This window comes from Phaethon aethereus, assembly GCF_964289735.1.
Source record: "Phaethon aethereus genome assembly, chromosome: 9".
Classification (NCBI taxonomy): Eukaryota; Metazoa; Chordata; class Aves; order Phaethontiformes; family Phaethontidae; genus Phaethon; species Phaethon aethereus.
The window spans coordinates 936,626-1,079,769 of NC_138585.1; the positions used below are offsets into that span (position 1 = coordinate 936,626).

Below are 143,144 nucleotides of genomic sequence, written 5' to 3' on the forward strand. Positions count from 1 at the left end.
GTCTGGTAAGAACGCTGGAAATCTGCATGGACACCAATGCACTTTTTGGGGCCAACCCTCCGCAAACAGCCTTTGGGATGATGTCGGTGGCAGTTGTCAAGCCGCTCCTTCCTGAGTGCTGTTCTCCTTTCGGTGAAGAACTACCGAGATCCTCATTCCATTCGGCCCAGACCCCCTCCTCCATGACACCAGAAACCCCGCACCTTTGTGCTCCCCTCAGCACCGCGAAAGGAAAAGCACTGACTCACACCAAACGGCATGTTATCCTTGTGAGTTCATTAATTTCAGCAAGGGATCGTTTCCTCAATGCCTGTTCCTGTTGTTTGACCCCTGGCCTCGTTTTTCTTTCTTTTGCAAGGACGGCCGTTGGTCCAGGTCACACCAATGAGAAATGTCAAGCCGGTTCTGGGAACTGCTTCCTGAAACGCGCCCGTCTGTGTTATCTGTGTGCCGGCACGCTTCTGAAAGAGCCTCTTGACTGGAAACATTCAACTGGGAAGAGAAACGGGTCATCCCATGCCCCTCCTGCCTCCTCCCTGCTCCTTTGGGGAACCGCTGTAGGAAACGAAAACCTATCCCTCGCAGAGAGAATGACCAGTGGTGGGATAGGGCTGTTCTGGCACAAGGTCTTCATCACGCGATGGCTAGTCTCACCACGGCACCAAACATCGGACGACAGCTTTCCTCACGTAACTCTTTATTCCTAATTTAAAACAGGCCACAATGAGACCGCAAAGAAAGAAATAGTGGTTTAAATTTAGGTAGAACAGAGGCACCGTTGACATTTCCCCTTCTAGCGACAGGGCTCCGCAGCCAGGAAGAAGCAAACAAAACGGGAGGAGAAGCAGCCAGGCCAGCCTGTAGGATGCAGCTGCTGAGAAGATAGCCAAGGACAGAAGACAGGATGACTGTCCCGTGGAGACTCTCTGGACAACGACTGACTCATTGCTCATAGGCGGCATCTCTGGGCTTGAGCTGTCTCCCTGCTCGAGTGAGCGGGACAGGGGTTGTATCATCGCTGGAATAGGTGGAGCCCAGTAACAGTTCCTCTCGCGCATGACTCAGGCTGTAAGGCTACCTCCTCCCATCCCCCGAGGCCCTTGCATTTGGGGTCTTCCAGAGATCCAAGCCGCCTTCTTTGATGACTCCAGATGCCAACGGAAGGCCAGGGGCACTTGGAGACCCATCTCCCTTTCCAGTCCCACCAAGAGATTTGCTTTCAGATGAACAACGCCAACTCAAACTCAGCCTGGGCACAAACTAAGCAGCAGCAGTGGGAGGGGAATATGCCACAAGGAACTAAGACTAAGCCAGTCCCCCTCTGCTTCCATGAACAGCAGCACGCATCTCGCTCGGTCCATCCGAGCGGTGGGAAGCGGGTTCCTGACTCACCCAAATTAAGAAAAATTAACTCCCGCAGCGGTTGCTGGCACTAGCGGGGAGCACACGCTCAGATGAATGACCCCGCTGAAAGAGAACTCTGCTGTCTCCGGTCTGCGGAGCGTCAGCCAGCCTCCCCACGCGCAGCCCCGTCCCACTGGTGCGTGCTGAGCTCCAGACGGGTCCCAAGCACCTGCTTCTCCAGTCCTGCCCGCGAGGGACAGCGGGGCTGTGCCGGCGAGCCCAGGGCCAGAACACGCGACGCTACTAAAAAACCACGGTGCCTCCCCACCTCCATCACCCCCACCGCCTGTCAAAGCCTCTCGGCGGTTTTTCAGGACAGCGAGGGACCCAGACGGTCAGCGCTAATCCCGACTCACCCCTGGGCTGCTGCGAAGCCCTACACCTTGGAGACGACCCCACGCCTGGCCCTCTGTGCCCACCTACATCCCTGTGACGCTCCGAGTGCCGGCGTGAGGTCCTGAATCCGCCCAGCAGCAGCAGAGCAGTGGCCTTGGGGGCCGGTGGAGGCCCCACGCAGAGGCAGGTGCAGACACCGCAGTATGAAGAGCCGCGGGACGTGACAGGACTGTCACCAAAGAGGCTTTGACAATTTGTTGTATCTGGAAGAAAGCGGGGGAAGGTTAGAGCCTGGTGTGAACACAACCCATTGAACAGGCATCTGCGATGGGTACAGCTGTGCAGCAGGTTCCCTGCGCTGCCGATGGTGCCATCCAGATGGACAAAGCAGCTGGATTTTCCTGTGTGCCTTGGTCTGCCGCGTAACGGCCCAGAGGCGGGTGTTTGGGAAAATAAGTAGTATATCCCTGACTTAAGAAACTGGGCATCCTCCTCACAGGTCATTGATACAAGAGGCGTTGAAAGGGCAGGGGTTCAGGCCGTCTTCCCCTTCTTGCAGAGGACTTTTCTCCCCAGGCAAGAAGCCCACAGCCTTTCCCTGCCTCCTCCAGCCTGCACCCCTGGAGCCAGCCCTCATCCCACCAGCGCGGGCTTGCTTCAGTCAGGACGTTTCACGAGAAATCCTTCCGTAAACAGCCTGCTGTTTGCATCTCCAGCTGGAAGCTGGCCTGGGACTCCTCGTCCCACAGCACGGCCCTCCATCGCCACAGATAAGAGGCTAAGCCACTTGCAGAGCGCTGAGCGACAGCCAACATCTCTCCTGGAGGGACCAGCCACGGGAACCTCATCTTCAGCACCCAAACCCCTTGTGGGGGGCAGCGGGTTGTGCCCTTCGCTGTGCCTGTGGTGAGGAGGACATCTCCTGGGCACCAGCCATGGGAGCCAGCGGCTGCATTTCTCCCGCCTGCGCCCGCGTGGGTCATACTCCCCCAGGAGCCCGTGGCCACCTCCCCGAGTGCTCCTGGGCACGGCAGGGCTCTCCGGCAGGGAAAGGACAACACCGCTGGGCAAGTGGTGCCGGGCTGTGGTCGCACTGAAGCGCGGGCTGTTCCAACCATCTTAGGGACAGTCTGAAGATGCTTAATAGGCAGCATTTGGTGCAGCTACAGCTTCCCGGGGTTGCTGCGGACAGACCGAGGAGCGCGCAGGGTGCTGCACGTCGGTTGCCAGCTTGATCTTGCGAGTGCTGCTGGGTATCGCGTGCGGATGGTGCCGACACGAGACCCGGAGTCTTACGTGCGGCTCCACTGAAGGTAGGCAGTGTTTGAACGTGGTAAGCTCCTTTTACAAGCAAGTTCTCGTTCACTGCACAGCAACGTACCCCGGCAAATCCAGCCCCTCTCCTGCCGTTGCCACACTGGCCAGGAGCACGAGGTATCTCTGATGGGTTCCTCACGCCAATGTTTCCCTCTGCAGCACAGAGTCCCTTTCCGCTTACTAGACAACACTACTATCCACAGAAGCAGCATCTTCTTATGACACAGAGTAAACCCGACATAGACTGGGTGAGGAGAGGGGAAGAAGAGCTGTAGCTCGTTGCAGCAGAGCCTTCCCCACCACACAGTGCCAAGTCTCAGATGTTTCTTACCCTCTTTCGCAACCCCCATCCCAGGAAGCCTAACCTGTGCTGCTGGCACCTTCTCCACTCAGCAAAGTGCCAGGACAGGGTCTTACTTCAAGCATTCCCAGAGTAATTCCCCTTTTTCTCAGCCCAGGTGATGCCGAGACGTCTCCCAGCTTCTCCTGCAGCCTGTGGAGTGCAAGAAGAAAGGTAAACAGGACACTCGTCAGGCTCACACGGAGGGTGTGTGCCACTCATCAAAAAATATTTTGGAAAGGATGACTGGAATGCTGGTATGGTTTCCACTGTTTGTCTGACTGGGGAATTTCCCCTTATCGCTGACAGGGTTTGGACCGGGACCAGACGAAGAGGTGGCTGTACGCTGCCAGGTTGGTTAACACAGCTGGAGGTACCCATCTGGGTGTTGGGTTTTATTCTCCCCCACCAATACATGTCTACAATGAACACTTGTGAGAAGGGTGGTCCTCGGTAAGGATTCAGCACTCGGGACGAAAAATCAGCGATTGCAGGCAGAGGTATACCCAAGCCAAGCGCGCACCCAGGTAAAAGCAGGTCCGAAGAGGCATTGTTTTGCCCCCTAAATTTAACTCCACAATTAAATGGGAATGTGCTGGGCTCCAGCGCAATGGAAAACCACAGAAATGAGACCAAAAAAAGGCAGAACTTAAGGAAACCAACATGAGCACACACAATTTGGAAACAAGCGCCATAGATTCAAGGCGGGGGGAAGGAAATGGTAGTAGAGTAGTAGTAGACTACTAGTAGACCCAGTAGTAGAGCAAGCGAGGACCAAGGATCTACCACCACAGCCGTGTTCGTGCCAGCTTGACAGTGCAGATAGCAGAGGGGAAATCCTTTCTGTCCCCCAGCAGGACCTCCCATGGCTCTTCATGACCAGGGTGGGCACCTTCCCTGCCTGCACGCCGTGGGGTTCCAGCACTTTCTGATCCTGTCTCCCAGTGTCAGCTGGTGGTGGCCCCATCCAGAACTGCGATCCCGGACCCGAGTCCGGCCTGATCCTGCCTGTATCCTACTCATCTGGCCCAACCCCAGGCACATGGAGCGGGCGCAGGGGACGCACAAGGGCGTGCGCTCCTGACGTAGCAATGGAGCGATAGGGATGTCACTGGTTTTGGTTAAGCATCGCACGCCTGGCAATTATGCCCCGCTGTTCAAAATTCTCATTTCACGTACGTCTTGAGCTTTGCCTGCCAGAGCAGCAAACCCGCTAATGCCAGGCTGTTATCTGTGCTGGCACTCATCGCAGACCGCAGGCGGATCACCTCCCCATCCTTCCTCCGCTCACCGAACAGGTCAGGGGCAGGAAGATGCACAGGGGTGCGATAAGAAATGCCTGCACGCCGTTAGCAGGGGAGGAGATGCAGACTCCCCTGCTGCTGCTCCGGGCTCGCCTCCGAACACCGGCGGTGGCCTCGGTGGCCACGGGCCACCGCAGGAACCTGACTTAGAAGAAGATATCCCCAAAGGACCAGGGCTGTGATGCTGCTGCCTCTGGGAAGCGAGGGACTGGAAGCAATCCCAGCATTATTTTGGGGTTTTTTTTTTTTTGCTTTGGGAGGGAAAATGAAAACATATCACGGAGACAGACTATTTTAAACTCAGTCCAGCCTCTCTTGCCAAGTCTGGAAAGTCGCTGCATAGGCCAGGGAGTCTGGTGGTCCCTTGCTTTTCCGTGACGGACGGAAATGAGTGAGGCGTGAGTAGGCTATTTTCCCTGCTTCATTGTTTTCAAGCCATTTCAGAAGCTAAGCGAGTTTCCAAATAGAGGGGTGGATTGGCATCACCTTAATGAAAGCTAATTAAACATAATTATTTAGCCTGTTGAAAATATTTGTGCTCCACCAGGAACACCCTGCAGGTGGCTATTAAAAGGCAGGAAGAAAGTACTTTTTCCAGAAGTAGGTTTTCGTGTCGGTTACTTTGGTGGCTAGAGCTTCTCATCGAGGCTTTCCACGCACCGGCCGCTTACAGAAGTCAGGCTGGCAAAGAGTCTGCACAACCAACCTGATCCTTCAATTTTTGGGGGTAGGGAACTCCCTTCCCCACCCAGTTTCGTGGGCTTAGGAAATACACAGGGAGGTGGGTAGAGTGAGGGGTGCAGCTTCGTCCCCGAATTTTGGGTTTTCCCCCTGAAAGCTGCTGGATTTGGGGGTGAAGAGGAGGGTTAGTTTATTTTTAGAGTAAGTCAATTCCTCCCCAAAACACATTCTCTGCTAGAAAAAAAACCCAAAACCATGCAGGCATGCAAACAACAAGCCACAAGGGAGTAATTCTGACTAAACACAAAAGTTTTATCGGATGATCTCAGTTTACAGGGAAGGCCACTTCTGAAGGGCAGCTGTCAGCCCCTGGTTTAGAGAAATGGATGAGCACCGAGCTAACGCTATTAGTTATTAGGAAAATTAAGAAGTCTGTGAGTTTGTGTTTAAATATATTACTTTCCTCCTCTGCTATCCTGCAGTTTTGCCCTTGTGATGCCCGGTTCGGGAGCAGGGACAGGCAGCATGCGACTGCCAACGCTCAGTGGTCCAGGCAGCAAACGATGGGGAGATCCTCACCTCTCTCACCTTGGGATGCTTCTCCATCTCTTCCCTCCGGTCATCCACTCAGTTTTGCGGGGCTGAGTTATCTCCGAGCCCTTTGCAACTCATTCAAGTGGGATCTCTTGACAACCGCATCCCATATTCCGGGTGGGAAGGGCAAGCACAGCGGTGGTGGGGTCGGTGCTAGCAAGTCTGGCAGCTCAGAAGAAGGGAACTGCCTGCGCATGCTCCGGGGCTTCCTGAAACAGAGGAAGCCATCAGCAGAAAGGCCAGGTTGGATTCTCAACACTGGCCATGCTCTTCTCAGAGCTGAAATAATGAGAAAAAGGAATTGCATGTTGCAAAACCACTGGAGCACATGGGAAGAGCACACCGGAGAGCAACCCAGCCTCGGACAGGCTTTGCCCGGCGAGACCCCTGGGACCGCGTGAGCAGCAGCAGAGCTAAAACGCACAGAACTGTCAGATCTCAGGCTTTTCACAATCCACCTTCCATGGAAAACATACAATTTTTAGTCAAAAGAAGCCCAAAATTGCCACCGCTCCAACACCCACGGCTGGTTTGGGGTAGGACCTGCTGCAGCCCCACCTTCTCCAGGGGTCTCCAGCTGCACCAGTCCCCTTCCATCCAAGGCCCCCTGCACCCCATCCCTCTGTCCTTGCAGCCACTGCCTCCTCCTGCTCATCTGATCTCACCCCAGGCACAAACTCCCCACTCTGGGCCACAGAAACCATGTAAAACATGGCTGATTCCCCATTGTTTCCTCCTCGTCTGTTCCCGGAGGCTTCACAACAGCCATGTGCATACAAAGCCTTATCTTCCTTGACTGTTGCTAGGAGCAAAAAAACCCAAAAAACCCCCAAAGCACACCCACAGAGGGAAGGAGACGATGCTGCAGCTCGGTGCATCCCCTCTTCCCTTCTCTGGTTGCTCTCCCCGATTACTGTTCCAAGGACTTTCTGACTCATTGGTATCTGCACTTATTGACTGCTGGATGAGCTTCTGCAAGATTTTCATGCTGGCTTGCTTCTGACAGAGCCCTGTTAAAATTGGGTGAAAGTAACAAAAATAATCATGTTTCTAACACTACTATAAAAAACAACTTCCACCTGGCTTCTCCAACCAGCTGCCATATCCTAGAAAGGCAAGGGAGCTCCTGAGGTCACGGCCAAGCCAAACCTTCTCTTGAGCCCTGTCCATTGCCTCTGCCCACCACTGACCTCTAAGAAAACCTTAAGCAAGACCAGTGTCTTATTCCTAGTGGAGATCTGCCCCAAGTACCTGGTAAATCCGTGGGTCCCGGCCCCCATGGCCAACCGGGCATTTGCTAGCAGCTGGCAAAGCAGAAGACTTTTCCGCCACACCTCAGCTGTAAGGAACAAGCTCTCCTGGACTGGTTTTACAAACTGGGACTTGGCTCCTCCCCGCACACTCAGCACAGCATCTCTCCCGAGCCACATGAACCAGGTCCTCGCTGTGGGTCCTCCATTAGCTCCACTGCTGAGCACCAGCTGCGGACCCACTAAGAAGGCTTCTTCCAAGGGGCTTGGCCAGCCACCGCGTGTTGCAGGGGCCAGCGGCTTGCCTGCCCTAGCAGGCACCTTCCATACTGGTGCCCCAAATCCCAGCCACCCACCCACTCTCAGCCAGACTCCTCCTGACGCCTGGGGCCAGCGAAGTGATGGGAGCTCCTTTGCCAGCAGAGCTGAGGGCACCTTAAAGAGCTTTTGGGCAGCCAGCGTTTCGAAGAGGGGTTTGGGACCACCAGTCCGTGGCCACCAAGGAGATGACATCTGCCACTGTGACTTGGAGAGAAAGCCAAATCCTGCTAAAGACCCCACTATTCAACAGTGGAAGTGATTAAGTCATTCTCCCTCCTGTGCCAAGACTGGCAGCCCTCCTGGGGAAGGTATAGGCTCTGCCCAAACCCAGGCTGGGCGGTGTTTTGGAAGGGGGAACAGTCCAGGATCCCCTCAGCCTCTGCAAACTTGACTGCAGCAGCAGCAACTTACCCCCTGCAACGTTCAAGGGGGATTCAAAAACCGAGCCAAAAAGAAAACCTGAAGCACAGATCCCACTTCTTAACAGCCAGCGAGGCTCACAGGGATTCAAGAGAAGACCATACAAGTTCACAGAGGAAGAGGCCACCACAGCAGTGCTAGAGCTGGGGAAGAGCACCATGGCTCCTGGTTGTCTGTGAAGAGGAGCAGCTTGGAAGGGAGTGTGGGACAATGTGGGACAGGCAGAAGGACCTGGGCTGACCTTCTACAGTTCCCCCATGGGTAACGTGGTGGTCTCATGAGGTTGCAGCCAGGAAAAGGGGAGCTAGCTGTCATTCCCATGCCAAGTCCAAGTGTGCGAACACCAAACCTTGCCCCTAAAATCCAGGAAAAAGGATGTAAAAAAAAAAAAAAGCCAGACCAACTGATCACTTGTGTGTTTTTAAGAACAACCTATCTGATCCCATTCTCACCCTTCACTCCTGTGCCATGAGGCTGGCTGCATCTTTTCAACATGGTCACTCAGTTCCCCATACCAGCTTCCCTGATGCTTTAGGTGAGCACAAATTTAGTAAGTCATGGATAAAAATCACAGCACTTACCAACACCTGTGTCATTAGAGCAGCGAGGTCAGGTCTCTAGAAGCAAGCAACACCTTTTATTAATATTTCTAAACAAAACATCACCTCTCCTCTCCAGCCTTGTCTTGCTAAAGGTGTGCACGTAACTTCCCGTAAGTCTTCCCAGTTTAGTTTCTAGGGAAGCTTCTGGCACGGTTATGGTAATTTCCTCCAATTTGTTAATCATGCCGAGATATTCAAACTGCTTTCTGAATGGTCAGAACTAGTCATGGGTCTCCAAAACCTAGGTTGGGCAGCTGAGGCGTGTCCTACATCCAGCATTCATCCCCTGGCTACAGAAATGTGCATGCATGAAGCCTCAGCTGAAATATTAGCTAGACAACATAGTTAGAATATTAGCTAGAAAATACTGGTTTTGCCACGGACCCCTGAGCACCAGTTGATGCACAGGGGTTGGGCAAGAAGATAACATGATACAAAAGAGGATGCCGTGGGCTTGTGCTGCTTTTCTTAAGGCTATGAACTCACATGCTATTTTTCTTAATGTCTCCCTGTTTTAAGAAAAGCTATCAGAAGAGTTTTTTTGGTGATCAAGTGCAGTTTTTACATCTACGAAGGAAAACTCCAGTTATATAGCCCAAACGTTCCCTCCAGACCAGAATTTCAAGCAAGAGAAACTCCCTGCATACTTCTGGATGCCTCATTTGTTGGGGGAGGGCTGAATCACAGTATTTGACTAATCATACTGAGGAATCCGGCTTTCTCCAGAAAAACTCACCGTGGCACAACCTCTGGCATTTCCCCTCCTCCAGATCAAGAAACAGTCAATATATTTCCCCGGAGATCTGAAAACTCAAATGCTTTGCTAAAACTCTTGCCTGGTGGATATCATCCAACTTTCAGTTTCCAAGGTCTCAAAAATATGTAGTCAGGAAGGAACACAGACCAACGCCAGTGCTGCAAACATAGTGAAAAGGCAACCTAAGTCAAGATACCAAGTAATTTGCTCCAATGGTTACTTACGTGCTTTCACACTATCCAGCGGTGGGGGGGACAAAAAGAAAAGAAAACAACTTAGTTTGAGAAGTCAAAGCAGCAGATTTACAGAGTCCTTTGATGCTCCTGGCCATGGGCTTTCAGCTCTATGCACGGACCCAGAATGGCTTTCAGAGTTTCCACTTCCCAGGTATGACCCAGTTTGAGCTCCAGGACAGTCTCCACCAAGTTGCTTTCTAAGCCAGGAAAGAAAAAAAAAAAAAAAAAAATCCCTTACTTAGGGTAACTCCTGGCTTCCTCTTCTTTTGTCTCCTCACTCCCCAGTTTACTTTTTTTTGGATGAAAAATATTTAAGGATATTAAAGCTAGTCCTGCCGAGCAGCCAAGCCCAGGGAGTGGAGCAGCTTGTGCCAGAGAGGTGGCTGCCGCCGAGCAGCAGGGCAAGAGTCATTTCCCTTGCGGGAAGGGTTGACTGCATTGACCGAAGATCTCAAGTTGCTTGGGAGCACAAGTCCCACAGCAGAGCGGACAGGATTTCCAGCTCGGAGAACAATTGCCATCAGGATGTGTCGTTAAGGTCACAAGTGGAAGCAGAAGCACCAGTAGCTCAGCCTGGAAGCCGCGGTCTCCATGCCAAGACTCCTTAGAGAGCCTTTTCCAGGCTCCAGAGCTAAGTGAGGCTTTGGAAAACAGACATGTAGGACCTGGACCATTCGTTCAGCCTTCCCCAGAGCAGCGAGTGCAACATGGATCACCCTTTACATCTGCTGATGTGTGGAGATCAGTCCGCGGGAGATGAAGGGTGTTGCTCCCGTAACTTACTCTCCAGGAGAAAAGCAGCAGAGCTGAGCGTAAGTTGGCCAATGCCAAAAGGTACCTGGGCACGGCTTCCAGGAAGCGTCCTGAAATGGTCCCTTGAGGCAGGACAGTGATGTCCAGAGCTGGCGCAATCCGGGCAGGGATGAACAGCTTCTTTAATGATATATAATAGAGGCCAAAAAAGGGGCAAAACCACACCTCTACCCAAGGCCTTGAGACAAGAATGAGAGGAGAGAGCAGTTACCCAGCAGTAGAGACAACATCCAGCAGCCAACGTCAGTGGTCTCAGCTGGCTGGAGGAGACAGGAGAGGTATCAGAAAGGCAGGCGAGATGCTTACGGGGCACATATGGACCCTGAGCACAGACAGGGGAGGGAATCGAGCCGCTCTTCCCAGCGAGCTGGATGCGTGAGGTGGCCTTTTCCCCCCCATTGGGGATGCTGCCCGACCAGGCAGACCTGGGTGTGAGTCAGCCGGCAGCTCCCGGGGCTGGGCCATGCCGCAAAGGAGCGGCGTCCCTCGGAGCTGCGCCCCTCTCTTCCTTTCTTCTTCTTCTCCCCCCCTCTCCCTTTGTGGTTTCAGCACGATGTTTTTCTGCTAAGCCTGCAAGCACGTGTATGCGGAGACTTGCCCATTCCTCCCCAAAAAGCCCCCTGAGCCATGGGATTGACGTCAGCAGAGCGCCAGCTGTCAAACAATGGAGATTAAGGCTTGGCAGGCAGTGCCAAGCCGCGCGAGCGCGCGTGCCTCCCCGGGCAGGTGAGCAACATTCCCCGCCGAGCAGGAACAGGCACATTGCATCAACCCGGCTGCCTGCACCTGGACACAAGACCTAACCTGATCCCCGGCAGGGGCCAAGTCATGCCCGGGCAGCCGGCGGGGCCCGGCGGTCCCCCTGGTGCGTGCCCAGCAGGACCTGCCCCGCGGCGAGGGCACCCCTGCCCGGCGCGGGGCTGGGAAGAGGCAGAGCCCTGGTGCCGGCTGCCTGTGGCTCCAGTGCACGTAAAAGGTTATCCCGCATGCCAAGAGACGCACAGTGCCAGGAACAGGCCCGGGGCGCGATCCCTCCCTGTTCTGGCCAGCGCAGGGACAGAGGCCATGACATGCTGCCTCTTGCCGAGGCGCGGCTCAGCACGAGCCAAGTCCTCGCTCCACCCAGACCTCAAGAGGTTCAGCCCCGGGGGTCTGGACCAGGGCTTCTCCCGGGGTAGAGGCACGACTGCAGGACCTGCAGTCCCGACCCGCAGCAAGAGCCTGGGCGTCGGGGAAGGCATGGGACATGGCCAGGTTGGCACCAGCTTTGGGAAAGCAGCCGGAGCCTTGGAAATGGGACGGGAGCTGCTCCTAGTCATCGTGCTTGACTGTCCCATGGTCCTGCTTTGCATGCTCACCCTCCGCTGACACAAGGAGCCCCGCTGACGGCTGGGCTGCCGGGACCCGTCTTTTGCCAAAACAAAGATGGGAGAACCACACACACACAGGTCACCCAGTGCTGCCTGTGGTAACTCCTTTCCTCACCACTCCGCTCCCAGGCTGGGCTTGACCTGGACCTGGCTGGGAGAGAGGACAGGCAGAAATGTCCCTGTAACCAAAGCTGAACCCAAACCAAAGAGCAGAGCACCAGCCTTCCTCCTGACCTTAACTCCCAACCAAACAAGCAAACCCAGGAGGGCACCTGAGGTTAAAGAAACACAATCTACAACGCCCAGAGATATGAACACGCGAGGATTTGACAGTTCCAGCACGAGCTACAAATCCTGCTGGGCTCATGCCCTGCTTGCTGGGAAGATCTCCCAGCATGGTGTGTCTGCAGCACAGGAGGTGTGTCTGCTCCTGCTCCAGCGGCGTGAGCCCACCGACGCGCTGCATCTCACCAGGTGCAGGAGGAAGGCACCTGGCTCACCCAGGTGAGACCGACATCACTGCCGGGGGACAAGGGCACAGCACGCCTGTGGACATGGACAGCCAGAGTCCAGGTCCTGCCCGCTCCCTCTGCACCAGGCTGGGAACCCCCAGAGCCGGGGGCGGCAGGAGGAAAGCCAGGCTGCCGTGCCTCCTTGCTTGCGCTGGGCAGGGCTCCCGTCACTCGCACTACTCACGGGAACACCCTTTGATGAGGTCCTGCCACTAATGATGGTGACATCGTAGAGTGACGCAGGCTGGCCCACGCTTTCCCGAGGTGGGGCAGAGCCCATAGCAGCTCTCAGCTGGACCAAACCCAGAGCATCCTTACCCAGTGACCTCCAAGCTCTTAGGAAGGAAGACTTGCCCTTCAAAAGAAGCAGCCCTGAACGCCATGGTGCCCTCACACCTCGGGGTTTAACGAGGCACACAGCTTGGAGGAGCCATCAGTCGGTGGCTCACCGCTCTCCACAAATTGGTTCAGCTGATCTGCGGGTCTCAGGGGATGCACTCCTCTCCCAGGCTTGCCTTCCCCAGCTCCAGGGACCAGGACAAGTATGGAAAGGTCAGGCCCAGTCCAAACTGTCCACGTTTGCTGAAGTCCCTGCCCAGCCAGGATGGGCTTCAGGAGGTCCACCAAGAGCAGAAGACAGGAGGTGCCCAGGGCAGGAGATGTTCCAAGGGCAGCAGGCTGGAAGGGACAGCAGTTTCTCACAAGCTCTGCTGACTTCTGCTCCCCAACACCGGCCTGCGGTCTGGTGGGATTCAAGAGGCCCCTACCCTGAATGCTGCACCTTCTCATGCCCTTCAAGGCAAACCTGGCACGCTTTGCCTTTCACCCAACCTTATCATAGGGTTTGGCCCAGCACAGCCGGATGGGAGGGGAGCAGATGGCCTGTTCAAGTCCTTCCCATTTGTTCTGCCTAAGACACTCTCAAAGGAAACCCCTTGAGGTCATTGTTCTATTTTCGTCAAGCGAGGGCATCCAGCACAACTCATGTTAGGAAGGGCTGTGCTGAAGGCAACCACTCAAGGATAAATGTCTGACCAGAGAGGCTCCGGATGGAACAAGCAACCCAAAGTCCAGACAACCACGACCACAGCTTGCCCACCTGCCTGGAGTATCTGCCCATGGCTGATGAGACACCTCAAACACTTCACATCACCCCCACCAAGAAAAACACACCACCAAAACCCTGCATTTGCCCTCTGCAACCCATCCCGTCAGAGTCCTCATCAGGAATTGTGCCTTGCAAGCGTCAGTGCAGCTACCAACCACCCTCCCTGCAGAAAGGGCTCTGACAAGATTGTTCTGCAGATCATTCAGATGGCAGTTTCGACACCACATGTTTTTGTCCTGTGCTTCTCAGTCAAGATGTTTCCAACTTGTGCCAGGAACTTCCTGAGAGCTTTGCTGAGACAACCAACTCGAAGTGTCCATATTCAACCCCAACTTCTTTAACCGCATGGCCCTGTGCTGCTCCTCTCCCAGGACCTCAGTCCCACTGGCGTTACTGCCTCAGAGCTATCTGTCCCATCCAGTTCCCCCCCAGAAGGTGGGATGGCAACAGGGGTGGACAATGCCATGAGTCAACAGCCAGGTCCTCATCTGCAGGAGCATCACCAGGACTGCCAGCCACCACCAAAGCCAGTGGAGCCACCAAAACAGCAGAGGAGCAGAATTGTTAACACAGCTGTAGCTGCCAGCTCCTCCTCCAGCCACAGAAGTAGCGCAAAGGAACATCATGCACTTCTGGGAGAGCTAGAAGTGCGTGATGTTCATGCATGACCAACATCTTCTGGGGAGCTAGTCCACCAGTAGCAGATGCCCACCAATGAGATGCACAGTAAGGACATCACCACCAGCAGCATGGCAGGATGTGCAGCTGCCAGAATTGGCCACAAGAAGTGAGAAAACTCAGAGCCGTAAGTAGGGGCCCCCATAACAGATATGTGACAGTAAAAAAAGATGTGCGACCACCAGCCTGCAGACTATGACACCTCTAGAGAAGAGCAGCAGCTGCCACCAAAAGCCCAGGGCGACATTTCTCAAATAAAGACGCAGTGAACATGCCAAGGCAGAGCTGCAAGTAAGACCCACCGTGCCCACAGAGCCACCATGCAAAGCCCAGCTCTGCCCTCCTGGCCGGGCTTTGGGTCATCCCAAGGTCCTCAGCACCCCAGGAAACCATCTTCTACCATCATTGCTACAGCCAAAAGGGCTTTTCGTGCCCACACAGCTCCCTGGATGGAGATCCCTCCTTGTACAAAGACAGCACAGGGAGGGAACCAGATGACCCATCCTGACACAGCACTTCAGTAAACAGCAGGCTCCATCCCGGGGCGCGGTGCAGACAGGTGGCAAGCAGCCACCGAACCTCTGGCGCCACGTTGCTCAGCTCGGACGCTTGCTGCTCCCCAGCCCTCTCCACATGCCGTCGCTGCTATCTGAATTTCTTCCAGGTCCAACTCCTCCACGCTTCTTGCAAAAAAAAAAAAAAAAAAAAAAAAAAAAAAAAGAGAGAGAGAAAGCGTCTGCAAGTGTTCTGTGCTCATCCAAGTCTTCCTCCATTTTCTAGGCTGAAGTTTTCCTGCCAGCCCCAGGAGATGGACCTGTTTCAGCCCTTGGTCTGTACACACTACCGTCACCTCCTCTGAAGCACCTGTGCCAAGGCTAAGCCTTCACTGGGCCCCCCTCTAAGGGCACAGCTTTCCAGGAAAAAAGCTTAACCGAAAGTCTGTGGTAACACTGACTTTGGACAAAAAAAAAAAAACCAACCAAACAAGAAACAATCAGCATTTCCACTAAATGGTACAGACAGGGATGAAGGAAAGAGGAAGGCATACAGTTTGTTTTCATTCACTCAGGAGTTGCGCAACAGACCGACGTCCTCTGCGTAGTTGTAAAAACCCCACGTGCACAGCACTGTCTCCACGCTGGTGAGCTCACGCTAGACTTATCTTCGTCAGCAAATAAAAGAAACAGTCACCAAACAATTTAATGGGGAGGATGTTCTGCTGCTCTCCCTTATCCTTGAGCACAGAGTGAAACCATCCCGCTGACACGAGCCCCATCTGCCTTCCGCAGGGATGCCAGGAGAGCACGGCGCTTGGTACGCACCTCGCACGCTACCGACCTCCGCGGCATCACGCTGCCGTGACGTGTCGGGGAGGCCTCCTGGGCCCGGACCAACGACACAGTTGACATCTGCCAGTTCTCCCTAGCCCAGATCTGACAGTCCTCAATGCTGCTGGGTGGGAGCATCCCTCTGCCAGAGGAAAAGCTGGTGAACCCCTCTGCATGGTGGGGTATGTGGGGCAGCTTGGAGAAGTGCCAGGAGGGCACAGCAGTTCCCGTGCTCCTGTCTCCTTGCAGGCTGTCCCACCATCCCCTCCTCTCTCGCAGAGGTTGCATTTGCAGCGTAGGGGACTGCACCCAGCGCTCAGCCTGCTGCAAAGAGATGGGCAAGACAGTCCAGGACCTGCCGCGCAGACGGTGCCGCTGCACCTTTACTGCTCTGGTCCCGATGGTCCTGGAGCAGCTCTGGACACAGCAGCAGGGACAGGTTACCCAATGCTGTGCTGGAGGCCTGGGGTATCATCTCCACGAGCTCCCACACCTCTGCTGGGGGGCAAACAGAGGGTAGTCTAAACCAAGCTTTGCTCCTGGTCGTGATGGTCCTGGGAGCATAGAAATTAGGTACCTTCAGCCTGCAAGCCCTTCTTGCTCCCAACATGGCCCTCTCTCGTGCTCTGTTACCTCAGGTGCTGCCACATAGGTGGTGCTTTGTTTGGCCAGGGCACGTGGCACCGTCCTCAGGGCGTGGGGGAACTGTCCCGTGGGTCACTGGAGGTGCACCAACTGCTCCAACCTCTCTCCAGGACCTGCCCAAAGTTTCAGATTGGTGAGCAAACTGTTGCGTTTCTGAAAGTCCGTGCCATAAAGGTTACAGCTCCCATCCCTCTATTTTCTTTAGGCTGACCTCCAAGCACTGCTAGCGCTGCCTTCACCGACTGCATTAGCCACCTGCCTTTGTTTAAACAAGCGAGGCACTGAGGCTTTGCAGGGCTGGCACCCAAGGGGACAGCTGCCTCGCAGAAACTGCAAAGGAGAAGCAAATTTTGAAGACATTAAGCAAGTTCACGTGCCTTTGGTGGCACTAAACCCTCTGTAGCAAGACCAGAAGGCAGCCCAGCAGGACAAGAAGTGCCCCGTGTGGCCCCAGACGTGCATAAGGCACACGAGGACTGGGGCAGCCCCCCCGCCTGCCTGCTGCCCTCCCCAAAGCGCAGCCAAAGGGCCCAGAAAATTTTGGATCTTCTTGGGAGGGGAACTCAAGTTCCCCACACATAAGCAAAAAGTGTTTGCAACTCAACTGACAGCTTTGCACGGCTCAGTTGCAAAATAACTTACCCTGAAGACCCTTGACGAAGCAAATCCCGGGGTGGGTGGGATGCCCATGCCCAGTGCAGAGGATTCACAGGGTCAGGGAGAAGAGACATCGCTTTGCACCACCTCGCATCAGCCCAGCGGGATTCAACGTGGAGACCGTGCATGCCACCTTCTCGCTGCGCCCCTTGCCAGGCAACGTGCTTTCACAGTGGGGTGGGAGGAAAGGGAACTCTGTCCAGCCTTTTCCTCCCCCTCATTTACCTTTAGGGACCACTTGGAGCATCACCTGCCCACAGCCCCAGCTGGGGAACAAGGACTTTGTTCTACAAGGCACAGCGACGGTGAGCTGCTGCAGGGCATCCCTTTCCCATGGCGTGTGCTCAGCTCGGCCCTCGCTCCTGGCAGGGGCACAGCAAGCCTGAAGCACCCCGGAGTGGATTTCCCAAAGGAGCAGCTCATAAAGTAGCTCCAAGCCTATCCTGGCAGCAGAAATCCTCTGAGAGGAGAGCCCCAGGACAAGCCTCCCAGGACATGCAACCCCAAAAGGACAAGGCAAGGAGACACACTCCTCCTGCAGCTTTTGAGCTGCACCTTACAGCTCCTGGAAAGGCTGTGGGATTTTGCAACGACAGACGGACATGCCACCTGAACGAAGTGGGTGAGACTCGAGCAAACGTCTTGTATGGGGAAAGAATGAAAACTTGAGATTGAGAAATTAAATGTTCCAAGGAAAAAAAAAAAGTCTGAGCAATTAATCAACACTTAAAACTACTTCCTCCACCAAATGGTATCAAAAGATTACAGTATTTTTGCAGTCGAACACTGAGCAGCAACAATTCCCCGATTTCCTGTGCTAGTGCTGTCCAAGCAACCGGGGCGATGCTAAAGGATTTACGTGTTACCGGTATCTGCTCCACGCATGACTGAAAACACTTTTCCTCTAACATGGAAAAAAAAAAAAACCAATTACAGGGTTTTTATGCCAGGGTGGCATTAAGACATGTCCCCTATTAGAGCCCATTGCTTTCCAGTCTTTGGTTCTTCAGAGATAGAAGCTTCCTGTAGTACTTCGATGAGATGTTCACATAAGAACAGGACTCCAGACCTCAGGATTTTTAAGAAAGCAGATTTGAAGAAACACTAAAAAGCATCATGTGGCAGTTTTATGCCCTGTAGCTTCCCTTCTACTCTTTGCAGGGCTCACATCGATGCTGTGGTGGGCTGTCACAGGCAGTAACACCAATTCACCAAACCTGGGCTCAGTCCCTGGCATGACCTGGCCACATAGGGACACGAGAGCCAGGAAACCCTCAGGTTTCTGAGCCAGAGACCTGCCAGGCACCAGTCTCAGATGAAAGAAGCCCAAATTGACTTTTAAAGTGGTAAAAAGAGATGCTGCTTCTGGCAGAGGAACGAGCAGTGCATTTCTGCCCGGGCCAGCACAGCCAAGATGAACACGGAGGAGGTGGTCTGCACGTACCAGCCAAATATCACCTTTGGGCATGGTCCAGCCACGGCCTTTTCGCTGGCACAGCTGGGGAGCCTGGGGTCTGCACCGAGCACAGGACAAGCCATACAGTTGCTCCACACCATTGCTAAGCTATGGGGGTCCAACCACCAAGGCTCCTGTTGCACCCAGGCAAACTGGAGACACATCTTCACCGACGCCAGCAGAGCAAGGGGAGGAACAGTTCCTGCTCCAGGGAGCTGGAGGAAAACGCAAGCCTGACGCCAATTAATGTCAGATGAACTTTGCCAGGACACAGGAACACGATAAAAAAAAAAAAAAAGCGGCAGCACTCAAGCTTCCTGCAACTACAGCATCTCATCAACGACTTGCAAAGCGGAAACAAATTCGTGGGAGGGACAACTGCTTAATGCGCTCTCCCACCCACCTCTCCTTCCTATGGCTCCAAATTTCCCCGCTGGGATTCAGCATCCATTGAGCAGGCATGTTGAGAAATCGGATATTAATCCACTAAAAAGCTAAACACCAGAGTTTCAAAGTGCCCTGGTCCAAATCAAGCAGAAATTTAAGGAGGGAATAACGGTAAAAGATTTCTGCTTTTTTAGCCATCACTACATACAGACAGAAATCAGGGATTCTGGAGCCAGCCATGCAGTCTGGTACCACACTCAGAAGCACTGCATAAGGATACATGTAAAAATTGTTTTAATTAACTTAATTTTTTCCTTAAAGCTCACAGATTTCAAGATTAGAGAAACACACCCAGAATGGTTCTCGCTATCCAAAGGAACAAAGGAGCTTTGAAAGAGTTATGTGTTTCCATAGACTCGGAGACAATATCCACAAGTCCCATCTTGCAGAAAAACTTCGAGCTCTGCATGTACAACCAAGGTCATTAAGCTTTTTATTATTATTATTTTTAAAAGTGGGGTTTTTTTAACTTGTTTGGGAGTCCTACTTAAGCTTTCCAGTATAGATAATTGTTTGCCATGAGATGCACTCCTCATTACTCGAGTATTACACAAGGAAAAAGGGGCAATCCTAATGCAGCTCTGCAACCAGGTGTTAGAAACAGCATTTTAATTTACCCCTGGAGACTTTGTGTGCTTCCAGGGCTCCATGAAAATGCGAGCTTGCTCCCTAGGAGGACACTGAGTGTGAGGTGGTGTGCAGAAAGGATGAGAGGGGGGAAAAAGGAAGACAACTCTCATTACGCTGCTAAAATAGCCAGTTTACCCACGCCAGGACCCCGTGGTCCTTGTAAAATGGGTGACTTACAGGGGATACACCCAGAGCTCTTCACACTCAAAAGGAGACCGTGTTCACAGCCTCCTCCGATACTGCTGCCCCAGGGTGTCAAGGGAGAGGAGAAGGCAGGTTTGGAGCAAAAAAGAACAAGAAAAAGAAAAGAAGAGATGGTTCCTCACTCAGCAGCTGAGCTGCAGAGCTCCTCGCTGCAGGGTGCTGGCATGTTAAACACCCACAGGGTTTCAAGGGAAGACAAGAGAAATTCATGTCTTAGTAGATAGAAGCGTCATTTGGCTTGGAAAATCATCCAAGCTGGAAAGGGCTGGAGGCTGGAAGAGGACTCAAAAGGATGCATTGTACAAGCCTGCCCTGCTCTTCCTCCTCTCTGTGCATCTGCTTTGACCAGAGCTGGGGAGACCACCAGGACCCTTGATCTGCCCCCGCATGACTGTTCTGAAATCTTTAAACTTGGGCAGTAATTTTTAACATACAACAGAATGGGACTGTATTTGGTAAGTTAAATTAACACAAGGAGCAGAACATTCACCCAAGACAAATATCGAAACTGCAGTAGGTCAGAGCAGGAAGGTGAATCTTTATCACTGAATTCTCCCAAAAGAATTAGCTCACTTTTGCCAAGACTCCTTGCACATCCTGGTAGGGTTGACACAATTTGCTCACTAAAGCCAAACAAGAAAAGGAAGATATTCCAAGGAAAGCATCAAAGCACCTGAAAACATGAGCTGGAATAATCCCCACTGGGAGGACGGAAAACACACAGCCCCACCAGCACCATCACTGAAGTAAAATCCAAATTCATGCAGAAGATACAACGCTGAGCAGCTCTTTCCGCAGGTCCATGAATCACACTGTGGGTCCATTATCACAACTGGAAGGAGAAGTCAGCTACAGAGATGGTTCTAGCCTAAGCAAGCACACGTCTTAAGATCCGTGACATTAAGGTGAGGGCAGTTTGTTCTGCCCCAGGGAAGTCCTCCAGTTTCTAGGAAGAAGTATGCACGTTTCTCCCAAGTACACCTTTCTGGCTGAGAGTCTTCGGAGATGGCAACCGAAAAGCCAAGACTCAAGTTGCGTGCGCAGTCAGATGTTCTACAAAGTTGGCACCGCAGAGGGTGAGAGACTGGGTAAGCAGCCAACATCATCCCAAGCTGCCTCCGTACAGAGGAGTCAAGCACACATCACTACCGATTCCCCGAGGCACAAGAACTCCCTGCAGAAACAAACCCAGAACTGGCTTTGACGTACAATAATATTGTTTTCCCCAAATGCCGAGCAGAGCTGGAATTCACAGCTTTTCCCAGAACCCACATTCTTTGTTACATCCCAACATTGCCCAAACAAAGCTAAGGAACAGTCTCCGCAGATAGGACTGAGATATCCCCGTTTAAAATAACATCAGGTCAGTCACCCCTCCTAATCTGAAGCAGCCTGAAGTTTAACTTGCCCCCCCAAAGAACAACAGATAGAAGCAGCTGGGATTTCTGCTGGACACACTGACACTGAAAGCGCCTTTTTTGATGGAGATGGCCTTGATTCACACACACATCGCTGCCATCATACAGGCTACAAATGGCATTTTCTGAGACCAGCTGGACCCATAACTCAACTGCCAGCATCACCCTGCCTGGACAGAGGAAGAACTTGATTGAAAATAGTTTTACTAGCAAATTTTTCAATGGGTTTTCATCATCACAGAGTTCAAGGCTAATGGTCTCTGTCTCCTCAGTCCCTTTAATAACCCGCTCCTTGGTTTCGCAGGCAAAATTTGGAGTTAATTTATGATGGCACCTATGGAAGGGCCACCTGGAGATGCAGTACAGGTTTTCCCCCTCCAACTAGTTCCAAAGAAGCTGTCAGCAATTCCCTCTTCACATGTTTTGTTTCCCCTGCGCCATTACCAATTAACTGACAGCTCTACCTGATTAGAACCTGGGAGTAACTACCAGTTTTCTTCTATTTTTCCTTCGCACAGCACCCCTGTGACACAGGCCAGCACTTTCTGAAGGGGTAACCAAGGTCCCGAGAGTTTGAGAGAGGTACTTCATGTGGCAGGAGAAGCATGGAGCAGAGCAGCTGAATGAATCTAGGTCTCTAAATCACAGGTTAGCTAATTTTTCCCCCTCTGCCCTTTTTCCTATAACAAGCATGGAGATTTCTACTCTTCTCCTTCCCTGAGGAGCAATTTTATTGCTGAAGCACTTTGCCATGCCAGCTCTGCCCTTAGACATTGGCTGTACAACCCAAGCTGCCTTGCTACCCCATCATCCCTCCCTGCTCCTATAAATCCTTCAGCAAGGCAGCCTCAGCCATGCATTTCTTTCTCTGTTTTATTATGTAAAATTAAAAAAAAAATTTTCATTTTTACACCACAACCTTGTCCTTAAGTTGCTTAAGCTGCTTCCTGGGAGCCTGAATGTTGCAACACAGCGAACGGCTTGTCCATTAGCTGCTGGCGCTTTGTTCCTTCTCAAAATCCTCTTCTTCAAAGAAAACTGGAGTTTTAAAGCAAGTGATAGTGAAACTAGCACTATTTAATCTGCCTGAAACACTCCCTTTGGCCTTACAAAGCCGGCATCACCAGTCTGAGCATGAGGCACACAAACAAAACAAGCTTTACAAGAAGAGGTGGGGTGGGGGGGTGGGGAAAAAAGGGGTGCTGCTCACCAGAGCTGTCCTGCCTCCCCCTCCTGCCTGTGCTGCCCGGCTGCAGATGCTCCTGGTTCAGGGCAAAGCGCTCCGCTGCTTCTCGGTGCCCTCCACCCTGTGCTCTTCCCTCCCTCCACGCCTGAACATCGAGGCACACCACCACCGAAGGCTTCTCACGGTGCTCCAGCAGCGACAGCCACACAGCAGCATGATTTCCCCCTCAACTTCAGAAATATCACCCGTGTGCTTTTATGGGTTGACAGGTAAATCTCCGCCAGCTGAAAGAGGCATTTAAAGCTTGGATTTTAGCCCTCTGGCCAGCGTTCAAGCCAGGAATGAAGTCCTGCAAGCAGAACCTTCTGACAAGCTTTTCTTTTTTCCCTTAGACTGCTTTTGTTTTTATACAGTTAAAAATTAAATGCCGGTTTAGTTTGGCTTTTCTGGCTGTGGGATTGGGGGGGGGGGCGGTTTGCCCCCTTCCTTTGCTCTTTTGCTTTTACTGCACCAGTGAGGACTGCAGATCTAGATACAGTTTGGTCACTGGTACAGAGCAGCTCTCCAATCATGTTACAGCTCACCCTGTGCATTGGGTCCAGGACCAAGCTCAATTGGTTTCTTTCTGGGGGATGTCCTGTCCAGCTGCTCCATGAAAACAGCCATTTATGCATCAAAAAGAGAAAGTCCAAACATGACATTTACCCAACACAAAAGACTGAAGCCTCCTGTTCTCAGCTGATATTTGATTATCTCACTGCTCATGTATCGTCCTTCTCCTATCTTGTATCATCCTTCTCACATGCCCATCGTACCAATATTCTCATTCAAAGCCAGCTTGCTGTCTTCCGCACCTCCAGGCTTACTCCTAAGACTCCTGCCATTTCTGCAAAGACAAAGTTTAGTCAGTCCCTGTTCCTTCAAGCCCTGTTTCAATCACACACAGTTATTCAGTCTGTTCTTCAGCATTTCCTAGGAAGGTGTTGCCAACATATGTCCCATTTGCATCCCTGAGGACAGACAACTCAGGGTTTTTTTCCTCCTAGAGCACAAATCACCCCCAGCATAGCGCTTTCCCTATCTTTGGATTTCTCTTAGCTCAAAAACAAAGCTTGGAGGACTGTTTTATTTAAAGTCTCACCAGCTCAGCTCCATTTTGGTTGAGGGGAAGGCCATCGCCGAGGGACAGCCTGCTTCCCTGCAGGCAAGGGGGCTTGAAGAACCAAGAAGCGCTCGCAGCAGCGCTGGACGGAGGCTGCCTGGACAGAGGTGTGGGACACAGAGGGGCTGAGCAGCCCCAAGCAGGACCTCAAGGACCAGGTAAGCTTGAAGACAGCTTTTACATGTTAGCTACAGAACTCCATTCTGCATTCTGCACAGGCTATCGCATCTCAAGCACAGCCAGAAGAGATTCCTATTTGCTTTCACCCAACCTTCGCAGCAGAGACACACTCAGCACCCAGGGCTTCAGCTTCCAGCCTTCTTCCAGTCTATTCCAGAGGCTGAAGCACTGTGAACATACTGCAGCCATCTCCCCCACCCTTCATGCCTAACCCTCACCCTTAGAGAGTGATCAGCTTTTGCTGGGCAAACAAGTCTGGGACCTGCACAGAACTTGGTTAAAAAAACAAAATACTGAAAATGCTTCTTTTGAAGGTGCTGGACAGCTCCAGAAGACGATCCCTGAGCGGCCGCGCTCTGCTGCGGGTCTCTCCCGCGTAAGGTGCACACCACCGTGCTTCTGCAGTTCTCGGCCTGCCAGATCGCAGGTGGCCCCTGACTCACTGGGCCAAGGGGCCACAACAATGCAAGGGGGCTTTCAGCGCGGTCGCCAGAGAGTATCTGAGGTGGAAGGAGCCATTCTTGTGTCTGCAAGCAAGGAGGATTCCATCAGAAGCAAGTTCTCCTGCTGGAGGACAGGATGGGATACAGGGCACACGGATGCAGACCAAGTGACGTCCATCATGCAAGGTGACAAGAAGCCATCATATATATCCTATCACAGCTGCGGTACGTCTCTGGACACGGGTGCGCACGTATATCAGGACATAGGTCCAAGCCTTTTTCGTTGCCTACAGGATGACATGAACTGCACCACACAGGTCCTCCTCTTACAAATGACAGTTTCAGCAAGTTTCGTCTCACTAACAAGCCCAAGCTCTCAGACTGGGGGACTGCTTGCAGGCAGTGCCAGGGTTTCTGGTTGCTTGCAAAGTGTTTTGGCTCCACATGGACGCAAGGCACAGGAAGAGTTCTTGGATCCTGGAGGGTTACTCCCAGAGATAACCCAGCTCGTCAGGTCAAAAGCTCAGGGGATGGTTAACACAACAGGAGACAACACAAGAGGCTGATCTAAAACTCAGTAGGCAAAAAAAAGAGCTAGAATAGACTAAAATGAAGTGCATCTCATTTGTGCAGGAGAAAACAAGGCGGAAGCTGAGACCACAGATGAGACTGAGCTGAAAAAGAGGCTGGGGGGTAGGAGGGAGGGAGAGGACTCGAGGTTATTTGATGCACCCAGCCTCTCCCACCCCAGGAATGCACAGAAGCCAACCGCTGAATCAGAAACACTCAGGGTAGTTATTGTCTTTTAACTTTCACAGAATCACAGAATCACTAGGTTGGAAAGGACCTTTAAGATCATCAAGTCCAACCATTAATCCAGCACCACCATGTCCCCTAAACCATGTCCTGAAGCGCCACATCCACACGTTTTTTGAACACTTCCAGAGATGGCGACTCCACCACCTCCCTGGGCAGCCTGTTCCAATGCCTGACCACCCTCTCAGTGAAGAAATTTTTCCTAATATCCAATCTAAACCTCCCCTGGCGCAACTTGAGGCCATTTCCTCTTGTCCTATCACTAGTTACTTGGGAGAAGAGACCAACACCCTCGTCGCCACAACCCCCTTTCAGGTAGTTGTAGAGAGCGATAAGGTCTCCTCTCAGCCTCCTCTTCTCCAGACTAAACAACCCCAGTTCCCTCAGCCGCTCCTCATAAGACTTGTGCTCCAGACCCCTCACCATCTTCGTTGCCCTTCTCTGGACACGCTCCAGCACCTCAACATCCTTCTTGTAGCGAGGGGCCCAAAACTGAACACAGGATTCAAGGTGCGGCCTCACCAGTGCCGAGTACAGGGGCACAATCACTTCCCTACTCCTGCTGGCCACACTATTCCTGATACAGGCCAGGATGCTGTTGGCCTTCTTGGCCACCTGGGCACACTGCCGGCTCATGTTCAGCCGGCTGTCAACCAGCACCCCCAGGTCCCTTTCCGCCGGGCTGCTCTCCAGCCACTCCTCCCCAAGCCTGTAGCATTGCATGGGGTTGTTGTGTCCAAAGTGCAGGACCCGGCACTTGGCCTTATTAAACCTCATACAGTTGGCCTCGGCCCATCGATCCAGCCTGTCCAGATCCCTCTGCAGAGCCCTCCTACCCTCCAGCAGATCAACACTCCCACTCAACTTGGTGTCATCTGCAAACTTACTGAGGGAGCACTCGATTCCCTCATCCAGATCATCTATAAAGATATTGAATAAGACCGGCCCCAGAACCGAGCCCTGGGGAACACCGCTTGTGACCGGCCGCCAGCCGGATTTAACGCCGTTCACCACAACTCTCTGGGCTCGGCCATCCAGCCAGTTCCTCACCCAGCGAAGAGTAAACCCGTCTAAGCCACGAGCCGCCAGTTTCTCCAGGAGAATGCTGTGGGAGACGCTGTCAAAGGCTTTACTAAAGTCCAGGTAGACAACGTCCACAGCCTTTCCCTCATCCACTAGGCGGGTCACCTGGTCATAGAAGGAGATCAGGTTGGTCAAGCAGGACCTGCCTTTCATGAACCCATGCTGGCTGGGCCTGATCCTTTGGTTGTCCTGCAGATGCCCTGTGAGCACTCTCAAGACCAACCGCTCCATAATCTTCCCTGGTACAGAGGTCAGGCTGACAGGCCTGTAGTTCCCAGGATCCTCCTTCCGGCCTTTCTTGTAGACGGGCGTCACATTGGCAAGCCTCCAGTGTTCTGGGACCTCTCCTGTTAACCAGGACTGCTGATAGATGATGGAGAGTGGCTTGGCAAGCTCCTCCGCCAGCTCTCTCAGTACTCTCGGGTGGATCTCATCAGGCCCCATAGACTTGTGGGTGTCCAGGTGGCTTAGCATGTCCTTGACTGCTTCCTCCTGGATTATGAGGAGTACATTGTGCTCTCCATCCCCGTCTTCCAGCTCAGGGGGCTGAATATCCTGTGGATACCTGGACTGGCTATTAAAGACTGAGGCGAAGAAGGCATTAAGTACCTCAGCCTTGTCCTCGTCCTTGGAGACAATGTTCCCCGCCATATCCAGTAGGGGATGGAGATTCTCCTTGCCTCTCTTTTTGTTGTTAATATATTTGTAAAAACATTTTTTATTATCCTTTACGACTGTGGCCAGACTGAGCTCTAGCTGGGCTTTTGCCTTTCTAATTTTGTCCCTGTTTGACCTAACGAGATCCTTGTACTCTTCGTGAGTTTTGTAATATAATACTTTGTGTATTTCTTGTGTTTCTTAGTGGAAAAACGTTTTGATTTGAAGCTTTTGTCAAGCTGACATGTCTGGCTGCCTCAGCTGCTATGCAGCCCTTGAAAGGGGATCTGCTATCTGGAGCATCAGACTTGGAGAGAGCGCTGGTCCTAGAGTTAGTGAGCCACACTTGTTTGTGCGACTGAGAACAGTTTCTGTGCCATGAAAGGAAGGAGACAGAAGTAACGTTATTGCCTTTTCCAGCCACGGGAGGCACGACAGCAGATGGCTCAAACAGAAGGCAGTGCAATCAAAGGAGCATTCAGCTGGTGCGGTGCTGCTGGGGCTCTAGGACACCAATATAAGCCAGCATGTGAGATCACATACCAACCCTTCCCGAGTCCTAAGCCCCAGTCAGGCCAATAACTGACCCCAAAAACTACTGAATTTTACAATCAAACCTTGCCTTCTGCTACAGAGCTACTGCATGGTAATACAAGCCTCCTCTTTTTATCAAACAGGCAACACTTAGCAAGTACTTAGCAGCACTATATACAAGATGTTGCTCCAAGGCAAGATACAGTCAGAGGTCAGGATAGGCAAGGTTCACCCCAGATAGGAAGGAGATGAGTCATCAGAAATAAAGCATGTTCCCTCCACCCCCAAAATATTCCCTCCCTGCAATGCCACTTCAATCTGATATTTGCAAAGTAGCATCCCAGAGAGAAGATACTAGGGAGGAAGCAGCAATTACCAAGAGCATCACCACATGGAGCACACGAATGGCTGCAGGAACATCCTTACCTGGTTGTAAGAACCTGGATGTGCAAGGGTGTAAAAGTCTCACTCCCCAGCAGCAGCACTGCAGATTTCAGCTGCCAGATCAGCTCCTTATCGGGCAACTCTGTGGCTCCAGTAAGCTATTTGGATCAAGCCTCACTCGCATCAGTCCTCAGCAGGCTGCTAGCCTCAGGAGGCAGCCTGCCCTTTTTCTCGTTTTCATCAGATTTCTTTTATTTCTTCCAATGGCTCCTCACTAAAATTTCCATGCTGGGATCAAAGGCTATGGCTGGACTCCCCTGGCGTCCTGCAGTAACAATCTGCCAACACCAAGAAGAGATCACCTGACAAACAGAGATCTCTTAAGCTGAGTTAACACAGCCTTGAACACTCACGATCCTTGGGTCACAGATGATTTGCACTACAGGTCACGAGCCATGCTGACAAGATACACCGTTAGCTAGAAAACACACCAAGGGCCGCTTGCAGGAACGCCCTTCGTGCCTGTTCGCTTTCATTCCTGTCAAGTGAGGTTTAACCCCGGTGTTCATATTTGTGCGCGGCGGGTGTATTTGCCTACTTTCAAAGGTAAGTATTTCAGAGCTGGGACCATGGGACTGAACTGCAGAAGACTGCCAAATTCGCACCTGGCCCTAAGTACACAGATTTACATGCGAGGAATGTACTCATGCAATATGCAGTTGATGCACTCACAGAATCACAGAATCATTAAGGTTGGAAAAGACCTTTAAGATCATCAAGTCCAACCGTCAACCCAACACCACCATGCCCACTCATACCACTCTTCACGGATTACTTTTCTCCTTTTTTTTTTAATCCTCCTTTTCTTCAAAATGATTCGTATCCATCAGCCACCACAAAAATGCTCAAAACTCAACACCATTATACAAATTCTACAGTCTCAGCAATAATTCCACTTTCTTCTGAAAAGCACCAGCTGACTCAAGCCCTTTCCATGCACTTAGTTTAGAGCACACCCCCCACACACGTGTCTTTCCAGAGCAAATAGTTGAAAACCTTCTCACAAATCCTAGCACAAAGGCTAAACACAGACAAACACTTCAGGGTGGGGTGCCAATTCTCAGTGCCAAACACAAGCCAAAAAAAAAAAACCCACCCGACTTCAATAAAACAAGGTCACCTCTAGTAGAAACAAACAGCACCATCTTCACGTGCACCTCCTTTTGCCATGCCAGCCTCACCCTTTGCTGAAAACCTGGAGACAGCTGCAGTGGGAAACAGAGGATAATCTGAATGTGAAGACTGGCCAAGACAGCCAAGAAGAGTGCTTTGATCCTCCAAGGCATCTCTTGAGCTACATGGAGCAGCATTTCACCTTTCCAGGTGCTCTTCGTATTCCTTATTTAGCACCTCCACAGCTCTCAACCCATCGTTGATGAATTGTCTGTGCTCAGCCTTCTCCTCTCTTCCCATTGTTTCTTCTCTCCATGATTTGATCCCCTCATTCACTCTGGAGCCTTACCCCATCATAAGTCCTCCCAACCAACCCTGACCTCTGCTTCCATAGGGAGTCCCATGACACCTTGCACTTAATGCTCAACACCTCTTGCCTTTTACCTCTTCTTGCCTATTTTTTTCACCCAGAGTCACCCCCCAAGAAAAAAAAAGCCTGGAAGCCACAATGCCCCTCATTTCCTCCCTTTCCTGTAACCACAGCTTTCTGTTCTTTTATCTCCTTGACTCACTACCAGTCATGCTCCATCTAGCTCTCCCAAGGGTCACTCTCATACTGTTTCCTTTACTGCTCTCCTCCAGCTTTTCCTTAATACAGGAGCACTATAATTTCCAAAACACACCGTCATCCCACATGGTTTGCGCATTTTTATCTCTAAGCCCACCAAGAGCGTTATGGAGAGCTGCTTCCCCAGCCCACTCCACAAGACCTCCCATAGAGTTTCAGCATCAGCACTCCAAGTGAAATGGCTCTTGTGGAGGTCTCTGGTGACATTATTTTACAGAGACCTCACGGCAAGGATCTATCATGCTCCAGAGGGTTGAGAGCAGAGAGGACTGGTCCACCCCCACCCTTCTATTTTCCCCAGAAATTTGATTCTGTCTCCTTTAGCTCCTATGTCCAGGCCCTCCCACATATAAAACATCTTTTCTACACATCAAATCCACAAGGTTGTACCTCTCTGCCAGATCCTGTTACCACCCATTCAAAGTCAGACAAGTTGGAAAAAAAGAGTGAAGGAAGACTATTTCTGTTTAGTATGGCCAAAACAGCCACCCTTTTTTCATCCTCTTCTCGTCAACACAAAATACGCCTCCATCCTAGTCTGCCACTTGAGCTTGTAAGCCTGAGGACTATCATCAACACGTTCTTGATGGCTCTCCAGCATGAAACGTGGTGCCATACTCAACCTTGGTAAGAGGGTGTATATTTGTATTCATGTAACAGGTATTGATCAATCCAAACTTCAACACTGAGACTTTTCTGTGTACTTTAAGAGTAGAGGCTACTGATAGCATTCTCCTTCCAGAAAGTCTGTATGTTCAATCTTCTACCCAAGTGACCTGCTCCTCAAGAACTTTCCTAAAAGGCCAGGGAGCTAAGATGTATCGCAGCAGTGAAGAAAAATGTCAGCATGAAAGCTATTTGCAATCTTAGGTGTAATAAACACCTGCAAGGTATCTACTCAAGGTAGCTCTGCTATCAGAAAATGCCTACCTTTAACCCCTGTAGGTGAAGCGTGTTTAAATGAAAGTATCATTCCCAGAATTAACAGTTGTACCTATACCTTAACACCACACTAAACCACTTCTCAGTCTCTACTGATGTGCACACTCATCTGGGAGTAGATGAGAAATAGCCTATCAAAGGAAAAGCTGACGTAGTTTACCATTCCCACAGCTAGTGCTGACTGAGCCGAGCAGCTGGAAGTGCAGTACATCCCTAACCCACCTTAAGGCCACAGCGGTCAGATGTCACTTCAGATATAGGTATCAGATGTGAACGGATCTTGCAAGGTATCCATCTTGAATGTGCACTCTATGGATGCTACCCTGTGAAGAACGTACAATACGCATACCACTTTCACCCCGGGCCGATTTCCAGTCTCAGGCAGGCCTTACAGCTATGACCTCTGTAGATCCCATAACACCACAGATCCGGACACAAATAACTCTGCCACTGATAGCTTTAACAACCAAGTCATTGTAAACAAGTCCTGACGTTGAGTAGTTTTCCTGGGTCAGAAAGGAAAGAGACGGCAGAATTCCACAGAGCCAAAGCCTTACTGCTATGCCCACACTCAGCGACTCCAAAGCCAGCCAAATGAAACCAGTTTCAGTTCATTCAAGCAAACACAGCCCATTATAACATGCCCAAACTTGAGCCAGCAGGAAAATTTCCTTCTAGGATAAATAAAGCAAGACTTGGTTCACGAGCCACAGAGAACTAATACCAAAGTACAGATAGGAAACCTCCTGCATTTTGAGGAATACTCCATCTTAACTCGGCAGTGCAAAGGGGCAGCCTGCGAGACTGAGAACAGACAGCACAAAGTTCTGCTTCACGTGATACTAATTAGAAAGGATTCATTTTCTTCAGCAAGGTTCAGAACTCTGGAAAGGACAAAAGCTGCACATCTGCATGACACAGCCAAATCTGGCTGCTGATACTTGCAGACCAGAGTCTCCTAAAATGCTACAATCGCCACAGAGCCTGTCAGGGCAATGCTCCCAACCACGCAGCTGCACAAACACTCGAGGTTATGGGTGCTTTACTCTGAAGATGGTGTGAGACGCAAGGCAATTGTTCATGTTTCACACTGTGCTGAAGTGCAACCTGCCTCATGGTGCCACCATGTAGAGGATGCAATCTACAGTTCATTTGGAGAATTGGAAGTTATTCCACAAGTAACTTTCTTACATATAATGAATGTTACTGAGGCTGAATGAATGGATCACCACACATTTTCCTAAAATACTATGTCCTCCTGAGTAACGTTCAACTCAAAATAACCTGGGGTGGAGTGGATATGTGGGCTAAAGAAGGCAGCAGGACAATATTTAAGTCTCAGGGACTAGTTCTGCAGGGAGGGAGGCAGGCAATCCACCTTGTCTTCATACCAACTCCAGCCCAGTGACAACCACCAACCTGCAATATCAATACACGGGGCAATGTGAGGGACCAAGCTTCCACGTTAGATGTAATAGAAAAACATTCTTTACTCTGCAAGTGTCTTTACAAATATATATTTATATATTTAAGCCCATTTCAGGCCATAAAAGCCCATAAAAAACAACCAGTACCTTTTTGAACAAGAGAAACTGCAATCCAGAAGTCTGAGGTGAAAGACTCCCACATAAGGGCTGCTTTGGCGCTTCTCTGAAGGCCTCTATTTAGCACATAAAACCATCTTAAAAAAAGTCACATCAGCCTTTTATCTGGAAGGAGGGGCACCTTTTTTACCCCACCTCTACTACTCTCTGTATGAGGTAAACTGGAATCACTTTTACATAATCACTTACTGCTTTTAAAAAGGGGATATTGTATCCTGAAGACCAGCTTTTCCAAAAAACATTCATGAATGGTTTAAAAAAAAGTAAGATGCCGCTTGTGGATCCAACCACAATGTGCTGTTGTCTCAAAATAGAAGAAGTTGATACTAAAAAGCTATTCCAGATACATACAAGTACAAACACTAGAGCTGGTCAGAAAGATCCAGTTTCAACATTTTTAAAAAGCAGGGAAAATTTTCTGCAGTGTGGCTTTTGCATGAATCTCCCCTCTCCTCACTTTTCTACCAGTTCCATATACCCTTCAAAAAAAAATCATGTGTCTGTCCTAAGAGTGCAAAGTCCATCCAAATCTCGTGTTTAAGTTCACTATCACTACACTTTAAAAATTCTGATGGCAAATAAAAAGGTCTCAATTTAACTTAGCAAAAGTGATATCTAGAAAATATTCAACATCAAGAGGTCTTACAAAAAACTTCAGACTACTAAAGCATTCTAAGGCACAGTGTTTTGGAAGAAGTGCTTTCTCCCTTTGGTGTTGCTTTATACACATCACGTGTGTGAGTCCGAATGACGCATGGAGCTGCAGGTGTATGCCATGCCTTCTCCCAATCAGTGAATTGAATCTTCTTCTGCAGTTTCAGACGTAGGCTCCCAATGCTGCATGAAATTCAGTTAGACATTGCACCAGCTGCTGAAACTTGGGTCTTTCTTCAGGATCTAGGGCCCAACAGCAGGCCATCACAGCAAACCTGCGAGGCAAAGACAAATGGAAGACATGAGAACGTAAGCCAGGTGACCACAGTCCCAACCTGAAAATGAAAAACAGCATTTGCCACTAGAAAACCTGCTGACCACAAAGAGAAAAGGAACCCTGTACCTTCTGATGAACAATGCTGAACAACTCCTTCAGACACCCAAAATGATCAATAAATGTGCTGTGACACTGAAAGCGCTGATTTGATTCAGGTTACAAGTCAGAGGCAATCCAGGAGGAAGCAATACATAATTCATTGGAAATTGCTCAACTATTGTAAAAGCATAGTTCAAAGCGTTTCTGCGGTTGGTTTACGGGAAGGGGATTTAGAAGAACAAGAACAGGTGAGGCAGAAGGTATGTCTCCTGTACCATTAGAATCATGAATAAACACCTCAAGCACTGCCATTTAACTCCATTACACACAATACTTCTCCGTAGTCTTGCTGACAGAACAGACATTCCCTCTACCTACAAACCTGGTGCCTTCCTACACTGCAGTCCCACAAACACTAAGCTAAAAACCCCCGGCCCCTTTGCCTCCCTCCTCCCATCCTGCTGATCAACCCCATTTCTCCCATGTGTCAGAATGAAGAAAAGGGTTGGGTCAAGATTAAGCAAAACTCAACAGCAAAAAAAAAAAAAAAACCCCAAGCATTTAATTTTAGCCTGAGTTTTTTGACGTAGGTCACTAAAGCCACACAAATACTTACAGGAGGGTCAGCCTAAAAGGCAGAATAAACAGGCAGGGGAAGGCAAAGCTGGCTGTTTCATTGACAAGGCTGGCTGAACATGTTGGTTACAAAATAGACATTTTATCCTCTCTCCAAAAACATGCACTTACAGTTCATCAGGGCAGTTGATTGGCTGAGCTATTCGATAGCCATCCTTTAAATAAGCAGCCATCTCAAAGGGGTCGATATCGACATACGGAGTCTGTCCTAAAGTCATCAGCTCCCACAGCGTTACTCCGAAGGCCCACTAAAAAGAAATTGTAGAGCATTAACAGAGCATGCCGAATTCTGAGAGCTCCTTCAGACATTCCACAAAATCAGTCATAAGTAAGGCTACACAGACTAAGAAAGCTTTAGATAAATGCTATATGTATCCAAGTTCAACATGGCAATACTTTGTCTTGAATAGGGACAATTAAGAATCACAGAACAGGTGTTAAGTTGAAATAAAATGAAATTCTTAGTGCACTAAGAATTAAGTGCTAAAAAAAAAAAAAAATCATGTATTTACTGCATTTTTCCAGCATGACATTTCAAAACACTTAACAAATCGAAGGAATATTAAACACTAAACTTGCTCTTCTGAAAAAATTAACAATTTAATATTACATTTTACCTCTTGAAAACACTACACAAAATTCCTACGAGTTCCGTGAAATTCAAAGGTTCAGAAGAGCAGACTGAATGAAACCATCATTTTTTTAAATCATCTGTATACTTGGAGTATATGTTCAGAAGTAGGACTCATGAGAAAAATAAAGATTTCATCTAAGTAAACCTGACAGCTGGATTAGCATTCAACACGTTCAGCCACCAATATGTGCCAAAAGGAGCGTAAGGTGATGAAAAATCAATCAATTCATGTGCCAGCACAGTACAAGTAAAATGATTTACTAGCTGGTATCAAGAGACCCAAGAGACAAGACATAGATGGTGCTGATACTGCACGCTGATGATTCACTGCTGAAGTTACAAATGCTGCAAACATCATCATTTATTAAAAAGGGGCAGAATTCTGCAAACCTCAGAAGATTCTTGGTTTTCATGAAAAGAAACCCCGCCCCCCTCTCGAGCAAAGCCTTAATTAAAGGATGCTGTCAGTGATGGGAAGCGCAGAGCTAGAGAATGGCAGGGGCACGGATGTGGCCTCGCTCTCAACAGCCACGTATTAGCAGCTTGGGCAGGCAGAATACTGCTTTGAGCATATAGCTACATCTAATTCCATAAGTAACGGCATAAAAACGGCATAAAGAGATGCAGAGCTTCATTCCAACAGAGGGGAAAAACACCCACAGAATTAAAATTCAACAGGAATCGTGTTGTTTTTCTACGCTTTGGCTGACTGATATAACTGTTGGCAGAGGAGGAACATGCTAGAAATGTTTCAAGCCAGCAAAACCATTTAAAAGAAATGCATCCAAAAAGCAAGCCTAGAACGCGTGCCAACTGCATCTTAGCAGACACCACCTAAACTGTTTGTAACAGATTTCACCACCGATTATAAGTTACATGCAACTGATAGCTAGATTTGTTCCTAGCAAGTAGACGAAAACATGTTACACCACAATTGTGAAAAACATCCAGGTAAATGCAAAGATGATATTTAGGGCAGATAGTATTTTCTACACTTAGAAAAACTGGCCATTTTTGCACACTGCAGAAGTCAGAGAGCAACATATGCAAAGTTAGTAACTATGTACTAGAAGCTGAGTTGCACTGATGCCTATATAATGCAAAAAGGAATTCTGTGTTGAAATAGTGTGGAATATATGCTGAATTGCACTAGAGTTCTCTGAATTGGTCACGATATTGAAGTGCCTTCATCCTAATAAAATTCTAGGTTTCACCACCAGTGTTACATAAGCTTTTATTTCCAAGTCCAGTCTTCACAAACAGTGAATGCTTTCACGTTCCAGATTAAAATAAAAAAAAAAGAACACAACATTTAAATTGATCCCATTTAGTTTTATAAAAACATGCTTTTACAGGCAACTTTTATTTCCTGTTCTGTCTTCAAGTTTGGTATAACACAAAACCCCACACATTTTCCAATGGGTACAGAAGTATTTCTGGAGCAGAGCTGACTCCCTCCCTTCCTTTTTTTTTTTTTTGTTTGTTTTGTTTATGTGACTTGAACACTAGTACAGAGACCATGGCAATGAGGGGGGGGGGGAAAAAACAACCAGAACTTTTCAAAGGCTTTCTAAGCTAGCACATTTTAAGATGCAGATTACTGTCTCTGGATGTAGCCCTGTTAAGAAGAGCAGCATTACCAAAGAAAATACCCCCTTAGAAGGAAAACACAGATCATAAGGGCAAGTCCTTTATCATTAATTAGCACTCAAATTACTACAGGCTCATCTTCAAGGACAAGCTCCTGTAAGCACAAGAACAGCCCTGATGTGCAGGAAGCTGGTAGAAGGCCACTGTGGATGCGCTAATTTCAGACGCTAAGGCAGACGCAGGAGAAGGCTACTTGAGGAACACAGTGAGAATGCATCGGCAAGCAGGGCTGCAGTCTGGAAAACCAAAGCTCAGCAGAGTTAAAACTACCAAGAAATGCCCGCTGAGAGAAACCTTCAGGCTGCACTGAAGCCAAGCGCGGACACACCAGACCACTGTACCAGATGGGATGCATCCACGGGTGCCAAGGGAGCAGGCTGAAGTCACTGCAACGCTGCTCTCATCGTCTTTGAAAGGCCACCGCAACTGGGGGTGGTTGGTGACAAGTGGGAAACAGGCACCCTCTTGAAGAGGTGGGATCCAGGGAACTACGGGCCGGGCAGTCTAACATCAGCTAATGCTAGGGAGCACATGATCCTGGAAGTCACTTCCATGCGTATGAAACATAAAGGTGTCTGGGAACAGCCAGCGTGGATTTATCAAGGGCACTGAACCTCAGTAATTCTTTGTCAAGAAGATAGCGTTTAGCGAACACGGGCTGAGCAAGGGATGTTCACCTTGACTTCAGCAAGGCCTCTGACATCATCTGCCACAGCATCCTTAGAGCCAAATCAGTGAGATGTTGACGTTAAAGTGGCTGTACTATTGGACTCAGATTGCTGTGATCAGCAGTACTAATCCAACTAGCAGCCAGTTACTAGTGGCATGGCTCAGGAATCAATACTGGTTTATCTTCCTTAACAGCCTGGACTCTCAGGAAGTTTGTGGATGATTTCAATCTGGGCAGAGTAGCTGACAGGCTGGAGGACAGGGTTCTGCAGAAGGACCTCGAGAAGCTGGAGAAACAGGCTGACAGGAACCTCAAAGATCAAGGAAAGCAAATGTGAAGTCCCACATGTGGGAAGGAATAGCTCCATGCACCGGGACGGGCTGAGGCTGACCGCCTAGAAAGCAGCTTTGCAGAAAAGGACCTGGTGAAGAAGCTGACCACACCAGCAGCATGCTCTTGAAGCAAAAAAAGCCAGCTGTGTTCTGGGCTGTGTTAGCATGAGTAGAGCCAGCAGGCCAAGGGAAATGATTCTTCTCTTTTCTCTGTCTGTGAGACTGCAACCAAAATACGCTGTTGTGACCTCTGGATCGTGTTCATTCAAATAGCAGACAAGTCCCAGTACAGATTGCTCACTGAGTTTAATTGCCTTCCTGCTAACGCTACCAGGGAGAACAGGGTGTGACAGACAATTTTGCCATGCAAGAAGGGTCTGCTCAACCTTTGAACTATCTGCCACGAGCAGCAAGTGGAGAAAGAAGGTGTACAGATGCTGTTCTGGACAAATAACTTATCTATTCAGCGCTATGATTCTCCAATAGCTGAAAAAAGGGAAAAATGTCAACAAAGCTCATTTACAAAATGTAAGTGAAAAAAAACCAACCAAACAACTTACCACATCACTAGCACTGGAAAATTCATTGTTAACCAGGCTTTCGAGAGCCATCCATCGAACTGGTCTGTTTTCATTATCTCCCAGGCAATGGTAGTCCATAGGAAATAGGTCTCGAGATAGCGCATTGTCTGTAATCTTAACCTGAAGTGCATCGTCAATGCTAATTTAAAAGAACAGAAGTATTTAGCAAACTTGGCATTACAGTTTTACAGAAAATATTTATGCTCACCCTTAAGTTTCAGGCTTGGGATTTAATTGGGGAATGCTAATCACACTATCAGCTTCAAAGGGCTAGATCGAGACATGCTTATTCTGTGATTATCAAATATTATCAAAAAAGCGTTTATTCTGCGTTAACAGATAAGCACTAGAAAAATCGGCAGTCTTAGATTAAATAAAATCAAACATTTACAAGTAAAAAAAAAATACAGTTAAAGCAAACAAACAACTCCCTTACATTATTCCTGCTCTCTTGGATATGGCCTTTCAGTTCAATTAAATTAATTTTTGCTATCGTACCTCTATAGCAATAATGAGCCAAAGCTTTAAGCAAAGCAAGATCTAGTAATATCTTGTTAAAGCAACTGATATTATCTGTAGCCTAAAAGCTTGTCTCTAATCAAGCAATACCATTTGCTCTAGTGAGATGTTATTTATTCCCTCAATAAAAGACATTAATTCTGACTGTTGTCAGAAATAGCATATTGGCTAAGGGAAACTTACTTTTAATCAAAAAAAGATGCCTCAAAAAAGCACACAGAGCCTACTGATTTTTTTCTCCCCTTCTGGGCTGTCAATTCATGCTCTTTTGAACTTTAAAAAAGTGTCTAATAAAGTTGGAATTACTCATCAACATCTGACTTCATAATATGGGTAAGATGTTAGCTTTAACATCTTACGACAAAAATACAGAAATAACATCGGGTTTGGAGGGTTGTAAAAAAAACGATGGTTTTCTGACTTTTCATTTTGTCAAGTATTTATTTATATTTATGAGAAAAATTAAACAGAAATGCTTAATTTGTGTGTTCCCCACAAGATACTTGACTATCTTCTTATTTATCTTATTCTATGCACTTTCAGGTCAGTGCACTGCTCTCAAAATTTATAGACCAGGAAATCTCCATATCTAATCACTCTTACGAGTTCAGAGAAATTCCTAGAAGACCTGTCTATAAACAAATACAACACAATGGGTAATATTCCAGTGACTAGAGAGCTCTGACTTGTGTATGCCCACCCTATCTGGGCCCAACCGTGCCATAGGCATTTGAGACCAAAAGTATTTCCTCCCTTAACGAACCTGCCAAGACCTCTGCAATCCTGGCTCTCTCCCCAAAATTAGGGCAGAGGTATGTAGGTCCGATACACTTTATATCAACTCCTCCCAGTCTTTCACCCCACAGGAACAGACCCGGGGAACAAAGGGATGGCAGAAGAACAAAGCCCTTCAAGGAATCCTGGCTACTGGCATCCTCTTTTTCTCTTTAGGCTAGCGCAGGACTCCTGGTACTGCAGCACAGATCAGTAGATGCTCGGCTCCTACCTGCATGTCCCATGCAGAAGTAGTGCCAGGTGCACTATGAATTGATCTTTATTGCCAGAACTCCGGATCACATGTACAGCAACTAAAGCAAAGCTGGACTTTGCCCCAGGAGGGCAGAGAGTCAAGCTGTCTGGACTACCGACCCGTCGCGCAGCAAGGGCATGAGGCAATTAATTCACTGCACGGAAATGAGAGGTTGTCACAAGGTAATTTCCCTGAAGCAGTTTATGATCTTTGTCTCCTGTGGTACCACTTCTTCCTCATCATGTTCACCAGAGAGGAAAAGCAAAAGGAATTAGGAAAAAAGTCTCTAAGGAACCGTATCAAACTGAGCATCCTTACACAGTGTAAGAGTCAGGAAAGATTCTGCTGGACTAACTTGGTGGCACCAGTTCAAAAGCACAAGGGATGGCTGCAGGGTGGATCTCCCAGCATTTGCTACACCAACAGTGCCTGGTGCCAGTGCTGCGAGTAGAGCACGTGCAGTAAATAAAAGAATATCCCAGGACAAGCATGAGTGCTTAAGCATCTCCCAGCTTTCTCTATCAGACCCTGTAATGCAACATCAGAAGCTTTGTTGGCCCTGGTTGGGATGTTTGAAGAACAGGACAAAGACAGCACCTGGCAGGATCGCACAGTTTTGTGGACACAAGCGTGAGGGACAAAAGTTGTAGCAATAGTGACCACTGACAACCCTGAGGGGCTAGGCAGAGAAGTCCACCCAAATCTCAGGACCAGGACTCATCCTGTTGTGAGGAATGTGACCCACATTTTACTATTAATTGCTGAGCCAGATGTTCACAGGTCTCTAACGGACACCAGTGGCATGGCCCCAAGGCAGACCATACACTAGAAGAGCATGCGGTCCATGAAAAGTGCAAAGACAGAAACTGAGCTTCCACTTCAAGGACTACATAGGAAAAAAATCAAAGCAAACCCCCGGTCAAGAAGAGATACAACAAGCTGGTTCAACAGCTGTGGCCTGAAGGAGGGACTGATGCCTTGAGGATCGTAGGAGATACTTCCAAGGGTATTGTCCTGGTTTCAGCCAGGATAGAGTTAATTTTCTTCACAGAAGCTAGTCTGAGGCTATGTTTTGGATTTGGGATGAGAAAATGTTGATTACATGCTGATGTTTTGAGTTGTTGCTAAGTAGTCAAGGACAGTCCAACTTCTCGCGCTGGCCTGCCAGCGAGAAGGCTGGGGGTGCATGGAGAGCTGGGAGGGGACACAGCCAGGACAGCTGACCCAGGCTGGCCAAAGGGATATGCCATACCATATGACATCATGCTTGGTATTTAAAGCTGGGATGAAGAAGAAGAAAGGGGTAGAAGGACATTGGGAGTGATGGTGTCTGCCTTCCCAAGAAACCGTTACGCGTGATGGAGCCCTGCTTCCCTGGAGTCGGCTGAACCCCTGCCTGCCGACGGGGAGTACTGAATGAATTCCTTGGTTTGTTCTGCTTGTGCGTGGCTTTTGCTTTCCCTATTAAACTGTCTTTATCTCAAACCATGAATTTCCTCACTTTTACTCTTCCGATTCTGTCCCCTGTCCCATTGCGGGGGAGTAAGCGAGCGGCTGCGTGGGGCTTAGTTGCTGGCTGGGGCTAAACCGCGACAGGTATCTTGGAAAGCATGATGGCAAATAAGGAAAAAAAATTCACAAAGCAAAAAGTTGAATGGTATAGAAGCCAAAGAACAGGAACTGAGACAGTGACCCAGTCACTCCTGCCCAGGCAATTGAGAAGCCTGGAGATTCAGGAGTGTGCTAGAGTCTTTGCACCCTTGCTCTGGCAGAAGACAGGGCCAGACAGATTTGGGCAGCAATTCTGAGAAATTAACTAGTTTAATCAACAATATTTTCATAAAACAGACAGAAGAAGAGTTAAGAAAATGGCTAGACCATAAGGCATTTTATTCTCTTCCAAAAAATAAATGAAGCATCGTAACTGAGGGAATGCAAGATGTACGTTCATGCCAAGTGATCCCATGATGATGTTCTGTTTCATAAATGAAATTATTTACGATAAAGCAGAGCTCATCAAATCTCAAAATCACCTCTAATAGCCAATTTCACATTAAAGACTTTATATTTATCAGTAGTTCAGTTACTTCATTGACCGACACTTTGTACACAGCTCTGGGGTATAACCCAGAGGTTGCTTCTCTCTCCTTTTTCTTTCATTGCAAGTTCGTTAAGAGACCGGCACATGTCCTTTGGGGGCGGGGTGGGGGGAGACAAAAAGGAGAAGCGTTTCTCCAAATCAAGAAATTGAATTCAAGGCTTCAAACGTGGTCTTGAATTCTGAAAAGTAACTGTGTTACTTGAATTGTGAGGTTGTTTGCAGATATCCTAGGACTAAGCTCATGGACTAACTGCCCCTTTAGGTATTTTCAGATGTTTAGTTAAGTTTAGGCAGAACCCTGTATTTTCTATGTTGCCCCTATGAAAGCAGGTGGAGAATGAGCACAGCTGGTGGTCTCCGAGTGATTTGGTTTATAGAAAACCACCGAACACCTCAAATAATATCTGTATTTTGAGGGCATAACCCAGTCAGAAGATGGTCTCAACTCCCACTTCAGCATTTCTACCATTTACAGAGCACATTCATATCTATCCATCATTTGACAACTAAGAAATCTACCAGCGATCAAAGCCATTAGGCTTTTTTTTTTTTTTTTAAAAAAAAAATTAAGAACACCAACTTCATACAAAAATCTATTCATTGGTAAACAGCCAAAGATATTTTAAGTTTTTATTAAAGTTTAAGGGAAACTTTTGTATTTTTCAAGACTTTGAAAAAAAAAATGACAGACAAAACCTAGCAAAAGTATTTAAGATGAGGATATTCTGCTTTCTTGAAAACTATGCTTTCTGGTTCACCTTCTGTTTAGAGGAAAACAACTTCACTGACAAGACCATTCACCCAAAATTTGGAAAAAAAAAACCACACAGTGGTAAAGTTCAGGTCAATTGGAGAAAGCCCATCCTAGCCCTAGCTACCAACGTAACATTGCCTGCACCATGACTCTACCCCGTTGAGTACTTACACACAGTTTCTAGCAGCCAGGTCTTTATGAATGACCTCCCGTCTAGCCAAATAACTCATTCCACAGGCAATCTGAATAGCCATATGTACAAGATCCTGCTGGGAAATTGCCTGCAAAAGCACAGAACAATAATCATTGTAAAACTGCAAGCCCAGTGCCTGCTAGGTCAGTGTTTTTGTGGTATTCTAGTGCCCCCTCTCCTCACCTTTGGTGGCTGATGCTTTCCAGTACCTTATTACAGACCTTACCACATCTTGAAAACTTATGAAGACTCCTTATTTTACATTTTAATTTTTTTTTTTTTTTTGACATGACAGGGGCAAATGTTTCCAATTTGCAACTGCCTCACTGCTACACAGCTTTTCCTTTGATTAGGGGTGAACATAGGCAAAAAATGGTCAATTTTACCCTTCTTACCACACTTTTTTCACTTAGCCAACTCATTTTCAGCAGCAGAGCACAAACAGCAGTCAAAATTCTTGTTGCTATCTGTTGCTGAAAACTAGTATCAAAGGCTGTTGCTCCATCTACTTTTACAACTTCAGTCCTATAGAAATTAAACCCTTGCATGTATTTAGACCCTGGGTTCACTCTTCCATTTCCACAGTGTTTCAGAAACTTCAGTATGTAGCTGGACACACTGAAGTTGCAAGTGCAGGGGTTAAAATAAACCAAATACTAAAGTAAAACAATAATAAACTGGCTTCCTCATTAACAGGCTGTTATTAAGAACAGCAGCCATGTAGTATTTCAGAAAACTCAAGAACTTGCTTCAGGTATTTGTAGAAAAATTCCATCTTAAAATAAGTATCTAGGACACCAAATGCCGCATTTTTTGACAGTTAAGTACAGTCACACCTAGTCACTAGGAGGCAACTCCTGTTTGACATAATACAGATTATAAATACCATTTCTGCTTAAATTCTTGGAAAGGGATACTGGTGCGTTGTATAGGGATTTATAACTCGGATTAAGCAGCAAAACAAGTAAAATCAACGCTGAAAGATCCCAGCATCTTATCACAACTTGTAAATTAACAGAGGTAGGTGGCCCTTGTTAGTTTGAAATCCGGTACATAACCGGGACAAAAGCTGACCTCAGGAAACAAGATTTCATTTTGTGCTTGATTTAGCCTAAGGACTGAAACCAAACCAAGGTGAAGTTGAAGAAAAGACAAGGTAATCCTAACACGGGGGATAGCTTTAATGCATATACACATCCATCACTAAACGCTTATCCAGATTTTTAAAAATAGGCAACGTATCTAGGAGTATTTTCTTTCTCACTCCTCATGAAATATATGCAACAGGTTCCACTGAAATACAGTGAAGTTATGAATGCTAGAGAGCACCTACAGAAGTAAGAAAGACATTTAAAAAAAAAAAAATCAGAGATGGCTTCTTTTAGTATCTAAAGTTAAATAAATCCAGTTATTTTACTTAATAGCAAATCTACAGCAGCACCTTAAAAATTTAACAGAAGTGCTTTATGCTTACAATAAAATAATTGAGAACTACAGTAAAGGGATAACCTATAAATTATACCAAAAATAAAATCAGTAAATCCGAAACTTCTCCACAGACTATTTTCCCCTGTGTATTCTAACTTAAATCTACAATCATACACCATTTTATCTAATTTTTAGTATTTTTTTTTAAGATATATTGCTATACCAGCTACTACCCTAATCAGAGTTTAACTCAGCTTCATGCCCTCTGAACATCTGTGATAAACACAGCCAAGAATGTTTTCCTTGTATGAATAAAGACAAACACTTGCTAGGGAACCTGCCTGTGATTCTCTCATTGTCACAACAGAACAGGCAAATACCACAACTATTTCTTTTAAGGCACATACACAGATGACAAACCAAGTCTACGTTTAATGACAAGATTTCTGAGTGTACCTGAGGATTGTTGGCCTCTACCAGCTTGCACTGTCGCAAGAATAGTTTAAGGTTCCCCCAGTTCATATAAGGCAGCAGCACCATTGGTTTCTCTCCCTCCTCTATACAGACATGAGTGATAGGCAGCAGATTCCTGGAAGACAGGGAAAGAAATTCCTAATTTCATTAAACTGAAATTTGATAAAGGTCTTCTCGAGCCCTAAATATAGTAAGTTAAAGCAATTCAACATTGAAGAAAAGCATTTAATCTTGCATTATGAATTGCAGAGCATAAGGTCTCCAGATAACTAAAGCCCTAGACAATTTTATTTTTTTCATGAGATATTTGAGTACTTTCCCATTAGGAAGAGCCCTCCAAGTTTTTTCACTTGGTCCAAAAGGGGCTGAAATAAGTTTCTGTGAATACAGGTTATCACTTATATTAAGAAGGGATATGTCCTCAATTTGGAAGTGTATCATTCTAAATGCAACTATAGATATGAAATATATTAGCTCTATTACAGTGGTTTACAAAAAAGTCAAAACATCATGTTTGATCCACTTGAAAAATAACAGAACAGAAAATTTTAGTTTTGTATCAACTAAACACTAAATTGCCGTCTAAATGCAGAAATATCTGAGGAGTTTTATCCCAGGTGTTCTAGAATCACAGAACATTTAGGTTGGAAAAGACCTTTAAGATCATTGACTCCAACCATAGACCTAACAGTGCCAAGTCCACCACTAAACCACTTTAAAGGTCCCCTCTAACCCTCCTTATGGCCCAGATAACCCCCATGCTGCATTGTTTCTAAACATCTTCCTATAATATCAACATATGAAGTTGTAGAAACTTGAAACAAACCATATATAGTTTCAATTTTCCATGAAACTTTTTTTTTAAAAAACTGTATCTTCTATTGAAAACATATTAGTAATAAGTCTCCAGTGAGTTATAGTGATTTTTAAAAGGGAACCTGGGAATTTCCTGTTCTAACTTGAAGATGCCAGGTGTCACACCCATGAGCTCTACATACCCATGTGGCTCCACCTTTGATCAAGACAAAGGTCCCGGCTTTATAGGCGGTGTACAGAAGAAAAGCTTTTTGGACTTTTTCAGGAGTTTAATTTGTAACAGGGAGGGTAACAGCTGATTTTGTATGATGTGAGGGGGGCTGTGTAATTTTGTTTTGATTTTAAGTATGTTTCCCCAAGAACCTCCTACTCCTCTTAATACAATCCTGTATTTTAGGAAAGGCCTTAACTATAATAGCTCTTGGAAAAGCAACTTTTAAATGCACTGTAGAACTAATAATTCTGATGGAACTATTTTAATTTCCTTCACATTACCAGTAAAAAAGATCAATTACCAGTCTAGGGATTTGACTATGAGCATAGGTTTCTTCTTACCTGCAACCTTGCCAGTAACGAAGATCTTTAAGGCCAATTTCAGCCTTTAATCCAAACTGCAAAACTGCCACTAACTCAAGCTGTTTGGGGCATCGATTCAAAAAACTTAAGCCATCACCCCCAAGAACCATGCCATTAATTCTTAAGGAATAAATCCCATCAGTTATATGATTATGCCATACCAGGACAACACACTAAAAAGCATTTCCTTGTATCCGTGTGGGACCGTACCTTAATCACAGTACTTCTCTGTGCCACGTAGAAAATTATAAACAATACAAACCAGACTAGTAAATCAGCTAAACTGACAATCAACCTGCATATATTACTCTTGTCATCACTAAGATCCCGCCACATTTAACAACTAGCCTGTGCAAGAACCAGCGTCAACCAACATGTGCCTGCAGCACTTTTACTGTAATAACTAAGAAGATATAGAAGTAATATCTACCCACATTTCACTGCGAGGCTTGGAACACCAAACCAAAGACTCTCCCCATTTTCCCTGCACACCACCACCATTTGATTTTATGGACTGCGCACCTGGGGAAAAAGCTTATAAGCACTCTTTGCAATAAGAAGTGTGTCTAGAATTCTGTATTTTGAAGTGACACAAAAATAGTTTCTGCTCTTCATGGCTCAAAAAAAATTTTCAAACATACAATATGTTGCTGAATTGGGAAAAAAAATTTGTTTCTTCTCCCCTAAGGAACATTAAGCACAAGTATTTTCAGCTCATACAGATACAGTTTTGCTTATAAACACTGCTTAGCTTACCTGTGATGAAGTCCTCTGAGTTTACAGCTTTCAGTCAGCATCATTGTCACCTGTACCTCTGAGGCTTGATCTAATTTAAAAAACAAAAAGGAACCGCAGATATAACTTTGGAAGCAAATCAACCTATTAATTAAAATTTGGTCCAGATCTGCAAGGTCAGCTGAGCACAAACAGAACTTGTTTGTCTACTTTTTTTTTTTTAATGGAATTTACAAAACCCCAAACAAGTAAGCCAAGTTCTAGGGCATATTTCTGCTTAAACAAATGGGGTGAAGCCAAAAAAGGAAATAAAACATAGTCCAGGTGCTGACAGACTGTACTTTTGCCACTTCCTGACAGCTTCTGGGCAGGCACGAACCGCCTGCACTAGGCAGCGCAGGTCACATCCTGAGCACGGGGCCGGTGCTGCCGGGACAAGGGGAGCACGCTGTGCGTTTCCCAAAAGCACAGAAGCGCTCAGAAGACGCCGGTTCGCTGCTGAATTACAAGTATAGGCTTCTACAGATTGCTTCCACACTGATGGAGACCATTATATTTCTAGATTTACTTATTTACAGCTCTTTACTTGAAACACTTGACTCTTGGTAACCTTAGAAATGTTTGCTGTTCTCTTCCCCACCTTTCAAAAAAAAAAAAAAAAAAAATCACTGCAGCCAGCAAAAATTCAAGCATCTCTGATAACTCCAGTAACCCACAGCAATCAGAACATCTACGGGGCAGAAGCAGAAGTGTTGCCTGTAACCCCTTCCCCACAAGCATTTTTGTGTTTGGGGGTCCCCCCGCCCCGACAGCAAGAATCAACAGGGAAGCTTAGCGCAATCTAAATCTCACAATCCCACCCTCCTCATACCTGAGTGCATTTTCTGACCCTCCTTCATGCTAGAACCAGTACCAGTGTGTCTAGGCAGCAAGCTAGCACAGGAGAGCACCCAGCAAAGGCCCATCAGTTTTCCTTGCTGCATTAGGATGAATTCACATATTACAGATGAGTCAAACCAACATTTTACTGCCCTGGGAGGAAGAAGAGGAGATAACTCATCTGCTCTTTTCCCTTCTTCATGGTCTTGCTCTCCTCCCTGTACCAGCTCTGACGCCCTTTCCTAACTAACTTTAACCCTGCAGAAGAAAACATGATTTTTGACTGTGCTGAGTGTTGAACATGGTCAGTGTAGGTGAGACCAAGGTAGGGAAAGAAAGCACAAAGCCCAGAGGGAGAGCACGGCTTCCCCCTCGTAGCAACAGCAAGCTAAATAGATAGGCTCTAACCATAATACACGAATTGGCATTTAGCTTTCCAGATCTGCTGGAAGGGGAGACAGCTTCAGGCACAAGACAGCTCCTGCCTAAGAAGGGCTCATCAAAAGAGAAATCACGCAGCTCAAGAACCTGCGAGCCACAAAACATCAGCTGGATTGAGAAAGTTCCCCTAAGCCAGGGAAAGGAATGATATCCCAAGGCAAACTACTTCAAAGGCTGCTTCACCACCTCAGCTCAGGAGAGATTAAAAAGGAGACATGCCTTCCCAAAAGCATACAGGCACTGAAAAAAAAGGAGGCGATCAGGAAATGGAGGTTATAGGTGTCGATACAGGTCCCAGCCAGAGGCACTGCACCCTGAGCATGCTTGGAAACTACTAAGGAGCACCACTGCCTAGACCCTGTACAGGCTGGAAGGATCGAGACCACCAAAAGCAAGTCCAGACACAGAAGTGCCATTAGATTAGTGACAATTATGGCTGCAGTATATTATGGGATGCAGCAAAACGATGCATTTCCTCGTATTTGATAACAAGGACGTACGAGGGGAAGGTATGAACAGGTTCGTGCAGTGCAGGAGACAAATATTTAAGTAATGGTCAGCTGAAGCCTCTAGTTTGCACTCCAACACACAGAGGCATGAGAAAGAGAAGGTCCTACCTAGTGTGCAGAAACAGCTCTCAAGTGTTTTATATGTGATGAATTTGATACGTAGGAGACTTCAAAAGGCTTGTTAACAAGTAAGAAAAAAGAAGAAACTACATTAAAATGAAGTTATAGAGGCATGAATGGCTGAATCATCCAATAAAGGGCAAGAAGCATTAAAAATAGAGGTGTAAAGGCATATTGTAAGAAGCTAGAGGAACTGCCAGCAGGCTACTAGTATCCAGCTTCAGGATTAAATGCATTAATTAATAGAACTCAAAGACCACAACATCTTCAACCCAGCATACAACGAAGGGAGGAAAGAGATTACTAGGTGTGGGTTTCAGCCGATTAACTCGCTTATATGTTCTTTGGCCCTGTGCTTGCTTAACTGGTTTGCTTTTAATTATAAGAGCCACCATGCAATAATTCAAAGCTCTGTATCACAGATTATTTAAGACTGGCTTTAAAATCTACAGAACAAGTTAATCTAGTTTGGACAATGCGCATGTTAATCTCTTCACGCTAACGCTGTAAGAGACGACACTTCTGCCGATGCCTTTCCCTTTCCATCACGCAGGGTGTTTTTCAGCAGGTCACTCTTACGTTTCATTGTTTTCTTTCAGTTCAGAGACACTCCGCTATAGCCGTCGAGCACCCAAAAGGACGATTGACTCCCATTCAAGTATATACGGAAATCTAAATCTTATCTTGTGAAACAGTCCCAGCATCCGTATTGTGTTTTCTTATCAATATTATTTCCTTGTTTTCTGTATGGAAAAAACTTATACAACACCAACAAATTCAACACGCTCAGAACAAACAATGGCAGTACAAGGTTAATCCTCCCCTAGCTTAGACCGGTGCCAATTTAGAACACCACACAATTTGATTATTGTGGTTTTGTACTAGATATAATTCAAAACAGAATATAAATCGCCACTTCTTTGAGTGATTCTAGTCAAAAGGGGGTAAAAAAAAAAAACCAAAATAATGCTACTGCAACAGTCCCCATTGCAATTACACTTCCTTTTATGGCTATTTTCTTTAGTTACACAACAAAAAGTACATTTAAACAAACTCTCAGTCACATTTAGTTGATTATAACCACTTTTGAGCATCTAACAGACAGGTCTTCATAGATTACAAAGAAGGTGATTTTGGAAATAAAACATTTTATTGTAGAGGATCTGGTGAATCTGACCATCCTGCACTGAAAACCATTAAAGGTAATCCAGAAAATCCACAGCAGGCCCAGAGCAGAGCCAGCGACAGCCGTGAACCAGCAGCTCCAGCTTGGTGAGACGTTCTTACAAGGACATACTAAGGTGAATCCTACAGATTTTGTTTTCCTGCCCGGGCCAAAGTGTAGTCCTGTACCGAAACCATATATCAAATCTCTAAGCATTACATGTAAACACACACACAGGGGCATTTTATTCAGAGAATTGTTTCTGTAGCCACACAAAATGAGAGCTGGGGAACCATCTTGTCAAACACACAAGCATGCCCACAGGCTTTTGCGGCTCGTTTTTATTGTACTGGATCTGCGAAGTCATTTGATATGAGCATAGCCACACACACAGTTAAAGAGGGGAAAGCGGGGGGGAAGCCTCCCACAGAGCCAGAAACTTCTTAAATTAGAATAGCAACCTAAAGCCATCACCGAGGAGGCCATAGTCTCCCATATATTAAATCTGTGCCTCAGGAAACAGACCCAAGTTGAAGTCGAACACTCCAGGGCAAGGCAACAAGGACTTATTGCACAACTTCTTCAAAGCCCTGAAAAAGCTAAACTTCCCTCTGAGATATTAACACTATTTATGATTAAGAATACGTCAGTGCTCAACAATTCATGCAGTTGCAGCCTGATGATCATGAGATGTAGCCAGGTCAGTGCTGCTTAGCCCTGAAAGAGCATCATCTATTTTCACAAGGCTGCCATGCACCAACAGCTGAGTAACTGAACAGCAAAGACTTCAGGTCACTCAAGAGAAAGATTTAACACCCAGTAGTAATTCTAGATGTTCAATTAGGACCAAAAAGGTGCAACTTTCAGAAGGTGCTTAAAAACAAGACTATTTGAGATACATGTAAATTCCAGAACTAGGAAGATGCTTTTAAAGCACTGGTTTTATCCTTCCTGTGCCAAGAGCCTGGCTGTGAAAGTCTACCCTAAGGCACAGAACAAGAACAAGCTAGGATTTCAAGAAACTTTGATACAGCTACAAGTTTATATCTCATGATATTACGTTATTTGTATATAGCTGGGCACAATGAGGCTCTCGGCACTACTATTTTTATATAAGAGGCTAATCTCTCCACACAATTCTGGCAAGCATGATATGTGCTGAGGCCCTTCCTGGTTCATGGGGAGAAAACACACGTATTTAATTTTTACCAACTTCTCAAAATCCAGCTGTAAAGCTGCATTTTAAACTCTTTGTTCATCATCACTCATCAGTCACATGAATCACTGTAACACTCACGTGAAAAAAATCTCTGGGAAGCCTGCGATGACACTAACAGCGCAGCAATTTGCTTGCTCTGAGACTGGGTACTCGTAACAACTGCAGAGCATCGTGCTCTATGTTCACTAGGTGGTAACGCATCAGAAGAGAGTCACTCCACCTCAAATCACCTACCAGAGATGAAAAGCAGCAATCACCTGGATATTACAGCAGGTTACCCGGTTAGCTGGATGGCTTTCAAGAATAACATTTTAAGTCAGACCTCCTAGAATCTCAAATAAGCAAAGCACAGCATTACAACTTAAAGACTTTAGATTGTAGCACAGTCACCGAAATCTATTTCTTCAGACAGAAGACAAAGCAGAGTCTTAAAAGCAATATAACCAAAGGTTTCAAAACTGAAACAAGTCATTCCAGAGCCCTTCCATGGCCTACTACAGGCAGTAACACAGAGTGACTTCTTTCAGCACTCCTCTCAAGAAGCAGCTCAGCAAGTGCTAGGAAATATAGCTATTTGGAAATATAGTCCAAAATAGCTAGGAAATCTAAGGCTTCTGATAAACATGTCTCCTGACAGCGATATTTAAAAAGATGTTTCACCTGAAGCCTCTCTCACCTTTGGACCATTTGTATCATCTTATTCCCGTGAGAACTTCCTCTGTCTCACAGTGCAAGCTAATATTCCTCAACATAAGAACACATAAAACTAATTTTCTATATGGCTACCTGTTTTCACGAAGCTTGTATTACCCTTATTAGCTTTCAAACTTGCCAAATATACTGTGACAAAGTTCACAAGCTCAAGTTATTAAAGGGTGAAAAGCATACAGGCAGGCACAATGGTCACAGACTCTGAGCCCATAGGAATTGAGTGTAGTACCAGAACTGCCCTGAATGTTCAGCTTCAGGTAAGAAATGTTCCTAGTATCAACACATTCTTTTTAATTACTGCTGCTTCTGCAGAGCAACTAATTATGTAAAATTTCTCCCAAGGCAAATTTCAATCCCAGTTCAAAGAGAATACATGCCTTAATACTGCTTTAACCCTTCTACACATTTTTAGTTTTTGGAAGAAATTCAACACTCAAAGACTATCCTGAATTCATGTCTGTTGTACATGACATTTGTAATGCTGCTAGCAGACACTTTCAGAACTTTCCTTCAATAGAAGGATGAACTGCTTAAGGAACGCAAGTAGTCATGATCCAATCCACCTTTTTATAGGTAGAAGGGAAAGCAAATACACAAAAATATTTATGCTTTAAAACCTTGAGAGGCCATAACAGTTAAACAGTGACAAGGTACTGTGGATGCCGGTAGCACATCCAATGGCTTTCTGCCTACCAGAAGTGAAGGAAAAACACCGTGCTCCTGTTCGGCAGCTCTACTGCATGCGCAAGTCTAGATAGCTACAGAGGCATTCCAGTAACGGCTATACTTCCACGCATCAACGTCCATCTGCTTTACAAGGCAAAAATGCATCCTACAGAATTCAGATCTCCTGTACGTTAAGACATGCATACACAAAAGACAACTCAAGGTTACAGTACAGGACATTATCCTTAGTCTTGTTAAAATTTCAATAAAGCAGGACTTCTTCTCCAATTTTAATATCAAGGCTATTTATATTGAAACATTTGTTTCCACACCACAACCACACAAGTTTATTTTTCCAAAGCAAGGCAGTTCATGTTTTCAAATCCAAGCCTAATTTTAATAAGTTCTGGAAGTAATTCAACATGACACTGCTAAAACAGGGAATGCTGTTCTGGTTTCCCTACATTATAAACGCATGCGCCGTTTTAAACCACAGAAAAGGGCAGAGAAGTACGACTTGGGGATACTGCTGTTTCCCTGCGTAGCAACAATACTAGAACCCAAGTAGCAGCAGCAAATAGCAACAAATCAAAGGCTCTTTGCCCAGTAATCCATTTAATTTAAAAAAAAGCTGAAAGTGTAAGTAAATGTGAAGTGAAACTGGGGAAAGAGACATAACTGTTTCAAAGTCTATCAACAGCTGAAGGGCAGCAGCTAAAAAAAACCTGAAATACAAGTAGTGATTTTAACTGCATGTAAATGAAAGTGCACTGTAGATTAAGAATTTTTTTTTTTCCTGCAGAAGCATATGGAATAGCAAATCTTTAAGTAGTACAGTGCTTTGGACCTCAACCTCCAAGAGCTGCTACTGAGTATTTTTTAATGTATATTGTACTATTTTAGGTCTCTCAGGATACTTCCTTGATTAACTAGGATTGAATGGCAAATATAGCACATTTTTAAAGTTGATATTCAGAAATTTGCTATTTTTCCCCAATTCTTTAAATTCAAGTATCTCCCTTTATGAAGGCACTTAAGAATTTAGCTCAGACTAGCAGCAGCTCTTTTCTGCAAGGCAGGATCCTGTACTCTGATTTTGGGAGGTTAAATACTTGTAACAGTTAACTTAAATACTGTACATTTAAGGCATGAATTTAAACTTCTATTTCCACAAGGCAGTGCTTTTAAGAATGAACTGCCCAGAATAGTAAATTCAGTGCAATTTAAAAAGGGTACCATGGGAACAACTGTGTATGCTCCAGGTTGTGCTATACTATACGTCTAACATGAACAAGAAAGCCTTCAACTTGGTTAACACAAAGCTTATTATACACGCTTAACTCACCTAACTGGGCCTATTGCTTTCCCCTGCTTTGCACGGCCTAAGTTCTCAGGCTCTCTACCCCTGCACCTCCTAAACATACTGAAGAAGTCCTAAAGGGTCACCAACTTGCACTCGGCTGGGTTGTAAGCAGGCCAAAACAGACATCATGTGAATGAAGGCAGTAACACATCTGCAAGCTACGGTCACTTAAGTCACACTTGTTTTAACATACGGCATTTAACATCTAATGGGTTTCCTCCTGTCTACAACACAACAAACTTGCACTGCAGTCCTTTTTTGACTCGTGTGAGAAAAGTCTTGTGTACTGCCAATACTCTGAAGGCAGCTGCAGTCCTGAGATGTACCAGAGATGAATTCATGGTAATGTCCTTCTCCAAGGATTCCATTACAGCCATAATGCATATGGTGTATGTGGGTGCACTTCGAGCACCCCCTCTCAGATTATACTTTTTAAAGTTTTTATTTATTGTTAATGTTGGAGGTAGCCAGTGCTGACAGAGTCCTTCAGTGGCCTATGATGATATGAACAAAACTTGAAGCTTTGTTAAAGTTAATAAAATGATGAAGTCTTAAGAGTTAATCTTCACTTACGCTATCATTTTGTTTCCAGTGGTTTTCATGGGTGGTTTGTTTTCAAACACTCCTTCCTTGCACAGAGGAAAAAATTTTAGAGTGGTTAGAAAATGAAATAGAAGCAGTCAGGTTATCTTGAACAGTACAATCAGTTGTTTTTAACAGAAATGTACCTTGGCCAGAGCGTACTAAATGAGTCAGGGCTCTGCACAACTCAAACTCACTGCGTATGTTCCTGGAATAACACAATTCCATTTGTTCTGCAAAGAATTTTCTCCTTCACAGGAAAAGCACCATTAAACAATGCGTTCTTTAAGTTAAAGGTGAAAACCGTGTGTTTTCTTCCTCTTCTGATGCAAGATCTAGAATCTAGAAGATTCACAACAAAGTCTATTTCACACCATACAGAGGCAGAAGACATCTGTCAATCACTGGCAAGAGATGCAATGCCACCTTTGAGAAACATGCCAACAAAGGCGGTTCCCAAAGTTGAGTGTGATTGGAAACCTCCTATCGGAAAGTGAAGCATGACAGCAGCATAAAACAATTCTACTGCGGAGCAAGAAACACAATGAAGAAACCAAATGCCAGCTAAGTCTCTGATCTTTCTCACAAAGAACTTACTCAGGTTGTGTTGATTCCCAGATTCCAATATCCCAAATATAGTACAGATACATGTTCTTGTTCTTACTGGTACTGAGACACACATCCTTAAGCTTCATGAATGTCCATTTGAAGGAAGAACAAAGGTAAATTATCCACAGAAAAGTCTAAATGTGAAAGAAGCTAAAACTTTTATGACAATAACTAACAAATTAATAGAGTGAAACTGTACACTGCAACTACAAAAGAACAACTGGATGGCCAAGATGAAGGATCTAGAGAAAGTATGAACAAGTGACACCTTTTGCCCAGGGCTTGTGACCTTTGTACTCGCAAAGTTATTAGAGCTTCCAGAAAGCTACCTCTAATTCTGCCAACTGATAACCCCCCTCCCTTTTTTTTTTAATCTCTCCTCTTTGGCACCGAGCACTGTACATAAGGGAAGACTCAGGCATCCAGACATACTCCAAAGCGTTAGATGATACAGCATTAAAAAAAAAAACATTATAAATTAATGTATTTCATGAACATGCAGGTATAAGCTTTGTCATTACCCAGGGCATGTTACAACTTTTCTCCGAAGTGCACTACAGTTAGGTGAAAGAAAAACCTCTAAGGGATCTGGAGTGAACTTCTGGCACTCGGGGATGAATTCTGCCTTCAGACCATATCTTTATAAAAGACTGAGATTTTAAGAGAAGTGTCTCCAACTTTTCAGCCGTATCAACTTACAAGCTATGGAACAAATAATCTCCAAATTGGTTGAAAAGTACTTCAACGACTTAATGAATGGTTCAGATGAACTGGGATCAAGCACACTCTCAGCAAGTTTGCAGATGACACTAAGCTGAGTCGTGTGGTTGACACTCCCGGGATGCCATCCAGAGGGACCTGGACAAGCTTGAGGAATGGGCCCATGTGAACCTCATGAGGTTCAACAAGGCCAAGTGCAGGGTCCTGCACCTGGGTTGGGACAACCCCTGGTATCAGCACGGGCTGGGGGTGAAGGGATGGAGAGCAGCCCCATGGAGAAGGACTTGGGGGTCCCGGTGGGTGAAAAGCCGGACAGGAGCCGGCAACGTGCGCTCGCAGCCCAAAGGCCAACCGTGTCCTGGGCTGCACCCAAAGCCGCGTGGCCAGCAGGGCGAGGGAGGGGATTCTGCCCCTCTGCCCCGCTCGGGGGAGACCCCCCTGCAGGGCTGCGTCCAGCTCTGGAGCCCTCAGCACGGGAGAGACATGGACCTGCTGGAGTGGGGCCAGAGGAGGCCCCAGCAACGCTCCGAGGGCTGGAACAGCTCTGCTGGGAGGACAGGCTGGGAGAGCTGGGGGGGCTCAGCCTGGAGCAGAGAAGGCTCCGGGGAGACCTTATAGGGGCTGTTCAATAGAGGGGGCTCACAGGAAAGATGGAGAGGCTTTTTTATCATGGCCTGTAGTGACAGAACAAGGGGCAACAGTTTTAAACTGAAAGAGGGTAGATTAGTTAGAAGGAAGAAATTTTTTTTTCCTTACAGTGAGGGTGGTGAGACACCGGAACAGACTGTCCAGAGAAGTTGTGGACACTCCATTGCTGGAATTGTTCAAGGTCAGGCTGGATAGGGCTTTGAGACACCTGATGTAGTAAACAATGTCCCTGCCCATGGCAAGGGGGTTAGAGCCAGATGGTCTTTAAAAGGTCCCTTCCAACCCAAGCAATTATGATTCTATTATTCTAACATTAAATTCTAGTTTGGACACAGGTGTACAGATCATATTTGGCAAGACCAGGTGTTCTCCTTCCAAAAGGTTTCTTCTATTGGCAATTCCAGATTTAAAGCTGTAGCAATTACCCTAATATCAAAACAGGAAAAGCAATGTCTAAAGTTTCTCAAGTTCTGATCCTGGGAGAGGAAAGAGTTGTTTTTTCCTCTCAAGAAGGTTATTCTTCCTCACAGCACCTGCTGAAAGAATTTCAGTTCACATTTTTCAGGAGATCTGAAACACCCCACACCCCCTCCCCATTGTTTTCTGTCATTTGGGGTACCAGTGGACTTTATCAGAGCACACCACCAGGTAGAACAAGAGAGCTCTAGAGCAGCCCATGCTTTTTGTGGGGGATAACTTAGCTACACAGAAAAAGCCTTTTTTCCTTGCTTCTTTTCCATGACCCTCAGGCTCCTTTCTTGCCTTCAGCAACAGAGATACTTAAGTCAGTTTAATAGTTCTCATACCCATCTCGCTTTTGTGCTCCTGCCCTACTCCTGTGTTTGTGCCAAAAGAGCAGTGCGTGTGTGGTCACAGAAAGAACGAGATCAAGGAAAAAGTCTGGTTAAGAGAGTATTTTTGCAGGCTTTTTTTTTTTCCAAGCAGATCAAATTCCCAACTTATTACATGACCCAGCTGCACACACAGCCAGGGTACAAAGATGAAGCTGCTTAATATTAGCACTGCAAATGAACTGCTGCAAGGAGAAGGGGGGATGTTTATAGTTATTTTCCTAGCAACGTTCTGCTGCCCAAACCAGTATTATTTCACAGACAAGTATCAGCAAAATCTATTATAAACTTTGTCCATATAGATCCTCTTTAAAGCTGAGACATTCCCTACACACAACAGTTATGTGAATACCATTACTCCCTTAAGACCATGCTCCGGTTCACCGCAGCCAGCAAATCTTTCACTGCAAAGGGAAGGGCTGGAGAAATCGGGACGCGTGCTGTGTCAAAGATACAAGGCACTGCAAGGGAGAAGAGCGGCTTTAAGAGTGGATTGGAAGGCCCATTTTGGTAAAGCAATTAGACAAATGGTGACGGAAGGCAGCTAAATTAAGATCTGTTCTCACAAACGTTGTCTTGTCATTTAATCCAATGCTATAAAAAGTAAGCATGCTTGAGGAGTGCTGTACAGATGTCAAACCGCCCTGGCTCACAACAATTTTGGGGCTCACAACAATTTTGGGGCTCACAAGAGCCATGGCGTTCGTGGACTCTGGGTCAGGGCAGAGAACAACCACACAGCACAGCGAGGGTGCTCACGGGTTAAGGTAACACTGGTGAATGATGCTGCAAGTTAGACAGCTTCGGCACTTGCAGAGGAGCGCCAGGCTCACGTGCTATGGGATAAGTCTTTTAGAAACCATAGCAAATAAAAATAAGATGATAGTCAGCACTGTTTGACACGGAGGGGCAAGAGAAGAAGAGCAGAATTCAGGAGAACTTCCCAAAACACTGCAAAGCAGCATACTTTTATTTTTTTAAATTAAGGCTGCGTCTTTACTTCTTGCTAGAAGTCGCTACAAGAAAATACTTTCCTTTTTACAAGAGGACCATTACTTTTGTTACAGCTGTGACTACTTCAGCAGACACAGTTCTGGCTACCACCATCATACTAAATGGTAGCTACCAACATCTTCCGAAGGGGCAGCATATCTACTTTTCAGAAGTCTCCTCTGGACTCAGCAGGGAAAAAGCACTGCAGAACGCCAGAGTACCACCTCAGAGGAACTCTGAGAAATAATGGAAGTATCTTGTGCCTACGAGAGTAACTGTCACCCTGACTCTAGGAATGCCCACAAGGACGTGCAAGAGCAAAGAGCAGGAAAAGCGACGGCAGCAAATCCTCACTGTTCAGCCCTCTGTGAATCCCATTAGCAGAAACACAAACAGTTGTCCCAGAGCACAGATCAAGCTCTGTTGGCTGACTCGATGCCGAGACAGATTTACTCAAAGGTTACACTCCCGCTGGCCACAAAGCAGTACTTCACTGTTGGTACCCATTCCACCTTACAGCTCAGCCATACCAGGCTGATGAGGGGGTAAGGATTTGTTAGGCAGGAAAGGAGGCTAACTTCACACCAACGTATTTTATTAGAGAAGCACGTATGGTATCGGAGACTGATCCGTCTTCACCGCCAAAGCACACTGTCCTGCTTAGGCCTACGTCAAGAACAACGTGCAGCTGAAGAACACAACAGCATCCATCCCAAGCTGCCACTTCAGGCTGTTTCAAGTAGGGACCCCTTTTTTAGCTACTTTGATTCCAAGTCAGGGAAACTTTAAGAAATTCCTCCCCTTGAAGTGAGTGCGAATCTTTTTCTAAGTGGCCTTCCACGTAAACTTTTTTTTATTATTATCACAAGCATCTGACTGTGTGAGAAACATACCAAGAATAGTAGAAGGTTGCTTTCTTTAAGCAATATATTTTTCTTTAAAATGTCACAGAAAAAATGGGTAGCAGGAAGATTCAACAACAACAAAATTTAGCAGCTTCACCAATTCCCACCTTCCTCTTTAAAATTAGCATCTTTAAAAATTACTAGCCAGGCAAAAAAAAAAAATTTAAAACAAAGTGAAATTCTTATAGAAGCCTAATTCTTTTTTATTAAAGAAAGAATTAAAGAAGTTGTAAAATGAAAAACCAAAGGCAATAATACACCCTACTGAAGTGACAAAAATAACTGGTAAAGCAACTACTGTAACAGGGAATTCAGCAAAACTATTGTGAGCTACTACAGAACTCTTACAACGATGAGCATAGAGGAAGGGATAAATGTGATACAGTTTTCATCTGTACTTACCTTGTTGTTTCTTAAGTCTACCTGTCACAATTTATATCACCCCAACAACATATTTCTTGAACAAAGATGCTGTATTTGTATAAATTAAGTTCTAAATTATAACTCTCATGCTTCAGTAGCAAAGTTTAAGGACAGCAGAAACTATGCCCTATCTTTTGTACAGCCACACATGTTTATAAAAGATCTTTAAGGTGCATTGGAGGTGCCTTTTTTAGCAATTTGCAGGGGAAGAGGCTGTGGATAGAAAGAACAATGACACGCTAGGGGAAAAATATAAATACAATTTTTACTTAGAATAATAAGCAAAGTATTCAAGACGCAATAACTGAAGGCATTGGTGGAGAACACACACATTTTTCTTCCATATAAGATTTCTGTTCTCTCTGGCTGAAGGCAGCATCCAAATTGCTTTTGCCTTTTCAGCAGTACCACTTGCATATTTTGCATGCGAAGGGGTTTCTTTTAAAGACAAATTTGATACATCAGCATGTAGCACAATGCAAACAACCGGACACTAAAAACACTCCTTTATGTAAACATACCTTTAACAGTTTTGACAAAAACTTGTTTCTCTTTACTGGGGTCCTTTTCTTCTATGAGAATCCCATGGAAAATGCGCCCAAATGTTCCTTATGAAGAGAACATACAATTAGTAAGTATTATGGGGTAAAAAATACACTGATAACATTAAAGGAATTCAATATTTATTAAGAAAACACTACCTTAAAATGTATCAGCCACAGCAGAAAGTTAGGAACAACGGCAGTTAAAGTGTAAATCCCGAATGCCCTATTAAGTCAACAATACATAACCCAACCCCAAGCACGAGGTGGGTTCAGAACTATATGCAGTAAATGCTGAAAGTTTTAGATAACTAAAACTTTGGGGAACAAGCATGAGAGTGAACTAATGATAGCAGCAGAATCCAGTTAAATTAAGTATCAATACTGATGATGGGTTTATTTGTGGCACTTTAGTCTTTGTCAGCTGTTTGCACTAAAACCTCCAGCTCCGTCCTCTTCTCATCCAGCCAGTCTGGAATTCTCCGGTCAAAACATTTGTCAAAGACGAATTTTTTTTGCAAATATTCACAGGGAAATACTGGTTTCAGCCAACCAATACACATGGAACAGTTTTTGGGGGAAAAAAAAAAAAAACCACAGTATGACATTATTCAAATATTTCACCTCACTAGAAAGTGTTGCGTGTGTTTGTTTTGGGGTTTTTTTCTGGTTTCTCCAACATTTTTCCATTCACAAAATTTTAACCATGCTATTGCAGGAAGGGAAGCTCCATTGAACAGCTGGAGTAAGAACAATTGCAGCATGGTAACACACACAGAATTCACTTTTTATACAAATCAGGTTGGCAACGCTTTTCTGCCACACTATTACCATGGCCCCAACATGTGCATCGTCTTCACGCAGTCTATTCTCATGTTGCACCCCGTTCCCATTGATTTCTCCTGTCTGATCAGGTTGAAAGATCTTTGACAGGGATTGCCTTAGCCTTGTTGTACATCTTCTGGCATGAAGTGTGGGTCTCATTTAGTTTCTAAATACTTAACAGGGATGTGCAGCTTTCCTATCACCTAGCCTGGGACTGCACATAAACCCTGCAAGACAGGAGTCTTCAAACTGTAATCTCACTAAGAAGCAGTTTAACTAAGGAGACAAGGCAAACATAAACATACAGCATGAATTATTTAAGAGCAAACTAAAACCCTCCCATCTTGGTTCTTGAAGACATCAAGAAAGTGCCTTAAATATGTATTTCCAATATACAGATATACGTAAAAGCCAAAGGCAAAGTAGCATCTTGTACTGAAACATGTTATGGTATCAAGCTATTTATCTGTTTGTAAATGCTGGAACTAAAGAGAATGGGGAAGCATCTAAAAGCAGCTACTAGAAAGTAATTTTCATGCAATCCAATAACTAGACATAGTAAGACTAACACAGCATGCCTGTACGGTCCACAGTTCAGGGTTTGGTTGGTTTGGTTGTTTGGGGTTTTTTTGGTTTTGTTTGGGGTTTGGTTTAAGGTGGTTGGGGGTTTTTTGGGGGGGGGGGGGTTGTGGGGTTTTTTTGGTTGTTTTTGTTTTGTTGGGTTTTTTCTTTGTTTGTTTGTTTTTGTTTTTTAGCCAGTACCCTGAAAGATTCCTATCTTGGCAGGAATTGTATGTCACCGGTGTGCCATAATATTTAGAGACAGCACTATGAATATGCTACTTCTGCCTCGCTCTCCTCCAGGCTTTTCACGGATTACGCTGTTTATATTCCAGAGTGGACATCTAAGTCATCTCTCTACTTCACCAGAACATGGTAAAGGTCCACTTACTGTTAACATCTGCTCTATTTGCTAAAGCATAGGAATTCCATTTGAAACTTTTTTAGGACACCTACATTTTTGTCTTATATCTAGTACAGTAAGAGCTTGATGCAGGTTCAGAATCAGATGCTGCGCAAACCCAGCAATACACAAGGCCTCTACAGATCCCTCTTCCTTTGCACACTCTCAATTCTGGTGCTTTGCATTTTCCAACTGGTTACACCACAGCAGAACCATAATCTCCTAAATTATTAAAATGTTTAAGTACGTTAAGTTATGGAAGCTACTTTAAGTTTATAATGAATCTCTGGCCAAGAGATGTAAAATACGTTGAAGTTCTATCGGCAGCACTTAGGAATTCTTGACAATTTTATGCAAACATTTCTATTATTCACTTCTTGCCCTCTGAAGCTCTTTTGTTCTTAGCTGACAGAGGTTCAGCTCTGCTACAGTCCTGAGCTAAAACTGATGATTGTTCATCAGGATCTGTCTTCTAGTCCTCTGACTAAATTTTGATGGTTTTGACAGACTCACCAGCTGGAGGCCAAGAAACAAGATCCCAGTATTAATGGGGTCCACATTGCATTCAACAGCATCTCGCAGAATAGGGCAGCACTGTCACTCTGTGCTGAACATATCAAGCTTAGCTCTGAGTCACTGTTCGTCATCGGATGATGCCTAACATCATGGCTACAGATAACAGAGTACAAAGGAACACAAAGCACATCCCACATGCAAAGGAAGCTTTTTGCAGAACCAAGATTGGAGTTGAGCACAAAGCTACCTCCTTAGAGATTTAGGGGCATACATTAAATGGAGAGTGTTAGCATCCTCCTGTTGTTTTTCAGACAGTAACGTAAAGCATTTAGCAGTTCTGCCTCCAAAGGATGAGTATCTCAGGCCTCTACCTTTGGAAAGTTTCATTTCTCATGAGGCTCAGGGAACACAGACTCGAAGTTGCAGCAGTAAAGACGAATGACAAAAACCCATAAATATTTAAGCCTATTTCCCAAATTCAACGTCAACAAGAGTCAATTAATGTTGTGCAGGAACACTTCCAAAGTAAACATCAAACAAGACAAAATAATCAGGTAGTCTCTGAATTTTTCATATCGGAGCTGTAAATGTTGCATCTGCTGATTAGATTTCTAAATCAGAAGCTATTAAACTGAGATGATGACTTTAGATGACTGAGGTTTTTGTGGGCTTTGGGTTTTAATTTTTTTTTTTTCTTGGTAAGAGAAGATCTCCTGCAGTAACCTACAAAAGTGAGTTCCTTTGCCACTTACAGCCCCAATTGGTTACCTCATTCCTTAGCCATCTAACCCTTACCTTTATTTAAAGGATCAGATTATTAAGATAGACAAGCTGAATGATTTACTGAGCACGATTAGTTGCTCCCCTTCTAACAAATTCTGGAAACTGCTTTCTCCACCTCCCCACACCCCAAATGCAAACATCATTCATCGTTCTTCTCCTCCTCCAAAGTTACAGAGATCAGAAACGTCATCCATGATTAATTTCAGAAAAATCTACCTACTAAAAAAAAAAAAAATATATATATACACACACACATACACACCATGTTACAGTCAACAAGTGTCTGAGTCCTGTAAATACCTTCTTGGAGCACATCTTTTAGAGTTATCCTCTCCCTGGAGATGGCTATGTCCTTCACTTTAGCTTTTGCTTCCATGAGAGTGACACTTCTAAGATCATTCTTCTCTATCCGTAACGTAGGATAACCTGAGGAGCCAGCAGAGCCAAACAAACCAATATAAATACCCTTATAATGAGAACAGAAGCACATTGCTTCACCTCAGCACCACCTACAGGCATAAAGACATGTACGCAGCATGTACTTAAAAAGACTATCTATTAATCTTAAAAAGATTAACAAACACAAGTGAAGTCGTGTGAATATAATAAGGGGGGGGCAGAAATCACACAGGAATTCTGTATAGTGTCACACAGTCAAGTCTCATTCTTAACACCAAGTAAACAAAACTCCTCTTTATGTACTGAAGTTGATTAACACAACACTGATTAACTTCCCAGACATCAAGAAAATAAGGATCATGGTGGGAGACTATCATAAGACTTGTTAAGAGTGAGGAAGATGCCTTATCCCAGCAGGACATAACCAAAACTACCAGTGCCCTCTTCTGGCACTTCTGGAGATCTAGATACACTAATGTAGTTAGAAAGGTCTGAATATTTTTGTACAAGTTTATGAATCATGAGAGAAAAATCCCGAGAATTACTCTGATGATTTATTTTTTTTAATTTAAATGTTACTGAAAACAAAGTTGAAAACAAAGTTAATGTGATTGTGGAAGGACCAAGAATGTTCTTCCTGTTTATCTCATGCATCCAACCTTTTTTCTTCCTCCATTGGTTTTCCCTGTGCACGAGTGTCCCAAAACAGGTAAGAGACGTTCTGAAACAATACAGACTGAAAACAGCAAATAGTTCCCATTTAGGCATAGCGGCTACTGCGCTCATCAAGGTGAGGAGGGTTTAATCACCACTATGGGCTTGGTTTGTAGGCCACCTTCATGACAAGTCCTCCTCTCCCAGTAATGAGTTTCCAGGGGTGATATTCAAATTAACCAAACAGCATCACTTAGAGGGATGACCTAAAAACCTGAGGTTGAAAGGACATCAACAGCAGAATGTGATCTGGGACAAGAGAAGGAAAATAAAAAGGCTGGGGAGGGTCTTCAAGTGGCAAGAGGGGAAAACCAGCTCAAGGATTAGTTGCATGCTAAGGTCTCTTCCAAACTCTGTGAGAAGAAACTTTTAAAAATATTTGTTTATTTTTCTTTTTAAATTAATTCTTCTACGAAGTAAATTTTAAAGGCAATTTTTGCAAGGGAAATATGAACTCAGATGACAGAAAAGATCCCTTTTTTTTAAGGAGATATATTACAATTTAGAAGAAAGACAAAACTTTCACAAAGTTGCAGGAGTTCAATCTTAGGTAAACACCTGCTTCCACACGTGGGGAGGAAACAAGAAAACACAGCAGGGCTTGAACAGTAATCATGACATTTGTGTAGTGCTCCCTCATGAATTGGGATGGTCTGTATCACTATTAAGTGCAAACAGAAGAAAATAGGAGAGACTCTGGGGTCTTATTGGTTGCTTTAAAAAAAAAAAATGTCATTAACCATTATTTTTACCTAGCTCTAAATAATGGATCTACATTGACATTTCTACTCTAATATTAGATTGCTTAACAAAGTCTCTTCAGGCAATTAATACAGAACTGTTGAGCATTACAGAAGACAAGATCACTGGTGGCCATGGATGAAAACAGGAGCCATTTAATTTACACTTTTGGAAAAGGTGAGGGTACTATTTCAGCTTGGCAGTTCCCACTCTTTGGGGAACCTATTGAGAAAAACAGCACTTTGAATTTAACAGAGACAGACTGTTCCTCTAGCCAGGCTCCCCCATTTTTCTCACTTTGTAACACAAACCCTTACCTCACTTTAGATCTTTTAAAGCAGGCTCTCCAGCAGCAGCTTAAGCTAGCTGAGTTTGGGCTAAGTGCTGCCTTCCTCCCATGCTCCGTCATGCAGACCCACACTCTCAAAGCACCAATCTTGGTGCTCATACAGCGAGGCCACAAGCCAGTTCAGAGACCCAAGTCAACCAAAAGCCCATCACTACAACAAAAAGCGAAGTTTTTAGCTGGCTCAGCTCCCCAAATAATCTTGCAGCATAAGTGCCAGCAGCGGAAAAAGGCTCGTGGTCAGTCTAGTGAGACTGAACTGCTGAGGAACTGCACACCAAGTGTGTCCCTACAGCTTCCCTACAGTCTAAACAGTCCCTCCCCTGGAGCAGTGCTATATGGGATATCCCTCCACTAGAGAAGACAGACAATAACTGGAAGAGTAAATATTCCACAGATAATAAATACCTTCAGTAATTACAGAATCAACACAGAACATCGCTAGTATCAGTCTATCACAGAGGATATAGAACACTGCCACCCTTCCTTTTAATTCACTGCTCTCTAACTATTTAATGCTCTTTCAAGCAAAGCTGTGAACAAAAAGAAATCGTGGAATATATCACCCTTGTAAAGCTTTTTCCCCATTCATTTCCTTTGCAGGTTGCAGCAAGAAGACGAAAAGACTCATCTCTGAGACCCCTACCACCAAATATTCCAGCTGTGCCCAAGAGGGTCTGTTGCAAGGGTCTGTAATTAGATTAACACTTACTGGTTACTGGCGTTGCATTGTTTGGCGTGTCAGCTCGCAAGTACTGTGTCGTCTGTGTGGAAGGTTGGGATAAGCCTTGTGAACTACTGCTGTCACTAATACTGTTTTAAAACAAAAATGGACAGGAACATGACTGCTTGCCACTGTAATAAATTCAAAACTAACATATCAAAGTCAAAAACATAAGATTTCCCAGTCTACACTTTGAAAGAATGACATTTTTTAAGTCTCTCACACATTAAAAGGTAACTCAAAAACCATAGCACCTCTGTCCTTGGAGTATGAACAACCTCCTCTTATTTGTTTTGCAGAATTCACTCCGTTTTCCAGTACTTTTTGCCCACTTTTGAAAAATCATGGCGACAATTTATTGCTAGAACCACCCTATCATATCAGAAACAACAAAACTATTACCTCCCAGAAAAGACGTTTATGCATTTGTTTGGTGGTGCCAACATCCCACTGACAATCAACAACTACGACAGTTTGAAAACAGTAGCCCAAGCCAAACAGAGAGGCACGTGTAACACCCTGCAAGGCTTAACTAGCTGTTTCAGCCAGAACGATCTCCTTTTGCTCGCTCTGGGCATGCCAGCTGCCAGCTCTGTCTGCTGCCCTTTAGTTCCTGTGCTGGAGCAAACATCAAAAAGATATTCCCTAGGTTCACTGTTGCAAACGGTTGTTTGCCTTATACCGCCATACCCATTTCAGCTCTCTTTTGCAGAGCAAACTACCCTACTTTGTCATTCCTCTCCAACGACACTTGTTGTGCCTCCCAGGGCCACCTACAATGTGTTTTGAGACATTTTCTTTAGGTAGAAGGACCACAGCTGCACGTGGTATTCAAGAGACGGGCAAACCATAGCTTAATCTGTAGCAGGATGTTTTCTGTCTTATCCTCACAGACAAAAATCCTAGAAGAAGAGCTGTTGTAGCTGTAATGGCCTAGGAACAGGTGAGAAAGTTTGCAGGCAAAGGCAGTACCTGTTACTAGCTCAGATGGCAGGGTCAGAAGAAGCTTTTTTTGATCTCCTCCCCAAACACCCCCTGCTTTTTTGAAACTTAAAAGCTTCTCCACTTCTGCTGACTGGATCGAGAGAACAAAGAAGAGATTGTTTTGGGGTATAACCCTCTGCCTTGACAAGTAATCAACATTCCATTTCCTTCTTGGGCTGCTATTGAGCACTGACCAAGCAGCGCTAGCCATCCTTGGAGGATTTTTAGACATGCTTGGTGATGCCCTCAAGGACCACTGTTAGTTTTGAAGCAAGACTTCCTTTAAAAAAAGAGAGTCAAGTCAACTCTTCCCCATTATACCATAATCACTGGAATGTCTTCTTTAGAACAGAATCTACTAATTCTCAATATAAACATCAGGCTTACTGATTTAAAGCTGGCCTTGATCTCTCTCTGGAAACCTTTTTTTAACGTTATTCCCACATTCACACTCTTCCAGGTGTAGGGCTCCAGCACAGTTTTTAGCACAAGGTTAAAAGCCACTGCTGGTGGTCTAGCTGCTCCACTTTAACTTCCTTTAGAGTTTTTGAATGAATATTCTCCGGTGCTGGCAACTTATTACTGCTTCTTTTAACCATTCGCATTATTGCGTCCACAAGCTGCTTCAACATGATCCACTCTCTAGCAAGTTCCCCGGAAAGAAGTGCCCTGGCATGGTCACTGCATTAAACACTGATGCGGAACATAGATTTCGTTTTCCTGCTATGGCTGGAAACTCCTTTTGTAACCTGATCACCTAGCAGCCCTACAGATTTTTTTGGCTGGCTTCCTGTTGCAGACAAGTTTGAAAAAGGAATTATTCTTTCTATGCCTGTTGCAAGTTTGAAAAACTACCTTTTTGGTTGGCTTCATTCTGGTTTTTTTAGGTTTAACTTGCTCACATTTATGGGCTTTCTTAGTTTTCTCACTTACATACTACGTCAGCTTTTTGAATGATGCCTTCTTGCTTTTAATAACCTCCATTATGCTGCTGTTAAGCCATGCCAGCTTTCTCTGGCACTTTTTCAAGTGCCTTTGATAGGAGGTATGCAAGCATTTGCTCTGAACTTTCAATACAATGTTCTTAAATAGTCCATGTGCAGCCTGTAAACTCAGCTGCCTGGTTTTAGCTTCTATTTAACAACCTTCCTCACTTTTATTTAGTTCTGGTTTTTGAAATTAAGAGCAACGGCAGTGGGTTTTTCAGCCTCTTGCTCCTGGGAGGTCGCTAACCCTAATGACATTATCATCTTCGATTCAGAACCCTTTTACAGCAGTATTTGGAGCTTGTTATTCAAAACCAAATCAATAGTTGTTTTTTCTCTTACGAGTTCCTTGACTAGTTGTTACATCAAGCAGTCACTGATCACATGCAAAGCTAGTGCATAACACTGAGGGTAAATTATAACACTGAACCAGTTTTTCAACCAAGCACTGAAACATCACCTCACAGTCTCTTTGCTGGCTCCTGTGCACGCTGCCCATTCCTCTGAAAACAAATGGATCCTGATTTTCAGGCACATTTTGCCTCTGTTACACCTTTGCTACAACACCAGTTGACCTTACCCAGGAGCCCATCCAAAGTTTTGTCAGGTCAGGCTCAAAAAAAAACAAGTCATCACATGGCTCTCTGAAGAACTAAATCCCACTGTCTGCACAAACTTCACAGAAATTATCAGAAAGCCGTATATTGATTTAGAGCAAATTCTTTAATACCTGCAAACCACAGCGTATTAACAGTAGATGAATTTTTAACTTGTATCACCACAGAAATCCGGTAAAATGAAGTGGATGAAAGGACATTTGATCACACTGCGAGGCTGAGACAGTCTCTCAACAACTCATAGATGACCCTATTCACACACTCTATAAATGTAATGCTTTTCCTTTATGAAGTAAAGCAAGTTGCACATCCTTTAACACCTTCTATTGATTAAAAAACCCTCAGTAGACAATTAGGCACAAATTAATTGAGAAAAGCTGACAAGTCATTTGGTTAGATCATCAGGCACTGAGAAACCGTAACTTCTTAATACACCGACACCCCCAAAAAAACAAGCGGTCTGGGGACACCAGAGTAGTCAGTGGCAGAAAGAAAAACAGAATGGATAGAGAGGAAGATGAAAAGATAGAGCTACTCTCAGAGGCTGCAGGCAGGAACAGAAACTGTTCAAGATATCCTTTCAACAGGGGTGACCACCCACGGGGGCCCTGACTGTTTTCTGAAGTATTCCGTTTCAAAACTGCCTGCTTCTGAACAGTTGCATCTGATGCAGCTTGTTCACTCAGCCTCAGCAGAGCCTCAGTCCACCTGCTTTTTCAGTCTCCCTTCCGCCTCGGCGTTTAATCCCCACTCAGCTGACCATGCTGTCCTCAGGTTCACGTTACAAGTCCTTTTCGCATTCATATGTCAATTTGTTTTTTTCTGGATTGAAAAATACATTTGAGAGTGAGCCCATTTTCAGCTTTATAACCAACCAGTTGTGATCCCCAGACTTTACCCTAAGGCCAAAGTGAATACTGGTAAATCAATCAAAACAGAGAAAGCTGAAATTCAACTCCTGTACAAGTCAATAAAAACCAAATATTTCCAGTGTGCCCGGGTATCTATCAAATTCTCCTTCAATCCTGACAATCCCTGTAGATCCGATTCTGTCCAAACTTCCCCACTGTGCATCTTCCACACAACTATTCTGGCAAAAACCCAAGAGCTACAACCATCCGACCCTATAAACAGCTGAGCATCTGCAACTGCTGCCTTTCTGCAGTCTAGCACTTACCACAGCTCTGCACAGGTAATAATTGTTACAGCTTGACATCAAGAGCAGAAATTGCAAGCTGCGACAGAGTGCTCGTTTTAAGAGCACAACTCCCACAGGTCTGGGTAAATGTGTCCCAAAAATGCACTTAAAAAGGTTGATTACTTACCTGTCATCCAATTCTATCCTTTTCATGCTGTGGAGATGCAAGACAGCTAGTATTATTGCCACGAGGAATATAACAGCACAGCACACACCTACACTGATATAAAACACACGGGTAGAAGTGGTGGGAGCTGTGTTCACAGGATCAACTGAAATAGAAAGGTGAAGAGTTACTGAGCCTCTCTCAAAAAAAAGTAACCCAACAAGCAAAAAAAAACAAAGGGTTAGCTCCCAGCAGGCTGACAGAGCTGCTGTCCCCAGACTCGCCCCAGGTGCCCTGCCACCCAGGTACGGCAGGAGCAGGAGGCAGAGGCAGACCATGGTAACCCCCAGAGAAGAGGGTGCCACAGCTCCTGCTGCAGCAAAGTAGGGCAGGGCCCAGCAAGCCACTCAGTGCCTTGATTTATTTGCTGGGACAAAAGGAGGGCTCCTACTGAAGGATAGAAGCTAGCCAGGAATCTCCCAGAATGGTCTTGTTGGTCCTGCTGGTTCTACCTCACACAAGCCCTCGACTCTCCTCCGTGGCTCCCATGCGGCCAGCACAGCAGGAGCACGGACAAGCCCGGCCTCCGGCTCAGCTGAGCCCCAATGCAGCAAGTGGCACAGACTGGCTGGCTGGGGCTGGAAGAGCAGGAGTCACCCGCACACCAGGACACAGACCAATACAGTAAATAAAGAGACTAATACTTAGATGCAGGGTGCTCGCGGTGCTTACTCGCTGACCAAACGGGCCAGAGCACACCAGCTTCTGCTGGGTGGGTGACAGTCCCCAGCCCTGCACCTTAACGCAGCAGCATTCACAGGGCAGTTAACCTCCTTTTTAAAAAGTATCTCAATTGCAGTAATTTAGAGCAAAATTCTAGCATTGCACCTCGGCAGAGGAGGGCTGTCTGCTGTGCTGGCCTTCAGCAACATGAGCAGAGGGACTGGAGGCATGAAGGGGCAGTAGCCCCAGCCATCCCCAACTTGAAATCACGCACCGTGGAGAGCAATTGCCGGGGAAGAGACAGCGGGTGGTAAAGGGGAAACTGAGCAATGTGCTCTACCACTTTCAAAAAGCATTTTGGCAAAATTGTTTACATTTTAGGTGCCACAGAGGCTGAGCACAGCCGATGATATTTCCAGCTAGAAGAGGAGTGAGTAAAAGCAGCCACCTCATTCAATTCATTCAGTACTGACAAGTCAAAACAGCAAACCAGACAGGTCCTCAAGTCAAGAAAATGGATCTGAGTCATGTACAGAAACCAGAGCCCCTAAGACATGATAAAAAAGGCTGTTAGGAGACTTGGAATAGGTTTTTTCCTCTTCATTAGTATGTTTTCCTAGTTAAAATAATTAATTACAAAAAGAGCCCACTAAAATACTGGGTATAGTACAGACTACCTGGGGAGTGTTTTCATAGGGAATGCTGTGGGAACGGAAAGAACATCACAAGTTTTTCATTTTTTACACCCAATTCAAGTGGTACCTTCACAATTACTTACAGATAGCCTTGCTGCTGTTTTTGTCAGATGTTGGAGATTTTACTTCTGGTTCAAGTTCTAAACAGATGAGAGGAAACCATTAAGTTTGGTTATTTACATTTATTCTTGTAGTCTTTCACAGGAAGTCAATTACCTCATTTATGGAAAAACAAATCTGCTTTCCCAAATAGACAAGTTGACTTAAGGACTACAGTTATCTCTAGATTTCCTCTTTACATACCTAACCACTATATAATAAAAACCACACTTCTTTAAGACACGTAGGTCAGATATATTTCATCATTGATACATACGCACATCGAGGCCATGCTTGAACCCACTGAATCTACGTACCTCAAAAAACCCTCTGGCTTGTCCACCAAAGTCCAAAGCAGTAGAAAGAGGAGGTGCAGAGTATGTGAGCATACGCTAAGACACTAAACAACAAAGACCTCACAGATTCAGTTACTACAGGATAGAAAATAATTTCTGAAACGTTCAGTCAATACTACCCTGACTTTCTGGAAGAAATTCTGACTCCAGGCTAATGCTTCTCATCCTAGGAAGAAGTTAGAGAGGCAGCCGTGGGCTCTGTGCCTTCTGAGCTGATGCTGCAGTCATGATTATTTTAAAACTGAAGGATGAAAATGGCAATGCCCATTTAAATACTCATAAAAATGGAAGAAGAGCCACAAGGACAATATTCAGGTTCTTGTGTGAAAGCAGTCCTTTAGAAAGGGGGTAATTCTTCATTAAGCTGCAAGTCTGGTCACTAAGAGAAGCAATGCAAACGAAGGGAAAGCAGGCTGCGGAGAGGACTTCAGATGAACATCACTAAGGATTTCCACACAGCTAAGGCAATACAAGGGATTTCTGTGCCTGCAAAGGCATGGTCCACTTGCACATCCCCCTTGCTGCTCCCAGCTGTGAAGGGCTGCTTCCTCCCCAGCACAGCCCCTCCTGACTCCTTGGCAAGCCAGTTCAGCCTGATAAACTTGTGAAAAAGTAATTCAGGGAAGGGGGAGGGAAAATCTGAGAATTTTTCTTCTTCTCTCCCCCCGCCTCCTTCTTTAAACTTTAGGAGGAACTATTACGAACGCCTTGAGCAAAACCACTAGCAAGTTCCTGCATATTTTTAACTTATGCACTAAATTAAATCAGAAATCCCCGGATGCTCTATACCAATCAACAAACATCAAAAAAAGTCATTGACATTTTTATGAACCCACAGAAACATGATCTTTGTAAGAATCATTTCTGCATAATTTGGGACATGGATCTACCTCACACACCCTGGTAACTGCACAGGGCCTAAAGAAACATCCTCTGCTCATTCAGCAGCTCAATAAGCTGTGAATGCATAAGCAGCGCTGACTTCCCCCACTTAGAACATTTGAAAAAGTATGTAGCAAAACATAAAATAAAGGTAAAAATGTCAACATTATCAGCCAGACCTCCATTTTCATGAGAGAGAGAGATTATTTAATTCAATTCAGAAATGATCTTCCCATAACATCAATGCAAGGAACATGAGTATCACAACATTATGTGCTGAAGAGCCATGCTAGCTCTTTCACCCACACCGTCCAGAAGTTCATCCTTGGACATTCATACTCAAGAGAAGTGATAAAGTCTCCTCTGAAAAGCCAACTACCATCCTCAAAGGCTCCAAGTAAACTCAGAGCCAGGAAGAGCATGTAAATAGAGGGGTGGCCATCCTCAAACATTGCCCAAGAACAGGACACCACAGCCATTTTTAAGAAGGGTACAGTTCTTGGGATTCTCCAAAATAATCATCTTCTGATGCGTATAAAAAATACTTCTTGGAAGCAGCAACGGGAGACAGCAACAATCCAAGAATAAACTGTGCTTGCAGATTCCCAAGTCAAAACACAGAAGAGCAGATCTGGGATTTCTGAAGTCTGCATTATCTACCAAGATCATTTTGTACTCTAAGTCTGAAAGACTAACACCTGCTTACATTTGCTAAATAGCCAATTTTGAGTTTATCACAATTTATAAGCTAGGTAGATTTTGTTGGTAATTCTTAGAATAATTTGAATATTCAGAGTGCTGAGGTTTTGAGGAAACTGGTTTCTTCCTTTCAAGCACAACAGAGAAAATGGTTTTTGCTATACATGCAAAAAGGTCTGCTGCATTGACTGAACACTTGGGCAATTTGTTCATCCCTCAGCTTCTGCTTTTAGTAAAAGTCCTCATTTGTCTCTGAAAGGCAAAGTTTTTCCTGCTGTCTTCCTATCCTCTCCAACATTCACTCTCAGGAACTGTTACTCATTGTCCTGGATCACATACCTTCCTACCCCTTTTTCCTATCATGCTTTGAACACTGAAAGCTTTTTAATATTTGAAACTTAGTATCTTACTTTTGTAGCACATTTTCCTTCGTTTGAAATTTAAAACTGTGATGTTTTTTGATGAATTTATTGTCAAGTTGAGTTGCATTAGTATTGTGACCTCAGAGTCGAGTCTGCCAGTGCAGGAGAGTTCGACACGAAACACTGCAAACAGACAACAAGCAGGCATTAAAATTGAGTGCTTTTCAGACATTGTGAAAGAACATTGAAATGATGGGGGTCTTTTTAAATGATGTTTATAATGTACATTTTTAAAGAACTTGCTATTAAGAAATCCCATTTTAGTCTTCATGCCTTGTAATTTCAGACAACTATTAAAGCATTGAAGGGCACAGATCTTCAACTAATTTCTGTGAGTTATATTAGAATTTTACAGGTTACTAAAATTGGATCACTAAAGTTATTTATCCACAAATACATTAGCTTCGGAGTTAAAAGTGCTGTCACAAGAGAAACCTCCGTTATCACAGAAAACCAGAGAATTTAGTTTTCCTCCTTGCTTTTTCAAATGCTATGAAGGCTAACTTTTTTCACAACGATTAAGTTTAAATATTTTGGTCTCTGCAAATCTGACTGGAATCAAAGCTTAAATTAATGTGACATCATTTACTTTCTAGTTTACATACTAGTATTATTTATGCCAACAGAGCAGACACAACAAGCCTAATTCCCCAGTGCCTGCTTTTACAAAATAGTGGTATACAACCAAAACATCAATATATATTTCCTTGTCCCTTGAGTATCTAACAGAGCACAAGACAGCAAGGAATCATACTTGAACAAGCATGAATGATGATCATTTGCACACTTCCTGAAACAAGTGCAATTATTCTTAGTATAAATTCTATGGAGGAGCCAGTATGTATTCAAAATAGTTTTCTCAGTTTTAAGCTTACCATAAACACTGTAATGTATGAACAACTCCCACACATCTTGAAATATCACCTCTATAGGCTGGAGAAATTAAAAGGCATGAATTTTAAAATCCATGCAATTGTTAATTATCATTGTTGAAAGAGAACGGGAAGCTTGCGTGTGTACATATACATAAAAAAATGTTATGTTTCCTTTCCAGGAAAATCTCTGTCCTCCACTAAACAGGGAGGGGGTGGGGAATATTACTCTCAGACTAATAGTCTCAATCTATAATACCCTTTCAGCAATGTCAGGACTGTTGCAGAAGGCCTGTAAACATATTACATTTAATGGAGAAAAATTATGCTCTTATGCAACACTACACACATTCTGGAAACAAAGTACCACCAGAAAGCATTATTAGTATCAGCACCAGCTGTGTGCTTTCAGAGGATGGGAGGTTTACCTGAAAGGGTGCGAGGAACTTCTCCTTGTAGAGAAATGTTGGCCTGGGGCATAGCCATAGCCATGGGATTATCTACCTGAAATCCCAGTTTATACTCAACCTGTAACAATAGTTGGGAGAAGGAAGAGACACATAAGAAATCTCTACAGTAGTAAAAAGAAATGCTACATACCTTTTCATAATAATTCTTGAAATTAAAAAAAGGTATCTTATTTTCAAAGAATGCTGGCGATTTTAGGTGCCCAAATTCAAGGTTTCTTATATGAAGTCTAAATATCAGACTTTTGCGACAGTTCAAATTAAGAAAGCCAAAATAGAAACCACTCTTTAAATCATTCTTGAAAATTTGAAGCAGAATTTAAAGTGCTGTATTAAAAAAAAGCCACAAAACTCTCTTGCAATACTTTTAAAACTTACTTGTTCAAAAGCCAGTTTGTTAAAACCATAGGAGTTCAAAAGTTCCCCCTCTTCTAGTCAGTTTTATAAACTACATAGCCAAAATTGCTTATGAACAGTTTACTCAACTATAGTCAGGATTTGGTTTCCACTTAAGAAGCTGACTCTGCAAATATTCATTCAAAAAGAGTACAGGACCTATTGTAACTAAGTCATAAGCTCCTGCTGGAAATTCATTCTATCCCTCCACAATCAGCTGAATAAATTTGGTTTGACTTTGTTTGCCCCCGTCAGTTTTTTTTCCCCCCCTTTCTAAAACATAATAGCATGCATTTATGTTAGCAATTTATTTTTCAGTCAAGATGACAAGGGTAGAAACATAACCCAGTTCCTGAGCTCCTATAAACTGCACTACATCCATCGTACAAAGTTAGCACAGAAGATGCGAGTGGTGTAATGGAAGCAGGACTACACGCGCTGAAAAATTCCTATTCAAAATTCACAGACAGGCCCAAGGAAGCTCAGGGCAGGGACAGCGATGCAGGTAGCTCATGGCTGAAGTTCTAAGGAAACTCTTTCAAAGGTCCTACTCAAAAGGCAAGTGACAGAACTGCCTGTGAAAGTGGAATACGATATCAAGTAGAAGGGCTGGCTTGCATTCTGCCCAATACCATTGCAGGCCAAAATTCATATCTTCTAAGAAGTTACACCCCGAAGGGAAGAACACTGGCAGAAGGAATCTTCAGAAATAACAGTGGTGGAGTTGTTAAATGTTACTGTTCCTACTGTAGTCTTTCCCACTTAAGGGCAGAAAAATAACCATCACTCAAGTTTAAAAAAAAAACCAAACAAAACCAACAGAACAAAACCAAAAAGGACTAACATCTGGCAGAGACTAAACAGATCACTTCATATAGCAAAAAAAAAAAAAAAAATTGTTAAGTAACTGGAAATCCTTCAAAATGTAAGAGCATACGCAATCTTTGACAGCTGTTGCTGCATGGTGCAGCCATGGTGATTAAGTGAAATAAAAATCCCTTTCCATTTAATCGTGGCTCTGTAATAACATACTAGATGCTACTTTTATAGGTTGTTCTTGTCTCCAAACATATGTTTCTAGAAACCTCTAAAACACAATTGCTCTACATTTGATTTCCAGAGGCTTCTGTTCACTGCTGCCCCTTCTGCACGTTCAGTGCACCACCAGAAGAGATTCCACAGCCAGCAGCTTGTATACATATATACACGTAGCTTGCCAGAAGCAAGAAGTATAAAATACTTCAAAAGGAAGTGCTTCATCTTCCTAAGCCAAGAAAGGAACAGTTTGGCTACACATCATCTTAACTTACTGCCTGCAATCACATAAATAATTCTTTTGCACCTAGCATATGCTAATTTTTGCAAAGAAAAAAAGCCATTGAATTATAAATAGTGGGTATTCACTAAGCTATACAGATCGTGTATCAGGTACTCAAACACAGAAGTTATGCCTGCTTACCTTGGATTTAGCATGCCAGCTGAAGTGAAGATTGTTGGTCTCACTGGGTATTAAGAGATTGAAGGACAACGCATAGCGATTAACCACATCATTCCTCACGTAGGACAACTCTGCATCAAGACCTGCAATGAGAAAGAAAGAGTAAGACAGGGAAGAACAGGACCAGCAGCAACTCACCAGAACAAACGACTCTTAGTACCACCAGCTCCACTTGTATTTGAATGTTTAAGCAAATATTTCCTCAAGTCCATAAATTCAATTGCAGGTTTGGAGATCAATGCTCATGCACATCAGCATTAACAAGAGTGCTTCAAATTCTTACAACACAACGATTTCAGAGAGATGCTGCAGCCTAATAAACAGGTAAAAGCTGGAATGTAATGGAAGGAAATACAACTTTTCAAACAATTCTCCAAATTACAGACCTCCTGAACGTATCCCTGTCTGCTTCTGGGAATCACAGGTCCAGCCTTGCTCTTACTTACAACTCTGTACACTCAAAACAAACTGCTTTCGATTATCAGCTTTTTAATTGCAGGTGATTCTTCCTCAATAGCTCATTTCTTGAGCCCAAGACACATAAGCACTATGGAATTAACTTCAAGGTAATGAGATCATAACACAAAGCACATACTGAGAGGAGGAATGACATTTGTACACCAGGTAATACTAATATTTTATCTCTACCCTTTGCTTTCTGAACATTTTAATAAACCTAGAGAACTGAAAGACCCATGAAACTATTCATTACAGAGCACTACGGTGCATTTTGCTAAATAAGACTCATACTCTGATATTAAAAATATTGAAGCTGCCATTATCTTTTGCAGCACACTTTCCAAGGTCATACTGAATCAGGGTAGGACCCTACAGCTTGCCCTGAGTGTCATTAGCAATTAGTGGTTAAAGTAAGCACTACAAGTTAACCCCCTTCCTTGCAGCTGTAAAATTAATACCAGCTCCATATCCTCAGGACAAAACCATACTGTATTTGTAATCAGTACCATTTTGTCTTGTCTCACACAGCTTTTCCTCCGCTGCTCCCAGTTAAACACCATCCAGGCTCAGCAATATACTGACATGATAAGAGAACAACTGGGCAAGTCAGACACAGGTGCCGTCTCCAAGCATGATCTATGCAGAGGGCACCAAGTTCAATTAAAGTATTCACAGTACAATTGGGAATGTAAATAATGAGGTTATTTTTATTATGGCTGGAAAGTCAAGAAAACTGGAGAGGCTGACTTCAAGATGACAGCATTTAAGGTATCCTTAAGTTATTCCAAGAATCTATGGAATCATGAAAGAGTTCCGGGTTGTTTTTTGGGTTTGTTTGGGTTTTTTTTAAGGGGGGGGGAAAAATCAAAGATAACTATTGAACTGTGTAGACAAGCTGCATTTGAAGAAAGTGATAATTATTTTGAGGGAAACAATGCTTCCCATTTAGTGCAAAAACTGGGCACAGATCAGTGCAAAGTGATGAGCTTTCTCTTATTCCAGAACTTGATTTAATCCACCTTGTTTTCACAAGACATAGAAATGCAGCCAAGACATTCCTCTTCGTTCTTGTTGCCATTAACCACTGTTAGTCCCTGCTGGCTCATTAGTGTCCTGAAACTTAATCAAAACCCAAGAGTAAATAATCACAGATACTGGGGGGGAGCGGCGAGGCGGAGAACCCTAGACAGAGGATGCATGAAAGGAATAGAACAGAGTAATCCCAGGGAGAAATACTCTCAGACAAGATCTTGAACAGAAGATGCAGGTGATGCCTTAAGTGCTGAATGTAATCAACCTGAGTAAGTATATATAAAAAACTTAAATCTTTCTTCTCGAATTTCTCCATATTTCCACTCAATAACAAATGGCAAATGCAAAAGCATACCCACCAATAAAACTGGGAGGAGGGGGAAGCACAGACACACACCTTGAAACAAAATAAAACTTTGAAAACACATAAAAGAAATAGCAAACTTCCAAAATATCTTGCCCAGATAATTTTTACATGTGTACAGGTTTACACATGAAATCTACCTTAGATTTAGAAAACATGGAAGGAGCATGAAAAAGAGCTTACAACTATCAGACACTTGCCATTAGAGCCTATCAAGAAGGTGGGAAGCTTTATGGGCATAAACTTACCAAACAAAGTATTTAAAATCAAACCCAGTAAGTACAAGTTATTTAAAAAAAAAAAAAAAAAAAAAAATCAGCAGACAAAAGGATGAGCAGATGAAACAATGAAATTGGAGCAGTGAAACTGCTTTTGGAGTAAAGAAAATCTTCTCTTGCTGATAAATGGTCACACCAGTGATTAGAGGTTCACAAATACATCTCAGAACTTGTTAACACTATCAGATTTTCAAGGTAATAATCCTTGATTTAATAGAAACTTTGTAGAGAAACTGGTCATAGAAATCAAATGGGTACACAGCAATAAAATTGCCTGTTACAAAAACTGGCCTTTACAGAAGTAACGTAAAAGGCAATCCTAAGTGAAGCTGCCAGGCATAAATATCTCGATGTGCAGTAATATCTAAAGGTGTACAAAACCAAATTACCCTACAAAAGATCAATCAAATATTTAAGCTTTAACAGCGGTACAACACTGAGCAATTTGATTATACAGACCATTAATATTTTAATGCCTATACTGCCATAAAAAGCCACCCGCTAACCCGCTAACAGGCGATGCTAATTTTTTATATCCTCGCTGCCTCCTCCACCTCAATCCTGAGTTCCTGACGCACTTTGTCGGTTTAATTTATCTCAATCAGGCCAGAAAAAAACACACCAAAAATTGCAGTTGAACCTGCCAGTCCAAAAAAAAAAAAAAAAAAAAAGCGCACCTTGCCTGTGCTCCAGGCAGGCAGCCAGGCACGAAGGTGTGTTCTGCCCGACATGAAGGAGCCCAGGTACCGATCGCCGGCAATGCCGGGAGCTGCGCCACGTCCCAGCCGTAAGGGAGGGCACTGGGAAGGTACGTGCAGGTAAGCAATCACACAGGGCTCCGCGGCAAGCGGTGGGGAAAGCCAGAACCGTAGCTCACCGATCAGCAACTGAATAATCCTGATGCAGGCTGCCATCCTTTCGCTCGCTGCATTCCTGGGCTTCCTCTGTTTTATGAGTCTTCCACTTTGAGGAAGAAAAAATTTCCCCATACCCACAGAAATTGCCCGGGCAATGCTGCAGCACCATGCACGTTCAAGAGCTCCTCGGTGGGTAGACTCCAGATTTCTATAGTTAAAACATTTTAGCCAAGATAAAGCATGCTTTTCTCAACACCACATGGGATGCACAGGTTAAATTCTCACCAAGAAAAACCACGGCACAGTATGCCAGGCTCCAACAGCCCTGCACTGCTGAAGGAAGCGGGCAAAGATACCGCTGCAAACACGCTGGGCAGACCACAACCAACGCCTCTCTTCCCACAGGTTTGGATCAGGAGGACAACGACCATCCTCAGTGAAACATCAAACAGGTTCAGATATGTCCACTGAGTACTGGCTGCGAGCTACCTCTATTTAATCAGGTACTTTGTTCCTGTTATCTACATACTTTTTTCCTTTTTTTTTTTTTTTTTTAAACCACACCACAAAGTTGTGCTGCCTCACTGCTTAGATTTCCAGACCAGTTAAGTGCTATTATTAACTTAATCTGGAGTAGATACTGAAAATGGTTAAGGAGTTTGCAGAAAACCACGTTAGGCTCCATTAGCATGACAGCTTAAGTCTAACTCAGAATTGCTTTAATTCTGCATTTCACCTTTCTTCTGACATGCATACTTGCACCTGCCTTGCAATGTTCCTTATTTAAACCTTCAGCAAGCCATGTGCAGGGAGTCAAGCTGGCAAAACGCTAATGCAGGGGGTAAAAAAAAAAAAAAGTGAAGGAACACATCTCAGTCCATTTAACTCCCCAAATTAGTGAGGATGCTCAGGAACAGCCCATATGAAGGGCAAGGCTACAGCAGCACTTAGACCTTATACTAAAACAGTAGTGCTACCTTACCCAGATAGTCCAGGCTTTTTTTTCCAAAGCATGCTTTGGGCAGAGGCAGCTTTGAATGATGGTATTAAATTAAGCACATCCCCATCATTACACAGCCTAAACCGCTGACCTCAGGATTTTTTTGCTTGGTTGTTTGTTTTTAACATGTAAATCTCTTTCAAACACAGCACCAGCGTAAGATGTAATCAGTCTAGGTAGCAGGTTGCTGGGGAAAAGATACAAACAAGGTTAGTTTTCCCAAATGTTTCAGATTTCAAGAATGCTTAGTAAACTACTAAACTGCTACACTAAAATCTATTGACTGGGGGCAGGGGGAAGGAAAAAGTAATTCTGCGAGATGTCAGGTTCCTCCTCAGGCGTTGACCATTTTTGCTACCTTGCACTGTAAGTAGGGCAAATACACCAGCGTGCACACGACCTCCTGGAACAAACCCAAGTTGGTATGTAATGTTTTATGTCATACAGGGAATGATAAAAGGAGAACACAGGTGGCTCTACCAGAAAAACACAGATGCATTATAAACAGCTACAGAAAACAGGTAGTTCTTCAAGAATCGTTTTCTAGGCAAACAAGTAAAACTTAAAGAAAGGGTGGAGAACCTTACAAAGAAATACCAAAAAATTTTAGGCTACACAAACTGCAGAGGAGGAAATGAAGCTTTTCAGAAAATTTAGGCAGTATGTTGGCGCTCAGCGACAAGCGGTTTTAAAATACCGGCTGCAGTTTTGCAGCAAGCCTCCTTAAACAGGCCCATATGCAGACAATGCACCAGACGAAAGGATCTAGTTCCTCATTACCTGGACTTGACTAACCTACACCAACCTGCATGAAAACAGCAACACTGCTTTCATTTCAAGGGGAAAACGCCACTCTCTTACCCAGGCAACGCCTAAATCTCATTATTAAGCTGCCACATCTTTGTACCTCCCACCCTTGTGCACAAAGTTGAAAGACTAAATTAAAGTTGAACAAAAACAAAAAGGTAAATTTAAGCAGCACCATTGAGAAAGTCTGTCATTCTTTGCACTGTTTAACATAACAAAACATCTGAAGAAGCTCAGAAAGGAAGGGGAGAGGCCAATTTTCATTCTCAAATGCAAAAGATGCTGGGCAGCCCTTGTGTTCATGACAAAATTGGATCATGTCAGTCTAGCAGCCTAACAAAACACTTCTTTTCAAATGCCCTTGTGTAAATGCAATCCAGCTTCAACTCTTTTTTTTTTTTTAAGCACAATATACAAAAGAAACTTGCCGCTATCAGCATGGGGAAAATTAGATTTTATCCTTATGAAGCAAATCTATCCTACAACATGCACTAAGAGCAACACAACCTTCTTAAAGACGACAACAGCATTTAGGAGCTTGTTACCCAGGTAACAGGCTTCAAACCATCATAATTCTGGAAGATTCTGTCTAAAAATCAAGAACGAATGAGCAACGTAAGAGTTAGATGAGATTACTCTTACTGAAACACTGCTTGCTGCAATATATTAGCCCTAGCCTAATAGCAATCTGCTAACAATAGCTGACATAACTGACTCCCCCAGCTGCCTACCCAGCCCTCTGATAGATCCCTGTCTGTGTACAGAAATAACTAAAATTAGTGCCTTTTCTTAATATGCTAGTCCGTAATATTAGGAGTTTCTTCATAGGCAGCTGAGAAATCTCTGCAGTGCAACATCAAACCCCCACAGCCCTCAAAGCAAGCCACTCCTGCTCCTGACTCATGGCCACTGAAATAAATTACCTGAGAAGAGTTACACAGTTAAACAAGTCATTATCTTCATATAAATATTCTATTTGTTCAGGGGTTTACGTGCTCTAGAGAACGATGCCTCCACTCCTGAGCAGCTCATCTGGCTTAGCCCTCTGGCCAGGCCAGAAGCTTCCACTCCAGGGTGGACATCCATATGAAAGAGTATGAACCTCAAGCTTCAACATCCCTTCACCACCATCCACTTCCCAAGTCTGTGCAACCTACTCCATAAACACACAAGATTCACCCACCACTGGACAACTTACCTTGTTGAAGATAGATATCCTTTTTTTTTCCCTTCTGTTTTCCTTTCAAAGTGTACCGTAAGTCTGAAACACTAACTTTAAATCCTAAGCCTTCCTTTTTTTTTTTTTTTTTGCAACGGGTTCTGCAAATGCGTGCTGGAAAAATTCTGTTTTCATACCAGCAGCCTAAGCACAAGGAAACGTGGCTGAAGAATTAAACATCAGCTTTTGACTACTGAAACTTTTTTTCCCCAAGGTAGAAAGAACACTTCCTCAGAGAAAGCCTTCATTTGAACATATTGAATTAGTTCAACAATCATCTTACACAGGGCTGAAACTACAAACTGGGAGTTAAAAAAACGAGGAAATCAAATAAACTGATCCACATGGATCAATTTCATTTAGAAAATAGCAAACCATTGAAAATAAAATATTAAGCATCTGTACATACACACAAACACATAAAAAACTTCTTATATCCTATTTGTACGTATCCAGTATATACAACAACAAAAATGAACTTTCCTTTAACAAAACAAGTAACAGATTATAGCCTTCTACTTTACTTAATTTTTTCCCCACAACATTACAGTCTGCCACTTATAGCTGTTGGTCAGGAATTTGGGCTGAAATACTTGTTTTTAAACGTCTTGCCATGACTGTCTGGAAAAGATGACTGATGAAAAACATCACAGGAAAAAAAGTTCAATCTTAAGTAATGCAGAGATGAAGAAACAGCTTTTCACTCTCGTAACACAGGTGCCAGAGAACATCAAAGGACATTGTTCAGTGTCAAGTTTGAAAGACAAATCAGCAGGCAAAATCCATCAGTACTCACTAACACAGTTTCTACCTTTTGCTTAAAAATTTTTCTTCCCTGACTGCTGAACAGTCCTTCTGCTCATCACCTACCTGACACTTAGAAAAAAAACAAAGACAAAAGAATCCCCCATTTTGGGGTCAACTTCCTACCTCTACACGAAGTTCTTCAGTGCTTATGTGCATCTGTCTCACCAAAGAGCTCTCCAACCCACTTTTCTAAAACTTCAGCCTATGCTTTGCTAGAAAGAAGCGTCTTGTAACCCAGTACCATAGACCTTGGAAAAAAACCCCAAAACCCACAGTATCGAGTGCATGAAAAACAAACTAGAAATAAAATCACAGCTTGACACATCACCAAACCATACTGAAACATGCAAACTCGTTGTGGAATTGCTCTAACATTAGCTTGTTAACATAGCACACATTGATTGGCGAGGCTCCGTAATTAAATCCACTCCCACCTCCACAGAAAACCTCACCCACCAGAGACTGATGCCTCATTGCATATAGCAGTTGCAGAGAGCAATAACTGTGGTTATTTACACAAAGAGCTTTGTTACCTGTGCAGAGTTTTCTTTTCATGAGTCGGAGACGGAAAACAACATGCAAGGCATTCAATTTGAGGAAATACTCAATATAACATCAAGGCAATGACTGCATCCTTGAAAACCAACCAAGACGCCCTAGCAAGGAATCTTAGTAGGAAACTTCCCAACATCTAGCAAAGAGGAAAAACTCTTAGCTGAGAGCTCTCATTAAATCCTTGTGAATCTTCGCTGACAAATCACCCACAATTCGCCTTATTGATGCTGTTAAATAGAATTTGCAAGTTCAACACCACAGGCAAACAGGATTTTTCTCACTCACAGGCCTTTCTGAAAGTCACAGAACAGACCCCTTCTATGGGAAGAAGCTTCTCCCCTCCAGGAGATGGCATTTCCTGAGGTGAAAGCATAAGGAACTTGGCAATATTTAACTCAATCCATACTAAAAAGAAGACATTAATTGTTCCTAGGACCCAACCGCTTACCCTTTTGTTTGACTCTGAACAGTGGCAATCATATTTCAACAGCCTGCCTGCTTATTCTTCTCTTCTTCACCTACAGAAAAATCTTAATTTTTCTGAGAGGTAGGATATAAAGGCAGCTGTAAAAATGGTTGGAAGATTACTCTCTCCTTAATAGAGGTTAAAAAAACAAAACAACAAAACCAAAGAAACCAACCCACCTCAGCACAGAATACAAGTAAACTCTGCTCCTGAGAACACCTTCTAAATGAAATTTGCCCATGTGAAACTTAAAAAATAATAAAACTCCCAACAAAACCAGCAGTCGCTTTGCTATTAATAGCCAGAACAGTGCCCATGAGTTACCCAAAAGGTTGATTCCAAAGGAGAGATGCACAATGCTGAGATACTTCAAGGTGGGAGAAAATTAGTGCCAAGGACCTTCATAGCCAGTATCATGACCAACAAGCAAGGGCAAATGGGACATATGGGAACAGGAATGGTGCAGATACAGGACTGGAGGCAACAGAAAGGGAACTAATTTGCTCATTCAAGTTTGCTTTATATTTTTATAATATAAAAAACCTTTATTCTTCAGTTATCCCAGTAGGACAGACAATAAAATACAACAGTGTAATACACCTTTAGAACAATGTCCCTGCCAGCAGCCATGCCTAGTTCAGTAACAAACACCCGAGTACAAATTAAAAAAAAAATTAAAAACCCAACACACACACCTCCCTCAAAGCATTCGGATCTCTCAGCCTTTAAACTCTGTGTCCGACAGGACTGCTGAAGGGATAACGCACCCTTCACATCTGTTGAGGCGCGCTGGAAGGCTTCCATCACAGCAACACGAATTGTTTAACGCAAAACCAAGCTCCACACAAAGTAAAACAGGTCTACTTGCTTCCATGGCGGTCTCTACACTAAGAAAAAAACCCACTGAGCTCCGTGGCTTTCCTTTTATTAGGAATTACCCTACAAGGCCATCCACTAACTTCATAAAGGCTAAAACAGTTTTGAGAGGATAACCATCTTTAGTTAATCAACCTGCTCAGCTTCACCATTGGTACCGCTGGCTTACGTATTCTGAGTGGCTGCAGCTTTTCAAGCCTACCAAGCAGCAGCTCCAGCACTTACGTTACTGCTCTTCTCTTTCCCAAGCAGCACGGTGAAATCAATATACTGGTTAATTTAATTACGGCTATTCAACACCCAGTAAGTGGCAGCAAAATTCTAAAGCATCACATTAGTTTCATGCTGTTGCTTCTGCTCCCAGATCTCCAAAGCAGTCAGTGCAAATATGGGAGTTATCCGCTTGAAAGAAGGACAAAGGCAGAGATGGAAGAGAAATAATGCGTTTGAAGCCTCTACCATCGCGCCCTTTGTACTGCCACAAGGCATTTTCAGAGAGTGTTAGCATTCATTCTTACAGGGGGTCTGCTGGTGCTGCTGCCATTCGGGGGGCGGGGGAAGAAAATCAATTCATCAGGCACTACTCATTTAATGCACGTCACCCTTTACACACCCCTTGCTTCCACAGTTGAGACCTGAAGTACCTAAGTTACTAGAGGAATAGCCTCTAACTAAAGGCCCTTCCACTGCAAGAAAAGCAGGAGCCTCAGATATTTCAGTCTGCATAGTTCCAGGTAGGATGTAGTCATCAAGCAATCCTGTTTCACTAGAGCTCAGAACAACTATGAACCAAGATACATTTGGAATTTGTCTCATTAATTCAGCTTTTCCAGCATCCAAACACAACTCTGAATAGCAAGAAGGGGAGGAGAAAAAACACAAGACTTCCCCAAACTTTTCATCTTTTGAAGTACCCACATACTAGTGAATACAGTGTAGCTGCTTCCACAGCTCCCACTCTCACCCTGGGACTTTTCATGCCTGTGAGCATGATCCTTATCTCCTGTACTTCCGTCTGCCCAGGTGGTGTTCAGGAGCAGTTTCAATCCCTGCCCTCCTGCCAGTACCCCGAGCCCTTCTTGCTGGCTTTTCTCATGCGTGCAGGGAGCTCTCTGCCTCCATTTCCTCTCTCTTGTTCCCATTCTGTCCACCCACTGGAAGGAGAAAGAGAGTATGTATTCAAAGGGGCCAAACAATCAACAGTGATAAATAAGATGCTGCCAAACAGAACACAGGTGTAAAATCACAGCAGTGAGGAATGCAGTTTTGGGATTTCCCCCCCTCAATCAGGCTAGCCTTCAGTCTCAGAGGTCAGATTTCTTCCAACTCCCTGACACACAGAATGTTACAAAAGCCACAAGCATTTATCACTAGACAGACCTTGGCCTCTCGGGAGGCGAAATGGCTGCTTCCTCCCAGGGCTGAGTGCAGACCCAGCCGCAGGAGGAAGCCAAGCCGCCTGCTGCCCGTGCAGTCCCTCCTGAACAATCTGCAGAAGCAAACTGCTTTCACCAGGAAGGATTCAGAGCGAGCCCCCAGCATTTTCAAATCCCAACACATAAGCTGGTGCGATAAGGCAGGCCGTGGAAATCAGCCACCCACCTCAGCAATGCCGAGTAGATCAATACACACAAAGACTTAAGTCTTTCCCAGACTTCCCTCTTAAATGCAGTCCCACAGCATAAATTATTTCAGAGCAATCCTAACCCAGGCTAGAAGCTGCCTCCACTGGCATCACTCCTGATGGCCTTCCGCAGGCTATTTCAAACTTCTAGAAGTGTATTCTTCTGCCAGTTTGCAAGCATTACAAATATCGCAGCGGGTTCATGTGACTACACGCATCTCTGAAGAAACAGCTAGCCACACGCTATTTGAACTTTGCAAATTAAAAGTGAGGTAAGAGAATGGAAAAAGGCAGAGAAACACCAAATGCAGCTTGTTCTCATAAACCTCGAAACAATATTGACATGAACCGCGGTACTCAGTAAATCAGACGGACATGCATCCAAGCGCTCTGTGAAAGGCTCCAAAACGAAAACAGATTGCTCAACTCCACGATGTGAGTAACTTGTCACAACCTGCTGCAGCTCGCAAGCAGCCAGATGTTGCTGCATGCACCCTCCAAACGCCCTGCCAGCCGTAATCCCTTCATTTCTCCAAAGTGGACTCGAGCGACGTTCATCTGCAACACTAAAAAGCCCGTCTAGTAAGCACTAATCACGGACTAGCATTAGACTAAAGGGCTTTACAGGGCAAGGTAATAAAATAATTGTCCTAAAACCAACACATCCAATTAAGGGCAATATATCAGAATATTTTCAGGCCATCATCAGCAATTCAGTTTTGTTACAGTGCATGGCATCTGTCAAGATTAGAAGCTTGCTTTCCATCCAGCAGTGTGCACCTACAGTAATCTTTAATTTAAGTCCCTTTCCAATGGTAAAATGAAGCATTAACATGCAGATTTTTGCACTTCTGCAACGACAGGCATGTGGACCACAGCAACGCAATATTTATTCTTCCACATAACATGCAAAAAGTTATTGTTCTTCAGAGTCAAGCACCTAAAAGCTAGAAAACAAAGATTCAAGAACATTTATACAACAGAACCAGATTCTGAACTGTAGGTCATGTACCACATAGACACTTGCTTCAAGACCTTAGGGTACTCTGCTCTTCAGTGGACATCTCATTCATCCTCCTACAACTACCCAAAGGCTCTCTGCTGTATTTTTTCCGTCCTAAAGAGGCAGCACATACAAGCATCTGTAATTTACTCATCTCACACAGAAGCTTACCTTGGTTGCTACTAACAAAACTCGGAGCACAGCACTAGCTCACCAGTGGTGCTTTAGGTTGTGATGCTGTCAAAGAGTGGGCTTTTAACAAGGCTCTGAAGCATTTCAAGAATCACAAGAAATAAATACTTCACCTTTCAATAACTTGAACATGCAGCTCATCCCAGCACAGTGATTCTCAGCTCCCTTTCAAAACAGGGACAACTAACCAGGCAACAAAGGGGCAAGAGGATTTCCAGTCACTACAAATGCAGTGCAAGCGCCATAAAGCACTTTTGATGTCAACTGCTGCCAACTCCCCAAGTAAGTGACATTAAGAACGCTGTTCCATAGTATAAAATTAAGACACCACTTGATCCTGCATTAAGCAGGAGATGTTTAGTCTCCATCCGAAATCTCACAAAATTGCATTTGGCTTACAACTTACCAGGGCTTTGCTCAGCCCCAGTGAGGTCACACCTGGAGCACTGGGTCCACTGCTGGGCTCCCCAGAACAAGAGACATGGAGCTACTGGAGAGAGTCCAGCAAAGGACCACAAAGATGATGAAAGGGACTGGAGCATCTCTCCTGTGAGGAGAGGCTGGGAAAGCTGGGGCTGTTCAGCCTGAAGAAGGGGCTGAGGATCAGGAGACCTCATCAGTGTATGTAATATCTGAATGTGGGTGCGAAGAGGACAGAGCCCGGCTCTTCTCAGTGGCGCCCGGTGACAGGACCAGAGGCAATGAACAGAAACTGAAACACAGGAGGGTCTGTTGGAACATCAGGAAAAACTCCTATACTGTGAGCACTGGAACAGGTTGCTCACAGAGGTGGTGGAGTCTCCATTCTTGAAGATGTTCAAAAGCTTCTGGACAACCAGCTCTATGTGGCCCCGCTTGAGCAGGGGCTTGGACCAGATGATCTCCAGAGGTCCCTGCCAACCCCAACCACGCTGCCAGTCAGCAGTACAATTTGAAAAACAATAACCAACCCTCTGCTATAACAGATTTTGTAACTCACAACCAGACAACTCATTTCAGTAAGCTGCACACTGGTTTCAAATGAAGATCTAGACCATGTAAGAAAAAGTCATGTAAGTCTTAATTAATTAACTCTGTAATTAAGCAAGTGCAAATATAAAACCAACAGAAGACAGCATTCAATATGATTACTCAGAAGAAACTAGGTCAGAGAATACTAAGTTTGCAAACTCAATGCAAACATTGTACAACTCCTGACTTAAGAGACTCCTGCAGTTCTAATTTAGCCCCCCTGCTATGTATGCATTATGATAGCCCTTAGTTACGTTGTAATATGCTATTTTTTCCCCACAGGACTTAAGTCTCATTTAGTGTTCAGGCTAGACCCATCCCTAAAAGGAGCAAGAGCCATGTGATGAATAGGGCTACCCATAAGACCAATTTCATAGCTGAAAAGTATATAGCCTACAAAAAAAAGCCCCTGCAAGAACAGAAAGGATTGTCCTCGCTGCTTAAGCATCTTGTTGCTGCTGGGAACAATTAGGTGCTACCCCATGAATGCTGCAAAAGAACTGCCCGCAATGCAAGAAAAACTGCTTAAGCCAACTTTTCACAAGCAGCTATTGATTCTGGTCCTCGTACTTAGAGGGTATAACCCAAGGTCTCCTGCAGAACTACTGCGAACTCACAGCTGAAGGTCGAAGAGATATACTGTGAATGCCTAAAGTGCCAAATAATGCTATGTCCTTTAAACAGATCAGATCAGATCAAATCCTTAAAGCCAGCTACATAATATTAATTTTTTTTTACCTTACTCTCTAAACCTTATTTGTTACCTGCCAAGCAGGGATACATGTGCCTTTATATCACAGGACCCTGTGAAAAGCAGATCAATGGAGCATTTCAACGTTAGGCAAATATCACATTCTGATTTCACAGGAAAACTCGAATGAAAGTCACTAAGTCAAGTACAGACTGTTTAGTGAATAACTCGTCACTAATTTACCACCTGCCCTGTGTGTTTAGTACCCCGGGGTGGTCGCTAACAAGTGATATGATCAGGCAGCATGATCATACCTGTACAGTTAGCCGCTATGCAAGAACCAAGACTACTTTCTTCAGGTTTATGTGCAGGCCCAAAAAAGATTGTCCACGTGAATGAACTCCAAAAAGCTATGGATCACGGTGTCAAGAGAATTCACAGACACCCCTAAAAGGGGTCGTGGTGCTCTGGGCAGCTCTCCCCAGCAAGCACTCAAACACCTCTGGCTCCGGCTGCCGTCGCTGAAGTGGTCGCAACCGAGTCCCCTTGTCTAACTCCTCTCTCGTTCTACTTTTATCCCACCTACCGCTGAATCCTGCCCAGTGTGAGTGGAATATGACACATTCAAGTGTGTGAAAACCACAATTATTATTCCCCCCAGCAAAGAGTTATAGTTTGGATGGCTATGAACATTTTCCACGGGAATGGCAAGACATATTTCTGACAGAGACACCATCTGCCTGCCATATAGCAAGTCCTGCTTTCAGACCATGAGAACACTGCAGCTTTTCAAAATAAAAATCCACCTCCCACAACAAGACGAGCCAGTTTTCTCTAGTTTTCTCCTCTGTAAAGCTCTGAAGATTTCAAAACAATTCCTCCTAAGGCAGACACATGGTCAGAATCACATAGCCTAACGGTGGAAACCTGGCATAAGCACACAGGAAAGCAGCAAGCAGTTTTCACTACAAACCATAGTATCTGTCCTGCCTCCTCGCCACAGAAAGAAGAACAGCCACAAATAATCTTAAGCAAGTCACTATTTCATTTACAAGAGCTACAACCTAATTAAAAACACAGGCCATGGTTCCGTAAGACACCGAACTCGGGTTTTGAGGAGATCAGAAGCACTGCAATGCTCCACTGAACTGGTTCAGCCTCACTGGTGGAGAGAACATGCATGAGTACGGCCCCGCAGACCTTACACCAGACCCTGGGGATGCTCCCAGCTTTGCAGGGAGGACGCACCATATCACCGCCTATGGCTGATTCAACAGGCACACGACTACACGCTTACATTTGTTCCAAATCAAATTTGGGATCTAAACATGTATGGGGACGATATTAAGAAACATGAAAACACACCACAGGCTGTAGTAACTCCATGTAACGTTTGGGTTTATGAGCACTTCAGAAAGTCGAAGAGCTTTCTGTTCAACCACAGCAAGACAGTAGCAGAGACAGAGTTTGTTTAGAAAAAAAGGTGGAAGAAACTAGCTTCTATGTTTATATTAGCAGCTTCACTGAACCTAACAGCTCGCTTCACCAGCAACGTCATTTTCCTACCCGCCGTGAATGACTATTCTAGCATGCACTGAACCAAGGCTTTCCTCAAAGAAGTTACAGAAGCTGAAACACCTCCCTGTTCTTTGAAAGTTCACACACACCGATATGAGCGCTTAAACCATAAACTTGATTGTACGCAAACGCAAGTCAGATACTACAAAACTGAAGGTTTTAAAATAGTTTGCTTTGTTTTCAGAAGTGTGAAAGAACTGGAAGAAACCTGTCTGTCCCTTTGGACTTTCTTCTGCCAAAGGAATACATAAAGTTACCAGAGACTTCATAGCCTGTGTCTAGATGCCTCATTAAACTACACCTTACCTACGAATAGTTAGTACGTGTAAAGGATACCGCTAAAATTAAAATCTGCTCATGCCAACAACACAAGGTAGATCCTGAAAGATTCGTTTACAACTGATTTCTAGTGATCTGAATCCCACTAACAGTGCCAGTTTATCTCCACATTAAGTCTCCAGTTTATCCAAGCCTTTGGGGTCACAGAGGCAGATCTTTAAGTCTCAGATACTTAAACCAATATAAAACAGAGCTACAGGCAGCTTGAGTAATAAGTGACTTTAGCCACATTAGCGATAAGACACCCATATGGGAGGTTACGGGATGCAATGTAACTTAAAAAATAATAGTAACAGCAGATCTTCCCTCCTCAGTTGCTACTTAATGATGACTAATTATGCTAGCGGACCACAGAAGTCTGAGCAAATCCAACTAATACAGATTTCAGGCACTAGACTTGGGATAGCTCAAACCTGACCATGCAGTATTTCCAAGATTAACTACTTGTTTAGAAACTCAGCTAAAGAGCAAGCCTGACATTTTTATCCTCTATCTGTAACAGAGCATCTGGCAGCAAGCACATGCAGTGTAAAAATGACGGCAACAGAACGCTCATCACCAGAGCGAGCCATAAGGGAAAAAAATGTTTACAGTGTTATTAACTCCCTGGGTCCCCTGACTTCAATCAGCTACGTGCTTACAGAGTTCAAATTAACTGGAGCTATTTTTGTTTTGTCCATTTGATGCAAATAAAGCCTTCCACTGCTCACTTTTCAGCTGACAGAGATACAGGGGACTTGTCAAAACACAAATCACTGGGGATACCAACATATTTGTTTTGAGACTCCAGCCACCAACTCTAAACAAGAGCCTAAGCAAGCTAAAGCCTACAGAAAACAAATCTTTGTTTAAATCAGAGACTCTCCACGCACAAAACTACTGCGAAAGCCTTCTGCAGCAGGCCAGATGGGGGACTTCATGAACTGTCTCCAAGTACTTGCGCAGCAATTGTCAGCCTGCCTGGAAATTAAGATTCCTTTCACACACGCACCCAATTATTGCCAGGTCTCCTCTCTGCCCTCTGAATGTCACTCGCCTCGCTAATTAAACCACGGGCCTGAACTCACCTCTCCCAGGGCTTACCCTGCTCCCACGGGGCACCACCCCCAGCCACGCAAACCTCGGGAACCCCTCACCGTCAGGGTAAAGCCAGAACCCTTTTATCTCCTTAAAACCCCAAATACACACACGAGGCAGCACAGAGGCTCTTTCCCGAGTCCTCAGCCTCCTCCGCTCTCCCCAGGACCCCCTGCTCCCCCAGCCCTGCAGAACCCCACAGGGCTCCCCAGGTTCCCCCCACCCTCTCCTGAGCCTCAGGTTCTTCATCCCCGCTCACAGCCCTCTCCATCCTCCCCCGCACACCCAGATCTGCCGCCCTCACAACAGCCCCACAGACATCCCCATCGCCTCCTGGACGCCCACAGACACCCCACCCCATCCCCTTCTAGACCCCCAAACTGCCACCCCAACCCCCCACACCACCTCTCATCCCCTCTGGAGCGCCCGGGCCCCCAACAACGCCTCAGTCCCACAGAACCCCATCCTCCTCTCCCAGCCCCTGGCCCCGCACCCGCCCCACCCCACAGACCGCCCCCCGCCGGGCCTGGCGCGGCCCCGCCGCACTCACCGATCAGCTGGCGCACCTCCTCCTCGCTCAGGTAGAGGCTGAGGCTGGGCCCGGGGCCGGCTGGGGGCCAGCCCGGGGGCCCCGCGGCGTGTGGGCCGGAGCTGGGGCCGGCCTGGCCCTCGGCACCGGCGGGCAGGAGCAGCAGCAGCGGCAGGAGGCGGAGGAGATGGCGGCGCGGGCCCCGTACCCGGCACCACGACGACGACGGCCACCGCCGCCCGGCGCCCGCCTCACCCGGCGCTGAAAGGGGCCGGCCCCGCCGCCGCCGCCTCCCGCCGGGCTCGCGGCCCCCGCCCCGGCGCCCCGGCACCATCGCTCCGCGGGTAGGCAGGCAGGCAGGCAGGGGGGGAAGGCAGGCAAGCAGGGGGGGAGGGGACCCCCCCCGCCCCGCCGAACCCCCTCACACGCCGCGGCCGTCAATCCCCGCCCCGCCGCTCATGGCTGCGCGCGCCCGACGCCGCCGCTGGCGCCGCTTCCTCCGCGGCGGCGCCGCACGCCCCGCCCCGCCCCGCGCACGCGCGGCGGCGCAGCACCGCCCCCTCCCCAGCCGCGCGAGGAGCGGCCGTCGCGCGCCTCTCGCCGTCGCCTCGGGAGCCCCCTCGGCGCCGGGAGCAGGAGGCGGAGGTGGAGGAAGGCCCTGCCCGGCCCCCGGTCCCTGCCGCTGCCTCACGGTGCCTGGCGCCGGGAGGGTCTCTGGGCCCGTCCTGAGGGGAGGCTGGAACGGGGTGAGCACCGCGCCCAGGCAGCCCGCCGAACCGCCGGCCGCGGGCCTTTAGCCCCCTCCGCCGCCTTCCTCTGCTGCCATCTCCCCCAGCCCCACGGCCCGGCCCCGTCAGCTGCCACGGCCTGTCCGGCTTATCCACCGCCGACCTGGCCGGAGGCAGGCCCGGCGGCCGAGCGCCGGGGGCCTCCTCCATGCTTCTGGAAATACTGTGCCAAAACGTCCCAGAAAAAAGATACCCTGAAGTAACTGACGCTCGTCAGAAAGTTGCCCAACTGGAAACACTTCTGGAATACTCACATTTCAGTTTCAGAAAATGTCCTTTTTTGGTAATTCTTTTTTTAAAAGCTTTGCGTACTGATGTTACATTTAATGTTTTAATCTGCTTTTCACTTTTATCTCGCGCTTACGCTCCTTTCAGAGCTAAGAAATAGCAGCAGCGTTTCAGTTCAGAGGGCCTTTGATCTACAAAGGATGGTTATTTCGATCCCAGCCAAGCCATTGCTGCCTATAATGATCCTAAAGTAAAATCTAAACCGTAAACATGTCTGCTTGTTTTGTTAGAGTATGAAATGCCAGCAGCAGTGCTGCATGACAGCTGATGTATTTTGAAAGAATGCAATAATAATCAAGTCAAACAACGAAAACAACATTAAATTCCAGAATGAGACTTTGAATCTGCTATACAAACATTCCTGACCTTTTCCCAAAATCCTCTTCTGCGCAGAATTTCAAAAGTAACTGTTACTGTTGCAGCTTGACGCAAAACCCCGTTTCAAGATGTCCACCTTTCCCCTGCAACGCAAAACCTCTGTGGCGATCGGCTCGGCAAGCGGACCTTGTTTTTCTGAACTGACGTCTGATCTCAACGCACCTGCTCCCTTGCCCCTCCGGGCTGATGACAGAAAAGCCGCCTCCATCATCTCCTTCCTACCTGCTTTTGGACCTGGCTGCTTTACAGCTCCACTGGACTCCCCAAAGAGCAGTAACAGCTTTGGTCGTAGCACGTTCATCGCTGGTAGCTGCCTGCTTGATTGAGATTTTTCAGCAGATGTGTCACAATATTTATTTATGACCATTAAATCAATGAATAGCTTTGAATCGTACGCTCCCTTCTGACCTGCCAGGAGGAATTCTGTACCTACATGGGACGCCGTAACAAGAGGATAGTGCAGGCTATTGGCCTCGGATGTTTTTAATCAGTGAGTCTTTCATCTCATAACCATGAGTGGAAAGTGTATAGGAAGTTCTGCTCTTCTGATCACTGTGGTGAAAGAGAAATTGCTCGCACACGTCCCCACAATAAACATCGCTTACTTAGCAGCACGAGGCGTAAAAAAATAAAATGGCAAACTGAAAACGGAGTTGCAAATTACATGCAAGTCTTTAGCTGGGTGGATGTGGACCAGCCTGAACAGCGCTGGTTACCGAGAGCGAGCCCGCCATACCACAGGTTCTCCACAGACCATTTCCTCAGCCTCTAAACCCAGAGTCTGGGCATGTGTGTTTATTTGCTGTTCAGACAGTCTAAATTGCAGACTCCGGGTATTTTCTAATGCACCTCACTTAGGGACTCACGGACAGACAGGCAACTTGTGGTGTCTGACGTGATCAAAACCAAAAATGAGGCTCATCTTTGGCTTAGGATTCCTGAGCTGCCTGATAAAAATCCTCGCAAAAGTATTCGCTAAACTCGCGCACTGAATGAGTGCGAATTTGCACCAAGTGCTGAGAAATGCAGAGCATACAAAATCAGCCTGTTTCAGCACCCAAGCTCATTTAGTCTCTTCAACTAAAGGCTCAGCAGCAATAACCAGCCATGCTTCAAGTTGTGTAAAGACTGTTAATGTCCTAATAGTGCATTGCTCAAAGATAGCTAGTGTGTGTTACCTCTTGCACTGAATTTTCTCAGGCAGAGTCACTTTCACCTGGGTTTCAATACTACGTCCCCCAAAAGGCTTGCCCAGAGACCAAGCAAAATTTTGATAGCCTCTTCTGGTGCAGGTTAGCAGGCAGCTTACATGCTGAGATGCTGCCAAAGCCACCTGAGCGTAGGCGTGGATTTATCACTTTGAGAAATCCCTGCTTCACTCACGGGCTTTTTTGGTGCAATGAGGGAAGAGCAAGAACTTGCTGCTACTCTCTGGAGGTAGGATCAGCCCAGCGAGACTGAAGAACGTGGTGTAGGCACCAGGCAGGAGTCAAACAGCTCTTTTTTTCCATGGGCTTGTCAAAGACTTGGCAAAAGAGACAGGAAAATGCAGGAACTCTGCAGCTATAAAACAGCCTGTAATGGTGACGGGACTCATAGGAAGCCCCACATGGTCACCGTGCCCCAGTTCCCCCATAACCCACTTCTGGGCTGCCGTTCTTCACTAGGAACAAGGAGGCAATATCTATACAGCATCCACCTATAACGTTACTTTAACCTTAACCTCGGTCGTCCCTGCCTTGGACACAAGGATATGATATTCAGCAGAAATGTAACATTTAGCAGAAGGACCCATGCTAGATTATTGTACTGCATTTCTTTTTAGTGACTATGTAACTTGCCTCCTGGAAGTCACTGGCTGATTTTAACAAAAGGTCACCAAAACCACATAAACCAAATGCAAATAAACACATTCTTAGGATACATCTGCCAGCCTGCGCACAGACGCTTTTAGGGCTAAAGTCATTGCTCGTGTGTCTGTTCCGTTATGCCCATGAAGCTGATTGCTTGCTGAGCCCCGAAGTTACAATTAAAATGCAGTCTGCTACGCTTAGAAGAATAATCGGGGGTATGAGAAGTCAAATGAAGGTTTCATGGATGTCAAGAAACATATCATTTGAAAAAGGTGAAAAATGCAACTCACAGGCCAGTTCAAATGCCAAAGATCTTCTGTTGATTTTTTTTGGCTGCACAGACTATTTTTGTCAGGATCGAGTTCAGGGTCTTTCAAAACCATTCTGGGTAAGATTATATTGCAAGAGGATACACAAAGTCTCTCCGCGGAAAGCTGCTAGTAATAGCTGTGAATTCACAGCACTCGCATGGAAAAGTTTTGCTTGGCTAGGCAGTGGGATGCATCACTGCTTGTGCTCTGAGCGTGATTGTATCAGCATTTACCACCGCTGTGTCCCGAGAGGCAGGGAAGAGCTGCTATTAATTTCTGGATGTAAAACAAATCTGCAAAAGCAAATAGCTGACAATGGCACTGATAAGAATTTGATACATTAGGACCTCATGGAAGACATACGATCTAGGGATATTTCCGTGGGTGCTGGAAGATGGGAGACAGGGCTTTGGTAACAACTGCTCCGTGTCCAGACTCGCTTACGCACACTGCTGCAATAAAGGGTGGCTTTTCCCACCTCCCCTTTACAACTGTAAATGACTGCGTAGCATTCCCTATAGAGGAGAACTGGCCCCTTCATATAGACGCAAGAATGAAGTCCTTCTGCCTCGTTCCATTAGTCTTCCAACATTTTTGCCTTCCAACAGTTTCTCTTCTTTACGAATGCCAGGTGACCTCAGCGCTTGGATGGCTTCCAACAAAGCTGCACGTTGGTTACGTGGCCCGTGAGCCTTCATCTCATGGCTTGCACAAAGACCTCTGCCAGCTAGGCTTCTCCACAGAAATGCTGTGGAGCTTTGGCTTTGCTCATGGACAGTCATTAGAAATGGGCAAAAGGGATTTTAAGAGACCTAGGAAAAGATATCATGGCTGAACCTGTGTAAGCACTAGGGTTTCTAAGCTGTTTAGTGTTTATCTTCTCAGGCAGCTTCTAAAGGGCTCTGTAATGGCAGCAGGAATCCTTTTCCCTGCGCAAGGACGCGTGCGTACACATCTGAGCAGGTATAAAACCCATTTATTTGCTCTGCTTCACCTGCTGCCGCTGCCTGAGGGGTATCCCGCTTCTGTCTTTCACAGAGCAAGGTGCCTCAGGGTTCCCTGTTCTCGTCTGGGTGGAACAGACTGGGAGCTTGCTTACTGCTTCTTTTCTCCCACATCTCTGTATTTACCACCCCTTTTCCCACAGCTCAAGGAGGAGAACTGAGAATGAGGGAATGGACCACATATCGCATCATATAAGTAGATGGCTTCACTCAGATTAGCAGTCACCCGTGGACTCTTGCAGGGCCGGGAAGGGCTGAAATTTCAGAGTTGAAAATGTACAGAACCCCCCGCTCCAAGCTCTCTTTACCCCATCTCATCAGCCGTAAACCGGAGGCACTAGCTGGGAAGGCTGCTGTCCCTGTTTCTGGAATAGCAGAGACCCAGCACGGAGGCAAAGATAAAAAGCCTCAGACTTCCAGCCTTTTGCTCCCTTTTGCAACAGACTTTTCCTAAGTTCTAATTGTGCACGCAGGTCCATAACACTGCCCTTGAGAAAGAAAGTCTGGCTGGTCAGTCACTGCAGAGTCGGACCACTTGGGCTGGAATACATAAAGAGAGGAAAGGTCCTTCCCTCATGCAGCAGCAGAGGGAAATGCCCTACACAAGTTCCTGGAAATGTAGCATTTAATGGAAAAAACATCCGGGGAACATTACACTAACTGAGAGCTACTATGGCGTTAAGCAAGCAGAGGCTGGAGGAAAGCAGAGCATCAGAACACGATTTCAGCGTGTGGTTGTTAAGGCATATGCCATTCCTTTGTTTGCCTTACAAGGGGAGTGTTGCACGCCGTGATACTGCCAAAATTGAAATAAATTGCTTGCATCTGGGGGTTGGTCGTCTCACCTCTTCCCTCCCCAGGACACCCAGGGGGTGCTGGCTGGTGGCGGGGGGTGTCATCTGAAGCGTTTTCCTTGCCAAATAGATGCCAGGATTTTGGGCCATTTTAAGGCATGGGTTGCACAGTAAGGCTTGTAACGCTGTTACGTTTTGTTCTGCACTTAATGCTTAATGCTCAGGAGAGTTGGTATCGGCACAGGCCAGAAAATGATAAATAAAACCATTTTGATGACAAGACAGAGGGGAAAGTCATGCGATCGGAGTCCTGCATGATCACTCCGCTATTTTTGGTCTATTTTGGCTATTTCCAAAGGGAATGAGGCAGGACGAGAGGCTGCATTCAGCTGCCTAAATGCACCTACTGCTTGAGGAACCCTGAGGTATCCCCCAGGCTCCAGCTGCTCCTCCAGAAAGTCCTCCGTCGTGTTGGCCAGTCCCATACCTGCCCCCCCGCACCGACCTCACTTCATGCACTGTGACAGCAGGCACAGGATCTAGGTATGGGTGACATGCACTGGCCACCCTGGGTAATTCCCGCAGGAAGGCGTCTGCCGGAGGGAGCAGAGAAGGCAAGCGGGCAACTGAAACTGGGGGCTACCTCTTGCCGGATCTTGGGAGCTGTCAATGGATACTGCCAGGCCCGGCTTCGTGGGAACACTTCCCATCTTCCAAAGCACCCCATCTCACCTTGGGTCAAAGGATTTGTCTTCAGTACAGCTTTGTCTGGATCTGCAGCTAGCGCAAGCTGTGAGACCCAGCGTGCTCTGGACGAGACTGAAAAAGGTTGGTTTTTTCTAGCTCATCAAAGGGCTGTTGGTGTTAAAACCAAGCCCTGACCACCCCTGGCCCCTGGTGTTAAAACCACCTTGGCACAAAGATCCTGAGAATCACTTGGTGGCAGAGACCAGCTCAACGGTGCTGCACCCCAGAGAGCTGCCTCCAGGGTTTCTGTCTCCTGTTTGGTCTTTTCTTGGCTTTTCACTGCAAATGAACCTTCAAAATTTGTCTTCAGGGGCCTTCTTACGTCTCTGCTGAAACAGCGCTGTAGTTCAGCACGTGACTCCGAATGCAGCACCCATCCTCGGAGAGCTCGTTCCTCTGTGTGCCTTTCCCTTTTCCCTTGGGAAGTCAACTGAACAGCAGTTATAAACTTAATGTGGTCATGTTTTACAGATCACTTATATAAGTTTTTCCCTGTGCTCTGGCAGTTTGAGCTGTTTTATGGTTTACCCAGGCTTTTCCAGAGCCCACACACGATATGGGAATGGAGATAATTAGTCGTAGGAGTCACTGTATCCCATCCTTCTTTCACAAAAGCACAATTGGAGCATTTGCCCGGGAAATGGAAAACACGTATTTGACTTCCTTTCTGAAAAAGTTTTAAAATGCCAGTTTTCACTAGGATAAAAGTTACTGCACATGGGAACCAGAAAGAAATCCTGACCGACTCAGCCAGCTCCCTGAATCCCACTCCCTCTACAAAAGAGGTTGTGGAACCCCCAGATCCATCAAAGCAGGAGGCACGAGGGAGCATTCACTCTCACACTCCTCTCAGGGTTTAGATTATTTTGAGGAGCAGCAAGCCTGAATTTCTTTATGCTGCAGAGATCTAACTCTTGTCTCCCATTTTCTGTCCAAGTGGCGTTACAATTCTTGCAACGTCACCAGCACCAGCCAGCAAAGCGGCTGGGGAAGAGCAAACCCTGCTCACTCCTTGCACGCGGGAGATGAACAGACCCTTTTGCTAGCAAGTGTTTTGGACTCTGGATCCTACATGGATGAAATCTCTTGCCTGCGATCCCGATTCAGGTGCCAGGAGTCCCCTGCATGCACCAAATTAGCAGTTCCTAGGTGGTTCCTGCTCAGCAGGAGGAATACTTGGGAGATTTTTGCCTCTGCACACACAGCAGAGAGACACCTGGGCTCCAGCTCCGGTCTGTGGGCTGGACACCTATGGTCTCCACACCTTCTGGTGTGGACACACCACACCTTCTGGTGGCCTTTGGACCGGAGCAGGGCATGTTCAAACCCACCAGAACCTGCCCATGGAGATGAAGGAGAGTATTGGGATCGACTTCCTCGGCTGCACACAGGATGAGAGTCACCATTATATTGTGGCCAAACGAAGGTATCCGCTTCTCTTCCCAGCACTGGGCAATACTATTACACCCTAAGCTCAGCTGGACACCTTTTATTGAAGACAAATATATTTTACTTCTGAAAAACAGATTCTTGTAGCGGACATATTTTCATATAGATAAAAATAGATCAATTTCAATCATGCTTATGTTGCAGATCGCATAAGCCGACTATTTTAATAGATCCGTTCTGAGTCCTTTTCTTTGGGCTTGGAACATACTCAACACCAATAAACCAAAAGACTTAGCAGGATGTTTTGCCTCATTAAAATGCTTTGTGCCTTTGACTATATTCTGTTCTTTCAGAGCTGCTGTGTTTTCACAGATCCTCATCTTGAAAATGAGGTAAGGGTTGGGAAAAAGGCTATGGAAAGACAATCTTGCCTCCTCCAACTGTTCCTGCATGCTTTCAGAGTCTCCTGCCAGACACAGAATCATTACGGTTGAAAAAGACCTTTAAGATCATCAGGTCCAACCGTCAACCCAACACCACCATGCCCACAGCACCATGTTGAGAACCGTGGTCCCAGACCATTCATTCTCTGGCGGCTCACACCATGTAAAGTCACGTATAAACAAAATTCAGTAAAAACTCCTTCCTTCGACGACAACAACAAAAATACCCAACACATTTTTTAAATGCTTTTCATAAAATACCCAGTATTCCCACATAGATTCCAGTGCTTGAAGAACCTTTTAAAGCCCCAGAGCCAGCGAGGAAGGATCCTGTAAAGCAGGCACTTGCTTGAGCCAGGTCTTGCCCCATCTTGGAAGATAGCTGCAGGATCCTTGCACATTTTCACCGTCTGGTTCCTCTGCTGGTTAAAACTTTGCCACTGTTGGGACAAAAATCCCAAGCCAGGCGTTTTCTAGACGCGGTGATTCAGCAGCAAGTCACCAACTTAATAGGCTGCAGAAATGGGGAGAGCTTCCCTGCTGGATGCCTCCACTCTCCCTGCAGGCTGGATTTTGGTCCAGCTGTGAGTCGTTCCCAGCTGCATGGCTCAGAAGTTATTTCCACTCCTGGCCCAGCATTTACCCTTGGTAGTTGGGCAGAGATTTATTGAGAAAGGGAGAAAGAGGCGGGGGACCCGAGGGGCTGTGTCCTGCAGGGCGCAGGGACGGGGAGCTGGGGGCTCTCCCACGCCCAGGCAGAGCAGAGCTGCCTCTGGCCCTGATGCCTTTTTGCCTCAGCTTCCCCTGCCACCAGCTTCCATCGTCTTTAAAAATCACCGGCTGCTGGGAACTTTCTTCGCTTCGCGATCACCGTGATCAGCCATTTCTCTCGCATAAGTGAAATAAGCTCCGCTTCCTTGGCATTTCCCTGTAGAGCGGAAGCCTGACCTTGAGTCGCTTCCACGGGTCTTATTTCAGCATTTTGCATTTATCCGGCTTCTTTATTTAGTTGCGGGTGACGGAACTGGACGCAGCATCCAGTGACGGGGCACACAGATTAATTCTGTCGTCTCCCATGCCCTCCTGGAGGCATCTCCAACGCAGGGTGAGGGTTAGGTCAGGTGGAAACCAGCCTTCTGCTGCCGCTGTGGTGCTTAACATCTCTCGAACGGCACTGAAAGCAAGAGGCTGTTCTCGGAGTACCGGCCACAGGCGCTTTTACGGGGTGAAAGCCCTGCAGAACGTTTGCAGTCGCGCCGTTCGGTTTCGAGGCGGCTTTTTTTTTTTTTTTTTATTTTATGTTGGTAATACCAGCTCGTGTTAATAATCCCTCGTGGAGAGGGCGAGAGACTCCCGACACCACCAAAACCCGCCCCCCCCCGATCCATCAGCTTTGCCTCGCGCCCAAGGCCCGACGTTGTGCCACCCCCGGGAGGGCGCGGGAGCCCGTCGGGGACGCGCCGTTTACACAGAGCCCTCCCGACACCCGTTAGTATCTGCAGCAAGGCGGGGGGGGGATGAGCGGGAGAATCCGTGCGTGGGTTTTAAGCGCTCGGGGGGGGGCCGGGTGTCTGCTGCGCCCGGCTGGTGCCGGTGCGGTAACCAGGCAGGGAGAGGAGAAGGGTCCTTGAAAGGTCCCTCCCGACCCAAACCCGGATTCCCGGGATGCCGCGACTTCCCCAGCGAGAGGGATTTGGCGGGATACCGCCCGCCCAGCGGCGGCGGCGCGGGCCGGACGCTAGGGGTCGCTGTCCGCCGCGGCCGCCGCTTCCGCCCTCGCGGCCACGCGTGTGCCCCGCCCGCCCGCGGCGCGGGGGAGGGGGCGGAGCGCGCGGGAGCACCCGCTGCGCGCCCCCGGGGGTGCCCCCGGAGCCGTGGGCTGCTGTGTGCCCCCGGCCGGGCGGGAGGGTTCAACAAGGCCAAGTGCAGGGTCCTGCACCCGGGCCGGGGCGACCCCCGGTACCAGCACGGGCTGGGGGTGAAGGGATGGAGGGCAGCCCCGTGGAGAAGGACTTGGGGGTCCCGGTGGGTGAAAAGCTGGACAGGAGCCGGCAAGGTGCGCTCGCAGCCCAGAAGCCACCCGTGTCCTGGGCTGCCCCCAAAGCCGCGTGGCCAGCAGGGCGAGGGGGGGGTTCTGCCCCTCTGCCCCGCTCGGGGGAGACCCCCCTGCAGTGCCGCGTCCAGCTCTGGAGCCCTCGGCACGGGAGAGACACGGACCTGCTGGAGCGGGGCCAGAGGAGGCCCCAGCAACGCTCCGAGGGCTGGAACAGCTCTGCTGGGAGGACAGGCTGGGAGAGCTGGGGGGGCTCAGCCTGGAGCAGAGAAGGCTCCGGGGAGACCTTCCTGCAGCTGCCAGGGCTGAGAGGGGCTGAGGAGAAAGGTGGGGACAGAAGTTTTAGCAGGGCCTGTAGCGACAGGACAAGGGGTGATCGCTTTAAACTAAAAAAGGGCAGATTCAGACTAGAAGGAAGAAACTTTTGACAGTTGGGGTGGTGAAACCTTGGCCCAGGTTGCCCAGAGAGGTGATGCCCCATCCCTGGAGACATCCCAGGTCAGGCTGGACGGAGCTCCGAGTACCCTGCTCTGGTTGGGGATGTCCCTGCTCACTGCAGGAGGCCTTGACAGGTCCCTTCCCACCCAAACCCTCTGTGGTTCTGTGATGCAGTGCAGACGCGGGGACAGTGCTTCCCCACCAGCACCCTCCCCAGGACCCCCCGCCGCGTGCTGGCAGCAGCCCTCGGCGTTAGAGCGCCTGATTCTGCAGCCGGGCCCTCAGCCCGGCAGAGCCGTCCTTCTTCTGCTTTCATCCCTACGGCGAAACGCGCCCGCGGGCCCCCGGCCCCAGAGAGGCTGTAGCGCGGGGTCAGCCAGCCCCAGCACTCCCGCTGCGGGGCAGAGCCCGTGGCATCCTCATTCCACGCCGTTGTCATGTCATTAACACCAAGGACGGAGAATCCCACCAGAGAATAAACATTGCTGCAGAGCCAGATTCCTCCCAGGAGACAGGACTAGCGCCGAGGGTGCCGTAACGTTGCAGGGTTTTAAAACTGGCTGGGTTTTGGCACGCCTGCCGCTCCCGTGCGAACCCGAATTGGTACCGCAGGGGTAAATGAGCCAGACTGGTATCCTCCTGGGCAGAGTGGGAACTCCAGGCTCCCGATGCCCTGCCTTGCCGCCGCACGAGGAAGGGATGCTTTGCCCGAGCGTCACCGACACGAAGCGGGGAGAGCAATGCCTCGCAGTCCGCGAGCCGAAACCTGCTCGTAAAAACCTGCCCACGGAGTGACTTTAAATACCCCGCGCACCGATATAAACGAGTCGCTTCAGGACCAGAGGGACGAGGGATACCTGCCTGCCTGCAGGTTTGCATCTCGCCTTCTCTCCACCGACGACGGTAAGGCGTGTAGGCGAGTCCTGCCCCGGCTCAGCTGCGTTCTCACGCTGGAGCCAGCCACCAGCCTGTCCTTGCTTAGCCTCTCCGAGGATTTTATCTTGCTCGTAGTTTATATCCCACACTCGCCCGCTCTGCGCCGGGCCACGCTTGCTAGATGTGCCCCTGCTGCCGTCCTGCCAGCGGCTCAAAGCAGCCTGCCTTCTGCAGCCAACGTGGATGGGTTTCTTCCAGAACCTCTCAGGTGGTCCTGGAGCCCAAGACCCGCTTCTGATAACGTTTCTGAGCAGCACGCAGTGCCGTTGAGCCCCGGCTGGTGCCAGGAGTCACGGTTTAAATTACACACCATAAATATTAGTATAGCCTGAGCTGCGGAGAACTCCTCAGACACCAGTTTCTAAGGATGATCTAATACATTTCTTGGACTCGCTAGTCCTCCTCATTACTCTTCTGCATTTTTTCCCCCTGCTATTTTTCTTCCCTCCCAATAAAATGTTTTGGTTTTCTTCTTTTTTCTTTTTTCTTTTTTTTTTTTTCTTTTTCTTTTTTGCCGCTTGAGTCTCTGAAATATGCAGCCCTGGCAGCAGGCTGGAGGAGCGAATTCCCCAGGTCCTCCCGCGTGTCCTTGGGGTCTGGTGGGGAGCGAGGGGGGAGAATTCCAGCCATTCCCTCTTGCAGGGAGCCCTGTTTAGTAAACGCACACGAGCCCACACATGCTAACCCCTGCCTGGCTCTGCCTCACGCCCGCCAGGACGGTAAAGGCTTTTCTGTGGGCTTAGCACATCTCCTCCCACCCCCCGGACCAAGCGGCACCCCTGGCTCCGGCACCGTTCTGGGCTGGTATTTTTTGGGAGCAGCATCGGGGAGGAATGCAAGCCGCTGGCGTCAGGACAGGAGCTGACATTCCCGTCCCTGGGCTGAAGAATGTGGACACAGTGTCCGCTCCAAACTCCAGCGCTGGAGTTCGTTCACCCCGTGCCCCCGGGTTGAGGGGGACGTCGGGGTCCGAGCGGGGCTCGGCCCTCGGTGACAGGGCTGCTGTCGCGGGGGGCTGGTGCGCTCCCCCGTCACCTCCAGGCACTCGGAGGGTCTCCCCGCGCCGGCCACGTCTTGCCGGGCCGTCTGGGGAACGGCTTCTCCTTGTTTCGGTGGCTCCGCGGCCTCTGCCCCTCAGCCTGCAGCTACGTCAGCCTTTCCTTGGAACAGTCGGAGGTGCGCCGGAGGCTGCTGGATGGATCGCTCCCAATGCAGCGGGCGGCCCTAAATCTGGAGAAGGCAGGAGTGCGCGGCGACCCCCTCCTCAGCGGGGACCCTGAGCACCCCGCTTTGATGGGTCTGTCTTAACAGACCTAGAAAAGGCAGCGCAGGCTGAAGGTCTCATGAGATTTCCGTTAAGCAGAGCCGACCTGCTTTGGCATCTGTATCGTGGCAGAAGCCAGAATCGAATGTAAATTCGAGCCTTAAACCCACTGCTAGCTTCCAGCTCATCTTTCTAAGGCAAACACGGGTGTTATAACTCCCTCTGCCCCGCCAACACACCCAGGCGAGGGCCAGCAAGGGCTATTTATACACTTCATAACGTTACACACCGCTTGGATTACCGCGCGGAATCCAGCTTGTTTGGAGCGGGGTCTCGTGAACCAGAATAGTTTTGCATTAATACAGTTCATAGGTTTGAAATCGGATACGACGGAGTTACTCGCCATTTACTTAGGCTGGATCGTAGGGGCTTTGCGGCTTAAAATAGCAAAACTCCAGCAATAACAGTGATACGACACGGTTCGGGCAGAAAGCTCCCCACTGATTCACCACCCTGTTAGGTCAGCGTTACGACACCAGGGAAATGCTGCTCGTTCCACAGGTCTTCAAGGATGACGAACCCCCCACACTGCAGGGAAGCTGAGAAAGCTGGGGAGTTTTGAAAGGATTTGCAGAATTCTCATTTTTTAATAACGCCAGAATACGAGAGGAGGGTTATTCCCAGCCCCTGGGAAACTGGTTCGGGAGCAGGTGGGTAAAACGAAATAAGGTTTCACAAAATCCACCTTGGTTCTGCGCCGGGGACGGAGCTCAGCTGCAAACGCCCCGTGCGGCGCCGCGGGCTGACCCGGCGCTCCCGGCAGGCTCCGCGGCGTGGGCCCCCGTACCTGCCCTCCCTGCCCCGGCCTCTGGAAACTCTCCAGGTCTTGCACAAAAGCGAAGCGGTTTGTTGCAGGACCTGAAGGAAGAGGCAGCGCTTGCCTCGGCACGTCGGAGCCAGCCGACGCTTTCGAGTCACGCTCTTAAAGTCAAGCGCGGGGAGCAGAGGGTTACCCGGCAAACTCGCGTCGGCGGGAGGGAGGACCGACTGCTCCTGAGCCCTCGGTGTGCCCGAGGGCAGCACAGACAAGCCCACGTCTTTCGGTCGTCAGAGCCCGCTGTCGAAACGCGGAGGGAGTTGACCCGTGTCCTTGGCCACCTCGGACGGGAGGACGGCAGGGCTGGGCTGCAGAGAGACCCCTTGCCCCAAAATGACGTCTCCAAGGGAAAGAAAAGCCCGGGAAGCAGACCCACCGCGAAGGCCATCTGCCCCCATCCTTCCAGCAAAGGAAGGGACTGAGCTTGTTTCGGACCGACGGCGGGAACAAGCCACCCCAAATGGAGACGCTTGGGAATGCTCTGCCCGCGCTGGCTTTCAAGGGTTAATCCCCCCGTTTGTTTTACGGTGGTGGCATGCTGCTGCTCCGTCCCCCCCGGATTCCGCTCCCCGCCGCGTGCGCGGGGTCCGACGGCGGGGGAGACGCGCGGCCGCGCTCCGGTTGTGCGGCGCGGGGCTGCGTGTGGAGGCAGCAGGAGGGATCCGCAGCACCACAGCAGCAGCCTGTACGCTCGTGATCCTCGAGTGCTGGTTCTTGAGTTGGTTCATTCTGGAGCGTTTGTGCCCTGGTCGCGCCAAGGGTCCCCCGTGCTGGAGCCAGGACGATGGAGGAGCTGGAGATGCTCCAGATTCAGAGCAATTTTTGGTGCTCTTCTGCCTTCTGGAGCACCAGCCTCCAAGGACCGGTGGGAGTGGAGAGGGGCCGTGGAACGGAGATGCTGTTTGGAGCATGGGAGCGGAGATGGTGTTTGGTGGAGCACGAAGAGCATGTGGTTTGGAAGGGCTGGGACCGGTTCTCCTGCCTGGAAGCAAGCAGAAGCCAAGAGGGGTGATGTGATGTCTGACTTGCTTCACCACTCGGCGATGTTTTCAGCAACCTCGGCCGCCCAAGCAAGCCCTCCTGCTGCCCATGGGGCGGCGGTCCCAAGGGCGACGTTCGTTCCCCGTCACTCCCGTTCCTCCGCGGCACCAACGCCCGCAAAGCCACCAGCTGCCTCCCTGAGCTGCGCTGCAGCCGTGGCACACGTGTCCTGCTCTTGCGTGGGCCGTCGTCTCTCTTACAGCCCCCTCGGACCTTGCGAAGCCGAAGTGGGCTCTCCTACCCGGCTTCCCTCGCACCCTCCCGGCCGCAGCTCCGTAGCAGGGCTGCCCGCAGAGAAGAGGACAGCAGGGCTCACGCCGTGCGGGCAGCGAGAAACAAGAAAGCGAAGCTCAAAAACAAAAAACAAAAAACAAACAAACAAAAAAATACAGCTGGGATTTGCAATCTGGTCCTCCCGACCTGGCGGTGAGCCGTGCACGGGGAGCCGGGGTGCTGGGCGACGCCGAGCCTTCCTCCCCGCCGGCCCGCGGTCTTCCCCGAGCCGCGTCGGCTCCGTGCACCGCTCAGCCGCGGAGCCGGCCGAACGTGGCGGAGCGAGAGCTGGTTAAACAGACGTGCCGTAAAGCCAAGCAAGATGGGAAGGAAGGCGAACGGAAGAGGAGTGAGGGCCGAGATGAAAGTCTAGGGGCTTCGGGGCAGAAGCAGGCGGTGCTTGGGCCCCGGAGAGGAGCCTCCCGGGTGCTGCGGACACGCGTTTGACTCTGCAGGGACGTGACCCGAAATAGCTGCCACGGGGTAACGTCTCCGCGCCGGCTCTATTCCGGGATGGAGCCGCGCCTGGTCTGGCGCTCGGGGCAGCGGCTCGGGAATCGCCCCGGCTGGCGAGCGCGGCGCTGGCGCGTTTTCCTGCGCGGAGGGGACCTCGCTCGCACCGCGAGCATCTTCCCCGCCCGTCTCCAGCCAACGCTCATCAGGGAGGGCCGGGGAGAGGGACCCGCCTGCCAGCTTTCCGGCTGATTTCATTTTCTTAGAATTTCCTCTGTTGGTTCCGTTTTTTTTTTTTCTTTTGGACAGCTGGAAAAAATAATATGTTTTGGTTACCGTGGAAACATGCTCCTAAACTTTCAGTGGGTCCAAGACATGCCGGGAGTTCCAGGACGGCCAGTCACGGCGGCGGAGGCTTGCCCTCGCTTCCCGAAAGCGGCGGGCGCTGCTCCCCGGGCACGCGTGGCCCCGACCTGCCCTCGGCACCGACCCGTTTACTCGACACGTACGGCGTTGCTTGCAGATCGCTGGGGCGTGCCGTGGGATCGCACGGCTGGGCTCCGCCGGCGTCGCGTTACGTCGTGCCGGACCCCATGCGAGGGGAACAACAACGACGACGACAACAAAAAAAAAAAAAAAAAAAAAAAAAAAAATCACGCTTTAAGGCTGTAAAAATGCGGGTGGGAATATTTTCCAGCCTGTGTCATTTTCCATCGAGGCCAAAACTCGCATTCTGCCTCTCGCTGCTTGTGTTTTTCTCCTTGAAACTTGTTTTTTGTTGTTTGGGGTTTTTTTTCGTTTAAGGCTCTGTAATGCCTTTCTCCCCCCGCTGCCCGCAGCCTCCAGCCTGCGCCGGTGGGAGGGAGCGTGTGGGGCAGGCAGCCGGGCTCCCCGGGAAGGGGGCACGCAGGGAAGGGGGTCACCCCCAACACCCGCCGTGGGCACCGGGCGTCTCCCCCGTCCCGGCTGCGATGGCGGCTGCGGCATCCCGTCTTCGCTTCGGCGCACGGGTGCCCAAAAGCCCGGGGAGGAAAGCGTCGCGGGGGATCTGAGCGCGACGTCTGGCTTCGAAGCGTCGGCGGGGGATGAAACACGCTCCGACTTCCCCGACTGAAGAATTAAACGCAAGGGAAGCGATTCTCCCCCACGCGCCCAGTGGAAAATTTCAAGGAGACCTTGTGCGTGTAAAATTTCGAGCTTCGGGAGTTAAAACTTTCCTTCGGCCTGAAGCCAGTTGTTTTCCCCAAGTTTCAGTATTTCCCGAAGCATGAGAACAGTGAGAAACAGGCACCTTCTCTTCCATTTACCAACGCAAATCCTTACGCGCTTGGTTTTCCCAGAAGAGTTTTAGCTCTAAAGTGGAGAGGGAAGCAAAATCACGATGAAACGTTTCCCCCCCGGCGGGCAGGAAGGCCAAACGTCCAATTTTTCCTGGAAGGAAGAAGCCAGGGGTTTTTTTTAATGAAAAAAACCCAACAACCAACCAAAAACCGAAAAACCAAGCCACTTCTGCATGGGAAAAACGCTTCACTTGACATTTCTGGAGCAGCGTTGCTGCGCGGTGACTCAGCGCTGGTGTTAAGACCTGGGAAATGAAGTTCAGTGGTTTTCAGAGGCTCCCCCCGCCCCGCGCGACGGCTGCGACCGTCTCCGTCCCCCGCGGCTGGGCATCGTGTGCTCGTCCCGCCGAGGAAGTGCCGCCAGCCTCAGCCCCCTTCCGAGCCCCTTTGCTTCCACGACCGTGATTTTTCTCCGTCCGACGCGTTAATCCCTGGCTCCCTTCGGATATTTGGCCCGAGCGCGTTGCGAGCGCCCTGCGGTGGGACGTGCCCTTCGCTCCGTGCCGGATCCAGCCCCGTGCGCTCGTGCCGCTCCCGCTGCGACCGCGTGCCGGGACCCGCCATGAACCCCTAAAACCTTCCTGCCGCAGCAAAACCCAGCGAGCACCCGAAAAAAAACCCCCGTCGGCTCCAGCAGGATGCTCCGTTCCTTTTCTTCCCAGTTTCTGCTTGAGTGTTTTCAGTGGCACGTTTGAAAATGAAAAGCTTCGGAAAACAACCCCTTGCCTGGTGGGAAGCGGCGCGTCCCAGATGTCACGGCGAAACGCTTAGGGTTGGGTTTTATGGCCAAAAGAAATTAAGAAATAAAAAGGCATCTTGGGCCAGGGACAACCCAAACGCTGACGGGGGTGATGGGAATAATGGTTAGTGAAAAAAGCTGTATCTCACCCAAAAACGTTCCCCACACTTCTCCCTTCCGCCCGCACCGAACCGCTGATCCCTGGCGATGTGCGGGGCGCCTGATCCTGCCCGCCAGTGCCGGCCCCGGGGCCGCGCCGCCGGCCGCGGGGAGCAGCCGGCGCGCGGCCGGGGAGCGGGTGCGAGCGGGGAGAGCCCGCCAGCCCGCCCGCCCGCCCGGTTTTTCGAGGTCACGGAGGTGGTGGGAAGGAAAGAAAAGAGAGCAAGGGCAAAAAAAAAAAAAAAATTGACTCAGAAACCGCGGGGAATTTTTTGCCTTTTTAGAATACTGGGAAGAGGAAAAATAGCCACAGTTATTCAAAGCATCCGGGATAATAACAGCCTGTTTACTGTTTGCGTGCAAAGATGGCAGGCAGGCAGCGCGGCGCAGGCAAGAGGAATGAGGAGCTCGCCGCGCTCGCGCCGCGGCCCAACGGCTTCGGGAGGGCCCGGGGAGGACGGAGCCGGAGCTCCCGGTGCCGGAGGATGCCCCGCGCTGCCCCGCGGCTGCAGCGTCCCCGGGGGGGAGGCTCGGCCCTGCCCGTGGGGCCGTGCGTGTCCCGTAAATAACAACACCCACCCCGCCGCGGGGGTCCCGTCTCGGCGCCGGCGCCCGCTGCACCCCGGTGCTCTGCGGGGAGGGGACGGCTTGTAACGGCAACGGGGTGCAAAGCCCGAGGCAAGGACTTTTGGGGGGACCGCGTCGGCCCCCCGGCAGGAGGAAGCCAGGGGAGAGCCCCCCAGCACGGCCCGGAGAGGAGCCCGTGGGCTCGGGGGTCCGCGGGGCGAGGGATGGAGGGAGGGGGAAGGGCAGGGCTCAGCGGGCCCGGTGGGGAGAGCTTCGTTGCTGCCGGCCCGGAGGGCAAGCCGGGACTTGAGGCGGGAGAAAGCTCCGCGGTTTGCCCGGCTGCTTTGCTGGGAAGCCGGCTGCAGGGCCGGCCTGCGGCGCTGCCAAACTTCCCCCACGAGGCTCGGGATTATCTGGAGAAGAAGGAGTGAAAGTCCCTTTCTGCCAGACCCCGGTGGGGATTTTTCAGCTTTGGAAAAAGAGCCGTTTTCCACCATAAGGAGGTCGTGACGAGCTTGTCTTTCCCTGTCTGGCTCTAGCATTTGGCGAGCAGAGAAGGAGAGGAGACGCACGAGGAGAGGACGAGGAGGGGCCAGGGCCAACGAAGGATGAAGGATGCTCCAAGGACCAAGCTCCAGGCTCCAAGGAGAACCGCGGAAGAGCGGGAACCAAAGCTGCAGAGATGCTGCCGTGGTGACGGCACCAGGGGAGCCGGGTGCTCCCGGCTGGGAATGGGGCGCAGCCGATGGCCGTGGGGCCCCAGCGAGACCCTCAGCCTCGTCCTGACACGCTGCGACCACGGGAGGGACCTGCCCTCTCCGAACAGCCCCCGGGCCAGACGGGCTTTTCACCCATGGGAGAGCTGCTGCCGCGAGACGAGGGTCTCACCCAAAGCCACCGGGGTGACAGAGGTGGCACTCGGAGCGGAGCCACTGGCCCTTCTCCATCTCTGCAGCCGGCAGCGCGGCAGACATCTCCGGCCAGCCCGTCTGAGGGTCACAGGCACGCAGGGGCACAGGGACACAAGGGTTGTGGGCGCAGGGACGCGGGAACACGGGGCTGCGGAGAGAGATCAAGGACGCGGGGAGGCAGGGACGTAGGGATGCAAGGGCTGAGGACACCGGGATGTGAGGACGCAGGGATGCAGGGACACAGGGACGCAAGGATCAAGGACACAAGGATCACGGACAGAGGGATGGGAGCGGGAGGCTTGGCTCCCACGCGGTATTTCAGCCGTGCCACAGTGACAGGGACATGTCCTGGCCTGAGCAGGACCCACGTGAGATAAAGAACTGTGGGTTCTTTATCTTTCACCGAGCGATGCTGATGGTGAAACCCAGCAAGACGGCGTGGAAATGCCTGTGACGACAGAGCGGGTGACAACACCCTCCGCGGCAGCCTTCCTCGCGCCAGGGTGCGGAGCTCCGTTGGGCTGCTGCTCTGGCTGAAAAGCAATCCCACCAAAAAAAAAAAAACCCAGCCACGGACCCAAATCTGGGCGCTGCTGCCGCACCCTCGGGAGCGTAGCAGGAGGAGCCGCGACCTCCTGCCCCAACCTGTCAGGCTCCGGCATCCTCTCCCCGCAGCCCGACGCGTTGCGTTTGCAGATGGGCTTTGGCATTTTCCTTTCCCTTCCCTTATTTTTTTTTACTCTTCTCTGCCGCCTTGCTCATTCCCAGGGCTGCGCTCCCCCCTTTTCTGGCTCCTGGGGACCGTGGAAGCCTTGGGAGGGTGGAGGTCCAGAGAGCGAGGGGCAGGACAGAGGATGGCCAAGCAGTGGGCAAAGCTCTCAACGGGAGCCCATTCCCTGAATCCCCGGACCCGGAAAGCTGCCTGCAAACAGCCAGATCTGCCGCAAGGCTGCTCCGCATCCGGATTCGGGTAAATAAAGCGTGGGGCGTGAGAGCTGCGGTATGCCAGGAATGCTGCAAGCCTTCCCGGGCCGCTGCCGGCAGCTCCTGGGCAGGTACGGCCCCTGGCCGGGGGCCACTGGGACCCCCCGACAGATTCCCACAGCAGCAGCAGCTCCCCGTGAGCTTCCCACCCAGTCCTCCCCATTGCCGGCCCCGTTTCGGGGAGGGCAGGAGGGTCCCCGTCAGACATGCCCTGTGCGTGGCGAGGAGCTTGTTTCCCTGCTTGCAAAACCCGGGAGAAGCCACGGGTGGAAGGAGGAGCCTGGCTCCGCGCTTCCCATTGCTCCGAGTCTCTCTAACCTGCTCTTGCAGGGATGGAGACGTGTCCCACGGCCGCAGGCAGCCCCGGATTTTCAGCCACGCTCCTTCCAGGTCCACGGGTGGGAAGGGTAGAGCTGAGCCGGCATTCAGCATCGCAGTCCCACCACGAGCAGTGATCCTCAACGGAGCCCTAAGCCACCTTCCAGGGAGGAGTCGACAGCAAAGCTGGTTTCTTGGGCCGCTGTTCTGCACAATCCGAGCTGAAGCCCGTTCGCAGAGGCTTTGCGCAAGATCTCCTGCTCCCCAGGGACGGCGGCATGGAAAAAAAAAAAATAAATGAGCTGCCAATAAATGCCAAGCGATGCACAAAAGGGAAAGCCCCAGCCCGGCTGGTGATGGCTCTGGCCGGTGATGGTTCCGGCCGGTGATGGCTCCGGCCGGGCTGCCAGCACGCAAGCAGCCGGAGCAGAGTCCCCGGGGCTGCTCCCTGGGAAGCATTAATGCTATTAAAAATAAAAGGCAAACGACAGCAGCAAAGCAGCAGCTCAGAGGGGGAGCGCTGGGGAGCAGCACGGCGTGGCCGTGGAAGTCTTGAGGTGGCCCCAGCTTGAACATCAGGAGAACTTCTGGTCTTCCAGAAGACCAGGGAGCCGAGCTGGGTGGGATGGGCTTGGAGGTGGCTGACAAAGCCAGGGGAGAGGCTGGGGACCGGGGAAGTCCAGCTGTGCTTGGAGATGTCATTGAGGACTCCCCACATCAGGGGCTATGGGGGGCAGGAACGGAAAAGAGGAGGAGGATCCCACCAGGATGGAGTTACCGAAGTACTACGTGCAGAAAGGAAACTACAGCGACATTTCCAGGCAACTCCAGCCTTTTTCCCCATCGGGGCATCCCAAGGGGATTTCGGGAAATGCAGAGATGCTCTCGAGTATTTATTTCCCTCTCCCATGCAGCTGCACCCCAAATGCCCCAGGGAGCTGGGAATGGCAGCGCCTCAACCGGGGGGTCACCAGACCCTTTCCCCGCGGCCGTGCCTCTGTCTCGCCCCACCGCATGGGAAAAAAGGGCAGCCGCGGGTCAGTATTTGGATTTTTTTTTTATTAAAATATTGTTATACCAAGTGGAATGCTACAGCAATCTCGGTATAGGGCGGCATAACGAAACAGCCAGGTTTATGTTTAAATACTTAAGATAACTTAAAATGCACAAACAAGAACTCATCGTCTTTGGCAGGAAAAAAAAAGTTCACAGCACAAAAAAAATACTTAAAAAGAAATAACAATATTAATATAAAATATATTAAGTTGTGGGGTGGTTTTTTTTCCTCTTTCATAATTGTTTGTTTGTTTGTTTTCTACTTTGTAAACAATGCACGAGAACCGAACGCATTTTTTACGTGTCTGGGAGAGAAAAAATAAAAAATGCAGTTGTCCAGCAAATGCACACGTTTAAAGAAGAAAGGAAGAAAAAAACCCATATATATACATACGAAGGGCAAGGAAGGGAAGCGTCCGAGCTCAGAGGAGCGAGGCGTCAGCGCGGGCTACGGGCAGATCCAGCTGCCCGGAGCCGAGGGACGCGGTGGTGGGACGAAGCCATGAGAGGGGCGGCGCGTCCCCCCGCCGCCGTCAGCCATCCTCCGTTCACGCCGAGCGTTTCACCCCTGGTTTCAAGGGGGTTTCTCCTCCACCTTTCATTCCCTCGATTATTATTTTCTCTTTTGCTCCGTGGCCATCCCGTCCCAAACCCCTCGCCCACCCGTGCCGAAAACCCAGAGGCGGGAGGTGGAGGATGGACGCCGATGACGGGGGTTCGGGGCTCCCGGCGCTCGGCTTGGCCACGGCGGAGCCGGGCGGTCGATGGGACCCACGGCGGATCCCTCCCGGCTCTGCTCTCGCACGCGGACATTGGCTCGTGGGTACAGTCCAGGCGAGCAGAGCGGGAAATTCCAGTCGGAGGCCAAGTGCTTGGGCGGATGCGGATGGCCAGGACCCAGAGGTGGGATGGGGATGGAGCCGGCGAGGGAGGGGATGGGAAGAACCCCCCCCGCCTCGGGAAGGAGAAGAGGCCGTGATGATAAATCCGTTTGCTGCCGTCGTACAAATCCCAAGTGTATTTACAGGGGGGTCGCGAGCCCCCGCCGCAGGGTCCCCGGGCTCCAGCGCGCCCCGCGCAGCCGGGGACCCGTGGGGGGGCCGGGGGGGCCGGCGGCCCTCCCTCGCGCGGGGACACCCGCTGAGCCCCAGGCTCCGTCCTCCTTCCCGCAGGCTCCTCCGTCCCGGGCAGGGAGGGCGGAGGGGCCGGCGTGCAGCCCTTGGGTGGCCTTAAATCAGGATCTCCACCATGTCGGACAGGTCTGGGGCTCTGGCAGCGGCCGACGTCTCTGCAGAGAAAGGAGGTGAGAGCTGGAGGAGAGGTGAAGGGCCCCGGCACGGCGCCCGCCTCGCCGAAGGGCCGGCGGCGGGCGCACTGCCGGGCCGGCCTGCCCCCAAGGCGTTCAAGAAAAAAGCTCCGCACCTTAAAAATAAAAAAGCAACGGGCGATTGCAGGGATTCAAACCCGCCAGGCCCAACCGGGGCCTCTCAGGTGCCTCAAAAAAACCGCCGACGCCCGGGCAAAGGCCGCCCGCCGGGAGCGCTGGAGCAGCCCCGGCTCTCCCCCGCGCCGTCCCCGGGACTCACCCAGCAAACCGGGCGGGCGCTCGGCGGCCTCGCCCTGGCCGTGGCTCCCGGCCGCCCCGTCCGTCTGCGTGCTGCCGTCCTTGCTGCCGTGCTTGGAGTGGGAGGGCAGGGGAAGAGCAGCGGGCGCCGCTGCCCCTTCGGCGCTGGCTTTGCCTGCCGGAGGAGACGCCGTTAGGGATTGCCGGCTCCGCCGGCCGGTCCCTACGGCCCACCGGAGAAATCCCCCCTGGACAAGCTCCCCGCTTCCAAAACCGCAGGGGAAACCGCGGGCAGCTCCCTGCCGCCGAGCAAAGGCGGGGAGCTGGCCGGTGCCTCTGCGTACCTGTGCTGCCCCGGGAGCCGCCCTCGGCCAGCCGGTCGCTCTGGCCGGCCCCCGGCCAGCTCGGGGCGGCGGAGGCGGCGAAGACGGAGGGCACGGACTTGGCCGGCCGCAGGGAGCCCTGCAGGGCTTTGCTGGGTTCCCTCCGTGAGCGCTGCTGCAGGACCTTGATGACAGCGTCCTTCTCCAGGATTTGGGCGTGAAGGGCTTTTAACCTGGCGAGGAGAAGAGGCAGAAGCTGGGAGAGGAGCCCGAGGTAGGGGAGGAGGATGCGGGCGCTGCCCGGCCAGACCGCGGCGCAAACTTGTCGGCGAGGTGGGCCTACCTGTTCTCCATCTCCTGGTGCTTGTGGCTGGCCAGGAGGAGGTCCTCGTTGAAGCTGCTGTTGGGGGAGTGCCGGGGGGAATGGCTGATGAGGGTGGTGTCCCGCTGGGCGGCCGCGGTGGCCGCGGCGTCCATGGCGAACTGCCGCATGGTGCACTCCTCCAGGTACTTCTGCTCCCACTTGGTCATGTCAGCCTCCAGGGCCAGGATCTTCTCCTCCTTCTCCCTCAGCTGCTCGGAGAGCGTGTGGGCGCTCAGCTCGGGCGTCCCGCCGCCCACGGCGCCCGCCTGCCTCTGCGGCGGGGGGGAAAAAAAAAAAAAAAAGAGAGAGAGAGAAAACAAATCCAAAAGAGAGGATGAGGAGGTGCCGGGAGGATGCAGCACCCAGCGTGGCTCGCCGGCGCCCACCGCCGCGTCTCGCCGGCGCCCACCTGCTGAGCCCGCAGCATCTTCAGCTCCTGCTCCAGGCGGGTGCGGAGCCGCAGCTCGAGCTGCTCCCGCTTCTCGCAGGCGGCCTGGAGCTGGCCCAGGGCCGCCTGCAGCCGCTCCACCTTCTCCACGTAGGCTCGCTTCTTCCGCAGCTCGGCCTCCGCCTTGGCCGCCCGCGCCTGGGCGCTGCCCAGCGCCTGCTCCAGCAGCTCTGCCCGTCGCCGCTGGTCCTCGTTGGCGCTGCGCAGCAGGGACACCTCCCGCTCCAGCTTCTCCTTCTCCTGCTGGTGCTCGTAGCCTGCGAGAGACCCCCCCACCAAGGTGTCAGACAAGGGGGCTTCGCCGCCCTAAGGCTGGTCCACGAAGCCCCACGGGGCGGCTCTTTGCTCCCCAAAACCTGGCCGTGCCGTCCCTCCCCCAGCACACAAGGTATATGGGGGCCAGGGGCATCCCAGCCGGGCGGGCAAAGAGCCAAAGGCTTTTGTTAGCCACGTTCCAGCCCAAACTTTTGGCTCAGGGAGGGCAAAAGCCAGCTGGCGTGAATCCAGCCACCTTAGGGAAGGGGATGCAATTCCTCCCATGTAACACCAACAGCGTGTCTCTCTGCTAAAATAATGGATTTAGGTATATTTTCCAAAAAAAAAAACCCCAAAACAAAACAAAAAAGCCCAGGCCTGCGCAGCTGCGAGGCGTAGGAGGGAGGAGGGAGAGAAGGGCCGGGCTGGCGCGGGGCGGGAGTGCGGGCTCGGTGCTGGAAGAGCCGGCGCGGCGGCAGGAATGTGGAGAATGCGGGTCACGCCGCCGGCCGGCCGGGATTAATGGCTCGAGTCCAGCGCCAAGAGCGGCTCCATCCTCCCTGGGGAAGGGCGAGAGCTGCCGCCCGCCACCCTCCTCCTCCTCCTCCAGCCGAAAGGGAACGTGCTGAGCCCCGCCGTCCCGCTGCCGGGTGCCACGGGGAGCCGGGCGAGGACGGGCATCCCCGGGGACTTACTCTGCGCCAGGAGTTTGGCCATGCTGCCCTGGTTGCTCTCCTGGCTTTCCTGGGTCTTGCTGGCCAGCTGCTTGTTCGCCGTTTCCAACCGCTCTGGTCCAAAAGCAATTAAACCCAATTAAGATTGAAACACAAGATTTTGGCCGGAGGGAGTGGGAGAAGCCCGGCTTCCCGTGGAAACACGCCGGGGGGGAAAAGCCGGGGAACAGAGAGCACCCGCGGGAAGGGGGACATGGAGGGTCCCTCACCTTTCAGGTCCCGGTTGAAGTCCTGGAGCCGTCGCATCTCGCCTTCTCTCTTGTTCCTCATGGCTTTCTCCAAGGCTTCCCGCTTGGAAGACGCCTTGACGAGGTTTTCGTAATCCTCCGAGATGCGCTGGATCTCGCTCTCCAGCTGGGGCGGAGGAAGGGACAGGGTTAGATATTTGTGGAATGAGGAAAGGAAAGGGAGACGCTGGCCAAAGCTCGCCCGGGTCACTCAGCCCAACGCCAGCAGCCAGAGGAGCTCAGCGCACGGGACCCCCCCGGCTGACCCCCGGCACACGTTTTTTTTGGGGCAAACTAATTTTTTCTGCCTTTCTTCTTGCAGAAGAGCCCCTCCGCAGGTTTTGGCTCTGCCATAGCCCAGCCGGCGGGGAACAGCCGCCCCTTGTACACGGCTGCACAAAGGGCTTTCTGTGGCTGCCAGGGATGGGGGGGACAGGCGGGAGGGAGGGGGTCACCAGAGAATGGGCTCCTTCTCCCCCATCCCGGCTGCCGCGCCGCCGAAACGCAGCTGCTGGGAGGGGGAACAAGCTGCCGGAGGGAGGGGGAGAAGGGATTAAAAGGCAAAAGGGGGTGAATTTTCACAGCAGCTGGTTGAGCATCCCACCCGGGCCGGGGGGACCCGAAGCCCTGGCCGCGGGGCTCGCCGCCGTTCGCTCACCTTCTGGATGCGGCTCGCCTTCTCGGCGCAGCTCTCCAGCTCCCGCCGCAGCTTCTCGCTCTCCCGCTGCAGCCTCTCGTTCTCCCGCAGGACCGCGTCCGCCCGGGCCAGGCGGCTGCCGGCCGAGACCGCCTGGGCGCTCACCAGTGCCTCCACGCCGGCGGCACCCAGCGCGCCTGGGCACAGGGCGCCCGGCGGCGGCAGGAACGCGGCGGGGACGGGGGTGGGCAGCACCCTGCGGGGGGGGAAGGAGGAGAGGGATGCTCAAGGGGCTTGGCGGGGCGGGAGAGCCGACGTCCCACCGACTGCTCCAAAGCCGCAGGCCAAGCGGGTGCCTGCTGGTCACCCCCAACGGAAGTGGGGAGCTCCGGGAAGTGCCTATCCCGCTTTTCGGAACTGGAGAGCGTTTGCTTTCTCACAGGCGCTCGCTCAAGCGCCCTCGAACGCAAGATAAACCCCGTCTCGCAGGGATGCCTTGACCAGACAACCCCAGCAGCCGGCCGGTGGCTCAGGGCGGGCTCCAGCCCCCCAGGCCCACCTTGTTGCTGCGGATGCTGCAGGCGGGCGACGGCTCGGCCAAGGATGCACCTTGGAAGCCGGCAGCGCTGCCCTTTTTCCTTGTTTTCCGGGCAAAGCGAGGGCTCCCGGCATGGCTCCTCACCACCAAACTATTAATACATCTTCGGAGGAGCCGGGCCAGCCCGGCTGCCCCCCGCGCAGCCGCTCCGAGTTCCTCGACACCCTGCGGCCGCCCCATTTACCCCGAGCGGGGCGGCCATGCACGGCCCGGCCCCGCTCCACCGCGGGCTGCCCGCCAAGGGCCTGCATTCCTGCGGGATGATATAGGAGCAAGGAAGAATAAATACATCTTCCTTGCGGCTCCCCTTCCCCTCTTTGTTCCCTGGAAGGAGAACGTTTTCCTGCCGGAGATGCTATCGCTCTCTGCCCGGATAGGCCAGCAGTGCTGGGAGCAGCGTGCGTCCTCCCATCGAGCCTCCAATTCCCTTCTTCCCATCCTTTTCCACGCTGGAAGAAGTTGCTTCCAGCCCTCCCCAAATACCAGGCAATGCCTGGACCTCCGGGCTGCCCAGGCCTCTCCGTGGTCCTCTCAGAGACAACCCGGGGCTTTGCCGGAGGCGTCAAGCTGCCGAAGGGCAGGGGAGAGCTGCCCGGCGCTGCTCATCGCCTCCGCTAACCGCCCCTCGGCGGCAACCCCGCGGCACCGGCACCAAACCGGTGCTACGCAGACATCCCCGGCTCAGGACCACGGGGTGGGTTTCCACCGCGCGGGGAGAGCGTTTGCCTTCCTCCCTGTTCCACATTTAGCCGTTCCCTGAGCGGGTTCCGGCTCTTAAATTAACCCCAAATTCCTCCCGGCGCAATGGGGAGGGGGCAGGGTCTGCAGAGGCAGCAGGATTTTCATCACCAGTTGGAAAAACCCAGCCGTGCTGGGAGAAACTGGGGAGGGGAGAGGGTCGGAGGGGTCCCTGCAGACCACTCTGGGCTGAGCCGGATCTGGCCTCGTGAGGACGAGAGGTTCGGCAACGGTTGCCGCGGGCCCCTCACCGCTCTCCACGTCCCACATCTCCCAAGCGTCCATCCCGGACGCTCCTGGGGCACGGCGGCCAGGAGGCACCCGGCAGGCACCCCAAAAGCGGGGCGCAGGGGCTGCAGGTTACCTGATTTCGGGATGCTGAAATCCAGGACCTTCCCGCGAGCAGGTTCGGGGTTCGGCCAGGTAAGCGTCCTGGGAAGGGATGACGTAGGGATATTCCGGGGGCGGTCCCCGCGGCTCCGGCCCCTCGGGGTGCTGCCCTCGCAGGGCGGCAAGGTGGTGGTGGCGGGCGAGCTGGGGGTAGCTGTGGGAGGCGCTGATGGGGCTCTGCGCTTTGGCCCCGTTCCTCTCCAGTGACATCCGCATCAGCCGCTCGCTCAGCGACCGCACGTGGCCGTGCTTCAGGTCCTTCAGCCCCTCGTCGGGGCGTCGGGTGCCACTCTCGGCCCCGCGCGGACCGTTTTCACCCCGAATCCCCGGGCCGGCCCCTCCGGGCTGCTGCCCGCCCCGCTGCGAGGCGTAGTACTGGGAATGCGCCTTGGCCTCCTCGTAGGTGGGGAGCTCCTCGCCCTTGTGCTGGGGCTGGCAGAGCCGATAGACGCTGTGCTCCAAGTAGACGTGGTCGGAGTGATGCTCCTGGCCCTGGGGCTCCTGCCGCGTGGACTGCTGCACCATTTGGCTCTCCTCGGGGCTGAGGCTCTCCAGGGAGGAGCGGGGGCTGCCAGTACCACCGGCGCCGCCGCCGCCGCGCAGGGCCTGCTGCTGGATGGCCAGGAGCGTGCGGTTCTCCGTGAGGTTCCCATAGCGCAGCTGCTCCTGGATCAGACGGTGCAGGACCGTCCCGTTCGAGTCCTCCGCCGTCCTCATCTCCGCCTGCGCCGTCGGCAAAGCCACGTTTCCACCCGAGAAGGGCGTCCCCGGGGACCTTAACAGCAACCGGCCGCACTCAGGCACCTGTGCAGGGAACAGAGGGGATAATTGGGACCCGGCTCGGGCAGGACGCAGCGCAGACCCCGATCGACAGGGGTTTGTTTTCCAGGAATGGGATTCCTCAGCGCGCTGGCCGGGACGTGCCGGCCGGGGGGGAGCCCGTGGCGGCGGCGGGAGCGTGGACGCTGCCTCCCCTCTGCCGTGGCTGAGCACTGGAGCTCTCATCACACCCATGGCCGGGTCTAGGGCCGGGGTTGGGGCCGGGGCCGGGGCCGGGGCCGGCTCGTTGGGTCGGGGCTGGCTCCGGGGTGTCTCCCCAGGGGCCGGCGCTGCCCCGCGGATCTCCCCCTCCCCCCCCCCGCAGCCAGGGCGAAGCCGAGCCGGCCGCGCACGGAGGTCCCGGTGCCGGTGCCGGTACCGGCAGGAGCCCCCCCCGGGGCGGCACTTACCGGGGCATGGCGGAGCGGGGCGGCGGCGGTACTACCCGGGGAGCGCGGCGGCGGCTCTGGGCGTCCCGCCGGCAGCGGGGGCCGGCCCGGGCGCTGCTATGCCCGGAATGCGGGGGCCGGGCCCGCCCGCCCCGCCCCGGCCCGGCCCGGCCCGCCGAGGCCGCTGCCGGCAGGGGGAGCACGGACACGGACCCGGACCCGGACACGGGGGGCGTGGGACAGCTGCAGCCGGCCCGAGCTGGCGTCTTCGGACCCCCGGGGAGGGGAGGGAGGGGGATGTGCATGCCCAATCCTCAGTCTCCCCACCCCAAGTCACCCCAAAACCCAGGCCTTTCCCGCGCCCTCCGGAGCCCCCCAGCGCCGGGAGCCCCGCGTGGTGTGACTCCCAGACCCACGAGCGTGCGAGGAGCGTGCCACGAGCGTGCAAGGGATGCTCGGGGCGCTCGGCCGGCCCGGGCCTGGGAGTTCGCCCGCGAGGGGTGCAGGGGCCACACGCGTGTGCCACGGGGGCTCGCAGGCGTGCGCGGGCCTGGGGGGCAGCCGCAGCAGCGGGCCGGGGGCCGGAGCACGCCGCATGCGTGCGGGGAGCTCGCAGCTGCCGGCATGGGGGGGCCGGCGAGCTCTGCCCGCCAGCTGTCCGGCAGCATAAATCTTCCTGTTTAATCGCAGCTCGGAGAGACGCGCCATTGTCTGCAGGACCAACCCAGCCCCACAAAAACCCGCTGGCCCCATCTGCTCTGCCCTCACGCTCCCCCCTCCTCGCGTCCCCCCGCCTGGGGGACGCCGGCTCGCTGCAAGCGCAGCCGTCCCTGCCAGGTCTTGCCCGCCGGGCGCTGGGCTCGGCACCTTGGGGTACCCCCTGCCTCTCTCCCAGCCTCAGTTTCCCCTTTCGGGTAGATGCTGTTGGCAACACGGCCACGGGACCACGGCGGGGCTCGGCCACCCACCCGCGCCTGGGGACGCGAGGGGCTGGAGGGAGCCACCAGGGACCAAATTCCTCTTCCCTTTTCAACACCAAAGAGCCCCAGCTTGTCTTTGGGGTGTGGACACACACCAAGAACCCCCAATCCCAAAGCAGAGAAACACAAGCCCCATCTCGGCCCCCCAAGGCTGCTGGTGCGGAGCCCAACGCCGCCGCAGCCTGCGGAGCCCCGAGACGGCAGATGGTCGGAGGGGAGGCAGCGGCAAGGCAGGTGCAGGGGAAAATTGCTAATTAGCTACGGGACATTAAGCTCCCATTCTTGCGAGAGGGAACTCGGCATCTTCCGACCCGGGAGGCAGGTCTGGGGAGGGTGACACGGTGATCTCCAGCCTGGTCTCCTTGCTTTGCTGCTTTTGCTGGTGTGAAATCCCACCCCATCGCAGCCCGGTATCATACCCGGGCCACCCCAAGCGCCCCAAAAACCGTGGGATGTGATAGCAGGCAGGGAGCTGCAGGCGCAGCTTTCTCCCCCTCGGTTTCGTCCAAAAATGGGGGGGGGGGGGAAAAAACCCAACGTGGAGCAGGTAGCAGACTCAAAGGCAGGGAAGCACGGAGAGAAGGTGCACGGGGAGAAGGAGTCAGTGCTTGGAGGAAGAGTAACACCACGTTACAGACCTGGAGATGAAGGATGTGGTCAGCCTGGATTTGGACTTAACAAAGCCTAACAGCATCCCCACCCAGGCAGGTCCTGAGCCTGTACTTAGCACCCGGGAGCTCGACAAACAGTAACGGGGCTCAAGAAACAAGTTTTTCAGCCCAGTTTTACCGGTGACAAGTCAAATCCCCCCGGCTGGAGTTTTTGGAGGTGGGAATCAGCACCGGCCCTGTGGGTGTGAGGGAGACCCCAAAACCCTGGCGAGGGTCTGTGCCTCGCAGGCAGTCCCGTGTGGGGAGGAGCGGAGAGCATGGCTCTCATCCCCATGTCCCTAAAAGCACATGCTGAGCCTGCGAACACCAGCCCAGGCCCAGCACCAGGTGAATGGACGGATGGATGGACGCACCGCTCTGAGACTACAAGAAAGGGCCCCCTCACTACAAGAAGGATGTTGAGGTGCTGGAGCGTGTCCAGAGAAGAGCAACAGAGCTGGGGAGGGGTCTGGAGCACAAGTCTGATGGGGAGCGGCTGAGGGAACTGGGGGTGTTCGGTCTGGAGAAGAGGAGGCTGAGGGGAGCCCTCATCGCTCTCTACAACTACCTGAAAGGGGGTTGTGGTGAGGTGGGGGTTGGTCTCTTCTCCCAAGTAACCAGCGACAGGACGAGAGGAAATGGCCTCAAGTTGCGCCAGGGGAGGTTCAGACTGGATATTAGGGAAAATTTCTTTACTGCGAGAGTGGTCAAGCATTGGAACAGGCTGCCTGGGGGGGAGGTGGTGGAGTCACCATCACTAGAGGTGTTCAAAAAATGTGTAGACGTGGCACTTCAGGACACGATTCAGTGGGCATGGTGGCGTTGGGTGGATGGTTGGACTTGATGATCATAGAGGTCTTTTCCAACCTTAATGATCTGTGATTCTGAGATACCAAGCCCGGCGGCAGCAGCAGCTCCGGGGCGGTCCCAGCTGTGGCTCTGCCCTGCTCCTTCCCAAGGGGACGGGGTCACCCTGCCCGGCTCCCCCGGCAGCCGGGCTGCCTCCCCCGGTTCATCCACCAGCCTTATCTATGCCTGCGTCATCCCACTTCCCTTCCTACCTTCACCCTGCTCTATTTTTGGCAGCAGGAAACCCCTCCTGGGCTGATAACACCCCTTTGGAAAGTGATCTGAAGAGTTTCCTCTTTTTCTTTCTAACACTGGAGGTAAGAAAAGCCTCGATCTTTTCATTTTCCCCTGGAGGAGGTGAAATGGCAGCCCCGCGCCGGGCCGGACCCACGGGCAGCAGGCAGCAGCGGGGGCACCGTGGGGGGCTGCCTGCACGGACCCCCTGCCCAGGGGGGAGCGTGAGGATGGAAAGCCCAGCTGGGGCCGTGCCGTGGGGCAGGGACTGGAGGCTCCGGCGGGCGAATGCAGGTGCTGGTGGCCCGGGCTCCCTGGGTGACACACGGCTCCGCAATGCAAAACGCTCCCACTGACCTCACCGCCGAGCCTTATCGGCGAGGCGTCGGAGCGAGACGAATGAGCCAAGAAAATACTCGTGGGATGAGATCACCTCGGCTGTCTTCGCAGCTCCCAAAATGCCTCGGCCGTGCCGAGACCGGATAACCGGGGCGTTGTGGGAAGCTGAAGGTGCCCGCGGTGGAGAGGTTGGCAGCCGGGTTTAGGCTGGGCTCAGCGCATCTCCCGGGGCGATGGTTACAGCGGTGAGAGCATCCCCCAGCCCCGCTGCTGGAAGGAGAGGAAAGATCCCTTCCTGCCCCGGTGGAAACCCCGGCAGCCTCGGCGGGGGGCTCAGCTGGCGCAAGGGTGGGATCAGGGCCAGTCCCCTTGGAAAGAGGCTGATGGAGACGTCCACACCCCGGAGCCGGAGCCCTGAGACTCGCCCTTGTTCGGGGGGACGCTGGGTCTGACAGCGCATCAGTCGGGGACGCACTCCTGGGCGCGCGCACCCATGTCTTCTGCAGCGCCGCGGCTTCACCCCCCCGGCTCCGGCAGCCGCTCTGCAGCACCAAAACCGATGCCCGGCGGCAGCGACAGCCCCAAGCCTTGCCCGGCCTTTGGGAAGCCGTCACCGCAGGAGTCCGGCCAGGAGGCGGCGAGGCCGGATGCCTCTGCACCCTCCAGCCCCACTAAACAGGCACCCGGGCCGAACCCTGACGTAAGGGGCAAGATAGGAAACGCGAGGGGCAGGTTGCAAACTCGTGACAAAGCCACGTGGCCATCAGAAAGGGGCCGGGACCCTTCTCCTCCTCCTCCTCTTCTCTGCGTTTTAAACCCCTTTGAGTCATTTCCATTCCTGGATGTTAAATTGTCCGTTTCTGCTTTCCTTTATTTCCCCGTTTCCTGAAAGGGGCTCGTTGTTCCTGACCTGCCGGCGCCGGCGTGGTGGGACCGGAGGCTTTGGTTTCGGTCGCCAGGATCTGCCAAGGAGATGCCAGCGAGAACAAAGGTCGAGCGCGGCCACCCGCCACGTCCCAGCGAGATGCCGGGAGCCGCCAGCCCCGGGGGACGCGGCTCGGCATTTCCATAGCAAAGCCCTTTGCTGTCGCTTGGCCACATTCTCACGTTTGAGGCATTTTCACTCTTTCTTGAGAAATGCGAAGCGCCGGGTGCGATTTCCTGCTCATGGGAGGGCTGGCGGGGATCCCCCCCCCATGGCGCCGGCATTGCCAGGAGAGGGGACAGCTCCATCCCCTGCCCCGGCACTGGGTGGGAGTGTGCAGTGACACAGTGACACCCGAAAAGTGCCATGGGCAGGTGGCCACGGGCAGCGTCCCCTCACTGGCCACGTTTGCACGCTTGTCCCTGCCGCCTCCTGCTCCGGAGAGCACCTCCAGGTTGATGTGGATCCTTCCCTCACCTCCTTGTCCGTATCCCCTCCCCATGGACAAACAGGGGATCAGCACCTTAATTTGGAGCCACCAACTGCAGAAGGAGGGGGGTAGCACCCAGAGGGGCGGAGGGACACCAGCCACCCCACTCCCCATCGCTCTTCCGTGATGAAAATAAGCGCGCACACATCTGGGTCCCTACGAAGTTTTGCACCTTCCTGGCTGTCAGGATAACCTGCTGGGGACACAGCCAGGGCAAAACCAGCTCGGCGTTGTGTTCCCAACCATAGAAAAAGTGAGAACTATCCATCCTGGCCGAGTCATGCTGGGGTGGTTGAGGGGAGAGAAAAGGGCTGTTAACTCTTGTGCCTAGTGATGACGCTTTACAAAGCAGGCTGCCAAATAGCTGTCTCCAGTGCATGGACAGGCTAAGTGAAATAAGAATTGGGCAGGGCAGTGGGCGGGGGTTGTTCTTCATTGCTAGACCCCAAGCGCAGCAGGAACTTCTTGCTGCTTTTCCTGCCTCCTGCCTGCCCTGGTAGAGACCTGATGGTCTGACTAAAGGGATTTTAGGTCACGCTCTGGAAGGAATTTGGTTCCCACACATGGGATGTCCAGCATCCCAAATCCTACCCCATGCTGTGCTGCTTTACCCGGGGGTGCTCCTACATCGAGGCGTTACTCACAGGAGGAAAGTAAAGGAGTAACAAGGGCAGGCGCGTCGGACGGCATCAGCCTGGGAGCAGCCCTTCGTTTCTGGGTGCTGTGTCGTGGTTTTGGGGTGTAGCCCCTGGGGCAACCATGGTGGGCACCAAGCTCCTGGTGTGAGCGTGGTGTTCCTGCTGGAAAAGGGCTCCACCATGCAGTGGGGCACTGGATTAGGCACTTGGCTGGCAGCGGCTCGTCCCGTGGCTCCAGCAGGAGAGGAGGGAGTGTGTCCGAACCCGAGCACCGCAGCCTCCTGGAGCAGCTCCCACTGGGTCCCTGCCACCATCTGCCACCATCTCCTACGGCCCAGAAGCCCAGAAGCCATAGAAGATAGGGATACGGAGGGAGAAGTTTGCTTTCCCCGTTCTCTGGTGAGAGCAGAAACACCAGGCGCTCTTCAGACCTCTCCTCTGGGCGAATCGGTGCCTGATGCAAGGAGCACGTCCAGCGCTTTTGTTAACAAAAGCAAACAGGAGAGAGATGAGGCGTTCCCCCAAGGCCTCACCACGCGCCTCCTCCCACAGGCCTTCTTCTCCAGGCAGTTAGGCTGGTCTCTTTAGCTAGCGGCAGGTTTTTAACTGCCTGAGAAATTGCGAAAACAAACTTTGTTTTGCAGAATATGCAATATACAGCAGGAAGGATGGATGGATGGATGGATGGATGGATGGATGGATGGATGGATGGATGGATGGATGGATGGATGGAAAGAAGGAAGGACCTTCCTTTTTCCCCCATTTAAATGTCATAGAGATAATTTTATCTTATCAGTACACCAATAAAAAGGCCAAATTCTTCAAAGCTCTGATGACACCTCCATGTCTTCAGGGGCTGCCCAGCTCTCATGAAAGGAGGAAATGGGTATGGACGCTTCTCAACAGAAAGAAGTGTCAAGGGAGAGGCACTGGGACGAGGTGCAGAGCAGGGCAGAGAGGGTGACGGGTGCCCCAGAGGTCAGTTCTTGGCATGCATGCCATGCCCCCCGAACTGGGGAAGAGGAAGGTCAGCAGCATTTCCATCACCCTGAGGCCCTCCAGGATGGTGGCCACCCCTTGGGGAGAGACAGCCTGCCTCCAGGCATCCCTGGGAGGGAAGACAAACCCTGGAGACCGGGCTTGGTGGTGTTATTGCTGGCTGTCCTCACAGGTCAGATTAAAATGTGGAACGCTGCAGGAGCTGGCTGGCTTGTGCTGTGTCTAAAGAGGTTTTGTCATGCAATGAGAACCAGCACGACACAGGAAACTCAGCCGGTGGCAAAGACACCGGCATGGGCAGCTTGTCACAGCACGGAGGTGAATCATGCGACTCCATGGTAGAGCATCCCCCCCAAACAGAGGGGTGGGCATCCCTCCGATGGGTGGCAACGGGCTTCCTGGCTGCTCTCCCTTCCAAGCCCAAAGCTGACAACTGTCATGGAGTTTTCAGCATCTCTGGGCTTTGGAGCCACAAAGGCCTGGGAGAGTCATCGGATCTGCCCCTGAAGGCAGCTGTTCGTGGCTTGCTCGTGAGATGTGGGTAACATGGCTGGGTGGGAGGGTGTCGGTGCGGCTGTCAGCCCGTCCCATCTGGTGAAGGTAGAAATCATTGCCCCGTTGCACCCGTAGAGACATGGAGCTCTCAGAGATACGTATTTTCTACAAACCTTGGAAAAAGGGGTCACGGGTAGGGGAGACAGACACGATGAATGACCTCCCTGGGGCAGAAACTGCACAAGGTGGGAAAAAGAGGGAGGGAAGGGATCACAGGAGAGCCCAGGTTGGAAGGAACTTGGAAAGATCATCTGGTCCAACCTTTCTTGGGAAAGGGAGCCTAGCTGAGATTATCTAGCACCCTGTCCAGTTGCAGCTTGAAAACCTCCAGCCATGGTGACTCCAACACATCCCTGGGGAGGTTGTTCCAGTGATTGATTGTTCTCACTATAAAAAAATTCTTTCTTATGTTGACATGAAACCTCTCCCAATGTAACTTGTACCCGTTGCCCCTTGCCTTCTCCATGTGGCTCCTTGTGAAAAGAACCTCTGTCCTCTTTGTAGTCGCTCTTGAAGCACTGGAATACTGTGATACAGTCCCCCCCAAGCCTTCGCTTCGCCAGTGAGAAAAGACCCAACTCCTTCAAGCTTTCCTCATAGGGCAGGTCCTCCAGCCCTTTGATCGTCTTTTTTGATTTGATTGTGGCCCTCCTTTGGACCCTCTCCAGCCTGTCCATGTCCTTCTTGAATTATGGGGACCAGAACTGGACACAGTACTCCAGGTGTGGCCTGACAAGCACTGAGTAGAGTGGGATGACCACATCTTTGCCTCTGTTAGTAATGCCCTTGCGGATGCAGCCGAGGATCCAACTTGCCTTCATCGCTGCAGCAGCTCCCAGCTGACTCACGTTCAGCCTGTTGTCCACCAGGACCCCCAGGTCCCTTTCAGCAAGGCTGTGCCCCAGCCACACAGGTCCCAGCCTGCTCTGGGCTCTTGGGTTATGTCCTCCCAGCTGCAGGACTTTGTACATGTGTTCACTGAATTTCATGCAGCTCTTGTTAGCCCACTCTCTCAGCCTGTCCAGGTCTCTCTGTAGGATGGTGTCTCTCCCATCTGACACGTCCGCCTCACCACCCACTTCGGCATCATCAACAGACTTGGTGAAGGTGCCTTCAATCCCATCATCCAGATCTTTCATGAAGATGTTGAACAGCGTGGGGACCAGTTTCAATCCCTGGGGGACCCCGCTTGTGAGACAGGCTGCCAGCTGGAGTCAACACCGTTGAGCACCACCTTCTCAGCACAGCCCGTGAGCCAATTTCCTACCCATCTTGCGGACCATCCATCCAGTCTGTGTCTTGCCAGTTTGTCAAGGAGGAGGCTGTGGGTGCTGAAATCCAGCAGGATTTCAGGAGGACGGCAGGAAAAGCCTCAGTAAGAAATGGCACCTCTTTGGCAGCCTAAGGAGGAGGCAGAGGTCTGCAGGAGACCAGCCTGCAGCACTCCCCTGGCTGAGGACTCTGCCACCATGCTAGCTCTTGCTTGCTTGGTCTCGTAGCGGTACAAAGGACTTCCCAACTACTCTGTCTTAATAAATTAGACGTGGCCAGCAGGCCACGCAGCATGGGGCACACTAACTCTGTGTCACTGCTGGGATCAGTCCCAGATGCATCTGAACACCCGAGCCATGCCTGGGAGCTGTGTTGTGGTGAAAACACAAGTGAACAGCGTGCCAGACATGAAGGTAACACCTTAACGGCACTGAGCATCCCCCGGCATGGTGACAGTGAGGGTGTCACCAGGTTGGCCACTCCTAATATGCCGCTGGATTACCGGAGGGCTCATTACTCAGATGTGGCTCCAGGTGAACCCTGCGTGGGCACAAAGCGGCTGCGAAACATCCCCTGACCTCCTCCTCCTCACGCATTTTTGAGCTCCTCCTGTTGCACACGGGGATGGTTGTGAGAGCAGCTGGGCTGGCATCGCGACAGATGTGGAGAGCAGACGGTGAAGAGCATCTCTCTCTATAGCTCCCTCCAGTCCAGCAAACGTATGGAGGAAACACAGCTGAGGCAAAGCAGGGTGTAAAGGTGGAGGGTGGAGCAGGAGCAGCTTCCAACCCAATGTCGCCTGAGAAAGGTGCAACAGGGAGAAACACACACGCTGTATTGCCTCTGGTCTTGTCTGTCAGGGACACAGACGGGTGGGGAGAGACAGGCTCCAGGAGGACCCATAACTAGCGCTATTTATGAGCCAGAAGATTAAACAGAGGCAGGGCCTTGGGAGCAGTTCGTCCAAGAGCAAGGAGATGTTTTTCCTTTCTATATTTCAGCCCCGGGGAGCAGCCACCAGCTGCACGAGCTGCTCCATGCAGGGACGTGTGTCCCCGGTGCTCCCGTGCCGCGACCTGTCCCTCCTCCCGTGGCTCTCCTGGGGTGGATGTACAGACCGTCCTCGGCCGCCTGCTCAGCTGTGACACTACGCTTAAGTGCTCTGTTCCTGGACCTTCTCGTCCTGGCAGGACCCCTCCCCTGGCACACAGCATGGATGCTGCCTCTAGCAATGGCGGAAAGCAAAGAAAAAAGTGGGAAAACCAGGACGCAACGTGATGGATACCGAACTCTCTGGTGGCAAGTTTCCACCGGATTCCCGTGCTGAAGGTCTTCTTGCTTGCGGTGACGAGTTTGTGGCTGGCCTGGTGGCTGGCAGCCTGCAGCTCTGCTCTGTGAGGCGGCTTTTTTGCCAAGGTGAGCCTCCTCTGGGAACATGGGGACAGGTCCACATGTCTGTCCTGCCCAACACGGTGTCAATTCAGGAATCCCACGGCCAGCTCTGGGCAAGGACGGTGCCGGCACGCAAGTTCAGGTGTCGGAAGAGAAATAGCTGCATTAGCTGGGGCAAATGAGAGCCCCTTTGGCCAGGGTGCCGGAGCTATTTTTGTTGTTCTGGAGGTGACCTGTTCTTCAGAGCTAACCCGGCACCCCTCCATCGCATACAGGCAGAGCCTGTGACACCTGGAAGCCTCCAAGGGGAATGTGGAAATGAAGCCCAAGTGCACCAACAAGGTGGTCCCGGTCTTCTCAGCAGTCTCCCCTTTTGCAACGTCCTGAGCTCATCTTCTGAGGAAACCTTCATCCGTGCATCGGGTAAACCTCACTCTTCCCCAGCCCAGCCCAACATGGGAAGGTTAGGTTGCCCACTGAGCAAAGACCTTCTAGCAGAGCTGTGTGTTTTAGCCTTGCGCTCGATGATACAATAGAAAATGCCTCTGAGGTCCTGGCCCTCTGGAGCATTTCCTTAGCTGGCTGGAATTTCCGTTTATTTCTTCCTCTCCTAGGCTCTTACCGAAAACCGGTGTCACCACGTGTGTCTCCTCGGCAGGCTCTGGAGACCGGCCAGCTCTCTTGGTCCCCCTCTCGGGTCTCTCACCGATGTGCTGGGCATTTGCAAGGAGCGAGCTCCCCAAGGGTGTTGGCTTTGGCTCGCCCCTTGATTAATCACCAAAGGCGACTCTGCCAATCAAGGAAAGATTTACAAGGCAGGCAGGAAGCTCTTGTTTTTACAGGAGTGCCTCAAACACACGCACACAGTAGGAAAAGCAAACATTCCAGGCATACCAAGGGATCCACGGGATAAAAATTCCCCAAACAGCCCAGATTAAGATACTTGGCGGCACATGGAAACACTAAAACCTGGACTCAAGGATTTAATTGTCTTATTTAGCGGAGAGCCCCGAGCGCTGCATGGAACAACCTGAGCTACATGGGAACAGCCACCCTGGGGGGCAGGGAGAGGGTCAGCGGCGGTGGCCTCCGTACAATAAAGGTCAGGGCTGGCCCCCACCCCTCTCCCAGCTCCATATGGTCACCAGAGCTTTCTGGCAGAGTTTAATGTGAGTTTTCCTTTGGAAACACTCAGTCCTTCTTAGCAAGTCAGGCAGGGATCACTCTGAATCAATGCAACGCCAAATCCGAGCCCATCAGAACAGGAGTGACTGCTGTTCTGCCTCCGACCGCCGAGACCCCTGAAAACAGCAGTCGTCGTGCTGGGTCGTCACTCGTTACCTCCTGTCCCACCCTAAAGCCCTCTGAAGCCAGTGGAAACGCATCCATCCTCTCTGGTCCCAAATGCCAACCCAGAAGATGTGGCAATGCCCCCGTAACAGCTCACCTCCGCTGAAATACTCCTCAAGCATCACCAGGGTTGAATGCAAAGAGAAACGGGCAGACTGGAGCAGGTCTGGTCCCACCGGCAGGTTCAGCTTCTGCTACCGGTCTCCTGGGCTGCTTGACCAGCTCACTCCCTGACTCGTTCCCGACTGCCGGTGTTTGCCGAATTGAACAGCAGCAATATTTTTTTATGCCTGGGTTTTCAAGGGAACATCAGAAAAGGCAGGAGAGAAACAGCACTTAAAAAAATCAGTCCAAATGATGTTCCTCTCCAAAGATCTGATGATCTTTTGAACTTTCTTTATTCAATTCGATTCAATTTTTCAAGGGAGTTCACTCTCTGGCTGCATTGCCCAGAACTTGCCCCCGTTTGTCAAGTTATCTGGGCAACACATTCACACTCGTGCAGTTAGTCCCGACTACGTGTTGTGGGATAATCTGGGCTGCATGCCAGGCTTTGAATCTCTCTAGGTGAAGAAGCAGCACCGCAGAGCAAGAAAGTGAGAAGGCTCAGAAATATTTGTAAGGTGGAGATACTCTCCCCTCTGAAAGGATCAGTTGCCGCATAAAGGCTCCTTTTTCATCTTTCTGCAAACCACCCCTCAGAAAGTGGAATTTGACCTCGTCTAGTTACGTATGGCTTGTCCACCTCTGCTCCGACTCCAGCTGCCAGTGGCTTGTCCCAGCAGGAAGCTCTGGTTCCCACTCCCAGACGAACAGTTTCTGGAAGAGCGGTGGAGGGGACTGATAAGGAAGTAAGTCATCTGCTGAAAGCGAGAGTTAAAGGGAAGCACGTGCTTGAGATCATTGAATCACAGGATGGCTGGGGTCAGAAGGGACCTTTAAAGATCACCTAGTCCAACCTCCCTGCCATGGGCAGGGACATATTTCAGTAGGTCAGGTTGTCTAAAGCCCCGTCCAACCTGAGCTTGAACACATCCAAGGACGGGGCATCCACAACTCCTCTGGGCAACCTGTTTCAGTGTCTCACCACGCTCACTGTAGATCATTTCTTCCTTATACCTAGTCTAAATCTACCTTCTTTCATCTTAAAACCATGTGTCTTGTCCCTTGGCCCCTTGGTCTGTCCCTACAGGCCCTGGTAAAAAGTCTTTTTCCATCTTTCTTATAAGCCCCTTTATATATTGAAAGGCTGCAATAAGGTCTCCCTGGAGCCTTCTCTTCTCCAGGCTGAACAATCCCAGATCTCTCAGCCTTTCTCCACAGAAGAGGTGTTCCAGCCCTCGGATCATTTCCATGGCCTCCTCTAGACCCACTCCAACAGGTCCGTGTCTGTCTTGTGCTGGGGACTCCAGAACTGGATGCAGTAATCATCGTAGAATAAAATCCTCATTTACACACTCAGGAAGTCACCTGCCGTGCACTAAGAAGATGCAGATCACCCTGACTGTTTATCCCAGACTGCAGCCCATGCTTGGGCATGAGTGGGGCCACCTGCCCCAAAAGCTCGCCCCAGCTCCCCTCCTGCAGCCCAACCTTTCACAGAGCTCCCATGGCTGTGAGGATGCTCCACAGCATCCAGATGTGGAAGTTCCAGATGTGGAACTCAAATTATTGAGAGTTTGCATCTCAGTACATCATATTACTGCAAGCAGTTTCCTTCTGGTCCTCCTCTCTTTCCTGCCTCCGTTCATCACCAGCCAACATGGCAGAAGTCCAGGAGACCTTTCAACAGCTAGCTCATGTCTGGGACACGAATGCGTCCTTCAGAAACTGGTTTTGTCCCAGTAAATAGGATTGGCTTTAATGCATGGCTCTGCATTTCTTCTGCAATCGCATGTGTCAGTGCCTGTGCCCTTCCAGCTAGCAGCCAAGTTTAACCCTGCTTCCATGTCAGCTTTCCCACCAGCATCCTCCTACCACGGCCACGGCCGTGCCAAGCGTGCAGTCCCTTCCCGGGAGCCTGCCAGCATCTTCCCTTTCCGGGGCTTTTGCAAGTCCTTCGAGGCTTCTAGCTTGGCGATTTGCATCTGTGAAGTTCAGCATCTGCTTAAAAAAAAAAGCTGGCTGTGTTTAGGAAGTTGAACGTGGCATTGCAGGGACATAAGTCATCATCACCAGCATTGTTTCCTGCGCCGAGGTATTTCTGTTTGCCCTCGACCACAGAAGAATGACACAACTCAGCTTGCCACATGACAGTGGCACCTGGCCCACTAGTCACAGCTCCATCTTCCTAGGAAAAGGTAAAGTCACACTGTGCAGCCAAGGAGCCATCCCGAAGGAGACGGCCACCACACGCCCCACCCAGGCCAGCGCCAGGCAGGGTCCAGGAGTCCGGCAGCTGTGGATGAAATGTGATAAAGAGTGGCGGATTTGGGAAGCAAGCGGGCAAGTATAATCGTCCGCTTGCACTAGAGAGGGTCAGGAATAAAGCCCTGGAAGCGCCACAGGCAGGAGACCCGGTGTCAGGAGGACCACTGCCGTCACCCATGACAGAGCTGGGCAGGCTGGAGGCCTCAGCTAAGCGCTCTGTCTTCACACCAAGACTTTCCCAGGTCTCAGTTTAGCAGCTCTTTTCCAAACATAGGTCAGAGCGGAGATGACTCTGGGCTCTCCCAGAGGCCTCCAGCACCGGCATGCCAACCCTGGACGCTGCTGCTGCCCTCCCAGGACCCCTTTCCTGGCTGGGAGGTGGGGAAATATTAGGGCAGGTGGGACGTCCCATTCTGACCTCAAAGTGCTGTTGGGAGACCTGGCCAGGGTGCTTTGGGTGTCCCATCCCTTCCCTTTTTCCTCTCCTTTCTCTTTCTCTTTCTCTTTCTCTTTCTCTTTCTCTTTCTCTTTCTCTTTCTCTTTCTCTTTCTCTTTCTCTTTCTCTCTCTCTCTCTCTCTTTCTCCTTTCCTTTCCCTTTCCCTTTCCCTTCTTTTCCCCTTTCCCTTCTTTTCCCCTTTCCCTTCTTTTCCCCTTTCCTTTCATTTCTCCCTTCCTTTCTCTTCTCCCTTTCTCCTTTCTTTTCTCTTTTACCTTCCTCCTCTCCTCTCCTTCTCCCCTTTCCCTTCCTCTTCTGCTTCCCTTAGGCAACATTGACCACCTGCCCTGATGGCACAGCAGGACGAGGCTGAGAAGGTCATACGGCCACCACAGCACCAGCTGCATCCAGAGTGGGCACTGGGGATGGCACACCAATCTCCTCTTTCGATGCGTGGGCCCAGGGGCTGCGGGCAGGGGTCTGGCTCTCCGGACTTGGGTGGGAGTGGGACATCTCACAGCATGACTCCTGCCCTGCTATGAGCTGTGTCGCCCCAAGACAAGGACGGTGGAGAGCCGAGAGCAGTTGTGAACCAGACACCGCACCATTACGCAGCTGGGGTTCAGTGAGATGACGTGCCACCTCCACGCAAGCCCCTTTTCCTCAAAGGAAAGTCATCTCTGCTCCCACGATGGGCTGTTACGCGCCGTGTTTGCACGTGCATGAGGTTACCCAGCCAGGCATGCTGGAGATGCGGGCGCTTGGGTGAAATACATCCCCGTAAACATAGGCTTAAACGGGGTGCTGAATGGAGTTGTGCTTAGAGCTATTCCCATCCTGAGGAGGAAACTGAAAGGAATAATACACAGCGAAGCCATGAACTTAACCTTCAGCTATGTAAATTACAGGGAATGAAAAATGCAGCTGATGTGAATCAATATTATAAATGCACTTTAACTACAGGCACTGCATTGTAACGCGTAAGCTTGCTGAACTGGGGCAGTGGGAAACAGCAAGCAAGCTTTGGCCTCAGAGCTGTCCGGGGTAAAATATCAGCTATTTTTTCCAACCACTTCTGCTGCCGCATGCAATCCCACTCAATAGAGAGTGACTGTAGAAATTGGGCTGACCAGCTAAATACACACGAGTCATAAGGCAGCTATGTTGACAAATTGAATCATATTTAGTGGGATAACACCCAAGGTGAAGAATTGCAAAGATTAGCAAGCGAGCCACGTGAAAACATCAGCGAACGCGCGCCGCTGAGACGCGCAGCTCTGGTTTGGGAGCGCCGAGCTCCGGACCCATGCGCCAAGCCCCCGTTTGTAGGCAGCAGTGAAAGCAGCGGCAGCTTTTATGCCCAAAGCCCTGCGATGATGGGGATCGCAGCCACTGAGCTAACCTGAGCACTCGTGGTGTTAGACCAGGGCTGCGGTGGGGGGAATGGGGAAACATCTTTTTGGCAAACATCTCTCTGGCACAGCGCTGTGCCACCTGGACATCGTCCTGAACACAGGTAAAACAAAGATTTTGGTAACAGATTAAGTATATTAAGCTTTATATACCTAAAATTAGGTGTATACCTAAAATTAGGTGAATACCTAAAATTACCAATCGTTCCTCTTGCCCCAAAATTAATTATTCTGAGGAATTACTTTGTTATCCCACTAACTTGAAACATGCTGCTTTAGTATCCAGGTATGTGAACTACATTGCTTTCATGCTGAAGCTGCTCTAAAGGTGGAGACTTTGGGTAACGCACAATTAATGAGCCCAGGTTCTGTAATTATCTGCATTCACTATCGGATCGGAGATGGGACACAGGTAATCCACGTGTATTTAAATGGCCGGTAACAGGATTCTGGATTTACATGCACCAAATGTCATGATTTTGAGTCACTACACATCAATATACTGAGCCAGAGCTCAAAGGCATAGTAAAGTATTAAGTCATGAAGTTAACCACCAGCTGCATAAATTACAGGGATTGAGAAATGTAACCGATGTAAAACTGCACTGTGGAAACACACCAGGAGTTACAACATACAGCCACTCGCACATCTTGCTGTATTTTCCTTTAGGAAAAAAAAAAGGAATTTTTTGCCATATACATGAACAATTAAAAAAAAAGCATTTCAGGCAAGGTGTGACAAGAGACCCAACTCCAAGAAGAAAGATTGCTCAGTCTACTGGCTTTAATTTAATGAAATTCTAACTTCTTTATGGATTTTGTTATGGATGTCTTAGAGATCGCAATAGTCTTCACACCGAACACCATGTAAAAAAAGTATCAGATCATGTAACTCCACATTAACGGTCCTCACACGCCTGGGACAAACCCTTCAGGCAGCACAGGATATCGGAGAAGCACTGCAGTCGCATTGACGCTGCGGTGACAGTCAGGTACTTTTCCAGCAGACACAAAGCCATTCATACAGATGTTTTAAAAACATTTGACAGCATTAAAATCATTGGCCTTGCACTGTCTGGGTGAGGATAAGGAGGTGGTGCCATCAGGAGGCATAGAGGAGCTTTTTTAAAATAGCAAATACAATTCCCGAGAAGACTTCTCATGGTTTTTCTGAACCCTGTGGTGGCTTATACCGCCCGGTGGAGGAAACCGCAGCTGGGAGAGAACAGGTCTGTCGGAAGAATCCTGCAGCCCCAGGGCTGGGTCCACAGCCTGGGAGGGTCCTAGGGCAGGAGAGAAGCCCCAGCACTGTCCCTGCTCCCGGCACAGGGCAGTGGGTGGTGCCAGGCAGCTGTGTGAGCCTCATGTGAGGCCACGTCTTGCCTTGTGGGCAGGGAAGACCCCTTCCCGAAAGACCATCCTTCCTCTTTTCATAGTTTGTAGTATATCATCCGGTGGGTTTCTGTCTTTGTCCCTGCAGATTTAGCCATGGACAGAAACAGCAAGAGCGTTGCAGAGCTAAACCAAGAAAAAACCTCGCACCTTTCCTTACGCAGGAATTCAAACAAGCACCCTGCGCCCCCTCCAGCACTTGGCTGTGAGATTCAGCTAACACACGCCGGGTGGGGAGAGCAGATAAATGGCGGCGGGGGGGGAATCGCCTGAAGAAGCATCTCCAAGCCGCAGTCCCGGCACAAGTCCTGTGTGGGGCTGCCGTGCCCTCTGCTGGGCTGCTGCCACGACCCACCCGGCTCTGCCTGCACCCTGCTGCCACATCGCACTTCTGCATCCAGGGCTCAGGCATCTTCCTCGGCCAAAGCCCTGAAGTGTTAAGTGGAGCGGTGATTAAGTTCCTGAAGTAATGAGGAAGGTCGTTTTAATTAAACCAGACACCACCGATACTTAAAACGTGCAAAGCTAGCGGGACCTCCTGGGACAAGGGCTGCCCCAAAGTGCCATTCCATTAAAGCCTGAGCGCTTTAATCTGCCGTTTGCTCCACGGCTTCCTTCTTCCTTAGACTTTAGGAAAACAAACTATCATTCTCACTTCTGACGTGGAAAAGTCTCCCCAGGACGCGGCTGCAGCAACACCCGCAGCTTCCCCAGCTGATAAATGAGCGGCAAAAGCCGTTATCCAAACCAAGCTAAGCCCTCAGTAGTGAGGTAGGGCGAGAGCTTGCTCTGTCCGCCAGCCCGGCGGGGACAGCTCCGCAGGGCCACCCGCCCGCCAGCTCCACAGGCCGGCTTACCCCAGGCGGGCGGTTGGGCGCTCCCGCATCACGGCTTGGGTCACAATGGTGGAACGCTGGACCCACCCGCCGCCCCTCCAATCCCCCTTCAGTCATGGCTCTGCCGGCCGCTGCGGCAGGAGCGCCCAAGAGGAGCGGCGCGAAGCGTCGGTTGCCTAAGCAAGGCCGGGCTTGGTAAGCCCGGGATTAGCGTTTCCTCAGCACCTGCGGGGAGAGGGAGGAGGAAAGGGGTGGGCAGGGCATGGCGCCGCCGGTCGGTCTCGCCTGCCTTTGTCTCTCGGGACGCGGAAAGGCTTCTCCGGCCCGCGGGAGGGCTTCTCCCTGAGGGGAGACCGGCCTCCCCCCGCCAGCAGTGCCGGGGAGCGCCCACAGCAGCTCCCCGCACCCAGGCAAGGCCCTGCTGGGCGGGCGTTGGCGCCAGCTCCTCACCGGAGCCCAGCTCGGGGCTTTCTGTGGGGGAAAGGCCCTTGCGCAGGTGCGGAAGGGCACCGGGGGAGAGGAAGGGCCGGGCCCGGGCGCGCCGGGGCCGGCCAGGCGGGCAGGACGCGGGCAGGACGCGGGCAGGGCGGTCCGTTAACGCCCGCCTCGGGCAACGGAAAGATGGCAACGCGCATGCGCGCGCGCGTCGGCGTCTTTACTACCCCCCCCCCCCCCCGCTCCTCAGGGGCGACGGGAGCCAATGGGAGTGTGGCCCTGCGCGCGCACGCGCGGCAGGGCGGGGCAGGGTGGGCGTCGCGCGGGATGGGCGCACTTCCGCCGCCGCCGCCGCCGGCGGCCGGGGCCTATGTACCAATGGCTGCTGGGGGCCCTCGGCGCTCTCCTCGCCGCCGCCCGCCGCCCCGCGCCGCCCCCGGCCTCGCCGCCGCGCAAGAGGCCGCCCCCCAGGTCAGCGAGCCGCCTCACGGCCGCCCGAGGGCCTCGCCCCATCACCAGCCCCCGCGGCTTCCCGGGGTTAGGGCCCGCGGGACCCCCCGAGAGCCGCTTGCCGGGAGTGGGAGCCCGCACGAAGGCCGGTGCCTCAGCCGCCTTTCCTCGGCCCGAGGTGTTCGAGCCGAGCAGCGTTAGTCGCTCTGGTGCATCGTGAGCTCGGGTGCAGTGTGGTGTCTTGCCCTGGGGTTCCCCTCGCTCCGGCTTGCCCGCCCCCGGCCTGGGCTCGGCCCCTCTGCCCGCCCAGAGCCCCCCACCCATTTCCCTCCGCGGCGGTAGGGCTCGTGATGGGCTCCCAAGGGGTCCGTGCCATCCACCGCCCTCTCCCACCCTGGCACGGGAATGGGTGAAGCACAGCAGGCTGCCACCCGGCTTTGGCCTGTGTGGCTGTCCGTGGCTCACGCCGCTGTCGGGTCACTCTGTGCCCACAGTCACCGTTGTTCAGGTGTGATGCTGAGGTGATTGTAGGTTCCAGATGTCCCCACCCCCTCGTTTGCTTTCCATCTGCACAATGGAGGGGTTTGAAAAGAGAGGAAGGGGTGGAAACTTGGAGTACGTGTGTTCAAGGAGCAGAGAACAGTGTATATATATGTGTAGAGAGATACTGGATGGAGGAAAGTCATGGTGTGGGGCTGTGGTATGTAGGTGGAATGGAGAAAGGGAGGTGCCTTCCCAGACGTTAACCACTGCTGGTGCCCCAGAGCTCCTGGTGACAGGCGGCTAAGCCATCTCCGCGCCTGTCACTTCTGTCCCTGTGAAGAGAGGGAGTGTATGGATTACGTGCCGTGTTTTGGGGAGTAGGCTTGCCCCCTCTGGGAGAAGCTGTTGCTCCAGGAGGCTCTGCTTATTGTCTCATGTTCCGGAGTTGACTGGGAAAAGCGAACGTCTTCCGGAAAGAGCATCTTGTTGCACAAGTAGTTGCTTGCAGCTGCTGGGCAGAGCACGATCCCAGAGTGAAGAATGTGCCGTCGTAGATGCTGCAGGCTGTCGTGTCGTGGTCTGACCAGGAGACCCAGTTTTGCTAAGAGGTCACTGGGAATGACAGGTGAAGCAATTAGCATGAAATCAAAGTGAAACTGTGTTTAGGTAGCTTCAGAAGCTGTCCTGCTGAAAGGCAGTTTTCAAACAGTGCTCACTGAGATGGGCTGTAAAATGGCAAAGATATTCCCAGGTCCCCTGTCTGAGTCTCTTCAAGGAAATCTAAGCCACAGGGTGGTTATTTCTGCCACTTGAGGTTTTCCCATGGCAGAAGGATGACAAATTATGGCCATGGGTGGTGAAACTGCTGAGGAAAGTAGATAAGTGTTAGCTACTCTCGTACCACACCACATCACAGTGTGCGATTTGTTGGGGAGTTAACCTGTGAAAACTTGATTTTTTTTGCAAATTTAAGTTATAAATCTTAATGAACTGTCCTCAACACTGGTTGGGGAGGAGGTTTTGAAAAGAACAGGGCCCAAGCGTATACGGGTGTATGCAGAGTTACTGAGTTTTCCTAATATCTTATTTTTTTGCCTGTCATTGCTAAGGAGGCAAGTAAAATGCTGGGCATAAATAGGTGCTGTCTCCTCTAAAGCATGGAGAAGGACATGAATGCATCTTCACATGGAAAACAGTCTCAAATTGCTTTTATTTTCTGGCCTATTTTTTCAAGGTGTTTCAAATATTTCAAGGTGTCAAAAAACACCCCCTTATGCACTTCCCCATTTCTCCCAGGCCCTTGGCAAAACCCCGGTTGCAGTGACACAGTTTAACCTTCTCACAGGGTTGTGAATTCCCATTGGAGACAGAGGTAGCTAAGCACAGATGCGTTTTTTTCCTTGCTTTCTTGCCCATCTGTGTTCTCTGGCCATGCCTACTTCAGAACGTCAAAGATGTCCCAATTTATTTCTGAATTACCAGGAGAGAATTCATCTTGCTTTGTGATCAAACTAATTCTAGTTACTTTACTAGCCTCTGAGTGGCTGGTAAAGTAAAAAAGGACAAAACAACGCTCTCATGAGTGTTGGGTGCTCTGAATAAAGCCGGAGAAAAAGTTATTTCTGTTCAAAAACAGTTACTGTAACCGTGGTCAGGTATTTAAACTGTTGTTATCTCAGAACATAGCCTGGGAGAGGTTGAATTGTGCTTTATCCCTGCAGAAGACTGATGCTGGAAAGTTGTCACTGGGGAGCAGCTCAGAATGAGATAGCTCTTGCTGAAAATTGAGCAGGAGGATATAAATATTTTGCCTTCTCTAGTTTTACCTTCTGAAATATCAAATATGCTGAGTAAGAATGCGTTTTTATAGGAGTAGCTCTGCATTTAACAGCTACCCTGCACTATTTTCTGCCTGACTTTAGTAGCATAGTAAGAGCAAAAATTCTTTATATTGTATGAAAGGTGCAGTTAAGGGTATCAGCTACTTTTTGTGCTCCTGATACAGACAGAAGATAGTCCAGAAGTGATGGTGCCAGCAGGGTTCAGGGGCATTACGGTTTAAAAGAAATAGTTTTGTGTAAGAAAAACCAAAGAATTCTTCAATGAGTCCTTGCTGTCTGTCATGGCATTTTTGGAGGCAAATAGAAGGGATTTTTTGTTAAGCACTATTGCCAAAGTAAAAATTTTTGCTAGACTTTGTCCTTGTATGAACTCATATAATACTTGGGCTTATGCTTTGTAAGAAAAGGTGCAGCTAAGAATTATTTCAAGAACTAGTTCACGAGCACTGATTTTGCAGTAAGCTATTTAAGTGGGCATATGCATGAGTTTCTTTCCCACCTTTTATTTCCTGTCCTACGTAGACTTTTCTTTGCAACTCAGTGTAGTGATTTACAAACTTAGACAGCTTAGTAATCTCTGGTGTGCTTTCCTTGAGCTTTGTGTATTAACTTAAGCAATTTTTTGGTGATAGGAACAAAGGTAAAACATTAGGAAGCATTAAGAGAACAAGAAAAAGAGGCCGAATATGCTTTAGTGGGATAATTAGCTCTCTGTGAGCAGCCTGTTGACTGGGAGAGGTGGGGGGTGTTGATGAGAGATGCTCAGCGGTGGCAGTTGGCTGTGTGTGTCTGAGATGATTCCAGGGATGCTTAGAGGGCGAGACCTGGGGGATATGAAAGCTAACTTTGGAAGTTTGGGCCCTGTGAAGGGAAGTCAGCCTGTTAGAAGCTTACCTGTGGTTGCAAAACACTGTTCTGTGTGTTCTTTCCTCAGCGTTCGGCCACCAGTGGAAAATCCTGACCAGACTCAACCAAAAAAGCAAAAACCAGGTATTGCACATTACAGAAGTCTTTAATATGCCTGA

The 143,144-nt window shown here is 49.5% G+C and overlaps 3 protein-coding genes across 3 annotated transcripts in view; 1 reads left to right on the top strand and 2 right to left on the bottom strand.

Annotated features, from left to right (window-relative positions):
- Window positions 1-32,437: 32,437 nt before the first annotated feature.
- Window positions 32,438-93,340, bottom strand: RYK (receptor like tyrosine kinase; the record flags this gene model as incomplete). Its single annotated transcript, XM_082003344.1, has 15 exons — window positions 92,923-93,340; window positions 76,099-76,220; window positions 74,205-74,304; window positions 72,893-73,027; window positions 70,530-70,586; window positions 69,050-69,194; window positions 65,126-65,226; window positions 62,514-62,639; window positions 59,105-59,191; window positions 45,801-45,870; window positions 43,635-43,767; window positions 41,729-41,838; window positions 37,133-37,292; window positions 33,398-33,534; window positions 32,438-32,549 (listed from the first exon to the last, which is right to left on the bottom strand). The coding sequence occupies exons 1-15, from the start codon at window positions 93,233-93,235 to the stop codon at window positions 32,438-32,440; spliced, it is 1,908 nt and encodes a 635-aa protein (XP_081859470.1). The 5' UTR covers window positions 93,236-93,340.
- A 19,806-nt stretch (window positions 93,341-113,146) lies between these two features.
- On the bottom strand, window positions 113,147-121,487 carry AMOTL2 (angiomotin like 2). Its single transcript, XM_082003346.1, has 9 exons — window positions 120,558-121,487; window positions 118,879-119,113; window positions 118,203-118,347; window positions 117,955-118,047; window positions 116,966-117,261; window positions 116,536-116,828; window positions 116,214-116,425; window positions 115,892-116,044; window positions 113,147-115,593 (listed from the first exon to the last, which is right to left on the bottom strand). The coding sequence occupies exons 1-9, from the start codon at window positions 121,298-121,300 to the stop codon at window positions 115,535-115,537; spliced, it is 2,229 nt and encodes a 742-aa protein (XP_081859472.1). The 5' UTR covers window positions 121,301-121,487; the 3' UTR covers window positions 113,147-115,534.
- Window positions 121,488-139,715: 18,228 nt separating this feature from the next.
- The window catches only part of SENP2 (SUMO specific peptidase 2), a gene marked incomplete at both ends in the record, with an annotated part of 20,216 nt that continues 16,787 nt past the window's right edge, over window positions 139,716-143,144 (top strand). The window contains 2 exons of the mRNA XM_082003834.1: window positions 139,716-139,816; window positions 143,054-143,109. Coding sequence (XP_081859960.1) covers window positions 139,716-139,816; window positions 143,054-143,109 — 157 coding nt within the window. The remainder of the gene's footprint in view (window positions 139,817-143,053; window positions 143,110-143,144) is intronic.

Coding starts and splice junctions, on each gene's coding strand:
- AMOTL2 (XM_082003346.1), bottom strand. CDS start 121,300: ATGAGGACGGCGGAGGACTCGAACGGGACGGTCCTGCACCGTCTGATC. Junction 118,348..118,878: donor AGGCGAGCCGCATCCAGAAG/GTGAGCGAACGG, acceptor CCTCCGCCCCAG/CTGGAGAGCGAGATCCAGCG. Junction 116,426..116,535: donor CACCAGGAGATGGAGAACAG/GTAGGCCCACCT, acceptor TCTCCTCGCCAG/GTTAAAAGCCCTTCACGCCC.